General features: G+C 39.1%; 2 protein-coding genes and 1 pseudogene across 5 annotated transcripts; all 3 read right to left on the reverse strand.

The window, feature by feature from the left end:
• Positions 1 to 12,558: 12,558 nt before the first annotated feature.
• LOC149781698 (GTPase IMAP family member 4-like) lies at positions 12,559 to 75,816 on the reverse strand. Its single transcript, XM_089935784.1, has 3 exons — positions 75,748 to 75,816; positions 15,721 to 15,777; positions 12,559 to 14,260 (listed from the first exon to the last, which is right to left on the reverse strand). The coding sequence occupies exons 2-3, from the start codon at positions 15,746 to 15,748 to the stop codon at positions 13,479 to 13,481; spliced, it is 810 nt and encodes a 269-aa protein (XP_089791910.1). The 5' UTR covers positions 15,749 to 15,777; positions 75,748 to 75,816; the 3' UTR covers positions 12,559 to 13,478.
• LOC149781699 (uncharacterized) lies at positions 71,544 to 75,728 on the reverse strand (annotated as a pseudogene). Its single transcript, XR_016414765.1, has 4 exons — positions 74,948 to 75,728; positions 74,136 to 74,305; positions 73,820 to 73,878; positions 71,544 to 73,004 (listed from the first exon to the last, which is right to left on the reverse strand). The product of XR_016414765.1 is annotated as an uncharacterized LOC149781699 (transcript).
• Positions 75,817 to 103,236: 27,420 nt separating the features above from the next.
• On the reverse strand, positions 103,237 to 138,549 carry LOC149781700 (GTPase IMAP family member 9-like). 3 transcript variants are annotated; one of them, XM_089935787.1, is made up of 3 exons: positions 138,379 to 138,549; positions 105,124 to 105,180; positions 103,237 to 103,871 (listed from the first exon to the last, which is right to left on the reverse strand). In XM_089935787.1, the coding sequence occupies exons 2-3, from the start codon at positions 105,149 to 105,151 to the stop codon at positions 103,237 to 103,239; spliced, it is 663 nt and encodes a 220-aa protein (XP_089791913.1). In that variant the 5' UTR covers positions 105,152 to 105,180; positions 138,379 to 138,549. The 3 variants fall into 3 exon arrangements, with proteins under 3 accessions (XP_089791913.1, XP_089791912.1, XP_089791911.1); XM_089935786.1 differs by lacking the exon at positions 138,379 to 138,549 and adding an exon at positions 110,928 to 111,004; XM_089935785.1 differs by lacking the exon at positions 138,379 to 138,549 and adding an exon at positions 110,878 to 110,959.
• Positions 138,550 to 144,179: the final 5,630 nt, after the last annotated feature.

Here is a 144,179-nt window from a genome sequence, read left to right on the forward strand (position 1 = left end):
AACGAAGACATTACCTAATGGAAAATTTCCTTCTTGAAGGTTCAAAATGTGTACAAGATCATATCTTAGTTATAATTAAAAGGTCTGTTACTAAAAGTATAACAAAGAACTTGGATGATACAATGTCCTTGACTCATAGCAAGATAAATATGTTTACTTCTGTTAATAATCATAATAATAATAACATACTCAAATAGGAAATCTTGTATCAGTTCTTTACTGAAATGTTAAAAAAGATCAATATTCAGGTCAGGTATAAAATTAACTTGATTTTGGAAAAGATCAAGTCGAAAACACAATTATCCTTAGCTTATAATGAAATTTAAAAAATAAAAATAAAAATAACTAAAAAAACAGTGTAAATTAAATATACATGATAAATATTTGTTCGAAATGGTAAAAGCATACAAACCGGGTGGAATTAATTGTATCTTCTAACATCAACATGTAGCCAACGGGCTCAAAACAAAAAGGCAATATGTCTACTTTGAAACTTTTATTGTTTATTTTCGCAAGATTATCACAATAAAATTTGATCTGCAACTATAAAGACCTTAGGCCATTCCGACAATTAATAGTACATGCGACTACTTTCTTTAAGAGAATATACGCAGCCTGTATTGATTTAGAAGTACAGGAAATCAATTTCTAGACTACTCGCCATGGAAGTTGGGTAGAAATTTTATATGTACAGGACAGATATTTATGTAGAAAATTCTGGCGCGAGATCTTACGCTATTCGTGTAATACGAACTCTATATTTATCGTTGCATGGGATGGTGATGGTCACAACATGTATTTGGTGAAGCTACGGTTTGATGGTGTCGAAGTTAGAATGAGAAAGAAACAATCTCCAATATATGGCCAAAGATGCATCGTAACACACATCAGGCAAACAGTAATGCATATAATATATATGTTTACTTGTCCACACGCTAAAAGAAAGTCTATCGACGATGCATGTATCAATCATCCACAACAAACCTGCTAATAAATATATCTTACCGTTTCCAACTTACCTTAAGAAGATCTAGTACTAAATGGCGGTTTGTTTGTGACCATCAGACAGTATCTTAACGACATGAGCAAATTAAAAGACAGTCAGTGGCGCATGCGCATTTTATGTTTTGTATGGTACATACACTGAAAACAGGTCGTGCTACATTTATATCCAGACTTTTACATAAAGGTCAGGCTTAGCTTAAAGGACCCCGATATCTAAACTTTACGTCAAGTGTATTCCCTACAACCATTTACATGAATAGGACTACATTAGTAATTTTCCATTTACGAGTTCCATAACATTGTACCACTGCTCCGCTAGTGCAGAATATTCTACTTTCTATATGAGTTCCATTAACATTGGACCACTACTCGGCTAGTGCAGAATATTCTACTTTCTATATGAGTTCCATTAACATTGGACCACTACTCATCTAGTGCATAATATTCTACTTTCTATATCTTTTTCTTCAAACAAAACTATAATTCTCATATAACTGCTATGCAATCTTGCAGTGGTCCTGCGTAACTGCTCTAATGCAATGCATTTACACGGAAAGGTTACCGTCGATATTACATATACCATGACTACTATCTTAATTGTCTGTGACACTGTTTTGTTTCCTTTAAACTTTAATATAATGGAATGAAAACTGGTTTAGCACCCTTAGCATAAAGATTTGAGCCTTTGTTTTTGTTTTATTTTTTTTGTTTTTTTTTTAATTTTAATTTAATTTTTATCTATCATTTTTTTTTTTGCTGTTTTGTTTTTTTTTGTGTGGAGGTTGGTTTTGATTTATTTTCTTTCTAGCAAATATTTTATCCCAGATTTATTTTCATGTGCCTCTTTCTATTAATAAAAAACTCTCAGGTATATCGTACAAGTTAGAAAATTTTATAGCCGGTACGGCGGTACAGAAAAGACGGTGTTCGGGGCCGGTACCGTAACGGTACAATTTAAAATCTACTTACACCAGTGCTTCCAACAATCACAAGTAGAGCATGCTAATTAATCCGGAGAGATGACATAGTCCTTTTATGACTTGGATTATTTCCCTCGCAATATTCAACACATAATTGGAAGTAATAATTATAGGTTACTGCATTTTTATGGGAAAATATGAACAACGTTTTCAGATGGAAATACTGTACGACCTTGGGAATGAAGTATATCCATCCCAAAAAACGAGTTCACATTTCCCCATACAAATGCAGTAACTCTTTCATTATATCTTGATTTTCTTATTCTACCTGAGGCTTAATTGTGTAAACAAAAATACAATACAAGAAACAAAGTAACTAAATGTATGACTTTTCCAAACTCAATACACAACCGCAGATTCCAGATTCATCATTACACAACAACAACAACATTGTTAATGCGCACATAATTCCGCTCAGATAAATTTGAACTTAGTCGCGCGCTAGACATATCTTTTAGAGGAAAAATGGCGGGTCTACTTACAATTGAAATTTGGAGTCATATTGTGAATGAATGCGCATTGCAGCAACTTTTCCATTTGATCTGGAATGAATAGATTTTGGTATTTTTGTCGATTCTAGGAAATTGCGTGCTTTTGGATTGGGTTCATCTATGACAATTCTGCGTGAAATAAACTGGATTCAAGTGTGTTGACATCTGCAACTGTGTTTTTGTTCTGTCATTGAATTTTGAAATCATAATGTGGGGAAAATATGAAATATTTCAATGCAATTGTCAAAAAGACGCTATGTAATTTAATATTTATTTCACGTTGAGTGCAGTAAGATGGATGTAATTGCACTTGGAATATATTCGAAATTACAGTACAATTTCGAAATGTGTATTCAAGCTTCAGAACCTATGACTTGACTCATATAATATAGATTTGCAGAACTAATAAAGCACATTTTGAGGAAATTCAGAATATAAAACTGTAAGTCTATTTTTCGCCATTCTTATTACCAGCTAAAGAAGGCAGTTTATGCCTTGTCAATTGCATGTTATTTGTAGGTAGCCAGCAATTTTATTAAATCTAGCGTCTATCGCCTGAATAAATCCGAAGCATTTTATCAAAAAGTTAACGCGGAATGTAGCAGAGCAGCTGGTTTGTAGCAGTCCACGAAACACCAGCTTTAGCTCATTCAGAAACAAATTTAATCAACCAAAGCGTAATGCGCCTACTACGCGAGTGTAAATGATTTGTTTACAATTCAAAAGTTCTGGCATCGGCGTCCATTGTTTGTTTACAAAAGAAAGTAGTTCCTTTATGAGTGCAGTATGAAGCGAGCGCGACTTCAACATCGTAAAATTCTGAACGATTCAGACAATGTAAAGTTAACGGAGAAAAATATGAGCATATAATAATGCCCCTTCTCATAATAAATATTACATGCAACTGCTCGACTAGAGAGAATTGTCATAATCTGTAATCCTGGAAACTAAATTTTGTAGGTTGATGAAATGCCACAGTCAGTATCTAAGTTTTTCTCAAACAATACAAAGACAACAATCAAATGTGCAGTGAAGAGATAAATTTATGATTTAGAAGTATGTCTATTGCCATCTATGACCAAACTTAGAATACAAAATATTGATGAAACGCTCAGTATCCTTTTTTGCAAGATAGTCATAATATTTATTTGGTATAATACCACGTTTGATTGCAGTTGGAGAAATAATAAGTAACCAACTTGATTTCACTGACTGCAGTAACATTCAAAACACGCAAAAACTTGACTTCAGATTATTTAGAACCATCATTTACACGTACACCTACAAGTTTTTAAAGTCTTACGTCCCACCAGAGAAAGCAGCAGGGTTCATTGCAGACTTGAGTGATGCCTGCTAGATAAATTGAAAAGCTCAACCCATCATCACAGTTTGAAGTGTCTTGTCTGGCTAAAATTTAGTACACGGGAAGAATTAATACCTGGTAAAAGAACGCAGAACAGTGTTATTGCTGGACGAAGTTCGTACGAGCAACGCAGTTTTGCCGTAACAAAAACTAACAAGATTAAACAGAGTTAAAGAAAGATATTACAGAACATCGTTGACTACGAAAGTGTTCCAAATAAATTATAATGTGTAGATGTGCCAATAGTCTTGAGTGTGTCAATGTGCCAATGACCTTGAATGTGGCAATATACTAACACTCTGTTGATGTACTATAATAATATAATCCAAAAGTCCTTGTGTGAATTCACTATAATTGATAATTAATGTTTTATTCCTCTAATATTATTGAGTACTTTTTAATTCCAGTGACTAATAATTTGAATAAATTATTCCACCCAAATTAAAAACCTGAGCACAACAGTAAGACTGATTCCGCTTCTGATTTCAAGACAAGAATGAATAATCCTTAAGCTAACGTGTATTTACTACTCCATTTGGTCGCAGTTACTATGTTCTGGACAAATTGTGTCAACTTAATGGAGAATTTCTTTTCTGGAACTTTCTAAGATCAGAATAAGAAAGGTATCTTCCACTCAGACTTAAGTAGGCATGTTTATAATTATAACGATCAAAATATTTAATGTATAATCATAGACAAATATTAGCTTTGAATTACGTTGTTTACTTCATAAATGTCGCTTGTCCTATAGACCATTCGCATCTCTAGGGACTAAGGTTAAAGACTAAATACCGATGTACATAACGTATGATCATTAATAAAAACAAACCATACACTTAAATATGCAAAACACAGCGCAAATAATGAAATTTTTGCTCACACCTTATAAGTACTGGTCCAAATTCCTGATCTACTAAAACATATTGCATGCAAATTATTTTGTTATTCTTATCGTTCTAGTTATATCGTATGGTGCAGTAATATGAGGATTTTGGCAAGTAATTTTGTTAAAAGATTTGATTTGTATTTGTGCAAATATCAAAAAGGACTTAAACAATGAACACTAAAATGACATCACATATCGTAAATTGGAAAAGTTCCTCCTTGTAATCCTACACTATACAAGATATTACTACGGGCAAGACGGCATACGGGACGATGAATTCGCACAAGATTTCTACCGTAGTTAATTATTACTGCGGGCAAGACGGCATACGGGACGATGAATTCGCAGAAGACTTCTATCGTAGCTGATTATTACTACGGGGCAGACGGCATACGGGACGATGAATTTGCACAAGCTTTTCACCGTAGTTAATTATTACTACGGTCCAGACGGCATACGGGACGATGAATTCGCACCAGCTTCCTCCGTAGCTAATTATTACTACGGGCCAGACGGCATACGGGACGATGAATTCGCACAAGCTTTCTACCGTAGCTAATTATTACTAACGGCCAGACGGCATAAGGGACGATGAATTCGCACCAGCTTCCTACCGTAGTTAATTATTACTACGGGCCAGACGGAATAAGGGACGATGAATTCGCACAAGACTTCTACCATAGCTAATTATTACTACGGGCCAGACGGCATACGGGACGATGAATTCGCACCAGCTTTCTACCGTAGCGAATTATTACTACGGGCCAGACGGCATACGGGACAATAACTTCGCACAAGATTTCTACCGTAGCTAATATGGTCAGTCCCGATAATAAATGATGGCATCGATTCACTGGCTGACAGCCGACCTATCACTGACAGACGTCGATCAAAACATTGATTGAACGTAACTCAAATTATTGTGATCCATTTCGTAAAACAAATAGATCTAATCTTTAAATATCAAAAGCGACATTTAGATAGTTAAATGGGGTACAGTCAAATGATTGTGTTTAAATTACACCGAGGACCATTTAGAAGTGGTCTTATAACCGGGTCGTATTTCTATATACGTTTTGGTTCATGGATACACGGTATATGTGGATCTCTGCTTTCATTACAGGAGATTAATATGAACACTTTCTGTTTTACTTATTGTATGCTTGTTACTACTTACTAAATTTCGATTTTCATGAAACTTTTTATAGCTTCGCATTCCTTTTCGAGTACCAACATGCTAGACTATGTTCAGATTTAGTTTCATAATATGACCTTCGTTTCAGTGCTGTTGATAAGTGCATGTTTTGATTAAAACTTTGTAATGCAACGAAGAACGCATTTTGAATGAAAGCATTGTAGTGAATGCTAATTAACCATAGCTTTTTTATGTTCATATTAAAGGCAAATATTACCTAACTTGTCCACAAAGATTTAGCTTAGTATGATGACTTGTCTTCTTAAGTTACACCACGCCCTGATTTATATTCAATTATTTTAGCCGACATTGAATAGGTCAGTCAGAGTTCTGTGACATTTATTTTCTTACCAGTGATGATATCATATTCATCCAAGCTTTCTGACTTACCTAGGTCACCAAATTTATTAGGATATAGCCTTAATAATCACATAAATTCCAATATATAAATATTTTCGCAGTATGCTCAACATGCAATTTGGAGAAACTTTACGATGATCTTCATACCATTTCAATACCCGATATCCTCTTCTTTTTTTTTTTTGGTATATAAATAATAGGTTTTCCTTCTGATGTTGATAATGTGGAATACACACATGCATCCACGCAGATTTACACGAAGTGAACAAACAAAACCTTACCTAAAGTACATATATGTGAAAGCAATTTAATAAAGGACTGGTTCAATATGCCCTCAAAACGGTCCTAAATTATGGTTTAAAAAAGTACTTTTTCACGCATAGACATATCTATATTCACAAAGGTATTCAGCCTGAATAAGGAGAAACGTTAGGATGACCTGTGTACATTTCGAAGACCTAATGTCTTCCAGTTTGGCTGGTATGTAAATAATGTTTTCTTTATAATGTAGATGATATGTAGACAAACACTTACACATACACATACACACACACGCTCGCACATTGATATTAGATGATGGAAACAATACAAACCATCCATGAAGTACATGCATACGAAGGAAGCTGAGAAAAGATTACGCTCGCCTTGTTCTCTAAACGTTCCTAAAATCTGGTTTGTAAATACATTTTAAAAAACTTCAGTGCCAATAACAGTTTAACTTGGAACTGCTATGAAGTAAATGGCATATTTTGACGTTGTGACGTTACATGACGCAATGGTAGTTTAACTTGAAAACGAAACTCGGACCAGAAATATATACCTATCTGGACAATATTTAACACAGAGCACATCCATTGCCTACTGCTATGTTTTGCCAAGTAGTAGTAAAAACTAATGTTGGCATCATGGGAACTAAGCTGGGCAGTAATAAGAAAAGATATTTGTTTTGTATTGCTCTTCAGAAGATCATTCTAGGATCACAAAACAACATAAATTTATCAATTTCTTAAACACAATGGGGAAGATATATGAAAATATAATGAAAATAGGTTAAGAAATATTCATAAATCATGTGTTGTATACTACTTTATCTACAAGCGAAGCGGGCTAATATTTGTGGTGTTACACCAAACAAAAGGAGAGCAATTTCAATCAATTTATACGAAATGTGCATTCGGTTAAATTGATAAATAGAATTTTGAAATCAAAATTTGAGGGAAACTGTATGATATATATATATATATATATATATATATATATATATATATATATATATATATATATATATATATATATATATATATATATATATATATATATATACTTCTCTATCCAAACACTTTATTGTATCTATCTGTACGTGCTTCTGTAGTCAAATTATTAATGATATCGGTCTGCACGTGCTTATATATTAAAGGTATCAGTGTTCACATACTTCTTTAATCAAAGTATTAATATTATTTTTCTGCACCTGCTTATATATTAACGGCACGAACTTCTTTGATCAAAGTTGTAATGGAATTGTATGAATGAGCTTACATATTAAACGTATCTGTCTGCACGTACTTCTTTAATCAAAGTATTCATGGCATTTATATGCACGTACAAAGGGGTGAGTTCTACATATTTTCTTGGGATATCGGGAAACAAATGTGATTATTGTCTTACTTAACAAAGTGTTATGTATATTTAATGTGCTTTGTTTGTTTCACCTTTTTTTACTTCATTACATGCTATTGTAACGTATCATTGTATATCGGACGTGATGTTGTCCAGATCTGAATTCATTTCTGCTTGACCCAAATTGACGTTTATATTTGATTCACTGTAAACAACTAATACGAAGCTAAATTAGTCACCTTGTATATGGGTTTCAAATCAGTATTAGTTATTGATAGAAGAAGTAAATATGTTTATCTGGGTCAGGGTTTTTAACATGTCCTAGGTGAATTTTAAATAATCTAGGCTATTCTTTTGCAAACAGCAGGATCATTCTAGAAGATTATTTGTATTATTATTATTATTATTATATACATATTTATTATTATTATTATTATTTACATATATATATATATATATATATATATATATATATATATATATATATATAGAGAGAGAGAGAGAGAGAGAGAGAGAGAGAGAGAGAGAGAGGATTTTATCATCCGTGCTGTAACATCTAGCACTTTCAAGTTGTATGTCGCGACCATTAGTTTTAGGCTGGAATCTTAATCATTTTAGCTCAATTTATTGAATTCAAGTGATTATATTCTACAGAAATCCAATAGTGCTCTGATAACATCCATGGATAGAGACTGAAATGTATAGTTTATTCAGACCTGGAATTACATTTCTGTGACTCAACAAAAGACTTCTGGCATATCACTAGGAACTATAACAGACACATCAGCGCCGTCAGTTTTGGGATTTATTCTGTAATTTGACTGAGTTTCATTCAGGACTTTAAATTATAAGGACTTGGGTCTGTAATTCTTTGATTATTTTGAGATTTAATTTGCAGTACCGTAAACTCATTTTTCTCATTTTCACTTTGTATTGTAGGGAAAAAACTATTTGTTAAACTTCACAAAGCTTATTGTCTTTCACTCTTTTCTGTTACTTATTTTAAGAGCATAGACTCCTGACAAAGTCATTCATGGGGCGTGGGTATACAAATATCAGTATTGTCTTAATTAGTAAGGCAATCATGGGATGTGGCGACACAAATATCATGTATAATTTAACAAGGCATCAAAGGAGTGTCGTTATACAAATTTAATTATTGTATTACTTAACAAGGCATTCGTGAGGTGTCGCGATACAAAAATCATTATGTATAATTTAATAAGGCATTCATGGGGTGTCGGCATACAAATATTATTATATTATATTACTTAACAAGGTATTCGTGGGGTGTCTGGATACAAATATCATAATGTATTACTTAACAAGGCATTCGTGGGGTGCCGGCATACAAGTATTATTATATTATATTACTTAACAAAGCATTCGTGGGGTGTCTGGATACAAATATAATAATGTATTACTTAACAAGGCATTCGTGGGGTGTCGGCATACAAGTATTTCTATATTATATTACTTAACAAGGCATTCGTGGGGTGTCGGGATACAAATATCATTATGTATAACTTAACCAGGTATTCTTGGGGTGTCGGGATACAAATAGTATTATATTACTTAACAAGGCATTCTTGTGGTGTCGGGATAAAATAGTATTAAATTACTTAGCAAGGCATTCATGGAGTGTCGGGATACAAATATTAACAAGGCATTCATGGGTTGTCGAGATAAAAATGTCATTATTTTATTACAGTAGTATAGAGGGGTTGTATAAGGATATAATGGAAAACCCAGTCAAAAAAAGTCGTGGGGCTGAATAGGGACAATGATAATTTAAGATGGACAAAACCTGTGACTGTATAGATACAATAGGATTTGAACATGGATATATTGGAGTTGTATAGGGAGAAGCAAAGGTTGAGTTTATATAGGGACAATAGGAATGACGACCTCAGGGTACTGGATATTGGCAACAATGTTGCAAGTGGCTGACCTCAATTGGGGGAACAGCGGGGACAAAAAAGCTAGAATGCTTGGCGGGACGGGGCATAGAACTTGAGAGAACGCTTGGCGGGGCGGGACATATAAAACACAGTTAAACTTATACAAACAAACAAAACAAAAGCACAGACATTTACACATATACATGCACAAAATGGCACAGAGAATGACTATCTTTTCGAGGCAATATAATGGCCATCAAAGGGCCCTTGGGTTTTTATTTTAACACCATTCCGTTAGCATAGAGGGCATCTCACGGATTTTTTTCTCTTCCTCAAACTTCATCTGACCTCTAGATTGTATATTAAATAGAATCTCTTCAGACAGCCTTGCCTCTACAAACACATCCTTCTTTTCTAACGGGATGTATAAGTCTTTCTGGTGATTATTCATGATGATCAGACATGTATGCGATAGACCAGGTTGAACGCCATCGACGATACGAGGGTAACGATTCTACGTTTGTCTACATCTTGTGACAAGAACGGGTGAAGGGTATGATGTGAACCGAGGTTATTTATAGCGAAAGAGCGGATAGAAACGAATTGCGTTTTTTCACCAATCCAAACACGCGTAACAAAATTTAGACACACGTGGAGTCTGTCTTCCAAACCGAAGAGAGCTGCCAGTGATGTCACATTCCCTATGTAGATACACTAGCGTCTGTGTGCAGTGAATGCATGCAACAAAGTTTTCAAACATGACAGAAACTAAAATGACCATTAATTGGGGTTCACCAGCCATGGAGACGAGAAGTGATGGAATATCAGCGGTAACCAACGCCAACACAGTTCTTCCTTCAGAAGGAACAGTAAGAAGAAGTAGAGGAGAAGGAACAAAGTCTACGAGAGGAGGAGGATTGTGAAAATCAAGCGGTGACGGTACTCTTAAACATTTTGGCAGAGTTAAGTAGTCTGAAACAAATGTAACAGACTTCTTTAATACAACACAAGAGAAAAAGACCTATCCGTGCCAAACAGCCCAACCCCATTCACACACCTAATAAGCATTAATTACCCACCATAGTGATTTATACCGAATCATCGGCAGGAGCTGTTCCAGAAGTAGACCTTGGCCGTGGCAAAGATATAAGGCAGTTAAAGCTGATTGTTTCTCTTTACTGAGTCTATTTATTAAAAATAGATTTTAGAAAACACCCAACGGTTCATTTCACAGCCGCCAACTTCTCTTGAAAATTGACAGAATTAATTTTGTCAAAATCAATTAAAACTCAAAATCCCTTTTTTTACCATGATGTACGTGTGTGAGTGCGTAAGTGTAGATCCTTGTCATTATAAAAATCAAAACTAAGAGATGCATATGTTTTTCTTTCTGGTTTATTCTGGTACAAATGTACAATCCAATGTCACAGCACAACACTTTAAAAATTTCATTAGTTTCTTCTGTGTCTTTTCACTCTCTCCTTTTTTGGAATTTCTTCACTGTCTCGGGTGTTTCCTTTTCCTCTTCTTCCTCACTTTCTTCTCGTTTTATTTTCTTCTCTTTCTTAATGTGTTTGGGTTCTTCCTTGTTGGAGGTACCTTTTCTTTTTCTTGTTCGGGACCCCTCTCTGACACCTGATCCTGTTGTTTCTTAAGACAATCTGGAGACCAATATCATTTCTCTTGACAATGATAACAGGTATCTTTACTTTTGTCTCTTTTTTCGCTTATCTTGCTTTGACGTTGTGGACATTCAGAAGACCGATGCCTTTTCTTCTTACAGATATAGAAAGTATCTTGAATTTTATCTCGAAAGGAGAGGGATTAGTCCATCGGGTGCCCTGAATTAAACCTTCGCATGACACCTCGCAAAGCTCCGATCAGAAGTTAGATCTGTGATGGCTCTTCCATTTTTTCTATCATAGCTCGGTAGTAATGCACAGTGATGAGTGGTACATTCAACATTCTACGAATGGACCCAAAACTGAAAAGGCCGTAAAAATTTACACAATTCTCACTTGTATAGTGTTTATTAAAGTTATTTTTACCATCATAGAAAATCTGATTGCTGATTGGCAGGTTTGTCAGCAAAAACATTATTATTTTAATTAAATATTTTGTCGTTGCTTTTTTATTATTATCTTTTTATTGTATTGTTTCGTTTTTCTTTCTTCTTGTTTCTCTTCAAACATAAATTCAATTATTACAACAAAACATGGGTAGAAACATAAAAGAGCGATCGAGAATCGCAAATGCTTTTCTTCAAAGGAATAGAATTAATTTTTCGACCTAAGTCATTAATGTTTAAAACTCACTCAGATGTGGCCAGCTGAGTATTGCACATTTAAATCTCAGAAGTGTCAATATTATTTCACGACCACATAAATTCACAATTTTGCAAAAGTCTTACAAATCCATCTCAGGAAACAGCCAAATAGTTCTAAAGTTCTTATAAATAACCTAACAATAAACTAAACTACAAATATGAATGTTCTATAGTTAGGAGCGAAAAACTATATACCCCATATACGTTGTAAGATCGAAAGTTGTAAATTGTTGCACCACAATAATAATTAGCTTTGCAGCATAAATGGTACGCGTCCATAGTTTCGGGTGTCTACCTTTTTCTGTTCAGTAACACTTGTGATTATCGTTAGGATTTTAATAAAGCTGCTGTTTTCAGACATATCAGGTGAAAGATAAGAGATGGCGGAACTTAGTGCTGGTTACCTCTTTTATAACAAATATCAAATACGATATTGTCAAAATATTTATTGTAAAAGCATAGCAAAGCAGCTAATTCTGTTTTTAGTCTGTTACAAGTCTAGAAAACCAACCAAACGATGAGAAACGTTTGGACAGATATCTTCATCGACTAAACTATCAAACAAGAGTCATTTATAAAATGCAAAGCCAAAGAGACAGACACAAGGAAATGGTTAGCTTATCTAAAGGCATCAGAAAAATGTAATAATGATTGCATGAATTGTTCCACGAGACAATGAGATTATCAAAATGAAAGAGTGTGTAAGAAGGTGCAGAGGAACCTGCTTTTATAATCACTGCCGTTAAACATCTCTTGATGAAACAAAGTGCCGTCGTCAATCTCTATCTGCGTATAATGCATGCATTTATTCTGATACTTTGTAAAATGATTTTATTAACTAAGTTATGGTCAACACTAGTAGGTCATGGATTGGATCCACTGTTACTCCCTACACAAACTATTCAAACGAAATAAACAAATCACTAGTTTATCTCCGAAACCAACTTCCAATGGCTCCAATGGCAGTTCCAATACGGCCCGTTACAACATCAAAGGCGAATCCAGCTCCTTCCTTTACTACATTCTTCGCCACTTCACTGAAATCTTTACTTTCCGGAACCGCTTCTCTTGCTTTGCTTCTATCCTCGATGATTGTGGTGCGAAGATCGTGTACTACTTTCTTATTAATCTCTTCCATTTTTCGTTCATGTTCCTCTTTAGCTTTCTCTTTTTCCTTGCGTTCTTTCTCCAGTTTTTCTTTCAAAGACGTCATTTCTTCGTGATGCTTTGCCTCCAACTTTTTCATCTGTGCTGCACGAGCATCATTCTCAAGTTTTTCTTTTTCTTTTAATTGTTTCTCCTGCTCAAATTTCTCCATTTCTTCTTGAAGTTTCTTTTCCAATACATTTTCTCATTCTTCGAATCGTTTTGCTTTCTCTTGATACTCATCCTCGAGCGACTTTTTCTTTCCTTCGAACAGTTTTTCTACTTCTTGTTGAATTTTGGGGATGCGCTTTCTAAAGGCTTCCTCTGCCGCCTTGAACTTCTCTTCCGAATAGTAGCCACCATCATTTGTTTTGATAATTTCTTCTATCAGTTTGAACAATTCATTGATCTGCTTTTTAAGTTGTTTCTTTTCAGCTCTACTCTCTACAGCAATTTTCTTTCCTCCAAATTTCAAGAACTTGGTTACGAATTCACTGGGCAGGGCAGAAAGGCAATCGTCAGTCGTTGTTCCTTTCCCCATGCTTGCTTTATGCGTGAAGACAACGATCACATATTTGTAGATTTCTTCACCGAAGAAAGCGCAAAACTCGTCCAAAGTGTCAATGTTTTCTTGAGTAAATCGGTCATCGCCACGGATAACTAAACAAAATGCATGTGGACCAGGCGCCGTCATGGCAGTGCATTTACAAAGCTCTTCAATTATTTTATGCGGCTCTCTTTTCGTGTCCATTAGTCCTGGTGTATCAAGTACGACGATGTCCTTCCCGTCCTTTCTCTTCCTTTGTCCAACCTGACAGTGTGTGGTTTTGGACTGCATCTGGACACCCTCATTTTTAAAAAATTGGTCACCTAAGATTGCATTTCCAAGAGTGCTTTTTCCTGTGCCAGTTTTACCAATCAGAATGATTCTTCTTTCTTCGTTTCTTTGGTAGTTATCAACTTCCTTGTAAATGTTGGCAGATTCTCCTGCAAAATACATAACCTGTAGTTAACTAACACTGTTACTTGTTCCGACGCCGTGTATTTGCCTCGCATGGAATATACAGACTAGTTCTTTTCCAGAAGGCTCAGGTCAAGAGTATAACTTTTGATTCAAGGAGATATCTATATAGGGGTGTACCCTTCGGAACGAAATCTACATTGTTAGCTAGTTATATTGCATCAAGCGTTGCACATATGATGCATATATTGTGAAATTTTGAACCTTGAGATCAAATGTGTAAATTGCCTCTTCATATATCTTTATCATCATTAACTTGTATGGTTTTCTTTGTGGTGATGTTTGTACGTAACATTATTGAAAATATGGTCGATTTTTGCCTTGTTTTAAGAAAGTCACTTGCTTTTGTGTTATTTAAGATCAAGCACCTCTGTATTGTATGACAAACTGAAGTACTTGTTTTTCCTGTGTTGATACAGTTTGTGTACACTTTGCTATCATCACTGGAACAAGAGGCAACGCAACCTTAAAGTAAGACAATCAAAGTAAGACAATCATGATGTCATCCGCCAACCATAATGTCGCCATATATGCTATTCTATTAACATCCCAGATGACAATACACGTATAACGTCAATGTGTACGTTAGTGTTCCAGATTCTCGTCGTTACCTAAGCGCATATATTAATAATTGTGTTTGAAATGAAATACGCCTATGCTTTCTTAAATGTTTACATATTAATTATGTAATATAAATATAGTATATACAGCAGAACAATCCACTCTAAAACTGGCTTGTTCTTTGACAAGTAATTAGTTTTCATCCACCCATTCGTTTATCCTATTATTCAATACCGATGCAAATTAAAGCCTCTGTAGATGGAGAGTTCATTTATATTACATTTCATCATAATTGGTAGAATGATAGCCATGCCGTTGACCAATATTCAAGACAATATCAAACATCGAATAGTTTAAATAATATTCATAATATTTGGTGCAATTATGCCAATGAGTAAATTAAATTAGGACTTTCATTACAACAGTAACATATTATTATTATCATTATTATTATTATTATTATTAACCGCTCCGGTTTCCTTATGGTTAGAGCGTCCGTCTCGGATGCGGGAGGTCGTGCGTTCGATCCCCGGCCTAGTCATACCAAAGACTTACAAAAATGGTACTAACAGCTGCCTAGCTTGGCGCTCAGCATTAAGAGGTTAGTGTTAGGAATGATCACACTGCAGACATCGTAGCGATATGACTGAAAAATTGTTAAAGCTACGTTAAAATGTCAAATCACACACACACACAGTATGATTATTATTATTGCAATTACTTTCAAAAGTCGCAGAAATACCACCAGTGAGTGCTTAATATTGATATTAAGGCCCTAATTTAAGAACTAAAGAAAGTTAGTTTGACGAGATAATTTGATCATCCATTGTTAAATTCAACATGGGAAACATATCGTCTTACTCACCAGATGATTTCGATACGCTTTGCCCCATGTTCCAAAGGAAATTGTAGATTTTATCACCTGGAAAATAAGTAAAAATATATCAGTTATATAAGAAATCTTTAGCATGTATCATATTATTAAGAACTTTGTTTCGATAAATATATTAATAGTCGCAATACCTATGTTCAGGGATGCATAATAAATATGAAGGATATGTTTTGCATATTTAATTTCGTATTTTGCACTTCACCTCTGTCCGAGATTGAGGGCAGAGTTGTAGATTTTCCTCGTAACAATTTAGTTCAAGGTCTAACCTTGTTTACGAGTTTCGTTTATTAACAAAGCGAACATACTGACAATATTAAAGGAAATTTCCATTGGAAATAATCAACATCCAGGGCACTTGATTGTATCAGGTGGCAGTCTGTATATAAAGAACGAACTGAAACCTGTAATCGCTCCTGTTTTAAGCTCCGTCTGTGGAATCATTTACTATTGTGTTCAGGTACAATTTGAGAGGAATTGCTTACTTAAATAATATATTTGAAATACTAAGTGCTCATTTATATTATGAACTAAAAACTAATTTGGGAGTAGTGTTCCTCCATTCAAAGATATTTTAGCCAATATAATTGAGATACATCAACACTACTGGTACAACAGCGCATTCAAGACTCTTGGTACATCAACACATTCAAGACTATTGGTGCGCTTGCATGTTCAAGACTAATGGAATTCATTCGGAACACTCTATAGTTTTGGAATTTTAATAGAACATTTAGTATTATTTGGGAAAATAATTGCTTGTTGAATTTTACTCGACATGTTGGTTTCCATTCTTTCTGTTACTTAGTTTAAGACCTTAGAATCGACACTAAAAATAAATTGATTTCCGTTCCGGGATATGAATTTGTTTGAAACATTTCAGAGATATTACAAATTGTCTATAAAATTTTAGTTGACTTTGTTTAGGAATTTTTATTATTCTTGGTATCGATTTTAATTTCACTATTTAAGAAATCTGTAATGAAACTAGCAAGCACCCACAATGTTCAATTTTATGTATGTGTTGCTTGAGCTTCCCAGACATTATAAAACATAGGAAGTTAAAAAATCTTAAACATGAACGAAATAAAGAATATTTTGCTTAGGCTTTTTATTGAAAAGGAAATTCTGGATGATAGAGTTTTGTGCAACATTCGTAAGTTCAAAACCACCAGATGGAATTAGAACTTTAGCTTCAGTAAGAAATGATGGAAATGCAGAGAGAATATTTTGAGAAAGACGAAAACTAATGCAGATGAACAAAGACAAAGAGGAAAACCAAATGCGAATGCACAGAGAGAGAGATAAAAAAAATAAGAAAGGCAATTACAAATCGGGAGAGACGAAAAGGAGAGAGAGAGAGAGCAAACAAAGAAAGGGAAATGCTATATGGAGTAATAGTATTAGAACTGGCCGACAGAACACTCCCCCCTTACATAGAAGTTTAGGTTTTGATGTTACGATAAATATTAGGTTAGTACCCATAAAGAGAAGTAAATAAATACTTTCCTAGCTTTGAGCAAATTGCTGACAATTTGAAATGGCCAAGAGAGCACTGTAATTTGTTATTGGCTAAGCTCGTGAAGTCCTAGTTTCGGTACTACAAAGTGTTGATTATGATGTTGTTAAGGAATATATCTTGAAGGGTTATAATTGGTACCTCGAGCATTTCGACAAAGGTTTAGGAATTGGACAAAAACAACGGACAAACCCTTTTAGAATTTGCAAAGGAAAAAGAGCAACTATTGAATAGGTGGTGCTCAGTCAAGAAGGTGGATCAAAATTACAATAATTTCAGGCGGCTCGTATTAGTTGAAGATGTCAATAACACCTATAGTAATGTCAAGACCTATGTTAGTGAGCAATATTGGAACACTCTGGAAAATGCCTCATCGAACATCTGATGACTATTCCTTAATAAACACGGTTTGATTTTTCAATACGTCTTCCTCTCAGCAGTTTTTGGTATAAACAAAATCATCTAGTCTCATAAGTAGTTCTAATTCTAAATCTGAGACATGATTTACAAACGAAACGTCCGATAAGAAGGATAAGAAATCCTTATTTCTTCCTAAGTGTACTTATTGTAAAAAGAAAGGACGCGTCATTTATGATTGCCACAGGTTGAAAAATAAGCAATAGAATAAAAAAACATGTCTTTCAAATGTTCTTATTTCAAAAGGTCAGAGTCATTGATATCAATACATTGATTGGGTAAAACAAACCCTGGTCTAATACTATTATGGAGAATTATGAATCATTAAAGTAGAAGAGTTCTATATCACGTATTGCTGATTCTGCCAAGCCTGTCCCTATTAAAACGTTAAGGAACACTGTAACATAAACCAGTCTTTTGTTGTCAGGCACTTTGCTTTTGTCTGCGAAGTCTTATTCTAATGAAAGTTCTTATTCAAAGAGTAGCATGCTGAGTTGTTAAAGTTCCTCTCAAATGTGTCAATTTCAAATCAGACTGTCTCTGGCCTGTCGGAACAGTGAGTTCTTTCCCTACTGAAGATATTATTACAGACAATGACCTGCCTCGAGATAATGTATTTATCGCAGTGATTCTCTTTTCACTATCCGTTCTTTTTATTCTAATCAGGGTGAAAAACGACAATCATTCGCTGTCTAACAAGAACGCGATCCTGAAATCACATAGTTCTTTCAGAAGGGTATTAGCGAAGTTAAAGTCACTGTTGACGTCAGTGAGCCCGTGTGTGAAAAATAGGATCCTTAGGATCAAATGAAGACCACCTTAGATACCCGCTGGTGACGATTTTGGCCAATGAATTATCAAATTGTTGTTCCCAGGTCATATCTATAGGAAATTCTTATTATAACCCATGAAAGTCCCTTGGCTTGCCTTTTTTAGGACTAAAAAGACTGGCTGTTTATACAGTAGATTGTCCATCTAGAAACTGTTAACGCATCAATATGTATATGATTTTTAATTGAGGGAACTGATGGAAGATATGATGTTCGTCTTCCAGAAAGTTCACGTTGACACCTCAGATAAAACTTTGGGCATGCACATTAAAAGGCAATGAGAAAATGAGCCTTTTATTTTGACATGATAACTGTCATTGTTCACAGGTCCCAGAAGGGGCCCAAGGTTACTGCGTGTTCTGAATCACTTGCCTTTACAGATCATTACCATTTCATCTGTCCGCGTGGGTTTGATTCTTGGGCTTGGCCAATATGGATATGTGAGAAAGCTTGTCATTATCTTCCAGTGGGTCAGTGGTTCTTAGTAGGGATTTTCCGTGTTATTCCTCCATCAGTTATCCTGGCCGCCACGTATAGCTAGCTTATCGTGCAATGAAACATGGCGTTGAACCCAACCAACAATTACCCACTAGAAATAAAGGATCCCTCTATTATTTTGAAGAAAAAAAAGTGTCTTTCAGTTATTCAACTTTCTGTATGATTTCCAGGAAATATATTAGAAACTCGCTTTTTTTACTGGATCTTTGCAATGATTATTAATTTCTCATTAGATTTGTATCGGGTGTGAAAAGGAAAGTGGAAATGATATGTGTATTGCATTTAACGATGATTCATGAAATCTTTCACATTCATATGGGAAGGATGTGAAAATCTAAGCCAGAATATATAATTTCTGTTTAATGCTATACTAGTTCAAATTTTTCCCTGGGGTTACATTTTCCCTAACTGCGCCATCCCTTCTCTGCATCGACGGAAGAACGTCACGTACGAAGAGTCAAACATGTCAACCCTTATCATAGGATAGATTTATCAGCTCGAGTAATTTCGCAATAACTTTGCCGGTTGGGTGCGAATAGTAAAAACCAACTAGTCAAGTAATCATCAAGGGCATTAATTAATGTTAAGCATTAATAACATTTATTAATGAGTTCAAAACTGTAAAAAAATTGAACCAAAAATTGTTATAGATAAATTAAATTGAAATGTATAGTCAAGAAAGTTGCACCCAAAATATATTTGTATGAAAGTCGAAAAATCATTCTACTTTCTGTACGCTTTCTTTGAACAAAATAAACAGGTCCCAACTACTCAGTCACTACAATGACTCACTATGTGTTACGTCAATGCATGCACAACAAGTGTTCGCTTCTGTAAAATATGGCAGCGAACATACCAAAATGGCCAATATACTTATAGCAATGTTTACTTTTGTTTGGTTCACTACGGGCTTATTGCTTAAGTTCTTTAAGTACTCTCAAAACTTGTGCAACACCTCCACAACATCTTACTCCCTAATACATGTCGTAGAGCCGCATAAAAACTTGTTTCAATATATACTTTGCAGGTAAGTATGTGCATTGCAAAAGTAACTGAAAGCCAAGTCGACGTTCAACTTCTTTTAGTTATACGAAATGAAACGGGAGCCAATTCTTTAACTATGTAATTGTTGTACGAACATAAATACTCTGGCATTATCAGGGCCGGCGCCAGACCCGTCCAGACTACCGGGCGCCCTAGGCAAGGTTAGATTCTGGCGCACCTCCCCCACCCCCACCCCGGAAAATATCAATTTCAAAATTTACAAACAATATTTTTTTTTTTAATGCGCCCTCTGAAATCAGCGCCCTAGGCGGCTGCCTAGTTTGCCTATATGGTAGCGCCGGCCCTGGGCATTATAGGTATACCAATAACACTATCGATTTTGGTTGCTGCTTTGCTTTCGTTTTATTAGCTTTTGTAATCATTAGGTAATAATAGCTTTAGCGATTGTAGGTCTTAAGGACGATTAGTGTATTCGCTTAATGAGTAACTTTCCAGTAGAATGTTATTATTATTATTATTATTATTTGTGCCAACAGGACAAGAAACATCAACATGTTCGAATCACGCTTGGAAGATTATGGACTGTTATATAACATATAAAAACCAAGCGATGCAATGCTCTCTTATCAAGTTTGTATTAACGCGTTTTTGTCAATTTTACTTTTCCTAATTTAAATTTTCTATGAACATAAGTCCACAAAAATACACAGACACAAATAAAAATACTCATATTTTATGTTATTAGCGAGAGACCGTACGTATGTAAATAGTGAAAGTTTCATAGATTGGAGAGAGAAATGAGAGTCAGAGAAAGAGTTGGTGTTCATTCAATAAATTTCAACTAATTTTTACAAAAGACGAATTAGTGGGTAATTATAGAGCTGTAGCAGACAAATATGCATAGGCCTGCTTCTTGACAAACACATATTATAATGTCACTCACACTACATATACCCGGCGAGGTTCGTGTGTGTGTGTGTGTGATTAGGGTTTTTAACGTAACTCTAATAATTGCCCAGTCGTGTCGCTACGATGTCTGCAGTGTGGCAGTTCATAATGATATTTAGCACTGAAGTATCACGCCGCATACATATAGCATCATGTCCCACCCGCTCACATTATCCTGACACCATGCCGACCAGTCCTAGCACTAACCTCATACTGCTGAGCGCCATGCGAGGCAACTGCTAGTACGATTTTTGTACGTCTTTGATATGACTCGCCGCGGTTAGAACCCGCATCCGAGGCGGACGATAGTTCTTTTTGAACTGCGTTACATTGTAAGCTGTGCACTTATTTATCCGGTAACTCCCTTTACATGGCATACGCCTTGTACTTGGCAGACCGGATCATATCATATACCTGGAAAAGAAGCCTGATTACACAAACTATCGTATACAGTGTAAATTAGCCTAGGCAGCCCAATTATACAAAAATGGTGTTGTTGTTGTAGGGTTTAACGCCATTTTCAGGACATGATAGACTATACATGGCGGCCAGTATTAATGGTGGAGGAAGAACCCGGGTAAACCCTGGAAAGAACCAGCGACCCACGAGAAGCTACTGACAAGCTTTCTCTCATACCCACATTGGCTGAATCCGACATTCGAACCCACGCAGACAGAGGTGAGATGGCAATGATCCGTAACGGAGAGCGCTTTAGACCACTCGGCCACTCAGATGAATTAAAATGTAAAACTTGCATTTGCATGCATGAATATTTTTTTTTTTGTAGAGACGACTCATGTGCCCTTGGTGATCTGCCATTTCAGTATTGTGGACCGAACGCATGTGTGTATGAGTCGGCGATGAGACTTTCAACAAACTTGTGTGTATGTGTACAATTTTGACAGGTGTGTTTGGAATATAAAACACCCGTCTCCAACGATTAACCACCAGGGTGGGTTCTTTTAAGGCGTGATATATGTATAAAACGTATCACCCACTATATATATATATATATATATATATATATATATATATATATATATATATATATATATATATATATATATATAAATTTTAAATTTTATTTGTGCTTGATACGCCGACTTAGAACATTGAAACCAAGCGGTTTAAACCAAGAAGACTTGAAAAGATAGCCATGCACAAATAAAATTATCTTTTGCAGCGGACACATTTTCTTTTAAATAATTATCTAAATTTACTGTACAGCCTATAATTACTACTATAACAATGCAGTATCCGGGATATAATTTGCGCTTATATAAATTAACATAAAATAGCATGTCGTTCTTTCTAATCGTCTTCTAGGTCAATACAAATATGTTTCAGCATCCACAACAAGTTGAAATAAACTAGTTGAAAAATAATAAATTTAAAGGTTTAATTCCTGTAGGAACAGCCATGTAAAGTTTTGCAAACACAACGGTGTTTCTGTTTTCGGTCTACGTTTTGTATTTGCCTTTGAAACAGACTCATTAAAACTTGAAAACCCTCAGACTCATTAAAAGTTGAAAACCCTCAGGCTAGGTAGATGCTAATATTGCACTGTTCATTGTCAGTTTATATATATATATATATATATATATATATATATATGGAGTGAGAGAATTTAAATTGGAAATGTGTGCGTGTGTGTGTGTGTATTTTCTTGAGAATACCGAAACTGAACCTCAAGATGAATTACAACTCTTCACATCTTTCTCAGCAGTAATCACTTTGCTCAGATAATCATAGGACAAAACATTTTTTTCAATACTGACCTCGTAATAGGGCCATAATGCCTCCCCTGTGGCCTTGTATAACAAACACTTCACTCAGTCAGAAAATATATTGAAAAAAGTGTATTGTAGAGAAAGGTAATCCCAAGATGCAAGTCATTGTTAATTGGAAAATTCTGTCATACTTTTGTTCTAGAATATTCCGAACTTAAAAGCTATATCAACATCTTGTTTACAAATTACAAACATGCACATAAGTTAGCTATGTAAACATGTTATCCACCAATGAATGTACAATCCACAAATAAGGACAGAAATTAAGCACACAACATAGATATACATTTCAACATTCGTCGAGTCTCATTTAATAATGGTACGTCTATTATTTACAGCAAACTGTTGAAGGCATTCCAGAAGAAAAAAAAAGGATTTAAATTTCAAAATAAAAAAATGCAATTAGTTTCGTTTCGCAATTAATACATGCTTTAGTTAGGGAAAGCTTGAATGTTTTGTTGATAATAAACTAAATTGGAGATTTTGAGAATCCTGATATAGCAATCAATCGATAAGGACAACCCATATATTTCTCACACAGCATCATCGTCTATTAGAACTAAGACCCAAAACAACATCAAAGTGTTTTCCCCCGACTTTGACAGGCGCGAAAGCAAAGTCGTCGCCCATCCAATGTCAATAGTTTCTTCCACATTTACATGTTTCTTCCACCACAAAAGACTGCATTATCCTGTATTATAATCCATCGAAATTACTTAGTACATGTCAAGAGTGCAAACCGACGTCAATATAAATAAAATATAAAGCACTTAGTTTAAATAGGACCTTGACATTCTTGATTTTGTTTTCGATGACACTGATTAAGTGATGGGGTTTCGAAGGATAAGTAGTTAGGCATTTCTTTCTGTCTATATGGCAGCATGTACACAGATCCTCTTGACAGAAATGTGTCCCTTGAATTATCCTATTCTTAGCATTATCTACATATCAATTACTTTAATTCAATTTACTCAGAGATCTACTATTCATATATTTAGTGCACTGCAGATATTTCAACTCTATCGTTCCATAGTCATTGATTAAATGTGGTACCTCTGTCTGTAACATTCTGTTTGATCATATCGTTGTACGGTTCGTATCGAAAACAATGGTCTGCTTGTATGATCTTTATGCAAAGGTAAAATATAAGGACAGGCCTTTACAGTAATCAGCAATGTTCTGTTCTGACAATCCCAGAGAAGTATTAATGCCTTAGTACTTCAGATGAGTTTCTTCCTTTTTGATTTTTCTTTTTCAATAGGTATGAGCTGGTTCTGTGAGAAACGTCGTCTTTCCGGCAAGCGTATTAGATTTATTCGATTTCAATATTTCGGAGTTTTATCTGAAACGTTTCTGATAATAATGCACTTTGTGGCAAAATAAAAAATCTACTATACAAATGTTTCAAAAGGTTAAGAATTATAAATAAAAATAACAAAAATATCGTGTTAGTGTATGATAATAGCATGTAACCTTTATTCAGTTAACTGAAATCATTACGTACAAATCTGATATACAACTATCGAAATATAGTTCCATTGTTTTGTGTTATAGCTTGTGTAATTAAATCTTAAAAGTTCATTAGCTAACCATGAGTCATTATCGGCGATGTTTTAATTGAGCATACACTTATAAATCATTTAATCACCATATTCACACCCTTCGACGCATAGAGCATATCAAAATGAAATAATACAATCGCTGGCTTTCTTCATTGGAGCAATTCATCAACACACATTCCACCACCGAATCACTTCAAATTTTAATGAACAAAAAGATTTACAAAAGTGTCAAGTTCTATTTAATGAATGGAAAACCTTTTAAAACAAAGAAAAAGACTAAGTCAATCGTATTAATTACAAACGAGTAAATAATTGTCTTTAGACTTAGAATCAAATTACAGCTCCATGGTCTTTAAAAAGTAATAGGAAAGAGTGACAACCAACAGGTTTTGCATAATTTAGCAAATCATTTATTTCCCTATAACACGAAGTGAAAAATTTAATTAAAAAAACATACGGTATTGCGAAATAAATCCCAAATAATCCTAGAATTTCAAATACATATCTTACTCATTGCAGTTTTGAAACAAAATTTAGTGGTATTCTACAATAAATCTAACGCTGGAAGTGTCGTAGTGAAGTGTCCGTATTCTTTTGTTGAATTACAATAAAACAATCCAACAATATATCCTTATTTGAAAATTTACTATAATTCCACATTTTTATTTCGAATAATGTTATTTTGCAAGCACCTTGTATTTCCAGAGAAGAATCGCTTGAATTAAATAATTTGAATAAATAAATTCCAGCCCAATGAAACGCTGTATACAAGAAAAATACAACTGATCCTGCTCAGATTTTAAAGCACCAATCGATAATTATTTACAGCGATAAGTCCTCTACCTGATCTCAGGTCACAATTAGCATTTTCTAAACGAAGACATTACCTATGGAAAATTTCCTTCTTGAAGGTTCCATATGTGTACAAGATCATATCTTAGTTATAATGAAAAGGTCTGTTACTAAAAGTATAACAAAGAACTTGGATAATACAATGTCATTGACTCATAGAAAGATAAATATGTTTACTTCTATTAAAAATCATAATAATAATCCCATACTCAAATAGGAAATATTATCTTGTATCAGTTCTTTACTGAAATGTTAAAAAGATCAATGATTCAGGTCAGGTATAAAATGAACTTGATTTTGGAAAAGGTCAAGTCGAAAACATAATTATCCTTAGCTTATAATGAAATTTAAAAAATAAAAAATACAAATAAAAAACAGTGCAAATTATATATACATAATAAATATTTGTTCGAAATGGTAAAAGCATACAAACCGGGTGGAATTAATTGTATCTCCTAACATGAACATGTAGCCAACGGGCTCAGAACAAAGAGGCAAGATGTCTACTTTGAAACTTTTATTGTTTATCTTCGCAAGATTATCACAATAAAATTTGATCTGCAACTATAAAGCCATTAGGCCATTCCGACAATTAATAGTACATGCGACTACTTTCTTTAAGAGAATATACGCAACCTGTATTCATTTCGAAGTACAGGAAATCAATTTCTAGACTACTCGCTATGGAAGTTGGGTAGAAATTTTATATGTACAGGACAGATATTTATGTAGAAAATTCTGGCGCAAGATCTTACGCTATTCGTGTAATACGAACTCTATATTTATGGTTGCATGGGATGGTTATGGAACGCCAGAGCTGTCGTAAGATGAGAATATTTAGTATATGCTGTGCTTTTGTACTTATATGATGTGCAAAGGTATTTATATGCTGTCCTTTTGTACTTAAATGCTATGCAAACTTCATTATATGCTGTGCTTTTGTACTTATATGATGTGCAAACTTCATTATATGCTGTGTTTTTGTACTTATATGATGTGCAAACTTCATTATATGCTGTGCATTTGTACTTATATGCTATGCAAACTTCATTATATGCTGTGCTTTTGTACTTACATGATGTGCAAACTTCATTATATGATGTGCATTTGTACTTACATGATGTGCAAACTTCATTATATGATGTGCATTTGTACTTATATGATGTGCAAACTTCTTTATATGAAACTTCATTATAATGAGATGGCCGATAGCTGCCGCCAGAATACAACATCAAAGTAACATGAATCTGTCATCATCTTGTTATTAGCAAGTGTGAATTTTATTCATGTCAAAATTAATTGCTTTTAGACTCCCTGTATCTGTCCAGCTAGAATGCCCCTATTTCAGATCCTTGTGTTTGAAAGCTAGCTTTAAATATTCAGTGTATCACATACCTACACATACTAATGTGAGCCTCAGTTTTATATATATATATATATATATATATATATATATATATATATATATATATATATAAAATTGTAGAAATTACACAGCTTTATACCACAGTAAAAAAAATCTGTTTATAGTATCAGTTAAGTTTAATATCAATAACAGTTCAATAGCAGTAAGTTCAATAACAATGCTCTCTTCAAAATCAATTTTGACAATTTGTTTTGTTTACATATCTTCAATAGGAAAATAAATATCAAGTTCGTTAATTGGATGGGGAGGTAACATAAATACGTAAGCCAAGTCGGCAGCTCATTTGCAGCCCAAGTTACGCATTTGATCTCCAATGCTCATCTAACTGTGACAGGCAGTGACCAACATGCCAACCTGTTTTCAAGTCTAACTCGAAGTAAATCTAAACCACATTATAAATTTAGCTTATGTATGAATTTATAAATGATATGCTTGTGATAATTAGATTCATGCTTTCTACCTTGAAAATTAGGGGGATGTCAAAATACGAAACTATCCAGTGAGACCTTGAGCTAACTCAATATACTAACTATGTAAGGCTGCCTCTGATTGGAGGTTGAATTCTTTGGCTGGATTTGCAACTTGCAAGGTTCGATATATCAACTCAAATTTGATTGGTAGTTTAATACTCTTGTAGAAATTTAACTTGTAATATGTAACCAAGATTGAATAAATGTAATTGAGGGCTGAATTCACAATAACTTAATTCTTTTAGCTGGGAATATTTGGTGTTAACTATTATTGGAAATGCTAATTGAATTTGATAAAACGCTCTTATTCGTTGGCAGATTGGAGATTGTTTGTTTGGTGTTGAGAGTCTATCCTAAATTTCTTTCCACTTTTGCCTTGTCCAGACAGACCAATTAAGAAGAGTGACACTCAAACATAAACACGGAACCGTAGTGGTACCATTCATACAGTTCAGAATCTCGACATCCCAGACTTAACCAGTCGCAAAAGCACCAGATGCATAGGCGACTTTAATTTTTTTTATCATTCATTCAATTCCATTAACTAGTAGTAATAACAAGATTTCAAGATGCCTGCTGTGGTAGCCATATTAAATATCGGAGTAACACCATTTTCGTTTACAACCGAGTAGACCATAGAATGAACATGTGTGCATAAAGTGTCATGATAATTCTCCAAATTAGATTACGATAAGTGGTGATAAGAAATATACTAATGGACAGACAACATGCCATCCCAAAAGCTCATCTTTTCTTTAATAACTTGAAGATAAGAAAGGAAATTATGCACATATAATAAACCTTTTGAAGACAAAAAAATCATTGCTCTCAATTAAAGGTTTTGAAAATATGCATAAGTAGTATTCATTTACTAGTTTGATTGCAGTTCAGCAACAAGATGACATTACACATGATTTATATATATATATATATATATATATATATATATATATATATATATATATATATATATATATATATATATATATATATATATATTCACAGGCGTCGAAATTACTGGTAGTCGTCTAGTCTAAGACTAGTACATTTTCTGTCCGACTAGTTTTTTACATAATTTCAATAGTTCAATGGCTAGTTCTCTTGATACCTGTCTGACAGTATGTTGTGTGAAGGACTAGTTAAATATTGAAAGATCAGCAGGACAAGTAAATTTCTCACTCTACTAGTCCTTATGGCTACAAAGAAGTTTGTTTCCAATTCTAAGCATGTATGTTGCTCATTTCAAATGAACGTCATGAATCAAATAATTTGAAATGATGAGACTTTTTAAAATGTATTTTCTGATTTTTATTTCCAAGTGAGCAGAAGTAACATTCTGTTTCAGATGTGTAAACAATCATTGCTTTATTTAAAATACAAGCTAAAATAATGATGGCCAGTAGGCAAATAGAAGAGAAAGGAGACCCCTGTCAGTGTTCTCAGCCGAGTTCTCATAAATGCCTAAGAAATGAGAACAGGTTGAAATGTAAACTATAGCACTCTACCAACCATGTAATAACTATTTTATGCTACTGCAATATACATGGGTGCATAATCAGTATCTGTTATTTTGTATTGTAATTTATATATACCGGCCCGGATTAAGGCCTTTGGGGGCCCTGTGCACAGCCAACATGGGGGCCCATAGCTATCCTGCCCTGTCCATATATATGGTTACAGTACTATTAACTATACTGCATGTGAAATCAGACGATACTATACAGTGTCCCTTGAGCCACGGGGGCCCTGCCTGTGAAATCAGATAATATACGGGCCCCTTGAGCCTCGGGGGCCCTGGCCATGTTGCCCATTTTGCAATATGGATAATCGGTCCTGTGTGTGTGTGTGTGTGTGAGAGAGAGAGATATATAATGATTTGTGTGTACGCATGACAAGTAAAAAAAAAGTATGCTGTTGAAATAAATTTTGTTTGAAACATTATTTCCTTCTGTAATGCAAATAAAAATAAATATGCTGTACATTAGTAGTATTTCTGGTTTGATAGAATTCCCTCTCGCTCTTGCCCCGTTTATGATTATACAAATATTACATTTGTGGACTTGCCTACATCTTAACACATCTCTCTTCACTCAATAAGGCAAAACAATTATATTCTAAACTCTAAAATTCTTACCTATTCATATCACTCCATGTATATCACAAATACCAAGAAACATTGTACTTATATGTTGACAATAAAGAAACTTTAAATGATTATACCACTAAAAATTTACAAACATCCAGTACTTAAGGCTGGGACATCGAACACGAGGGAACACGAGAGACCTAGTGGTCTAAAACGATTGCCATACTAGCCGCCATGTATAGCCTATGGTGTACTGACAACTTGTGATAAATCCACAAAAAACGTCCAAACAAATAACCATGATGTGATTGGCTGCCTGATTCATGAACTATAGTCCCTAATACAGATGTGTAACATAATATACCACGGTGATATTAAATATTACCTCCCCATTCAATTAACGAACTTGATATTTATTTTCCTATTGATGATATGTAAATAAAACAAATTGTCAAAATTGATTTTGAAGAGAGCATTGTTATTGAACTTAATGCTATTGAACTGTTATTGAACTTAAACTTAACTGATACTATAAACAGAAAAAATTATATATATATATATATATATATATATATATATATATATATATATATATATATATATATATATATATATATATATATATATATCAAACTGAGGCTAGTAGTGAAGTGGGGCACCCTAGCCTCAATGGAAATTAGCATTACAGGACCCCTTGAACATGGGAAAAAATCATGGGCAACTCTAGCCTTAAGGGGAATTGAATATGGGAAAAAGTCTTGGGTCACTCTAGCCTCAAGGGAATTGAACATGGGAAAAAGTCTTGGGTCACTCTAGCCTCAAGGGGAATTGAACATGGAAAAAAAAAATCTTGGGTCTGTTGAGCGACAAGGGAAAATGGAACAGGGTCGGGACCCTATTTTAATAGGGTCCCGACCTGATGGGTCTATGGAAATGGAACATAAGTAGTGAAGTGGGCCACCCTAGCCTCAGTGGGAATTAGCATTAAAAACACCCCTGGGCCACTCTAGCCTCAATGGGAAATTTAACATTACGGAAACCCCTGGGCCACTCTAGCCTCAAGGGGAATTTAACATGGGAAAAAGTCTTGGGCCACTCTAGCCTCAAGGGAAATTTAACATGGAAAAAAATATCTTGGGACTGTTGAGCGACAAGGGAAAATGGAACAGGGTCGGGACCCTATTTTAATACGGTCCCGACCTGATGGGTCTATGGAAATGGAACAGGGGAGAGGGATAGAACACACACACACACACACACACAGACACACACGCACACACACACACACACACACACACACATATATATATATATATATATATATATATATATATATATATATATATATATATATATATATATATATATATATATATATATATATAAAATAAAAAAATTGGGCTAGGCAATTGAAAGTCTATCTCTTTTCGAGAGATGTGGGTGGCCCTGAAAAGGGCCTTTGGTTTTCTTCTTCTTCTAATTTCTTCTATTTCTCCACCAGCTTCTTACTTTCTGTCCTACACTTTTCCTCTTCTTTTCTTTCTTTTCTTCCTCCTTTTTCTTCTTTTTCTCTTCTTTCTGTTTCTCCTCTTCTTCTTTCTTCCTCTTCTCATTTTCTTCTTCTTTTTCAATTTTTTCATTCCATTCTCTCATCCTTATCCTTTCCTCTTCATCCTCCTTCTCCTCCTTTATTTCTTTCATCAAAGCACTGATCATGTCCTTTAATTTTCTTAAATTGTTGATCTCCATCTTCACTCGATGGGGACTATAAGAATAGTGATCCTCGTTTAACCTCACTAACATTTGCTCCATCATACCCAAATTGTCCAGGACGTCTTGCAGTGTTTTCATTTTATCAAGTTGGTTTGAAGCCATCTTCTTTTTTATTCTCTGTAGAATGGTTTGAACGACGAATACTGTGGGTTCTTATACGAATAGCGCGGACGTGATGGAAAACATCCCCCTAAAGCCCAAAAGTTATATTACCTAGACCATCACTTAAAACGTGCGGACGTGAAGGAAAACATCCCCTACTTTTCTCATTTCATATTATCTATTATCCACATAAGTGAAGCAGCAATTAACAAACCCCAAATCTACTATCCACACACGCAAAGCATTATAATGAAACCCAATAATCTACTATCCACACAAACGTACGTGAGCGCTTACAAACACACACACACACACACACACATACACACACACACACACACACACACAAGGAAAAAAGAGTCAGTGTTCATATTCACACTACTCTACACACACATTGGCAAATGGATTACTATTTCGTTTCTAAAGGTTTGGGTAGCCCTGAAAAGGGCTGTTTGTTTTTAACTCCAGATGCACCTATCTAATGCTGGCACCTTCCTGGTCTGGCACCGCACACGCATCTTCGACTCCAGTCTCCTTGCCAATTCACCCTTGTTGCTGTAAGCGCAGAGGCGGGTTGAGTGGCTTTACTATTCCAATCTTCTGTCTCTGGAATAGTGAAGACTTCCCTTTCTCTTCTTCTATTTCTAATTCTAGGATGAATCGGCATCCTTACCTCCTGTTGTAACTGTGGTGCAGCTACAGGTTAGGGAGATGTCCTTGCCTCAGGTGTCACCTTGCACACAGGGTTCATCATAGGATGACACCTGATCTCTCTCTTTCTTTCCTCCTCTTCTTTCATTTTTCTCTCTTCCTCCTCCTGTTCTATCGTGGCTTCTTCCACAAGGGCCTCCGCAGCCAGCTCGTTCAGGAGGCATCTGGAATATTCCAGGTGCATCTGGAGTTCAAAAAGTTTTTCAAGTCTGCTACTCATTTTTATTGTTGATCAATCAACAAGGGTAGCTAGACTGCCTAGCGATTTTCAATTTAGAGTGAATGCGCGGACGTGAAGGAAAACATCCCCTAAAACAAAAGTTATATTACCTAGAACATGACCAAACAACGCGCGGACCTAAAAGAAACACTCACTCACTTTTTTACTATCCATTACTAATTTAAAAATTTTCATTAATCACTTCAATATACTATCCACATACGCAAAGCAATCCAATCAAACCCCAAATCTACTCTTCACGCACCTCAAACAGCAAAAAAAACCCACGATCATTATCTACTATCCACACCAACACATACACTCACACCACAAAAGAGTCAGTGTTTATATTCACACTACTCTACATACATACATTGGCAAATGGATTGTTATTTCTTTTCTAGAGATTCGGGTAGCCCTGAAAAGGGCTGTTTTTTGTGTGCGAAGTTGAAGCTAGGGCGATCTTTTAGTTTCTAAGAATGCGATGTCCTCTGACGATAGACTTTTTGACGATAGGTCTGCTTCTTCGGAAAGAGAAGAAGAACTCTTTGGTGTCGATACGACAATCGACAAAGCCTCTGTCAGGTTCAGGTTCCTGCTGCTGCTGTTGTTGCTGTTGCTGCTCTCTCTGCTGTTTCTGAAGTCTGCACTTCTCTGTCCATTCTTCTTTCTCCCTGTTCACTTCTTCTCTGAAGAGCTCTTCTATCAGGTCTTCAGTGACTTTTAACATTCTCACATTCTCTATCTCTTCTGGCTTCGGTATCAGACTGTGTCTGATCCTATGCAAATTCACGTAGGCTTCGTTTAGCTTAGCTAGTTTGGAGCACATCTTCGTAGGAGGATGAGTCGACAATGGATGGTTAGACTGAAGGCTACCCCCGGCTTTAAAGTCAAAGGGCGGACGTGAAGGAAAACATCCCCAAACAGTTTTCGAGCCGCAACGTTCAATGAGTGTCATGAGAGGGATATTAAGAAGTCAAAGAGCATGAATCAAAATTCTTATAGAAAAACAAACGACAGAGGCATTTTTTTTTCAACACACAACATTTTTTTAATTCAAAATCACTTAACACTAACAAACAACTCTAACATTTTTTTAACAATAACCCAACAATATAACATCAAACATTTTTTTCAAATGACAAATATTTTTTTTTTGCAACTCATACATTATTTTGGACAAGTCTGACAACGTTGTGAATGAAATTGTGATTTCCACTGTTGGAAGTCATTAGGCCATTGATGGACACTACGTTTCCTAGCTTGAGACAAAAGATAAGCATAATGGTCACAAAACCATCGATCTACTTTCACATCGTTTCTAGAAGAAGAACGAGGATCAAAATGAGTCACTAAATGTTCTAAGGAATAACCCAGGCTGCGATGATGCAGAAAATACACACAATATTGTCCACACACCAAGGAATCTGTGCCTTGTAATTTCACATTATTGAATCGGGTGGTCTGAGCATTTCTTGTCATAAAGTCAATGATATCGTCTTCCAAAGGAGGCAATCCATACGAATCGAAATATTCCACACATCCTTCTTGAGGAAAGTAGACGGCTACCCAGTGGGTTCCTGGGAGATGACTGTCGTCCGTGTTGATCACATAAGCTAGATGGTCTTGAGGTTTACGATGAGGGAGTTCATCTTTAGCACAGAAGACAGGATTCCAAGAAGCCGTGCACGAGCTGTGGTTCAAAAGGTAATAAAGTTCCCAGGTATCCATGTTTTGTGTGGTTTTTTTTTCTTCTTCTTCACAGGTAATGATAAGTGATCAATTCGATCCTGACGTTTTGCTTGAAAATGTCTGACAAGTAAAAGGCGTTTAGATCCGACTTCTTACTCTGGTCCAAGAGAGATTCTATGCGACGGCACTCCAGAGACGTTAATGGAGGAGAAGAATGTTTATCCAAGACTTTATACCACTCGTTCAACACGAATTCTATTTCGATGTGATCCCAAGCTTTGTCCAGATATTCGTCCAATTTTTCTTCTTGACTTAACATCAGACATTTGTCGTGTTGAATTTGACTGGGATGATCGTTGTGACATCCATAGCACTCTTCCTTGATCAATTCTTTCATTATATCTGCCAGGACTGTAGCAAAACAGGAGACTAAATGGGCTTCTTGTTCTGGCCATCTTGACTTCATCATGATAACTTCTTCGTCTTGGGATTCTTCTTCTCCTTCCACGGTCTCCTCACATTCCATCTTCAAAGTTTCTCCACTAGGTAAAGAGGGATAACAGTCTTCCATAGCGTCTAATAATCTAGAATGACTTCTCTCAAACTGTTGATTTCTATGGTATTGTCAAATTCTGCATACAGGAGGACGTTCACTGTGTGATCTGGAGGTGGATTTGCAAACTGAAGTTCCACACGAATCTGACCCGATTTTATAGGGTGGAAATGTCCCTCGTCGCTGCCTTGGTCTGGAGTGAAATCAAAACCCCACAAAGCATAGCCTCCTGCATAATCGTCGTACGAAATACCGTGACTGGTGTTGGTTCCTAACTGTCCCGTGGCTTCGTACAGGGTCAAGTACGATCTCAAATAATTCTTCGCGACACCAAAGTTGGGCTCAAAGGGTCGGGTACACAAGGTCTTGCCGTCGCGACTGACTTCGATCTTGGACACATTGTAATGTTGAAACTCAAAAGGATTTTGATCGTGGGTTCCGTTGAAGGCTGAATTCCTGACGATACCAACAATCAAACGCTTGGGTAACTGTCCTTGGAACAGATGATCTTCGATCATAGATCGCTGTCCAGCGGGAATGGTGAACGTTTTCACTTCTACGCGTCCTATCGGATACTTGACGGTCGTTCTGCTCAACGTCTGACTGACGTCGTTTCCCACTTTAGGTAACACTTCCACACGACGCACGTAAAGTCGGGCTTCTTGAATGATAGTTTTGTATTCATTGGCATGGGCCATCAAATGGAAAGCGGCACTGCTACGATTCTGTCTCAGACGGATATCCACCCCATTCAGCAAATGCTTTTCTTGTAACCACATGTCCAAATGCAAACGAGCCATCAGTTCTAAACTTCGCCCTTGCAGAATTTTCTTACGACGGTCGTTAAATCCCACATTGTGAGGATTGTCATCTTCTGTCAGGACTGTGTCGCTAAACGTGGCTACACCTGCCGTGTCAGGTTTCCATACCACGCAAGCATCCAGATGAGTATTCTTGGCTTCTTTTCCGTACGTCAAGAGATTTTCCAGGTAGACACGATATGGGTAAGTATCCATGCTGCTGCTGACCAGTTTGTTATTCAAGTACAAGTCCACTTCGCTGAACAAGGAATGCATGAAATTGTTGACAGGAGCTACTCTAGCATCGCCTCCTGGATTGGTGTTGTCCGTTTTGATCACTTTCACTTTCAAGTACAGGTAACTGCTATTCAGATCGATGTAATCTTCGGGCTGTCCTTTGATTTCAAACTCGATGGGAGCGGAATCCGTCAAAGAGGAGACGTGGTGAAATTCCACCCATTGGGATTCTTCCATCGTCATCATGGTGGGGGGCATTGCAAACAGATCCAGTTCCGACTTGGAACAAGCGCAAGACTCTCGGTGATTCATTTTTCTCTGTGTCTCAATAATCGAAAACGTCTAAGTCTCGGACGGTTCTTCTTTTCTTTGCCTTTCTAGCTTTAGAAGTGTGAAGTCTGGTGAAAGGGTGTTTTCTTCGTCGTCTCTTTTTGCCTTGTCCTTGCTGAATGCCTTACTCGGTAGCGTGCAGGGCATTTATAGATGTTTCTCGTCGGCCCAAAAGGTCTTTGCCCGTTTGCAGCAAGACATTTTTGCCTGCCCTCATGAAGGCTTCTTTAGGGTTTTGTTTGTCGATGATGACATTTTGGAGAAATTCTTTGCCTTGCGTCAGTGCTGCATCTTTCAAGGCGTGCAATCCGCGTGTCACCATCGGTTTCAAGACTGGGGCCACCGAACGAAAGCCTGATTTCAGCATATCTCCTAAACCGTGTCCTCGCTGTCGAGCAACCCCTCGGTACACTGGATACATGACTTACGAGTCGTGAGAGAACCGTTTTCGAAAATGGAGTTTCACCGTGACTTTTCCTTTGGTGAATAGAATATTTTGTCACAGATCTCCTTTTAAAGCAATGTTGACCGTGTCCAAATAAGACTTGCTGACAGGAAAATAGTGAGGATGTACAAATTCGCGGTGAACGTGATAGGTGTTTCCACCTTCCTCGTCAGCGTTCGTGGCAGAATCCACTTTGAAAGGAATGACACGCAGGAACGGTACGGAGGTGTGTCCCACCACGTTGTACTCTACCACATCAGAGTACACAAACATCAAATTTAGTCCTTGGTTCAGTTCTACCGGGGCACGAAATAACTTGCTTAAAGACTCGTTGTCGTAAATGATTGGTAATTCGTTTTTCTTAAGTATGGCCATTCTTATGTCCATGTCTCCGCCCAACATGTCAAACAATTCAGGACAAATTAAAATGGACACGATTTTACTCCCGTCAAATTTCATCAAGAAGCCACGAGCTGCTTTGTGGTATTCCATGGTGACACCTTTTTTGGCACTTTCCAATGCTTTCAGAAACACGACATTAAACCTGGAGGCTATGGTGCTCACCAAATGTTGACCACTAAAATAATAGCCTGGGGGAACGAACAAGTGATAGGTGGTGTACTTTTGATTTTGTGTGCCAGGGCTTTTGATGTTATATTTGCCATGGGTATCCAAGTACAGTTGCATTTGCTCGTCATGAACTTCCACATCAAAAAAGTTTTGATTGGGAAGGACATTGAGGACTTGAGTCGGGTGAATGATTTCTACTAAAGCCACTTCCCAATGGGCTTCGTGATCTAATGGGATGGTCTGAGGTAATTTGGCCGTGTAACAGCACAACGTGTTCTTGGGAAACACCTCCATGGAACTGTCACTGGGTAAGGTTAAGTAAAATTGGTTTTGGTGACTCATAATTCCAGAGTTCTGTGGCTGTCCGAGGGCTTACTGGACGTCAGAGGCGTGTCTCCGCCCAAAATAGGGTTGTTGTTGTTATTGGAGTGGTGACTGACACTGGCACTGGACACAAGGTTCCCGTTGTTCCCGTTCGAGGAGAATTTCAGGGAGGGATTGGAAGCAGGTAACCGATGCAGCTGCTCAATAAAATGGTCCACAATTGTTTGTCTCCTTGTTGCAAACTTAAATTGGCGATGGCTGCCCCGATGATACAATACACAACGAAGATTTGGCAGAAAAAGACAATTTGCGTTTTAGGCACACGTTCTCCACACCACACCCACAAAGGTTGTTTTTGTAAATCTTGCAGAGAAGAACTGGGTGAAGGAGTGGTCGACGTAGCTGCGTCTCTGTGAAAGGGCATGATGGTCACTTCTTTTTATAGTCGATGACTTGCGAAGCGTCGATCCAAGAATCAAAACTGGGTGGATATCCTTTCCAACGTACTTTGACTTCTTTGACACGTCGTTTGCGCACTTTACGGGTTCTGCGTTCGAGAATGCTTTCGATGTCGTACACGTCGTCCTCATTTTTGGTGACACGTTGTAACTCGGGTAAGTAAAACGTTCCTTTGAGCACTTCTCCGTTCATGTCTTCCAATTTATAGACGGCAGGATCACGGCCATGCACTCGTCCAGTGACACGAAACAATTCGGTGGTCCAGTTAGGTAAGTAACCTTTGTCGAAAGTGCGTTTGGTTTTGCCAATGCGCACCCAATCTCCTACGGTCAACACTCCACTTTTCTTGGGGGCAGCCCTCGTCGGGCACGTACCAAACAGGCGCTCAAACATCAACACTTCGTTCTCGGGAGTCACTTCTTGCGGGGCACGTCCGATGCTTCGATGGTAAGATAGGTTGTACGCTTGCACCAGGTGCGGTAAGATGTCGATGTACTTCAGAGTGTGGTGATGGGTAAAATATTTCCACATACGTTCTTTCAAAGTGCGTTGAAAACGTTCCACGATGCTGGCTTTGGTTTCAGGATTCTCGGTGGTAAAAAAATGAATGTCACGTTTCTTTAATTCTTTTTGGAAAGCTTGGTTCAGAAATTCGGTGCCTTTGTCCGTTTGCCATCGAAGAGGGTGACGACCGCTTTGTTTCAACACTCGTTGCAGGGCTCGCACTAACTCGCTGCTCGATTTGGAAGTCAAGGGTACGACTCAGGCAAATTTGGAAAAGACGTCGATGACACAAAACAAATATTTGTAGCCGCGATTGTAGCTGGCCAAATGAGAGACATCGGCTAAATCGGCTTGCCATTGATGATCGATGCCTTCCACTTGGGTGCGACTTCTGGAAAACTTGCGTCGAATGGGTTTGTGTAAAGTATAAGTAGCTTGTTCTTGTAACCATCGTTGCACTTGAGGTAAACGGAGACTTTTCAGTCGAGTTTTGGCAGCACGATACAATTTTTGAACACCTGCGTAACCTGCAGGATGGGAGGGATCGTAGTAAATGCTGGCTAACACCTTCTCCATTTTTTTGGGTTTCTTAATAAGGCACCCACTATTGGAAGATGCTACTCTTTTTCTCTTGGGGTATTTTCTTGGATTGGAATGCTTTGATTGTGCGACTGGCAGTAGGTGTGGAGGAGGAGGTGGAGGATGCCTGAACAGGGGATATTTTTTCTTCTTTCACTTCTGTATTCACCTTCTTTTTCTCTTCTGATGAAGAAGGGGTGGTCATCATCTTTTTAATCCATCCAATTCTGGAGGTAGGTTGTGTTGCTAACTTGCGTACTTTTTCTGGTGGAGTTTGAAACCCTTCTTCTTCTTCTCCTTTTCTGTCTTGGTCACTGGTAGTGATGGTCGTGGTATTGGTGATGGAGCTGGACTTTTCATCAAGGTCTTAAAATCTTTCAGAGTGGGAAGAGCTGTTTCGTCTAAAGCTTTCTGGTGAAAGAGTTGCAGTCGTTGTAAGAGTTGACCGTACTTTTGCGATTTTTCTGTTTCGGACAAATCTTGGCGATCCATCAAGGACTGCAATTCGTGTTGTAACTGGGACATCTCGCTCAAATATGGATTGGGAGGTAAATGCGGGGTGCGTTGTTCTTGCGAACGATGGTATTCCATCCATCGTTTGTAAGGCACTAAAACTAGTTTTCGTCCTTCCATGGGGTTGTCAGGGGTCGATTCTGAGATCTTGGGACTTCAGAGGGCCTTTTTATCTTGCTCCCACCAGTCCTCCCAACATGGTTCCCAAGACACGTTTCAGTAAGGGGCCTAACAAGAGGGGCAAAATGCCTCCACGTTGGACCAACATCTTCTTCTTTTGACGAAGGGGGGGGTTTCTTTTGAACCATTTGGCGAAGAACGTGACGATGTTTGCCTTAGAATTGTTTCTGGTGTTTGGACAAAGGGATCGTACCTTTCAAGACGTTCAAACAACATTCACACACGGTATCGATGACCTCCTTGCAGGCCGTTTGAATGAGTTTTTTTTTTCGTAGAGGTGGAGAAGCTTTGGACAGGACAGATAACATGTCCCCATGTTTGACTAAACGTGGTGGCATTCCTTTCCTTTTCTTTGCTTGGGGTTGTTTAGAAGAGGGATGTTTTCTGGAGGGTGACATCTTCAGGAGCACCAAAACACTGATACCCTACTTGGTCACACACCTTTTTTATACTGGAACGCGTCGCCACTGATTGTCTTTACGTCGAATCAACTTCAGGACAGGCATGACACGTCGTGCAGGTGTACGCAACGGACTGAATTGACTCAGTTCTTGCTTGGACAAATCCAGTAAACTTTGTAACATGCCCGATCTTTCTTGAACTTTGATTTTGGGAGAAGGTACTTTGTGAGCAGCAGCCACTGCCACTAAGTTGGAGGATCCTGCCACTGGGGAAGTTCTTGGGGTCATCAATGGAGAAGTTCTTGGTGTGATCAACGTCTCCAAGTACTCTTCAGTTCTTGGTGTCATCAACGGGGAAGTGGATGAACTTGAGGCTGCCGCAGGTACGGTCACCGCTGTGGCAGGTCGTGGTTTGCGAGTGTAAGGTTGCATCCTGACTGAAGTGCCTCTCTTGCGACTAGTTTTCTTCTGTGGACTTTTCTTTTTCTGGGGACTTTTTCTCTGTTTCCTTTACTGGGGGCTTCTTGTTTTTTCCGGGGTGGTGACTGGTAAGAGGAGGGACCCGCCACTGCATAAGTTCTTTCAGACACGGGTCTCCTTGGGAACCTGGTCTTTTTCTTCTTCTTTTTGGAGCTTCGTTTGACTTTTTTCTTGGGGAGAATTTTGGGGGCATTAGGATCCCATCTTAAGAGAGAGCGAATGATGACCCCTCCTAGAGTACCGCTCCATCCAGGTTTCAAAATGATTTGTCTTTTGGTTTGAGTGTCGATGCGAGGATCGGCCAGTTGGGTCAAAGCGACTTTGTTTCGATCAAAAAAGCGTTTGGTTGGATGAGGAATCTGAATGATCCCTTGTAGTAATTGACGTGCTGTCACCGTGAACCATCGTAAGACTTCTTTGAGACTAGCTTCTAAGACACCAGCCCGTATTTGTGGATTCTTTTCTCGACTGATGCCATACAAGGCACGAATCAATTTGATGGGAAGATGCGACTGAAGGGACGTCATGTTCAAACTGTGTGTGAGACAGACGAAAAGTGTCTGAGGTTTTTATAGATTTTGTTTGTGGAGTGAAGTTAAGTCGAGGACGGAGACGTGTACAGGCAATGCCCTCCGTCTTGGCCCCAGTGGTGAAACAAGTGGGTACGAAATCGCAAATCATCGGGGGTCGTAGGTTTCAAATCGACGAGTAAATAGGCGTGTGGAGTTTGAGTGGCATCGTCGTACGCCTGAGTCAGCCAAGGCATTCCTAACTGTTTGGCTAAGACTTGCACTTGCGATTTATCTCGAGGGCTTTTAAACAAGACCACGTAATGTGCATTGAGACTGATGGTGCGATGGGCTTTACTTTGTTGAAACAAATTTTGAGTGATGTAAACGACACTGGCATTACGATGATGCCCTTTCCGCGTGAACCACAGTTTAATTTCTTCTTCGTCTTCTCCTAACATGTCGTCGAAAATGACCAAATGGGTTTGACGGGAGTCAGAGACGATGCCGTCGCCTTCCTTAGGAATGCCTTCCACAAACACGATGCAATCGCCTTGACTTTCTCGCAAGAGGATGTACGCCGATTGCCACTCTTTGTAACACCACACGATGCGTTGAGGTGGACGATGGATCAAATGATGTTTATGTTCGATCAAACGTTTGACGAATTCGGTTTTGCCTGAACCGCTAGGTCCAGCAATGAGCATGTTAAAGGGATGGCGAAGATACAAAGCCTGCCAACTGGCACGATCTAAGGAAGAGGGAGCAGAGACAGCAGAGGTAGCCATAGTGTTAGGAATGTCACTTGTGACACGAAAACAAACAAGACAAGAGTTTATATACTTTTTTCAGAACACGTTTATTGAATGTTTTAAACATGAATACGAAAGACAAAAATACATAAAAGCCAAAGGCGTAAGTACAACGATAAAAGGCACATGATAACCATTAACGTGGAATAAAAACAAGTGTCTGTACATGTTTTGGGTAATGTTCTGACCAGTTCTATATTGGGTAAGGTCACACAAGTGTCCTCCCGAAAGGGTCTTTCAGGCATGTCCACGACAGTCCTGTCCTGGGTGACGGCTTCTTCTGGTACTGTCATTAACCCAGGTTGAAAAGTGACTTTTTTCCTTGAACAACTCTCGTGCATACTGGGCCACTTCTTGGGTCCAAGCCTCAAAACCCCCTTTTTCCAGGCACGGACATCTGTCCAATGGGGGTGTAAGTCACAAGCTACACACACATCGTCATACACGTCTTCGGTAGCTAAAAGTTGACGAATCTTTTTTTCCTGTTGAGGTCGAGAAGTATCCAGATGAAAACGCAAGGCTTTGAGCAAAAGGAGTCTCTCGTGACCATTTAAGGCCATTGGGGTGGTAAGTACTGATCGTAAAGAGCCCACAAAGAATCGGCTGGTAAACGAAATCCCAGAAAACAAGTCACTAAGACACACACTATGCGTCGTCCCAAATTGAATGAATACAGTTCTTGTAATAATTGATGGTAATGATCCACGGTTTGAATATGGTCATTGAGTTCCTTCCACGGAATCTGTTCAAACACTTGTGACATAAGCCGTGGCATGGATTCCTGATTTTATAGTCTCTTTGTTTTGGAAGGAATAAAGGTACTTTCTAACTAGACATATTCGTTCTCCAGTAAGGGATCTAAATGCTCCAAACTGTAACCTACAGTTCAGAGTTTGTCTAGATGTTTCGTCTTCCGCTAAGCAGATTCCACGTAAAATATGTTGGTAATCCTTTAACTCGTCTTCCTCAATACGTTGCTCTAAGTGAATCTCGAAGTAACCAAAATGACGAACATTTAGTTCATTCACTAACTGAAAGTGTTGAACAAGGTCTGACCACTGAAACAATTTCTGATGAATCAGTCCTCTTATACCATTCAGGTACCAGTGGTTAAAGATCTGGTGACGTAACGGATGCAACTGTTCTTTACGTTTGACTTGTATTTTGACCAGCTCTCGGTAAATGCGTTCTCTCAACTCCACAGGCAAAGCACGAATGTTCTCTTGTAAAGTATCCATGAATAGGTCATACTAAATCCTCTTTCTGACATAAGAAATGTACCGTTTGCACAGACATGGTTTTACTTCAGTGTCGAATTTAAATCGTTTAATTACTAATTTACACATTACAAGTCGTTCAGAAGTTTCATCTTTCATTAAGTTGACATTGTGTACAAGATGTCGTTAATTCTTCCTCTGGAATTCGATGCAGTAAGTTTACAATGTAGTAGATAGAATCATCAATAGCAAACAAGTCCTTTTTAAAACTAGGGGCTCGTTGATCAATGTCTGTCCAATGGAACACTTTCAACTGAATCAGTCCTTGTATAGCATTCAGGTACCAGTGATTGAAACACCGGTGACGTAACGGATGCAATTGTTCTTTACGTTTCACTTGTATTTTGACCAGCTATCGGTAAATGCGTTCTCTCAACTCCACAGGCAAAGCACGAATGTTCTCTTGTAAAGTATCCATTTAAATATATTTTCCTACTAAGGGTAAGTAATGACAACTGGGAGACCATCGAGCATGTTCCAGATACGCTGAATCGTGCGGTTCCCAGTGATGAAGTGACACACCGCAACTGAAGCACTTGACTTTATCCCCTTCGCCCAAGTAGAAAAATCCGGCTCTGGCTAATTCTTCGGGGGTCGGTCCTCCCAGATACTTAGACCATTTTCCTTTGAACTATTGTAAACGATTTTCAAAGTTGCAGCATTCCGACAAACGTACAGGGAACGAATATTCGTCTTTCACAGGATCGTTTCGATGAGGGTTGGCTGACATGGACAGGAGTTTGCTCAGGGCTGGATGACATCCGTAGGGGGGTAGACGTGAAGGTGAACATCCACATTGACCATGAAACCCAGTAAAGTGTCCAAGAGGACGAGCGGCATCGCTTAAGCATCCCTCAGGTTTGACACGCACAGCATTACTTTCCATGATAGAGGTAGTGACACTAAAGTTCCCATGATGCTTTACGGCATCGCTAAGGTCACAGCGTACAGCATTGTTCCCATCGCAAGGCTCACAATCGCATTCCGCTTCAGAAGCCACACACTTGAAGTGTGCCTTTCTGAACTTGTTTTGCGTTTCTCTGAAAGTATTCATCTTGTTCGCTTGGTCTTGGTAGTCACAATGAACTATCGATCTTGCCTAGGGTTCCTTTTTATATACAGACCAATACCGACGTGTCCATACGGTAAGGTGAAATGATTGGGAAGTCGCACTCGCTTCTGGTACACGATTTGATAGACTTTTTCCAAGGGTCGACTGACGATGTGGTGAGTAGGTAAACGTACAATCTTGTTGAGTTGATAGGTGGTCACTTTAAAGTGTTCATCTTCTCTAGACTGCAAGGCTTCTTTCAATACCCCAAAGTTCACCACTCGACTGGTACGATAATTCAGAGCCAATCCTTTCACTTTACATGTCGTGTGCACTTCTCCCTGTCTGTCCCGGTATTCGTAGCCGTAATTTTTAGGACCACCACTGGCGAAACTTAGAATCTTGTCGTCGGGATGCTCGTCTGTCCAGGCTCCTAAACGGTCTCCTTCGATCTCAGGGTGCTGTCGACTCGGGTGATGGATGTAAATGCAACTGTCCGTGTCAAAGTACAGGACATGTTCCCCTAACAGTTCTAAAGCTTCGTACAATTTTGGGCGAGCATGAGCTGTCACGTAAGCCGCAATGATGACATTTTCAAAGGGGTCGTCTTGTACAAAGTCCAGATCTTCTTCGTAATTGACCAAGATCAAATCCTCGCCAACGACGTCCACGTGTTTCATAAATTTGGTTTTGTAGTGAATCATCTGGAAGTAGCGGGAAGGTTCGGTCAAATATTCCGTCTTGGGTAAACACGGTCGTTGTGCCATTTTGCCCCACAAGCAATTTAACATCACTTTGGCAAACGATCCCTGCCTTCGTTTTTCTCGATGTGATCTAAAGTGATGCCTTCTTGTTCATAGTATTTCTCTTTGAATGTCTTTTGGTCTTCGGGAGTGTGACACCAGGACGGATAGCCGCTGGCTTCTTGCTTAAGTTTCAAAAAGGCATCCACGTAGTCTGCGAAAATGCATTTCTGCGTGGGGTCACCCTTGTGGTATTGTTGTGTCTTGGGAAAGTGACAAATTTCGTACACTTCTAACAGTTGGTATCCCATGTCCAGGGCTTTAAACAATTCTACGCTGACCCACGTCCGCGTCAAGGCAAGTTCTTCCTGGGTGTGCTGACAAGGTTGATCTTGGTTGCACGTTTCGGCACAAGTACGGCACAAAGGAAACATCAGTTTGCCTTGACAATGGTGAGGTAAGACGGGATGGTACAAGTCCGTGGGAGGCAAAACTTTGCACTTGATCAAGCCTTCGTATTGTCGAATGTTGGCCGGGTCGATGTGTTCGGTGAACAATTGTGGGTGCCCTGCAGGAAAGCGACAATATTTGCACACGTAGGGATACAGCGAACACACTTCTAAGTATTTCATTTCTTCTCCTTTCTCTTCGTCGGCTTGGTACAGCAAACAGGTGGCATTGGTCCTTCCTCCGTACAAACTATCCCTCGGGTTCAGCGGGTCCATGAACTGGTAACTTTCCACGAGGCGTTTAAACTCGGGATTGGTTTTCAAACGGTGATCGTATTCGTGTTCCCACATTTCCACCACTTGGTATCCTTCCTGTTTTAACTTTAGGCATCGCTGACAAGTGTCCTGGTACAAGTCTTCCATGGTCCGTTGTAAAAACTGATTTTTAGTGCCGCGGTCAGGGTAACAGACGGGACATCCGTGAAATAGCAGCCGTTAAATTCGTACACGATCTTGGGGTTTTCTAAGTCCCAGCCATCGACAGAATGCGTTCCGATGGTCTTTTCGTCTCCTCCGTTGCGGGCATGCTGAATCCATTTGTCTTCCTTGTCGCACAAGTAATGTAACCAGCGTAGGGCTTTGACCGAGTATTGACGTTTGACATAGTTGGTCGTTTGAGGACTCATGATAGCCACGGTGTTTTCAGGCATGAATCGTTGGCGGTACACTAAGGAACACGCTTTGGCAATGGTGCAAGCTTCTTTCAAAGGATAGACCCCTCCGTGTTCCATGAACAGTTCTCGAAATTTTCCACAACAACGCCGTAAAATGTCCACGTCGGAACGACAATACTTTAGCATTTCTTCCTGAAAGTCAAAAGGGTCTGAGGGGTGAGCCTGGTACCAAGCGTAGAAAGCGTCTCGTTGTTCGGTACGCATGTTGTCAGGGTCGTAATAGTGAGCCTCAGGCAAATGGGGTGGAACGGCGTGTTGATTGGCTTCTGTATTGAAAAAGTGAGGAAAGTACCCTTTAGCCATTTCTGTCATTCCAAACGTCCTCCAGGAATCTTGCTGCAGTGAGGGCAATGACTCAAGATAGGTTCTTGAATGCACTTCTCGCACGCTCGATGAGCCACGCCGAAATTAGGAATGTGAATACCAGTTTCTTGCATGCATTCGAAATCGAAAAAGATGAAATTGCCCTTCTTCTTGTGTGCATCCTCTTTCTCTGGTTGGGATTGGTATTTCTGCACGTAGCATTGATGTTCCAAGTCCACGATGTGGTGACAAATGTGACATTTTTTCTTTCCTCAACATACGTGTGCCTTGGCATTATTGGTATGTATGCCTTGTCCACACGTAGGGCACAATCTGAGCAGTTGACAAGCACATTTCTGCTGTGAACCTTGCGTCTTCAAATGTTGTTGGTAACAGGCAGGGCTGAAAAACGTGCGCTGACAAGTTGAACAATGCACTGGTTCTTGCCAATCGTTCAGACAGGGTGGAGAGGACAAACATCCTGATCACTTCGATCCGGAATGTTTGTGTTGCTCTCGATTGTTATAGCCATAGTCACATTTCTCACAGTAATATCTGTATCCCAGGAATCCGGTGATAGCGGTAATGGTATCGAAATGATCATCGTGATGATAGACATGAACGTATTTTCCATCCTTAAAGTCTTTCCCTCGAAACAACAGAGGCCCACGCATTTCTTGAGGGTGCACTTTCAAGGTGTAGCGTGGAGCTAAAATATCTTGCAATGTTTGCATCTCAGGAATGCCACAAAGTGTGTCTTTGGGCAAGCCGGCTTGTTGTAACAGGAGTTCTGCTTCTGATTGTCGAATAGTTTTCCAGGCTCTTTTCCATTCTACCGTGTCGTTCTTGTTGGCATAGGTTCGTCCCACCACGATGGCCCTGGCTAAACACATCTGGTCTTGAGGGTTGTGAATTCGGACGAGACTTGTTTTGGTGTTGCGAAGGTTGTCTACCAATAACACCTTATTGCGTCCAGTCCCTTGAGGAGGAGAGACGTGGGTCATGTCCAGTGTGGCTTTTCCATCGGTGATGTCAAACTGGTCATTGGATTGTTGTACGTGTTGAATCTTGTCCATGACCTTGGAAGCGGTCAATTCTGCAGGGCTGCTAAACTCGATCCAAACCGGGGATTTCAAACCGTCGTGTTGTATGGAAAGTCTCAAGCGATCGTCTTCTTTGGGTTGACATTGTCGCTTGAGTGTGGTGAGCAAAGAATCCCACATTTCGGTGATGATCCCTTCTGCTTTCTCTAACGGTACTTCGGACTTGAAATCTTTAAACTTCACCATGTATTTGTAAGCCGTAGTTCTAAATTTTCTAGAGGGACGCTTTTCCGTCTCTCGAATGGAATAGTATTTTTCAGGGTGCACTAAGGGTGATGAACTTTGTTTAGAGGGTTTGGATTCTGGTTCACTCATGTCCTCTTCAAAATCACTGGCATGAATTTGTGCCAAGACTTCAGCCCTGGTACGAGGCGATAGATCATGTTTCTGCCTCCTACTTTCTTCTTCTTTCTTCTCAAATGAATTGGATCCTTTCATCTTGATAGCAAAATGTCAAATGAGTAAAGTTTAAACACCATGGACTAATTTATAGTCCTAGCAGACCAGCGTATATAAAAGGGTGTGTGTCTTGTCCTTTCACTATTCATTTCACTCTCAAACCGAGCACAACGATGGAAGAGACTACGCAAATCGAACGTTTCATCAGAGCTTTGCGAGGGGTCATTAGAAAATTCTCTTCAGACCAGCTGACGGACTACTCTCCTTCCTTGCGAGATAAAAGTCAAGATACTTGCTGTATCTGTCAGAAGAAAGGGCATTGGTCTTCAGAGTGTCCAGACCGTCAAAAAACAAAAAAGTGGTTAGAAAATACAAAAGTCAATATACCTGTTATTATTGTCAAGAAAAAGGACATAGGTCTCCAGATTGCCCAAAAAAGAAACAAGAGGAGTCAGAAGAAGAGAGGGATTCTTCAGGGAAAGAAGAAGAGGAAGAACAAGAGGAAGAATGCAGCCAGGTAAAGAAAAAGAAACAGGAGAAGACAAGAAGAAGGGAAGAAAGTGAGGAGGAAGAGGAGGAAAAGAATGTGACGGTGAAGAAATTTAAAAAAACAAAGACACTAAACAATGAGACAGAAGAAGTGTATGAACTTTTTAAAGTGTTCTGTTGAGAATTGTGAATTGTGAATTGTGAATTGGATTGTAAATATTTATAAAAGAATAAATTAGGTATAAAAAGGTAAGTGTCTTTGAGTTTTGATTTTAAAATAAGAACGTTCACTCACACATTCATACACACGTACTATAGGGGTAAAATGTTTTTTTTTTGAGTTACTGGCAATTGAAAGTCTATCTCTTTTCGAGAGACGTGGGTGGCCATGAAAAGGGCCTTTTTGGGTGTAGGGGTGAGTTTAAGCAATCAACTTTAACTGTCTTAAGCCTTTGCCACGGCCAAGGCCCACTTCTGGACTGCGTACTGTTGATAATGATGATGATTTGGTTGAAATCACTAAGGGTGGCACGGTAGGCTTAGTCACAGGGTTGGCGTGTTTAGCTCGGGAAGGTCGTACTCTCTTCGGTCGTAATAAAGAAGTCTGATACATTTGCTTCAGACTTCTTAACTCCGCTAAAATCTCCAACAGTACCGTGACCGTTTGATTTTCACACCCTTGTTTCTTTGCTGCTGCTGCTTCTTCTTCTTGTTTTTTTTTCTTACCTCTTCTTCTTGCTGTTGCTGCTGTAGGAGAAAAGCTTGTTCCGCTTCCTTTTGCTGTTGTATAAATTTCTCCAATTCTTCTTTCTGTCTCTGTCTAAAATTCTCCACGTGCGGTAATGAAGGAGACGAAGGTTCCGGAACAAATTCTTGCGAGGTAAGAAAATCCACAAAATCCCAATTCACCTCTTCTGAAAGTAAGTCCGGGTACCCTTGGGCGGTCTCCACTGCTGGTGCACCCCAATTGATCGTTTTCTGAGTTTCCGTCATGTTGAATAACTGTCGAATAGATTGACTGCACACAGGCGCTAGCGAATCTATATAGACCACGTCACGTCACAGACTGCTCTCTTCCGATTGGACGATGGCTGACTGAATTTTGTAACGCGTGTTTGGATTGGTTAATGAACTCAATCCGTTTCAATCCTTCCTCTACCTATAAATAAGCGCCGTTCACTGCATTGATTCACCTGTTCTCGGCGCCTCAAGATGTGGACAGACGTACACTCTTCCACCCTTGTGTCAACGAGGATGTTCCGGACGGATATACCCATGTATGTCCGATATAACTGGACAGTTGTATATAGGACAGACACCAGTCTGTGGATACGTAGGATCTACGTAGAAAGACAAGGATGCCTCAAAAGAGTCCTGATTTACGGTCCTACAGTGGGACGCAGCCTAAGGACAAGAAGAAGACCAATGCGGTGCCCTTTATGTTAATGGATACATTAACATAAACCCAAAGGCCCTTTTCAGGGCCACCCACATCTCTCGAAAAGAGATAGACTTTCAACTGCCTAGCCCCATTTTTTTATTTTATATAAATGTGTGTGTGTGTGTGTGTGTGTGTGTGTGTGTGTGTGTGTGTTTGTGTGTTCTATCCCTCTCCCCTGTTCCATTTCCATAGACCCATCAGGTCGGGACCGTATTAAAATAGGGTCCCGACCCTGTTCCATTTTCCCTTGTCGCTCAACAGTCCCAAGATTTTTTTTTCCATGTTAAATTCCCCTTGACGCTAGAGTCGCCCAAGACTTCTCCCCATGTTAAATTCCCCTTGAGGCTAGAGTGGCCCAAGACTTTTTCCCCATGTTAACTTCCCCTTGAGGCTAGAGTGGCCCAAGACTTTTTCCCCATGTTAAATTCCCCTTGAGGTTAGAGTGGCCCAGGGGTTTCCGTAATGTTAAATTTCCCATTGAGGCTAGAGTGGCCCAGGGGTGTTTTTAATGCTAATTTCCATTGAGGCAAGGGTGGCCCACTTCACTACTAACATACGAAAATTGAAACAGGGAGGAGTCTCTATTTTTTTTAATGAAAAAAAATAAAAAGGGGTAGGCAATTGAAAGTCTATCTCTTTTCGAGAAATGTGGGTGGCCCTGAAAAGGGCCTTTGGTTTTCTTCTTCTTCTTCTAATTTCTTCTATTTCTCCACCAGCTTCTTATTTTCTGTCCTACACTTTTTCTCTTCTTTTCTTTGTTTTCTTCCTCCTTTTTCTTCTTTTTCTCTTCTTTCTGTTTCTCCTCCTCTTGTTTCTTCCTCTTCTCATTTTCTTCTTCTTTTTCAATTTTTTCATTCCATTCTCTCATCCTTATCCTTTCCTCTTCATCCTCCTTCTCCTCCTTTATTTCTTTCAACAGATCACTGATGATGTCCTTTACCTTTCGTAACTTGTTAATCTCCATCTTCACTCGCTGGGGACTATAAGAATAGTGATAATCGTTTAACCTAACTAACATTTGCTCCATCATGCCCAAATTGTCCAGGACGTCTTGCAATTGTTTCATTTTATCAAGGTGGTTCGAAGCCATCTTCTTTTTTATTCTTTGCAGAATGGTGTGAATGACGAACTTTGTGGGTTCTTATAGTTAAAGCGCGAACGTGAAGGAAAACACCCCCTAAGACACAAAATTTATATTATCTAGATCATTACTTAAAACGCGCGGACGTGAAGGAAAACATCCCCTACTTTTCTCATTTCATATTATCTACTATCCACATACGCTAACCAGCAATAAACTAACCCAAAATCTACCATCCACACACGCAAAGCATTAAAATCAAATCCCAATAATTTAATATCCACACCAACCTATTCTAGCGCTTATAAACACACAATCATATACATAAACTCATACACTCACACTAGGAAAAAAGAGTCAGTGTTTATATTAACACTACTCTACATACACACATTGGCAAATTGATTACTATTTCTTTTCTAAAGGTTTGGGTAGCCCTGAAAAGGGCTGTTTGTTTTTAACTCCAGTCACACCTGGTTAATGATGGCACCTTCCAGGCCTGGCACCACACACACATCTTCTTCCACAGTCTCCTTTTACTTTTTCTGTTGGGAGTGCAGAGGCGGGATAAGTGGCTATAGAATACCAATCTTCTGTCTCTGGGATTCTGAAATTTCCTCTCTCCTTTTCCTCCTCTTCATTTTATCTTCTTTCCTCCTCTTACATCCTTCCCTCTTCGACGATGTCCTCCGCGGCCAGTTCATTTAGTATGCGCCTGGCATATTCCAGGTGCATCTGGAGTTCTAGAAGTTTAGCTAGTCTGGTGTTCATTCTGGTGTTGATCAATCAACAAGGGTAGCTAGACTGCCTAGCGATTTTCAATTTATAGTGAATGCGCGGACGTGAAGGAAAACATCCCCTAAAACAAAAGTTATATTACCTAGATCATGACCAAACAACGCGCGGACCTAAAAGAAACACTCACTCACTTTTTTACTATCCATTACTAATTTAAAAATTTTCATTAATCACTTCAATATACTATCCACATACGCAAAGCAATCCAATCAAACCCCAAATCTACTCTCCACGCACCTCAAACTGCAAAAAATAAAACATGATCATTGTCTACTATCCACACTAACACATACACTCACACCACAAAAGAGTCAGTGTTTATATTCACACTACTCTACATACATACATTGGCAAATTGATTGTTATTTCTTTTCGAGAGATTGTGTGCGAAGTTGAAGCTAGGGCGATCTTTTAGTTTCTAAGAATGCGATGTCCTCTGACGATAGACTTTCTGACGATAGGTCTGCTTCTTCGGAAAGAGAAGAAGAACTCTTTGGTGTCGATACGACAATCGACAAAGCCTCTGTCAGGTTCAGGTTCCTGCTGCTGCTGTTGTTGCTGCTGCTGCTCTCTCTCTCTCTCTCTCTCTGCTGTTTCTGAAGTCTGCACTTCTCTGTCCATTCTTCTTTCTCCCTGTTCACTTCTTCTCTGAAGAGCTCTTCTATCAGGTTTTCAGTGACTTTTAACATTCTCACATTCTCTATCTCTTCTGGCTTCGGTATCAGACTGTGTCTGACCCTATGCAAATTCACGTAGGCTTCGTTTAGCTTAGCTAGTTTGGAGCACAACTTCGTAGGAGGATGAGTCGACAATGGATGGTTAGACTGAAGGCTACCCCCGGCTTTAAAGTCAAAGCGCGGACGTGAAGGAAAACATCCCTCCACGGTTTTCGAGCCGCAACGTTCAATGATTGTCATGAGAGGGATATTAAGAAGTCAAAGAGCATGAATCAAGATTCCTATAGATAAACAAACCACAAACGCATTTCTTTTCAAAACACATCATTTTTTATTCAAAAATCACTTAACACTAACAAACAACTATAACATTTTTAACAATATAACAACAAACATTTTTTTCAAATGACAAACATTTTTTTTCCAACTAACACATTATTTTGGGCAAGGCTGACAACGTTGTGAATGAAATTGTGATTTCCACTGTTGGAAGTCATTAGGCCATTGATGGACACTACATTTCCTACCTTGACACAAAAAAGATAAGCATAATGGTCACAAAACCATCGATCTACTTTCACATCGTTTCTAGAAGAAGAACGAGGATCAAAATGAGTCACTAAATGTTCTAAGGAATAACCCAGGCTGCGATGATGCAGAAAATACACACAATATTGTCCACACACCAAGGAATCTGTGCCTTGTAATTTCACATTATTGAATCGGGTGGTCTGAGCATTTCTTGTCATAAAGTCAATGATATCGTCTTCCAAAGGAGGCAATCCATACGAATCGAAATATTCCACACATCCTTCTTGAGGAAAGTAGACGGCTACCCAGTGGGTTCCTGGGAGATGACTGTCGTCCGTGTTGATCACATAAGCTAGATGGTCTTGAGGTTTACGATGAGGGAGGTCATCTTTAGCACAGACGACAGGATTCCAAGAAGCCGTGTACGAGCTGTGGTTTAAAAGGTAATAAAGTTCCCAGGTATCCATGTTTTGTGTGGTTTTTATTCTTCTTCTTCACAGGTAATGATAAGTGATCAATTCGATCCTGACTTTTTGCTTGAAAATGTCTGACAAGTAAAAGGGGTTCAGATCCGACTTCTTACTCTGGTCCAAGAGAGATTCGATGCGACGGCAGTCCAAAGACGTTAATGGAGGAGAAGAATGTTTATCCAAGACTTTATACCACTCGTTCAACACGAGTTCTATTTCGATGTGATCCCAAGCTTTGTCCAGATATTCGTCCAATTTTTCTTCTTGACTTAACATCAGACATTTGTCGTGTTGAATTTGACTGGGATGATCGTTGTGACATCCATAGCACTCTTCCTTGATCAATTCTTTCATTATATCTGCCAGGACTGTAGAAAAACAGGAGACTAAATGGGCATCTTGTTCTGGCCATCTTGACTTCATCATGATAACTTCTTCGTCTTGGGATTCTTCTTCTTCTTCCACGGTCTCCTCACATTCCATCTTCAAAGTTTCTCTACTAGGTAAAGAGGGATAACAGTCTTCCATAGCGTCTAATAATCTAGAATGACTTCTCTCAAACTGTTTATTTCTAAGGTATTGTCAAATTCTGCATACAGGAGGACGTTCACTGTGTGATCTGGAGGTGGATTTGCAAACTGAAGTTCCACACGAATCTGACCCGATTTTATAGGGTGGAAATGTCCCTCGTCGCTGCCTTGGTCTGGAGTGAAATCAAAACCCCACAAAGCATAGCCTCCTGCATAATCGTCGTACGAAATACCGTGACTGATGTTGGTTCCTAACTGTCCCGTGGCTTCGTACAGGGTCAAGTACGATCTCAAATAATTCTTCCCGACACCAAAGTTAGGCTCAAAGGGACGGGTACACAAGGTCTTGCCGTCGCGACTGACTTCGATCTTGGACACATTGTAATGTTGAAACTCAAAAGGATTTTGATCGTGGGTTCCGTTGAAGGCTGATTTCCTAACGATACCAACAATCAAACGCTTGGGTAACTCTCCTTGGAACAGATGATCTTCGATCATAGATCGCTGTCCAGCGGGAATGGTGAACGTTTTCACTTCTACGCGTCCTATCGGATACTTGACGGTCGTTCTGCTCAACGTCTGACTGACGTCGTTTCCCACTTTAGGTAACACTTCCACACGACGCACGTAAAGTCGGGCTTCTTGAATGATAGTTTTGTATTCATTGGCATGGGCCATCAAATGGAAAGCGGCACTGCTACGATTCAGTCTCAGACGGATATCCACCCCGTTCAACAAATACTTTTCTTGTAACCACATGTCCAAATGCAAACGATTCATCAGTTCTAAACTTCGCCCTTGCAGAATTTTCTTACGACGGTCGTTAAATCCCACATTGTGAGGATTGTCATCTTCTGTCAGGACTGTGTCGCTAAACGTGGCTACACCTGCCGTGTCAGGTTTCCATACCACGCAAGCATCCAGATGAGTATTCTTGGCTTCTTTTCCGTACGTCAAGAGATTTTCCAGGTAGACACGATATGGGTAAGTATCCATGCTGCTGCTGACCAGTTTGTTATTCAAGTACAAGTCCACTTCGCTGAACAAGGAATGCATGAAATTGTTGACAGGAGCTACTCTAGCATCGCCTCCTGGATTGGTGTTGTCCGTTTTGATCACTTTCACTTTCAAGTACAGGTAACTGCTATTCAGATCGATGTAATCTTCGGGCTGTCCTTTGATTTCAAACTCGATGGGAGCAGAATCCGTCAAAGAGGAGACGGGATGAAATTCTATCCACTGAGATTCTTGCATGGACATCATCGTCGGGGGGGGGGGCATGGCAAACAGATCCAGTTCCGACTTAGAACAAGCGCAAGACTCTCGGTACAACATTTTTCTCTTTCTCAATAATCGAAAACGTCTAAGTCTCGAACGGTTCTTCTTTTTTTGCCTTTCTAGCTTTAGAAGTGTGAAGTCTGGTGAAAGGGTGTTTTCTTCGTCGTCTCTTTCTGCATTGTCCTTGCTGAATGCCTGACTCGGTACCGTGCAGGGCATTTATAGGTGTTTCTCGTCGGCCCAAAAGGTCTTTGCCCGTTTGCAGCAAGACAGTTTTGCCTGCCCTCATGAAGGCTTCTTTAGGATTTTGTTTGTCGATGATGACATTTTGGAGAAATTCTTTGCCTTGTGTCAGTGCTGCATCTTTCAAGGCGTGCAGTCCGCGTGTCACCATCGGTTTCAACACCGGGGCCACCGAACGAAAGGCCGATTTTAACATATCTCCTAAACCGTGTCCTCGCTGTCGAGCAACCCTTCGGTACACTAGATACATGAACTTACGAGTCGTGAGAGAACCGTTTTCGAAAATGGAGTTTCACCGTGACTTTTCCTTTGGTGAATGGAATATTTTGTCACAGATCTCCTTTTATAGCAATGTTGACCGTGCCCAAATACGACTTGCTGACAGGCAAATAGTGAGGATGTACAAATTCGCGGTGAACTTGGTAAGTGTTTCCACCTTCCTCGTCAGCGTTCGTGGCAGAATCCACTTTGAAAGGAATGACACGCAGGAACGGCACAGAGGTGTGTCCACCACGTTATAGTCCACCACATCGGAGTACATAAACATCAAATTCAGTCCTTGGTTCAGTTCTACCGGGGCACGAAATAACTTGCTTAAAGACTCGTTGTCGTAAATGATTGGTAATTCGTTTTTCTTGAGCATGGCCATTCTCATGTCCATGTCTCCGCCCAACATGTCAAACAATTCAGGACAAAATAAAATGGACACGATTTTACTCCCGTCAAATTTCATCAAGAAGCGACGAGCTGCTTTGTGGTATTCCATGGTGAAACCTTTTTGACACTTTCCAAAGCTTTCAGAAACACGACATTAAACCTGGAGGCTATGGTGCTCACCAAATATTGACCACTAAAATAATAGCCTGGGGGAACGAACAAGTGATAGGTGGTGTACTTTTGATTTTGTGTGCCAGGCGTTTTTATTTTGCCATGGGTATCCAAGTACAGTTGCATTTGCTCGTCATGAACTTCCACATCAAAAAAGTTTTGATTGGGAAGGACATTGAGGACTTGAGTCGGGTGAATGATTTCTACTAAAGCCACTTCCCAATGGGCTTCGTGATCCAACTGGATGGCTTGAGGTAATTTGGCCGTGTAACAGCACAACGTGTTCTTGGGAAACACCTCCATGGAACTGTCACTGGGTAAGGTTAAGTAAAATTGGTTTTGGTGACTCATAATTCCAGAGTTCTGTGGCTGTCCGAGGGCTTACTGGACGTCAGAGGAGTGTCTCCGCCCAAAATAGGGTTGTTGTTATTGGAGTGGTGACTGACACTGGCACTGGACACAAGGTTCCCGTTGTTCCCGTTCGAGGAGAATTTCAGGAGGGATTGGGAAGCAGGTAACCGATGCAGCTGCTCAATAAAATGGTCCACAATTGTTTGTCTCCTTGTTGCAAACTTAAATTGGCGATGGCTGCCCCGATGATACAATACACAACGAAGATTTGGCAGAAAAAGACGATTTGCGTTTTAGGCACACGTTCTCCACACCACACCCACAAAGGTTGTTTTTGTAAATCTTGCAGAGAAGAACTAGGTGAAGGAGTGGTCGACGAATCTGCGTCTGTGTGAAAGGGCATGATGGTCACTTCTTTTTATAGTCGATGACTTGCGAAGCGTCGATCCAAGAATCAAAACTGGGTGGATATCCTTTCCAACGTACTTTGACTTCTTTGACACGTCGTTTGCGCACTTTACGGGTTCTGCGTTCGAGAATGCTTTCGATGTCGTACACGTCGTCTTCTTTTTTGGTGACACGCTGTAACTCGGGTAAGTAAAACGTTCCTTTGAGCACTTCTCCGTTCATGTCTTCCAATTTAAAGACGGCAGGATCACGGCCATGCACTCGTCCAGTGACACGAAACAATTCGGTGGTCCAGTTAGGTAAGTAACCTTTGTCGAAAGTGCGTTTGGTTTTGCCAATGCGCACCCAATCTCCTACGGTCAACACTCCACTTTTCTTGGGGGCAGCCCTCGTCGGGCACGTACCAAACAGGCGCTCAAACATCAACACTTCGTTCTCGGGAGTCACTTCTTGCGGGGCACGTCCGATGCTTCGATGGTAAGATTGGTTGTACGCTTGCACCAGGTGCGATAAGATGTCGATGTACTTCAGAGTGTGGTGATGGGTAAAATATTTCCACATGCGTTCTTTCAAAGTGCGTTGAAAACGTTCCACGATGTTGGCTTTGGTTTCAGGATTCTCGGTGGTAAAAAAATGAATGTCACGTTTCTTTAATTCTTTTTGGAACGCTTGGTTCAGAAATTCGGTGCCTTTGTCCGTTTGCCACCGAAGAGGGTGATGACCACTTTGTTTCAACACTCGTTGCAGGGCTCGCACTAACTCGCTGCTCGATTTGGAAGTCAAGGGTACGACTCAGGCAAATTTGGAAAAGACGTCGATGACACAAAACAAATATTTGTAGCCGCGATTGTAGCTGGCCAAATGAGAGACATCGGCTAAATCGGCTTGCCATTGATGATCGACGCCTTCCACTCGGGTGCGACTTCTGGAAAACTTGCGTCGAATGGGTTTGTGTAAAGTGTAGGTAGCTTGTTCTTGTAACCATCGTTGCACTTGAGGTAAACGGAGACTTTTCAGTCGCGTTTTGGCAGCACGATACAATTTTTGAACTCCTGCGTAACCTGCAGGATGGGAGCGATCGTAGTAAATGCTGGCTAACACTTTTTCCATTTTATGTGTTTGTTTGTTAATAAGGCACCCACTCTTGAAGGATGCTACTCTTTTTTCTCTTTGGGTATTTTCTTGGATTCCATTGCTTTGCGTGTGCGACCGGCATCAAGTGTCGAGCAGGAGGATGTCTGAACAGGGGATATCGGTTCTTGTTTCACTTCTGTCTTCACTTTCTTTTTCTCTTCTGATGAAGAAGGAGAGGTCATCATCTTTGGAATCCATCCAATTCTGGAGGTAGGTGGTGTTGTTACCTTGCGTACTTTTTCTGGAGGAGTTTGAAACCCTTCTTCTTCTTCTTCTCCTTTTTCTGTCTTGGTCACTGGTAGTGGTACTGGTGATGGTACTGGACTTTTCATCAAGGTCTTAAAATCTTTCAGAGTGGGAAGAGCTGTTTCGTCTGAGGCTTTCTGGTGAAAGAGTTGCAGTCGTCGCAAGAGTTGACCGTACTTTTGCGATTTTTCTGTTTCGGACAAATCTTGGCGATCCATCAAGGACTGCAATTCGTGTTGTAACTGGGACATTTCGCTCAAATTGGGATTGGCAGGTAAATGCGGGGTGCGTTGTTCTTGCCAACGATGCTATTCCAACCATCGTTTGTAAGGCACTAAAGCTAGTTTTCGTCCTTCCATGGGATGTCAGGGGTCGATTCTGAGATGTTGGGACTTCAGAGGGCCTTTTTATCTTGCTCCCACCAGTCCTCCCAACATGGTTCCCAAGACTCCTTTCAGCAATGGGACTAGCAAGAGGGGCAAAATTCCTCCACGTTGGACCAACATCTTCTTCTTTTGACGAATGGGAATAGTCTTTTGAACCATTTGGCGAAGAACGTGACGATGTTTGCCTAAGCATTGTTTCTGGTGTTTGGACAAAGGGATCGTACCTTTCAAGACGTTCAAACAACATTCGCACATGGTATCAATGACCTCTTTGGAGGCTGATTCAATGAGTTTTTTTCGTAGGGGTGGAGAAGCTTTGGACAGGATAGATAACATGTCCCCATGTTTGACTAAACGTGGTGGCATTCCTTTCCTTTTCTTTCCTTGGGTTTTAGAAGAGGGATGTTTTCTGGAGGATGACATCTTTGAGTCTTCAGGAGCACCAAAAACACTGATACCCCGACTTGGTCACACACACACCTTTTTATACTGGAACGCGTCGCCACTGATTGTCTTTACGTCGTATTAACTTCAGGACAGGCATGACACGTCGTGCAGGGGTACGTAACCGACTAAATCGAGCCAGTTCTTGCTTGGACAAATCCAGTAAACTTTGTAACATATCCGATCTTTCTTGGACTTTGATTTTGGGAGAAGGTACTTTGTGAGCAGCAGCCACTGCCACTAAATTGGAGGGTCCTGCTACTGGAGAAGTTCTTGGGGTTATCAACGGAGAAGTTCTTGGCATGATCAACGTCTCCAAGTACTCTTCAATTCTTGATGACATCAACGGAGAAGTGAATGAACCTGAGGCTACCGGATAAGCGGTTACCGCCGTTGCAGGTCGTGGTTTGCGAGTGTAAGGTTGCGTCCTGGCCGAAGTGCCTCTCTTACGACTAGTTTTCTTCTGTGGACTTTTCTTTTTCTGGGGACTTTTTCTCTGTTTCTTTTTCTGGGGTCTTCTTTTCTTTTTCCGGGGTGGTGACTGGTAAGAGGAGGGACCCGCCATTGGAGAAGTTCTTGGAGACACGGGTCTCCTTGGGGACCTGGTCTTTTTCTTCTTCTTGGAGCTTCGTTTGACTTTTTTCTTGGGGAGAACTTTGGGGGCATTAGGATCCCATCTTAAGAGAGAGCGAATGATGACCCCTCCTAGAGTACCGCTCCATCCAGGTTTCAAAATGATTTGTTTTTTGGTTTGAGTGTCGATGCGAGGATCGGCCAGTTGGGTCAAAGCGACTTTGTTTCGATCAAAAAAGCGTTTGGTTTGATGAGGAATCTGAATGATCCCTTGTAGAAATTGACCTGCTGTCACCGTGAACCATCGTAAGACTTCTTTGAGACTAGCTTCTAAGACACGAGCCCCTATTTATGGATTTTTTTCTCGACTGATGCCACACAAGGTACGAATCAGTTTGACTGAAAGATGCGACTGAAGGGACGTCATGTTCAAACTGTGTGTGAGACAGACGAAAAGTGTCTGGGGTTTTTATAGATGTTTTTGTTGAGTGAAGTTAAGCCGAGGACGGAGACGTGTACAGGACAGGCCCTCCGTCTTGGCCCCAGTGGTGAAACAAGTGGGTACGAAATCGCAAATCATAGGGCGTCATAGGTTTCAAATCGACGAGTAAATAGGCGTGTGGAATTTGAGTGGCATCGTCGTACGCCTGAGTCAGCCAAGGCATTCCTAACTGTTTGGCTAAGACTTGCACTTGCGATTTATCTCGAGGGCTTTTAAACAAGACCACGTAATGCGCATTGAGACTGATGGTGCGATGGGCTTTACTTTGTTGAAACAAATTTTGAGTGATGTAAATGACACTGGCATTACGGTGATGCCCTTTGCGCGTAAACCACAGTTTAATTTCTTCTTCGTCTTCTCCTAACATGTCGTCGAAAATGACCAAATGGGTTTGACGGGAGTCAGAGACGATGCCGTCGTCTTCTTTAGGAATGCCTTCCACAAACACGATGGAATCACCTTGACTTTCTCGCAAGAGGATGTATGCCGACTGCCACTCTTTGTAACACCACACGATCCGTTGAGGTGGACGATGGATCAAATGACGTTTATGTTCGATCAAACGTTTGACGAATTCGGTTTTGCCTGAACCGCTAGGTCCAGCAATGAGCATGCTAAAGGGATGACGAAGATACAAAGCCTCCCACTGGCACGATCTAAGTGTTCGTCGATGACTTTGACAGCAGAGGAAGAGGGAGCAGAGACAGCAGAGGTAGCCATAGTGTCAGGAATGTCACTTGTGACACGAAAACAAACAAGACAAGAGTTTATTTACTTTTTTCAGGACACGTTTATTGAATGTTTTAAACATGAATACGAAAGACAAAAATACATAACAGCCAAAGGCTTAAGTACAACGATAAAAGGCACATGAAAACCATTAACGTGGAATAAACACAAGTGTCTGTACAACATGTTTTGGGTAATGTTCTGACCAGTTCTATATTGGGTAAGGTCACACAAGTGTCCTCCCGAAAGGGTCTTTCAGGCATGTCCACGACAGTCCTGTCCTGGGTGACGGGTTCTTCTTCTTCTGGCACTGTCACTAACACTGGTTGAAAAGTGACTTTTTTCCTTGAACAACTCTCGTCCATACTGGGCCACTTCTTGGGTCCAAGCCTCAAAACCCCCTTTTTTCCAGGCACGGACATCTGTCCAGTGGGGGTGTAAGTCACAAGCTACACACACATCGTCATACACGTCTTCGGTAGCTAAAAGTTCACGAATCTTTTTTTCCTGTTGAGGTCGAGAAGTATCCAGATGAAAACGTAAGGGTTTGAGCAAAAGGAGTCTTTCGTGACCATTTAAGGCCATTGGGGTGGCAAGTACTAATCGTAAAAAGCCCACAAAGAATCGGCTGGTAAACGAAATCCCAGAAAACAAGTCACTAAGACACACACCACTTTTCGACCCAAATTGAATGGATACAGTTCCTGTAACAATTGATGGTAATGATCCACGGTTTGAATATGGTCATTGAGTTCCTTCCACGGAATCTGTTCAATCACTTGTGACATAAGCCGTGGCATGGATTCCTGATTTTATAGTCTCTTTGTTTCGGAAGCAATAAAGGTACTTTCTAACTAGACATCTTCGTTCTCCAGTAGGGAAACTAAATCTTGCATACTGTAACCTACACTTCAGAGATTCTTTAGATGTTTCGTCTTCCGCTAAGCAGATTCCACGTAAAATATGTTGGTAATCCTTTAACTCGTCTTCCTCAATACGTTGATCTAGGTGAATCTCGAAGTAACCAAAATGACGAACATTTAGTTCATTCACTAACTGAAAGTGTTGAACAAGGTCTGACCACTGAAACAATTTCTGACGAATCAGTCCTCTTATACCATTCAGGTACCAGTGGTTAGAGATCTGGTGACGTAACGGATGCAATTGTTCTTTACGTTTGACTTGTATTTTGACCAGCTCTCGGTAAATGCGTTCTCTCAACTCCACAGGCAAAGCACGAATGTTCTCTTGTAAAGTATCTATGAATAGGTCATACTAAATCCTCTTTCTGACACAAGAAATGTACCGTTTGCACAGACATGGTTTTACTACAGTGTCGAATTTAAATCGTTTAGTCACTAATTTACACATTACAAGTCGTTCAGAAGTTTCCTCTTTCACTAAGTTGACATTGTGTAAAAGATGTTGGTAATTCGTTAACTCTTCCTCTGGAATTCGATGCAGTAAGTTTACAATGTAGTAAATAGAATCAACAATAGCAAACCAATCCTTTTTAAAACTAGGGGGTCGTTGATCAATGTCTGTCCAATGGAACACTTTCAACTGAATCAGTCCTTGTATAGCATTCAGATACCAGTGATTTAAAAACTGGTGACGTAACGGATGCAATTGTTCTTTACGTTTGACTTGTATTTTGACCAGCTCTCGGTAAATGCGTTCTCTCAACTCCTCAGGCAAAGCACGAATATTCTCTTGTAAAGTATCCATGAATAGGTCAGTCCGTACAATTCGCAATCTTCTCCTAGAGTAAAAGTAATCCACATAGTGAGTAATTTCTGACCTCTGCCATTCAGGGTAACGTCCAAGAATCTCATTGAACTCTTTTGATGTAAACGGTCTAGAGTGATATAATAGGACGAATGCACACTTGACCCAGAGAAATCTAACACACTGGTTGACTTTTTTCACTTTCCTCTTGTGAATTTCTCGGCACAAAAGTTCTACAGTTACCCATTGAGATTTTACTCTGGCAAGTCCCTGCCAAACTTCTTTGTAAATCTTCTCTTGCAGATCTTTAGGTAATGATTCAATATCGTTTTTGAAATGAAGTTTAAATACTGGTCTCGGTGATGTCCAACATTTGATTCCAAACCAATCTGGTTTCTTCCTCTTCAACGACATGGTAAGTTACTTCAATGTCTCGGTCCCACTAAGGGTAAGTAATGATAATTCGGTGACCATCGAGCATGTTCTACGTAGGTCGAATCTTGCGGTTCCCAGTGGTGAAGTGACACACCGCAACTGAAGCACTTGACTTTATCCCCTTCGCTCAAGTAGAAACATCCGGCTCTGCCTAATTCTTCGGGGGTTGGTCCTCCCAGATACTTAGGCCATTTTCCTTTGAACGATTGAAGACGATTTTCAAAGTCGCAGTATTCTGACAAACGTACAGGGACGAATATTCGTCTTTCACAGGTTCGTTTTGATGAGGGCAGGGTGACATGGACAGTAATTTGCTCAGGGCTGGATGACATCCGTAGGGGGGTAGACGTGAAGGTGGACATTCACCTTTAAAACGAAACCAAGTAAAGTGTCCAAGACGACGAGTGGCATCGCTTTCGCATCCCTCAGGTTTGACACGCACAGCATTACTTTCCATGATAGGGGTAGTGAGAACAAAGTTCCCAATGATACTTTACGGCATCGCTAAGGTCACAGCGTACAGCATCGTTCTCATCGCAAGGCTCAAAATCGCATTCCACTTCAGAAGCCACACACTTGAAGTGTGCCTTTCTGAGCTTGTTTTGCGTTTCTCTGAAAGTATTCATCTTGTTCGCTTGGTCTTGGTAGTCACAATGAACTATCGATCTAGGGTTCCTTTTTATATACAGACCAACACCGACGTGTCCATACGGTAAGGTGAAATGATTGGGAAGTCGCACTCGCTTCTGGTACACGATTTGATAGACTTTTTCCAAGGGTCGACTGACGATGTGGTGAGTGGGTAAACGTACAATCTTGTTCGGCTGGTAGGTGGTCACTTTAAAGCGTTCATCTTCTCGAGACTGCAAGGCTTCTTTCAATACTCCAATGTTCACCACTCGACTGGTACGATAATTCAGAGTCAATCCTTTCACTTTACACGTCGTGTGCACTTCTCCCTGTCTGTCCCGGTATTCGTAGCCGTAATTTTTAGGACCGCCACTGGCGAAACTTAGAATCTTGTCGTCGGGGTGCTCGTCTGTCCAGGCTCCTAAACGGTCTCCTTCGATGTCAGGGTGCTGTTGACTCGGGTGATGGATCTAAATGCAACTGTCCGTGTCAAAGTACAGGACACGTTCCCTAACAGTTCTAAAGCTTCGTACAATTTTAAGCGAGCATGAGCTGTCACGTAAGCCGCAATGATGACATTTCCAAAGGGGTCGTCTTGTACAAAGTCCAGATCTTCTTCGTAATTGACCAAGATCAAATTCTCGCGGACGACGTCCACGTGTTTGATGAATTTGGTTCTGTCGTGAATCATCTGGAAATAGCGGGAAGGTTCGGTCAAATATTCCGTCTTGGGTAAACACGGTCGTTGTGCCATTTTTCCCCACAAGCAATTTAACATCACTTTGGCAAACGATCGCCTGCCTTCGTTTTTCTCGATGTGATCTAAAGTGATGCCTTCTTGTACCCAGTATTTCTCTTTGAATGTCTTTTGGTCTTCGGGAGTGTGACACCAGGACGGATAGCCGCTGGCTTCTTGCTTAAGTTTCAAAAAGGCATCCACGTAGTCTGCGAAAATGCATTTCTGCGTGGGGTCACCCTTGTGGTATTGTTGTGTCTTGGGAAAGTAACAAATTTCGTACACTTCTAACAGTTGGTATCCCATGTCCAGAGCTTTAAACAATTCTACGCTGACCCACGTCCCCGTCAAGGCCCGTTCTTCCTGGGTATGATGACAAGGTTGATCTTGGTTGCACGTTTCGGCACAAGTACGGCACAAAGGAAACATCAGTTTCCCTTGGCAATGGTGAGGGAAGACGGGATGGTATAGGTTCGTGGGAGGCAAAACTTTGCACTTGATCAAGCCTTCGTATTGTCGAATGTTGGCCAGGTCGATGTGTTCGGTGAACAATTGTGGGTCCCCTGCAGGAAAGCGACAATATTTGCACACGTAGGGATACAGAAAAACAAACGTCCAAGTATTTGATTTCTTCTCCTTTCTCTTCGTCGGCTTAGTACAGCAAACAGGTGGCATTGGTCCTTCCTCCGTACAAACTATCCCTCGGGTTCAGGGGGTCCATGAACTGGTAACTTTCCACGAGGCGTTTAAACTCGGGATCGGTTTTCAAACGGTGATCGTATTCGTGTTCCCACATTTCCACCACTTGGTATCCTTCCTGTTCTAACTTTAGGCGTCGCTGACAAGTGGCCTGGTACAAGTCTTCCATGGTTCGTTGTAAAAACTGATTTTTAGTGCCGTGGTCAGGGTAACAGACGGGACACCCATGAAATAAGCAACCGTTAAACTCGTACACGATCTTGGGGTTTTCTAAGTCCCAGCCATCGACCGAATGCGTTCCGATGGTCTTTTCGCCTCCTCCGTTGCGGGTACGCTGAATCCACTTGTCTTCCTTGTCGCACAAGTAATGTAACCAGCGTAGGGCTTTGACCGAGTATTGACGTTTGACATAGTTGGTCGTTTGAGGACTCATGATAGCCACGGTGTTTTCAGGCATGAATCGTTGGCGGTACACTAAGGAACGCGCTTTGGCAATGGTGCAAGCTTCTTTCAAAGGATAGACCCCTCCGTGTTCCATGAACAGTTCTCGAAATTTTCCACAACAACGCCGTAAAATGTCCACGTCGGAACGAAAATACTTTAGCATTTCTTCCTGAAAGTCGAAAGGGTCTGAGGTGTGAGCCTGGTACCAAGCGTAGAAAGTGTCTCGTTGTTCGGTACGCATGTTGTCAGGGTCGTAATAGTGAGCCTCAGGCAAATGGGGTAGAACGGCATGTTGATTGGCTTCCGTATTGAAAAAGTGTGGAAAGTACCCTTTAGCCATTTCTGTCATTCCAACCGTTTTAGGCATTCGACTCAAAGGCATGGCCAAATAGCTCATCGAATCTTTAAACTGTACTTGTCCCACTTGCATGAAAATGATTTTGTCTCAGTTCAAAGTCACTTTAGGACGCTCGGTGCCTTGTTCCGTATAGTATCTGAGAAGAAACTGTCCATCGTATCCGGAGAAATTGTGAGCCACCACCGTGGCATGACGATGACAATCTCGGTAACGTTCGATGTCCTCTTGGCTCCACGTCTTGTCGATGGGGTCTAAGACCCATTGTGCTAAATCGGCTAGCGTGTTCGGTCCCCGAAAGATTTTTTCACGTCCTCCAGGAATCTTACTGCAGTAAGGGCAATGACTCACGATAGGTTCTTGAATGCACTTTTCGCACGCTCGATGAGCCACGCAGAAATTAGGAATGTGAATACCAGTCTCTTGCATGCATTCGAAATCGAAAAAGATGAAATTACCTTTCTTCTTGTGTCCATCCACTTTCTCTGGTTGGGATTGGTATTTCTGTACGTAGCATTGGTGTTCCAAGTCCACGATGTGGTGACAAATGTGACATTTTTTCTTTCCTCGACATAAGTGTGCCTTGACATTGGTACATAGACCTTGTCCACACGTAGGGCACAATCTGAGCAGTTGACAAGCACATTTCTGCTGTGAACCTTGTGTCTTCAAATGTTGTTGGTAACAGGCAGGGCTGACAAACGTGCGCAGACAAGCAGAACAATGCACTGGTTCTTGCCCTTCGCTCAGACAGGGTGGAGGGGTCAAACATCCTGAGCATTTCGATCTGCAATGTTTGTGTTGCTCTCGATTGTTATAACCATAGGCACATTTCTCACAGTAAAAACTGTATCCCAGGACTCCAGTGATAGTGGTAATGGTATCGAAATGGTCATCGTGATGATAGACGTGAATGTATTTTCCATCCTTAAAGTCTTTCCCTCGAAACAACAGAGGCCCACGCATTTCTTGAGGGTGCACTTTCAAGGTGTAGCGTGGAGCTAGGGCATCTTGCAATTTTTGCATTTCAGGAATGCCACAGGGTTTGTCTTTGGGCAAGCCAGCTTGTTGTAACAGGAGTTCTGCTTCGTTTCTTTGTTTGGCTCGGTCCGATTGTCGAATAGTTTTCCAAGCTCTTTTCCATTCTGCCGTGTCGTTCTTGTTGACATAGGTTCGTCCCACCACGATGACCCGGCTAAACACATCTGGTCTTCAGGATTGTGAATTCGGACGAGACTCGTTTTGGATCTGCGAAGCTCGTCCACCAATAACATCTTTTTGCGTCCAGTCCCTTGAGGAGGAGAGACGTGGGTCATGTCCAGTGTGGCTTTTCCATCGGTGATGTCAAACTGGTCATTGGATTGTTGTACGTGCTGAATCTTGTCCATGACTTTGGAATCAGTCAATTCTGCAGGGCTGCTAAACTCGATCCAAACCGGGGATTTCAAACCGTCGTGTTGTATGGAAAGTCTCAAGCGATCGTCTTCTTTGGGTTGACATTGTCACTTGAGTGTGGTAAGTAAAGAATCCCACACCCCAGTGATGAACCCTTCTGCTTTTTCCAACGGTACTTCGGACTTGAAATCTTTAAACTTCACCGTGTATTTGTAAGCCGTAGTTCTAAATTTTCTACAGGAGCGCTTTTCTGTCTCTCGAATGTCATAGTACTTTTCAGGGTTAACTAAGGGTGGTGAACTTTGTTTAGAGGGTTTGGATTCTGGTTCACTCATGTCCTCTTCAAAATCACTGGCATGAATTTGTGCCAAGATTTCAGCCCTGGTACGAGGCGATAGATCACTTTTCTTCCTCTTACTTTCTTCTTCTTTCTTCTCAAATGAATTGGATCGTTACATCTTGATAGAAAAACGTCAAATGACTACAGTTTAAACACCATGGATTAATTTATAGTCCTAGCAGACCAGCGTATATAAAGGGTGTGTGTCTTGTCCTTTCACTATACATTTCACTCTCAAACCGAGCACAACGATGGAAGAGACTACCCAAATCGAACATTTCATCAGAGCTTTGCGAGGGGTCATTAGAAAATTTTCTTCAGACCAGCCGACGGACTACTCTCCTTCCTTGCGAGATAAAAGTCAAGATACTTGCTATATCTGTCAGAAGAAAGGGCATTGGTCTTCAGAGTGTCCAGACCGTCAAAAAAGAAAAAATAGGTTAAAAGAGACAAAAGTCAAGATACCTGTTATTATTGTCAAGAAAAAGGACATTGGTCTCCAGATTGCCCAAAAAAGAAACAAGAGGAGTCAGAAGAAGAGAGGGATTCTTCAGAGGAAGAAGAGAGGGATTCTTCAGAGGAAGAAGAGGAAGAAAGAAGACAATTCTATTTACAAGAGGCAAAGAAAAAGAAACAGGAGAAGAAAAGAAGAAGGGAAGAAAGTGAGGAGGAAGAGGAGGAAAAGACTGTGACGGTGAAGAAATTCAAAAAAAAAGAGAGAGTGAACAATGAGACAGAATAAGTGTACGAACTTTTTAAAGTGTTCTGTTGAGAACTGTGAATTGTGAATTGGATTGTAACTATTTATAAAAGAATAAATTAGGTATAAAAAGGTAAGTGTCTTTGAGACTTGATTTTAAAATAAGAACGTACACTCACACATTCATACACACGTACTATAGGGGTAAAATGTTTTGGGTTTTTTTGAGTTATTGGCAATTCAAAGTCTATCTCTTTTCGAGAGACGTGGGTGGCCCTGAAAAGGGCCTTTTTTGGTGTAGGGGTGAGTTTAAGCAATCAACTTTAACTGCCTTAAGCCTTTGCCACGGCCAAGGCCTACTTCTGGACTGCGTACTGTTGATGATGATGATTTGGTTGAAATCACTAAGGGTGGTAGGGTAGGCTTAGTCACAGGGATGGCGTGTTTAGCTCGGGAAGGACGTATTCTCTTCGGTCGTAATAAAGAAGTCTGATACATTTGTTTCAGAATTCTTAACTCCGCTAAAATGTCTAACAGTACCGTGACCGTTTGATTTTCACCCTCTTGTTTTGTGCTGCTGCTGCTTCTTCTTCTTCTTGTTTTTTTTTCTGACCTGTTCTTCTTGCTGTTGTTGCTGTAGAAGAAAAGCTTGTTCCGCTTCCTTTTGTCGTTGCATAAATTTCTCAAATTCTTCTTTCTGTCTCTGTCTAAAATTCTCCAAGTGCGGTAATGAAGAAGGTAACGAAGGTTCCGGAACAAATTCTTGCGAGGTAAGAAAATCCACAAAATCCCAATTCACCTCTTCTGAAAGTGAGTCTGGGTTCCCTTGGGTAGTCTCCACCGTCGGTGCACCCCAATTTATCGTTTTCTGAGTTTCCGTCATGTTGAAATAACTGTCGCATGGATTGACAGCGTACAGGCGCTAGCGAATCTATATAGACCACGTGACGTCACAGACTATTCTCTTCGGATTGGATGCGGGCTGACTGAAATTTGTAACGCGTGTTTGGATTGGTCAATGAACTCAATCCGTTTCAATCCTTCCTCTACCTATAAATAAGCGCAGTTCACTGCATTGATTCACCTGTTCTCGGCGCCTCAAGATGTGGACCACAGTCGAGTCATCAACCCTTGTTTCTTCGATGATGTTCAGGACGGACATGCTAATGTATGTCCGATCCAAGTGGACAGTTGTCCACAGGTCAGACACCAGCCTGTGGATACGAAGAGTGTATGTGGAGAGACAATGATGCCTCAAGAGGACTCTGATTTATGGCCCTGCAGTAAGACGCAGCTTGAGGACAAGAAGATGCCGCAGATGCCCTTTATGTTAAGGGCATATTAACATAAATCCAAAGGCCCTTTTCAGGGCCACCCACATTTGTCGAAAAGAGATAGACTTTCAATTTCCTACCCCTATCTATTTTTTTTAAAACAAAAAAAATAGAGACCCCTCCCTGTTTCAATTTTCGTATGTTCCATTTTCATAGACCCATCAGGTCGGGACTATATTAAAATAGGGTCCCGACCCTGTTCCATTTTCCCTTGTCGCTCAACAGACCCAAGATTTTTTTTTCCATGTTCAATTCCCCTTGAGGCTAAATTGACCCAAGACTTTTTCCCGTGTTCAATTCCCTTGAGGCTAGAGTGACCCATGACTTTTTCCCAGGTTCAATTCCCCTTGAGGCTAGAGTTGCCCATGATTTTTTCCCATGTTAAATTTCCATTGAGGCTAGAGTTGCTCAAGGGGTCCTGTAATGCTAATTTCCATTGAGGCTAGGGTGCCCCACTTCACTACTGAGGCTCACATTAGTATGTGTAGGTATGTGATACACTGAATATGTGATATTACAAAATACTGAATACAAATAATATAGAATTCTTATCATTTCTTCCTCTTGGAATTCTTGATTATATTACATAATCCATGTCTTCAAAATGAAGCTAAGTATTCTTGTACAAAAAATCACAACACTATTCAGACAATGTATTTGGAGTGCCTGTCAATCAAACACATCACAATGCATAGATCCTAAATGACTAGTGAAGCTCCGCCCCCTTAGAGACTGTTACTGCGAACCCCAAGCTTCCCATTAAAATGGCTGAATCATCACAGAATACAGGCACCATGTCAGATTCTCTCTCGCGTATTCCCGATAATATTTCACTTAAATACCTTCCTGATCAAGAGAAGCTTTCCAGTAAAGTGTTGCAGAAGGGTTTGAACTACTTTACGCAAGGATATATACACGAAATCAAAGTTTTGGAGTTTGAAAATAAGATTCGCGTAGAAGCGAGATGCTGGCCATCTATGAAGAAGAACCAGCCTCCGCACCGTCTGCACATCGAAATTACGGAGGAAAAGTGTAAAGATGCATACTGTTCATGTAAAGCTGGGTAAGATTTAATGTTTTGTATTTTTTATGAGCTATGTTTAATGTTTGAACTGTTTAATACCCTGTAGTAATGGCAACTGTTATAGTATAAGTCGTGCAGGTCATGTAGGCGTTCGGTACCGACTATTTAATGTGTGTTATTTTTTACAATTTGATTGCACATACATTAAAATGGCGAGCATTCACTTTATCTGGATCCTCATACATCCATATTCTTTTAGAATGTCATTATATACACACTGTTCGAGAAGAACATTCGGCAAAAACAAATGTTAAATTACGTAAATGGATATATTTGGATGAGGTCAACCAAAAGGTGTTAGCGTGCTGTAATCTCACAACGAAAGCTGCAGCTGTTGATAATAAAAATCGTAGTATCATGTTAGCTGTTGATTTCACCAAAGGCCCTTTTCTCTTGACCCAGTTTATTACCTGGCCACCTTTGTAAATTTCCACAGTGATCAATAATTTTAGTCAAGGGTCATCCATACATGACGTCACGTAATTTGGGCGGAATATTTTGTACCCCGGCCCCGTGATAAAAACTCAGCCCCCTCGTTAGATGTCACAATGCTTTGACACTCCCAACCAATAAAAATTGTCAAAATCAATATTGGTTTGAAATCCCTTTGCATTAGAAAAACATCACGACACTGCATTCTAAATTATTTATCTGGTAGATGGCGCTGGTGTTGGTTTTGTGACATCACCAATAGCATTCTTTTAACTAATTAATGTGTATGATATCTGAAAAATATATATGTATTGTTGCAGGGTCAGTGGGCATTGCTCCCATGTAGTAGGGCTAGTTAAGTCCCTACAGGGTTACAAACTACATAACTTCACCACTGTTCCTGACCAGTTGAGCAGCACAAGCTTACCTCAGCAATGGCATGTGCCAAGGGGATCGAAAATAAAACCAGTGCCACTTAACCATGTTGTGGTTGCTAAACCGACAGAGAGTAGGAAAAGAAAGCCAGTGGTTTGCCAGACAGATATAAACAAAAAGTATGAATTTAAAATACAAATAATTTACCAACAGAAATACTTGTTTAAAATCTGGTTGTAGATGGAACATAGAGTTAACTATTTATTACTTCCAGATTAAAATAAACATGACAAACAATATAACTTTAATAATTTGTTTTTATTCATCATGCTAATACAACATACTTGAATTGATATGTAATAGAAAAATATTCATGTAAATCTACAATATAAGGTCATCAAATTGAATAAGTAATAAGGTGTGCATTTAAAATATGTGCAAAAATTATAGATGAAGTAAACAAAAAAACAACATTGTTTAACACGATTATTTCATTACATTTCTTTTTACATTTAGAGTACCGAAAGTGGATGAAAAGGACATGTCTCATCTCTCTAGTCTGAAGGGAACACCCCTAGAGTGCAGAATTGCACAAAACATTCCTAAAGTATCAACACCTCTAGGAGACGTGCAGATCGGGTCAATATTATCGCATCAGGTACTATCCAATCATAGTATATTCAGTGTTCATCCTTAACAAAAACATCTTGAAAAAGTGTTAGAAGACAACACACTGTCCATATTTTGTTGGCCTTTTGAAACAAAGATGTAGGAATACAATGTGATAAAAGTTTGTATGTTTTAACTTTACATATGAGACGTTCTATATGTACCCTTTGTTTGGCAATTTTGTTAGTCAAAAGTGTCTCAGAAGCTGTCATTTGCCTACTTGCTGATGCGAATGGTGTAATGTTTATTTTCAAACCAAGTTCACTTATTTCTTTTGCAATGTTAAAACCTTTGTCTACCATTATGGCATCTCCTTCTTTAATATAACCAATTGATTTTAGTGTTTTAAGCATATCATAAAAACCAGATTGTTCTGTGATAGATTTATCTGAAATTGATCCTGTAAATAATTCTGAAACAAACATTACACAACCATTAGGATCACAACCTATCAACCCCTTTAGAGTTGTTGCAGATTTATAATCACTATATAACTGGCTCTGTAGGCAAAGTGCACTTGGAATTTGAGTTTTAATTTCAGTTCCATCTATAATAATAATGGTAGTGGGAAAATCTTTCCTATATTCAGATGGCATGTTTTTTTATTATAGTATCTCTATGTGGCCAAACTGAAAGCTGGCCAAGTTTTAAATACATAAGATCGAGCCATGTGTTAAACACAACACTAGCTGACTGTGCAGAGAGTCCAAACCGTGTGGCCAAATCTTTTAAACCAAAACCATGCCTAAGCCTACATATTGTTAAAAACAGTCCATCTTCCTGGATAAGGCTTTTTGTATCCCTTCGTCCTGGTCCATATTTGACTGGACACTCTATAGGGGCTAGAAAGGCCAATAAAGCTAAAAACCTTATGTATGTGATTCCTGTATAGTATTTAAACAAATTTTTCAATGTGTTTTCTTTATACTTCACAATTTCTACACTCAATGTTTGTTTCTTGGCAATTATTTTCTTCAGATGTTGAATTTCTTTATCTTTTGATGACACTTCAAGTTGAAGCTCTTGTATCTTTTTTGAACTATTTGACAATTTGAGCCTTAGATCCTGATTCTCAGCTGCAACTGCTAACATATCCATTGCTGATATCCCTGAACAAAATAAGAAAAGTATTTATTTTCTTCATTTCAGACAAAGTACCTGAGGGAAACTACACAAATAACTCAGGACTGTGGTAATACATCTGTGACAAGGGCTTCTCCAGTCTGTTTACCAAATGAGTTCAAACCACTCAATGAGAACACAAAGTGCATAAATCCATGTGACACTGAGGTACAGACAAGAAATCAGGCCTTGTCGGATCACTGGTTTCTTGAGAGAAAAGACAGACTTACATCATCTAATTTTGGAAAAGTAATATCAAGGAAATCTAAACCCAGTGAAAAGTTTATTAACAGTTTATTTTCAAAAAATGACGTGAAAGCCAAAGCTCTTGAATACGGTAAAAGACATGAGAAAACTGCTAAAGAAAAGTATCTTGAATTGTATCCTTCTAGGCATTTCCATGAGTGGCTTTGTGGTTAATAATGACTTTTCATTTTTGGGTGCCTCGCCTGATGGGAAACTATGTGACAATGGAGTATGTGGAATTGTGGAAATTAAATGCCCCTTCTCTGCTAGAAAAATGACCATTGAAAAGGCATGCAGTGATATACCAGATTTCTATTTACAGAAGGATGAACATGTATCATTAAAGAAGACACACAGTTACTATGCACAGATTCAAGGCCAACTTATGGTTACAGGTTGTGAATTTTGTGAATTCATTGTTTACACACAGGAGGATATGTATGTGGAAAGAATTAAACCAGACATTCCATTTATGACTTCAATGTTACAAAAGTTATCTGAATTTTACAGAGATTATGCAATTCCACATCTGCAATCCTCAGAATAAAATACTTACATGGGTTTTCAGTCTGTGTAGACACCCCTGACTCACAATTCATATATGGACTGTTCAATCTGTAAGAAATAAATAGTTATGCACAATGATGTTAGTCAACAAGTAGTTTTCATATATATATATATATATATATATATATATATATATATATATATATATATATATATATATATATATATATATATATGTACCAGGGGTATGTATGTATTTTTTAATTGATTGTGAAGTATAAGCAATATAATTGGAACACTTTTCAAAGAGTATCAGTTCATTAACTTGCTAGCTTTGCATATTCTGTGAGTTACTTGACACTTACGTGGTCATGTTTTCTTCCAAATGCAGGCATTTGCGTTTATGTTGACTGGTTTCATTTTGTTGTGAAGAAGCTCTCTTCACTGGAAGTTTTCTTGCTGGCATAGTACGTGAACCATCAGCTTGAATGGGGTCTGGGTAATTCTCATTTGGTCCATTTCCTCCAACAAAGTGCTGAAAAATATGCATATTTACAAAACAATGCATTATATGACAATCAAAAAAGCAAATCAGATTTGACATTTTATATTAATATCAGCAAAGAAACATTTTATATCTTTATTTTAATTTAGATGTATGGACAATGTAGTCTGAAATAAAGAATTTTTATTCTTATTTATAACCTAGTCATAACATAAATATATGCTCCATTATACATGCTCTGACAATAACCCATGGTATTAATCTGTTGTTAATTCCTTCAATACAAGATAAAAATATCAAGAGGGCTGGTTTGGGATAAATGTATACTTATAATTAAAGCACTAGTATTTAGACTATTACCTTTACTGGTTACTGCCATCTCACATACGTCCACATTGGTTCCGATTTTGGGCTTGGCCAATGTGGGTATGTAAAAAAGCTTTTTAGTAGCTTCCCGTGAGTATCCGGTTCTTCCCGGGGTTTTCTTCCACGTGATAAACCTGCCCGCCATGAATAGCATATTACGTACTGAAAAAATGTAGTTAACCCATGATAACAACAATTACATAAACCAGCTTTACGAAATGTGTATTAGATATTTTTTCTATTTAACATTACTTTCTAGAATACTACATATACTTATTTACTATAGTGAAATCTAAACTGAATTACCTTTGAGCGAACGGCCTTGTGTTGGTTTACTCTGGTGATATTAAGCTGTTCGTGCGGTCGACCACACGCTTTGATCCATCGTTTCACCTTTTCCAAATCACGTTTCGGAGTCGGAAAACGAATAAAACGGCCTCCTTCCAACCTTTCCGGATATCTCTCATCTGCATTGCATGTTCCCCATGCACATCGAAGCACCATTTTGCCAATATATCCCAATATATCCCAAAAATCACGAAAGTCTGTAATGCAGCTGTATTCTCACCACACGTTTGTTTGTGGGTAAAACATGGCGGATGTTACCGTAGCACCGGACGCTCTTATATCATATAAGTACAAAAGCACAGCATATAATGAAGTTTGCACATCATGTAAGTACAAAAGCACAGCATATAAAGAATTTTGCACATCATATAAATACAAATGCACCGCATATAAAGAAGTTTGCACATCATATAAGTACAAAAGCACAGCATATAAATACGTTTGCACATCATATAAGTACTAAAGCACAACATATAATAAATATTTTCATCTTAAGACAGCTCTTGCGTTCCATAGATGATCACAACACGTATTTGGTGAAGCTACTGTTTGATGGTGTCGAAGTTAGAATGAGAAAGAAACAATCTCTAAAATATGGCCAAAAGACGCATCGTAACACACACACATCAGGCCGACAGTAATGCATATAATATATATGTTTACTTGTCCACACGCTAAAAGAAAGTCTATCGACGATGCATGTATCAATCATCCACAACATACCTGCTAATAAGTATATCTTACCGTTTCAAACTTACCTTAAGAAGATCTATTCCCTGATATAGTACTAAATGGCGGTTTGTTTGTGACCTTCAGACAGTATCTTAACTACATGAGCAAATTAAAAGGCAATCAGTGGCGCATGCGCATTTTATGTTTGTATGGTACATATACTGAAAGCAGGTAGTGCTACATTTATATCCAGACTTTTACATAAAAGTCAGGCTTAGCTTAAAAGACCCCGATATCTAAACTTTACGTCAAGTGTCGTTCCTACACCCATTTAGATAAATAGGACTACATTAGTCATTTTCCATTTACTAATTCCATTAACATTGTACCACTGCTCAGCTAGTGCAGAATATTCTACTTTCTATATGAGTTCCATTACTCATCCAGTGCAGAATATTCTACTTTCAATATGAGTTCTTCAGCCAATGTGGGTATGTGAGAAAGCTTGCCAGTAGCTTCTCGTGGGTCGGTGGTTCTTTCCGGGGTTTTCCTGGGTTCTTCCTCCACCATTAATACTGGTCGCCATATATAGCCTATCGGTGCTCAAAAATGGCGTTAAAACAACAACAACAATATGAGTTCCATTAACATTGGACCACTACTCGGCTAGTGCAGAATATTCTACTTTCGATATGAGTTCCATTACTCATCCAGTGCAGAGTTTTCTACTTTCTGTATCTTTTCCTTCAAACAAAACTATAATTCTCATATAACAGCTATGCAATCTTGCAGTGGTCCTCTGTAACTGCTCTAATGCAGTGCATTTACACGGAAGGGTTACCTTCGATATCGCGCATATCCCATGACTACTATCTTAACTGAGCAGCAGGGGGGGCGAATCCGACATTTTGTCCAAACGTCATTTGGCTTAATTAGTACTTTCTGCACTCAGCGGATCCGGTGTCGTCAGCGCCTGGTAAAAAAAAAAACGACGTCGTCGTCGAGGGGATCGTCCGGACGTCATTTGGTTTAATTAATACCTTCTGCGCGCCGATCCCAGCGTCGTCAGCGCCTGGTAAGCACAGCGACGACCGCGTCGATGTCATCGTCCCCCCTGCTGCTATGATCTTACAAACAGAGTGATCACTAACTCCTCCTCTTGTAAATCAATTAGGTTATTTGACTGATCGGTAAGTCTGAAATTAATTCTCGTTAAAAACCGATCATGGCATCGCATATAGACCGGATTAATTGGACTCTCAACGATTAAAAATCCCGGAGGGGCTGTTGGTGAAAACGAATAAAGGATATACCCCTGTTGAGCCTGATTTGATTGCTTGGTATCCACCTGGTAACTCCCTTCGATAACATCACACACTAGATTAATCGCTATCACCGATGCGATATTTACGTTGTATGGAGCAATATGCCTACCATCATCTCCGTTATCGTGTTTGAGGATATAAGTTGATGGACCGAGAAAATCATTAAGAGACTTTCTTAGTTCTGGCGCGTTGTATCCTGGAACCTTTAAATCGGGTAAATCGGCTTCTGTGATATTAAACTCGGTTAGGAATTTTTGTTTATTATCATTGCTGTTAGCAGATATTATCTCAACGATTCGTTTATTAATATATTCCATGTCTGATATAAGTTGATTTAACACCTCAACGTGTTTTCGTTCTTTTGTTTCCCGTAGCTGTTCTAGTTGTAATTGGTAATAATGATTAATCTCGGCAAACATATCAGTGATATTCCTTAAACTAATTACGAATGTGGTGCGCAATTCAGGGGTTTCCCCATGCTGAAAATACCATTGCATGTTATTCCTGTCTTGAAATGCAAATATACTGGGTAATACCGCGTTTTTCATAACAGATAATTTATCTCGATACCGGGGGGTAATCTCATGATACGACTGCGTGTCCGCGGGGATTTCATGAGGTGGATTCTTAGGCCATCCTAGTATGGTTCTTATTGAACTGTTATAAATATCAACCATATACCCCGGTGTGCTTATTTCAATCGTCGACGATAACGTCGGTTCATGAACCGTAATAGCGATTTTTGATTCTTTTCCTGTGATCGATTTTATCCTGCGTTGAAATTCTTTATTGATTTGTTCTATTTGGTATGACCCAGTTGGTATTGTAACCTCCTCCCAGTCTGGGGTCCCATCGGGTTTATTTGTCCGTGCAAAAACCAGCGAGTTATTAGGTTGTTGTCCGTTAAATGCGTCCGCTCGAATATTAGGCCAACTGTGATATACTCGCAATTTTGCCAGCGCTATTTCCTTCACTGGAACCGGTGATGGGAAGTTCACACTGAATTCGGGTTTCGTTGACGTTATCGATATCATATTTGTTTGTACCGGAGTGGTGTTCTCCGCGATCCGCTGAAGTAATTGAGACCCTTCGGGGTTCAGCGACATTATTATTATTCGTTGTTTTTAGTGTCTAATTTCAACAACCAGGTGGTTCCGGCTTCCAGTTGAAAATCCTCGATTTTTGACATCGCGGAGCTATACAACTGGACCATCGTGGAGAATTCAACATCGGATATGAACAAATTATCAATCGATAACGATATCAACCCGGATAATTTCGAGTACGCGTCGGATACTATTTGATGTTTTACTGTATACTCGTCGAGTTTTTTCTGAAAACACGATGATATCTTTCTAGTGATTGCGTTGGCGACTCCAGCAATTGTTGTCATCGCGGAGATAGCGATTGGAACAGCGATCGGGGCTATCGTGGTCACCGTGGATAAAATAACACCGGTACCGGCTACTATACCTGACACCGAGTACACGACCGCGTCGATGGTGGTTATTTTTCTGCGGTATTTTTTTATTTTTGCGCGGTATTGTTCGGAAAGCGTTTTCAAATTCGCGGAGAACTCTTTTGCGGTATCGAATCGATATTGATGTGACGTCGGTGATACCTCTGATTCGATTACCCTGGTGGTCATTTTTATTTTAAAAGAGCTAGTGTTTTTAATTACTTAGATTCGCTACAAATTCCACATACCATGTAATGTTTGCCCCGGCTAGATTTCCATCAACGGCATAAATTGTAAACTGTTCAGTTGCGTTCCTGTCTATAATTGTTGATATTGTATTGTTAAACCCGGATGAACTCGACGATAATATATTAAACTGCATCATTGAAACCAGTGTCAATCGATAAATGCCCTTGACAGTTGAGGTGATATTTACTGTATTCTGTGTAGGAGTCCAATCGAATGATCCATGCCGAATTGTGTATACTGTGTTGATGGTGTTTTCATGAGGGATTTTTATTTTTTCGAATTGCTCCGCTACTCTCGGTAGTCCGTCTTTAATCGCTTTAACATCAGTTCCGATTATTTCTATTCTCCGCCAATTCGCGTCTATATTATTCTTGTTCGCTGCAACATTAGTTTTGATTGTTTCTATTTCCCGTGTATTCTCGGTTATACTTTTTTTGTTCGCTGCAACATCAAGTTTGATTGTTCCTATTTCATATGTATGCACGTCTATACCTTTTTTGTTCGCTGCAACATCAGTTTTGATTATTCCTATTCCCCGCCAATACGCGTCTATATTCCCTTTGTTCGCTTCAACATCAGTTTTGATTGTTCCTATTTCCTGTGTATGCGCGTCTACACCCCTTTTGTTCGCTTCAATATCAGCTCTGATTGTCATTATGTCCTGTGTATGCGCGTCTACATTATTTATGATCGTTGTAACATCAGTTTTAATTGTTTCTATTTTCCGTCCATGCGAGTCTACATTATTTATGATCGTTGCAACATTAGCGCCGATTATTTCTATTTCCCGTTCATGCACGTCTACACCATTTCTGTTCGTTGCAACATCAAGTTTGATTGTTTTTATTTCCTGTCCATACGCAGTGATATCATTTATAGTTATTGTAATCTCATCCAGCTTGGTATTTTTTTTTACCAAAAAATTTATCAAAGTTGTCATCGATCCTGTTAACATTTTTTCGTAACGTGTAAAATTGGCCCGACAGCGTTGCAAAATCCAAAATAGTATTCCTTATTGTTGTAATATTCGGTTCGGTTACCGTCGGGGTCCCGAAAAAACTAGCGGTAGTGAGTTGTATATCGGTGATAGATTTTTTCACCTCGGTGGCAGATTTTTTCACCTGCGCGTCAAGTTCGGCCATCGATTTATCCAACTTTATAATACCGCTCTGGGCTAACATTACCGCCGATATATGTTTACCCGGTTTGAGTCGTCCGTCGCCGGTATACAACGCGATAGCGCCCTCGGCGGCATCACGCTGTCGTATTAAAACGTCATTCAGCGACACATTACCGGATTTCAATTTACCCTGGCGGTCTTGAAATACAACTATTTCGCCCGGGTCAACACTTGTCAGATTCAACGTATCAGCGATTTCATCCTCGATTAGTTTTTTTATGTCATCGGTGGCGGGCGTTTCCGTGGACTCTTTCAGCGCCGAAACCTGTCGTCCCCAGATATCAATCATCGTTATTGTAAAAAAAAACAGCGTTTCTAATTAACCCGCCGGGCCTCTACGACCCCACTAGTGTATTCGTTTACAACCACATGAGGTGGTTTTCGCGATGATGAAATCGTCGCGAGTACGTTCAATACCTCACGGCCACATATCGGTGGGTCGCTTAATCGCTGTGTTGGCAGAGTGGAATAAAAAACCCGGGCTGAACACGCCCGGATATACCGCATAAACTCGATCGGCGGAGCTAACCCGTATGAATCAAAATAGACGATCGCACGCGGATCAATCGCGTACGCAACCCAATGAGTTCCCGCTCCGGAGGACCCATCGAGGTTAATTATGCCTGTTTCAATATTCCTTGGTGCCGCCGGTAATTGATCCCTCATAAAAACACCTCTGAAGTTTTTTATCGCTAGCGCGTTTGCGGCGTCTATTAAATCAAAATTAGACATGGGGGTCATAGACTCTTGCGTTAATAAACGGTCCCCGGTAGTCTTAGACCCTTTCCCGAGTACCATGAATACGGGGTCCCCGGTAGTCTTAGACCCTTTCCGGCTACGGGTCGTTTTTTTTTATAGCCTTTCCCGGTTGCCTTTTTCAATGCCATCCCCGCCGCGGTACCAACGGCTCCTAACGCCGCCGCCTTAGCCACTGCTGGTGCGGCCGCGGCAATCAACGCTGGAATTGCAGCTAACAGCGGAAATATCCCACCGGTCTTTTCCATGTTTTTAATCGCTGCGGCTGAAAAATCTATTTGAACACCCTTTTTATTCTTCATCGCATTATTGAAATGTTTTATTTGACGCGCCGTCAACGATATCTTATGATTACCACCCGCCATCTGCGACGGCTTCAGCGTTATTGTGGTCCCGCATTGCTTAGCCGACTTTGATCGTAATTTCTTGACTTGACCATCAGTCAACTCTACACTGACGACACTATACGACATTTTATTGTAAACGTGTTTGTGCTTTCAATTACATGTTTTCCACTGGCGCATCAACGATTCTCATTCGTCCACCAACACCTTCTAGCAGCATTGATTTATCGCTGAGGATGACAGCAATAGCTCTATAATTAGCAATAGCGCCGCGAGTTACATTAGCTCGGAAGTGTATATCAACGACGGATTGTCTTGTTAAATCAAGATGTTCCAGCGAAAAGTAATAGATCGGATATAGTTCTTTGAAATCATATTGTGATATTTGCAAACCAGTGTCGACGTTTTGATCACGACTCATATACGACAGCAACCGATGGTACACGCGTGCAATATGGTTTTGACCGTAATTAAGTTGTATATCCTCAGATGGTTCCTGCTGGCCGTTTATTCTCAGCGAGACGTCAGTAACGCCTAATCGATCAAATATCATATGGCTGGATAGTTGATTATCAACTCTCGTCATATCCTGCAACGCAACAAATATATGACGCGGAGCCGAAATGCCTTGTTGTGATGCCAGGTTCCATGTAAATATACCATTGATATTTGATTGCTTAGTATCTGTTGTTGTTGTTAGCCAACTTAGTAATGATTTTCCTCCCTGCTCCATAAAGGATAGCAATCGTGCCTCTGTGGTAATGGATGGAGTCATTACTGGCATCCACAATAATATTTTTGTTAAAACGACTTTACCAGGGTCATTATTTGGATTTGCAGGATCCGCTGGAATCCTCCAGATTGCATTTCTATCATCACCTTTTCGCACAAGCACCACGGTATGCTTTGCTCCGTAGATAACTTTTCACACGTTCCTGCAGAATCCAAATATATGATGCAGTGGAATCGCGCATGAGAAAGATCTACGCGCCCCTGTTAACATTGATATGCGTGTTGCAGCTCCGATGTTAAAATTAGGATCGCTGCTTATAATCATACTCTCAACATCAGCGTTAGCGCTATTATCATTATTTCTTGGTCGTCTTACCACAAATTGCGAGTTTCCGGCAGTGTTTTTAGTATCCTTTGCAAACATCATAGATGGACCCGCTGATCTTGTATAATCGTCGGAATATCTTGCTAGCCCGATTATTGTTGTAGCAACATCAACATCGCGTTCTATAGACTCGATCTCTCGCCCGTCAATGAGATATTTTGCGCTCTCAAATAGCGCCATTACGCCGTTATTGACTAAGCCAACTTTGGTACCATCTGGATACGGTGCTGGTACAGCAGGAGTATCGGCCTCTGTTACAAGTTCTCCTTCGATCTCAATAAACGCTTCACACGGCAAAAAATATTTACTGGTATCATGGACTTGAAGTTCAATTCGCGATCGTATGTCGGGTTGTACTGCATGATAGGAATAAAATTGATAATTACGGACAGAATCATCCTTGTGCACTGGTGCGTCCATATCAAACGCCGGGTCAGCTGTTCGTTCAAACATTTTATTTAATAATACGCTGATGCATCTAAATCATCGTCGTGGTTTTAAACCACTTCCCGCTATTATGTTTGCGATGTCATCTTGATTATTGTTTACCAACGACGCTAGTTTTTCTTCCACGGCGTTATTTATTACTTTACTGACATTCGCAGGCATCACTGTCGTTGATGGCATCACCGGTGGTTTCTGTTTTTTTCTTCTCACCAACGACATTAGTTTGTCCCGCGCGGCTGAAAGCGCCTTTCCGGCAACGTTTCCAACAGCACTAATACCCTTATCACGAATAACATCAATAGCCTTCATTCCTAATTGTTTGGCTAACGGCGCTACTTTTGGAGCCATTCTTGCAAATAACCCCGCAATGGTGCTACCGAGACCATCTCCATAGTACGCGCAGTAAACAGGCAATCGCGAGTTTACCACGTAGACGAGTACTGGTTTATCGTGGTTGTAGTGTATGATCATCTTTATTATAAAAACACCGGTTTTTCAATTAGTGATTGTGATCACCACCCCCTTCCCACCGCCGTGTGGAAAACCGGAATAAATTTTATCAAAATTTCCTTGGGTTTTTGCCCTCGATAAAAATCCGGTTTTTTTCCGGTTTTTGGTCGTTTTTTGTTGCCTATAGTCGTTTTTTTCGATTTTTCAGCAAAAACATCGATTTTCTCTAAATGATTTCCTGGGGTTTTTACCCTCAAAAAATAGCAAAAAACGGTCAAAAACAGTCAAAAAATGGCTAAAAACGACCAAAAACGGTCAAAAACGGTCAAAATTGACGCGGATTTACAATATTATATAATTTTGCAAACGGTTGACATGTGTGGCGGGTTAGTTTTGTAAAACATTTTTTACTCTGACCAGTTTCCATCGATGGGGGAACTGTCATAGTTCTTATAAATAATTATTCTGACATTTCCTCCTGTGGAAAACCGGAATAAATTTTATCAAAATTTCCTTGGGTTTTTGCCCTCGATAAAAATCCGGTTTTTTTCTGGTTTTTTCTTGATTTTTAGTCATTTTTGGTCGTTTTTGGTCGGTTTTTTTCGATTTTTCAGCAAAAACATCGATTTTCTCTAAATGATTTCCTGGGGTTTTCACCCGTAAAAAACGACCAAAAACGGTCAAAATTAACAAAACGATAATTTTTTTAATCATCCACGAGTTCGTCTATGAGCGTTCGATACGCACTAACGTCCATGATACCGCCCGTAAATAACCGCTTGCAAATATCAGCGGCCTCATTGATTATTTCCGGAGAGTTATTTCCGGCTCGTTTTCCTCCGATTAGTACCTCTAGCCGTGATATATCACTGAGAACACTGTTAGGACAGGTAACGCCGTAGGATTCTTTACCAACAGAGTATCCTTTTCCTTTTTTTAGTTTTACCCTTTTTTCAACTTCTTTATGGAATGCGTCGTAATCGGGATCACCACGATGTGATAATGCATTCTCGTGTTTACTCGCTAAATACACTATTCTTGTCCAATCCTTTAACGTCTTTATACTTTTCTCGTAACCGCTATTGATATGCTCCTTATCTCGTATGCTCTTAGCAAAATTGTTGGCAGCAAAATTAATTAATTCATCATAGCTGAGGCCTCTAATTTGATCTATTGTGCTCTTCTTGAGTACATTACGGGGTATATTCCCCCTTTTCTCTTTTTCTTCCGGTGTTTCTTTCGGTGTTTCTTCCGGTATTTCTTCTTCTGGTTCTCTTGCGGTAGCACCTAGTTCTTCTTCGTCGGCCATTGTAACATAAGGTTCTTGTGGGTCCATTATAGCGAGTGGTGGTGGCCTCCGTGTTGTAGCAGCCGCTATTTTTGCAGGGAGTGTTTCTAAAGACCTTTTTGTTTGTTCGGTCTGAGCCGCTATCTTTTCAAGCGCATCGAGGACGGGTACAGTTGCCGCCGTAACATCTTTGGTCGCTTTAGTTACCGGGGCAAAGAGTTGTTCGCTTCCAACAGTAAAATCGGTTTGTAGTTGCTGCCGCGTTTGAAGTTGTTCTCGGACCCTGTCTCGTAACGGTATAAACTTTTTAAGCGCCGCTAGCCGCTCTCTGGCTAGCCGAGTAGTAAGTGATTCGCCTACCATTATTGCAATTGCGAAGCAATTTCTAATTTCTCGCCGGAGTTTTCGTCTATAATCCTTCTAATGTTTTTGATCTTACTAGAAATCTCCCGGCGTCGTTCATAAACACGTCCGAGTTTTTTTCGTATTATTTCAACGGCAGTGAATAGTTTAATGAATGCATTTGCGTCATTGTGGTACAAGTTTTCATTGATCGTATGTTGTAATCGTTTTATAAAAAAGTACTCGCGGGCCAGGGTAAAACGTCCCCGTTTTGATTGCTCGTTAATAATTTCATAATCGGATAATATTTTTTCACTGTCGAGACCATCAGATAATTCAATTCCTTGATTTTTTAATTTTGAAATCTCGGCTAATATATTATTGATGTCTTCGATATTCATTATTCCTATAAAACATCTTGTTTTTAAATAAAAAAAATGAAACCCCGTGTATCAATCCCGAGGTGTTCAACAATACTGAATACTTTGTTTTCTTCCGGAACAGACGATTTGTTGTAGCGTTCGCACTGTCATGGCGACTTCGTCAGCGCCATAGGCGCCGGTGGCCTTGTCACGGTGACTTCGTCACTCGCTAATTTCTGTTATATATGAAAATCGAATTCTGTGCCCAGTCTTTTTTGAGATCGCTGAATTCTGTATTCCTTCTGCAACAAATCGTACTGAGGTTATACAAATGTCAAAATATTTTCCTGCCGCATTCATGGAGTGAAATGTTTTTTCTTCGTGCGTTGTTGTATCAAACGATTTGACACCCCTTGCTTTCTTTGGGTATTTACCAGTTTGGCCTTTTTTGGCATTCTGACTTTGCGAGATAGCTTGCAAGTTTATAAGAGAATTATCAGTCTTATTATTATTAATATGATCAATCACAAGTCCATTCTCGATTAATCCGTTGAATACCTCAAATACCGCCCTATGAACATAGTACTTCTTCTTTCCGGCACCAAACATCAAATACCCCTGATTATTTTTCCATCCAACCGGCTTCTTCAGTCTACAATTTCTAACAATGCCGTCGCGAGATGCCTCGTAATTGACGAGCAAGGGGTGAGGTCTGAACTCTTGGTCCATTTATATAATAATACTACTTGTCTAATTTATTATTTGGTTTAATTATGAATCTTTCAACGTAGTCTTGGGGGGTTTTGATGACGAAGTCAGCGGTAGGGTCAATGACGGCGTTTTTTATTCGTTTGTCATAATAGCGTTTTAGTTCCCTGTATCGCTTTCCGCCACAATTAATACACAACTGCGATTTTCCTCTTACACCGACGTGGCAAACCAAGCACGGGAGGGGGCCAAGAGAACCATTACGAACGCTTTGTAAATGATACCCGCAGAATTCACCTCTACATGATTTATTGCACGGGGTTGTCGACCCAATCATCAACCATTTGCAGTGATTCATTATACTATATTCTTTCATTTAAATACTTGTTTTAATTATATGGACGAGTTCGAGAGATTAGCAGCAATTAAGCCCTGGAAAAAATATTAAGTTCAATCTCGATAGAGTCCTCAAGGACGCACCAAAAGCGTTAATAAACGATAGAACCCTGTTGAGTAAAATACGCGATTGTATCGATGAATTCAAGCGTGATGGCGCATCTCATAGTTGGTCAACATTTCGAATTGATGGCGTTGTTGATGCTACCATGAACGACAACCGCGCAGCAACGATAATATCACAACTTGACGGTAAAAGGTATTTCTTCAGAGTAAAATTCATTGTCCGGGTGGAATCAGGTGATTGGATCATACGTGATAAATTTGAACCAGTTCTCAGCGACAAGAAAACAGTCATTGTTAGCCGCGACTCCAAGCCGGGGCTGTTAACCGGAATTGACAGACCATACTATGAACGAGTGTATACTGAAACAGCAGTTGTTTATGGAATATACCCGTTAAATAAGAAACCCGATATCGGAAAACTGAAACCAATGAAACAGTCAACGGGGATAAATTGTGTAGCAGAACGAGTAATAGAGCATTTTACAAATGCGTGTCGAGGAAACAAATTGACTGATTTACGACGTAGCAAAATCAACCAGTGGGAACTAACCGTAAAAGAGCGTGGAGCAACCATAAGCGACATAGCGAGATTAGAAACGTCGTTGAGATTTCCAATAACCGTTACAACGATAACCGGTGAAGTATTATACGAATCAAAGTACAAATCAAATGGGGCCCCAATCAAAATTATTGATCATAACGAACACGCATGGACGCCCGCGATCACAGTGTTTCCACGGGATAGAACGGTAAAGTATATCCCGGGGGAATTTATACAAGATGGTTTTCTCGCGGAGAGGAAACTATTTGATGCTATTGCTTGTTTGTGTAAAAACGACCCTGTATCAGTGTGGTTACTTCGCAGCGCTGATACCTTTGATCAGTTTGTAAGACCAAACGGTGAATTATACCGCACTGAAGCATTTCACAACAGGATGATAAAAGCCTCCATAGAATTTGAAGAGCATGATGAACAACTGCTAACAAATTGTTTTACGATTCCATCGGTTGTAGCTCATGTTGCAGCAAGGAAAAATGCGTGGAGTCCAACGCGCAAGGAATTTCTACCGGATGTACAATCCAGTTGTTTGGAATACTATCACGGTGGACTATGGAACACTGAATACAACCGCGACGCTATGATTTCCGTTGATATGGTTGCCTGTTATCCAGCGAGTTTTCTCGGGTATGGATCCGCCGCTGAGTATTTCAAACGATTTGGACACCCCAGACATGAAATGACTCGTGTTGCTATTCATGGACCACTGCCCGATTTTGATTTAACCGGATTCGCTCGCATAGTATCATTTGAGTTCGCGGCAGGACTTCATCGCTGTTGCTATATTTGGATCGGTAGACACATGGCTGAAAAGAAGTGGTTGCCAATAGCGCTGCTACGGTATATGATTGATTGTAAAATGCTAGTTTTGTTGATTGTCAGTGACGCGATTATATCATATCGGGCGCAGACTGAAGTCTGGTTACCAGAACCAGAGCGTCTAGATAGCATAATTGACGAATCCAGAAAACACATCGATGCCGACGAGGAATATATCGTCGAATGGTCCAAAAAGATATTCAACCAACGAAACCACGAGGCAAAAGATCTCGGTAGAAGAATAATCGGTAAGTTCACACAAGGTGGAAAAAACTGCGATTACAAACGATATTGCTCACGGCTGATTATAGATGACGCAGAATATGATTTCGTAATCAAGGACGCAGTGGCGAAAAATAGATACGTGAACTGCGAAACAGCTTTCTTGTCCAATGGAACAAAGTTGGGTACAGTTGTTACCTACAGCGATGGAGACAGCCCGGCATACCCGCATTTGAGGGCGTCTATGCTGGGTTACGCCGCTATCAATTTATTCTCGATGATAAATAGATTCCCCGACACCGCGGTTAGAGTAGCCGTTGATTCATTTTATATAGACGTAGCGTACAAGGAAAACGTAGCCGGGTTTGCTAGTCCGGACGAGAGTTGGGGTACATGGAGAATTAAAAATGAAATACGACGCGATTATTCCCCGTCAGCAGATGTCACCGTTGAGAACAACTACTTACGCGGTGATAAATTATCGGAATGGTCTAATGCACCACCGTGTTCTGATCCAATTTGTAGACACAAGACGGTTTATTTAAGCGGCTGTGGCGGGTCAGGAAAGACGACTCGGGCAATTGAATTATTTCGAACGCGGGCAAGTATAATCGTGCTTACACCGACCCATAGACTAGCGCGAGAAATAAAACAACGAAATGTTGACGCCGTTACTTATCACAGCTTTTTTCGATACAGCGGTGGTGAGTGGACTCCTGATCGAATGGGTGAAAAATTTATTCCTGAGGTTATCATCTGGGATGAGATATGTACTGTTTCGTTAGATGTTTTACAAATGTTTCTTGATTGGTTGCTGCTCGCGAATACGGCGGTAATCATGTGTGGCGACCATGGCCAACCACCACCATTTGTCGGCGAGGGTCCACATGATTGGTTAAAGGGTTTTGTGGACTATTATGAAGAAACCGATACTGATTACCGAGCACTTGATGAACAACTACGCGAGGTTAAAAAATTAATCAGATTACAGCCGGATAGAATTCAATGTGAAATAATCCGCGAGGTGATTCCGGAAACGCCGTTAAATGAATTCTGGGAAACATGGAGACCAAACGATTTGATTGTAGCGAGTAGAAAGATAGTCAGAGACACACTTCAGCGGAAGTTGTTTACGTTGCATAAGGAAAAGTTTCCAACGCGTCCAGTGCCGTTATGTTATAGACCCGCGGATACACGGCGGCAGAACATTGAAGTTGAAATTCCAGGCCTGACAGCGTCAGGGACAAAAAAAACAAATTCTCGTGCTGAATGATATTGTGCTCGTTAATATCAGCGTCGTCGAGGACGCGCTACGTGCTGATAAATCCCCGTGGACGCTAGGATACGCAACAACAATACATTCCTTGCAGGGACTAACCATCACGGACACAATTGTTTGGATGGTTGATAATCGCATCGAATGGTCAAATCTAGTCTATCTTGCAGTGTCCAGAGTACGGAGGATAAATCAGCTTCGAAGAATTGTTGTTGACGGAGTCACTGACGAAGTCACCAACGACAACGACATCATCGATGCAAGCGTCATTGATAGAAAACTCTCGGGTTACCGCCAACAGGATAAAAAAAAACAACGGCGTTTTGATATTGATGCCGAATTAATAATCTCGCTACGACAACAACAGAATAATCACTGCGCGAGTTGTAATTGTGTAATGCGCTGGCGTTATTCGGATAAAGACGCTCGCCAATTTACCGTGGACAGGATCGATAACAGTCTCGGTCATGTCAAAAACAATGTAAGGTTGACCTGTCTTGAGTGCAATAGACGCAACGGCGCTAGTTAAGACCACGCGGGGGTAATTGAGTATCGTCAGGTATCACTTGTAGTTGCTCGCGTGTAAATCCGCGCTGAGGAGCAGTTGAATCCAGTCTGTAGATCGGTGGTCTATCAGTTGATCGTGTTATCGTTGATATGTTATGTGTGGTAACACTCCAAATAGGATCAGTAGCTCTTTTTTTACCGCCTTCAAGCTCTCCTGGTTCATACAGATATCTAACAGTGACACCGCCGAGAATCGGCTTGGAAACGCTATTTATTTTTGATCTTCCGGGTATATACTCGTATTTAATCGCGTCGCTGGGCTTCATGTTGATTGCTCGGGTAATCTCGTTATTTAACGCGGCGATTACGCCTGGCAACCTTTTGACCCATTCACGAGATCGTTTTTCTTGGATGAATTCCTTCGCGTATTGATACCCAAATAACCGTTCAGCAAGAGTCCGATTGAATCGTTCAACAATTGCCTGATCACGATGTAGCGCAGTATGACCTCGTCGTATCGCGACGCTATGATGTTTCAGCGTTGATAAAACAGCGCCGCGAAATTCGCTACCAGGATCAACTTGTAATAGATTTGGCCAGCGCAGAGGACCTCTTCGATAAATTCTTTCAAACGCAGCGGCTACTTCAGTTGCTGACTTTGTTTTTAACGGCTCCGCTTGTTTGTATCGACTCGCAACATCAACTACGGTTAGCGCGTATTTGTAACCGTTGTCATGCGGCAAAAATAGTATATCAGCCTGATGAACTTCATTAGGTACGCTGACATCAAAGCGCGAGCAGTTGATTTGTTTAGGCGGTGGTAGATAAATTTGCCATATAGCCTGTTTGGATAACCAATTAGCCGCAACGGCCTTTGTTACCTTTGCAGCGCTTGCAAGCTTACCAATTGCGGCCTTCCCCTTCCAGTATCCTCTCGGAGAATAATAGATGGATTCCATGTTGTTATTATAAACGCTAGCGTTTTCAATTACCAGCGCGAGAAGCTCCGCTTCCAATCATTAATTTACCTTTCATAGCCGATTTTACCAACCATGAGGCCAATTTTTCTTTGACGGATTTATCAGGAATAGCATTTAACGCGTGAATTAATTTTACGTCCGCGATATGACGCTGTTGCAGATCGCTACTTTTGTAAGCAACATCATGAGCATGACACGCCTTATCGATAGCGTTTATTGGATACTCACCGGGCCGGGGTTGATTTTGATCATCGAGTCTGATATCTAATCGCGTTCCGGGGCCACAGTAGCTATATCCTGGGAGGTGTTTTTCTCCTGGATACTTTGCCCACGGGGTTCCGGGGAGTTTTGATAACTTGGCTGCAATATCACCTCCTCGCTTTTTTTTAAAACATCTCCGGGTCTAATAGAAATAAATCTAAATTTCTTTATACCGCATTGTGCACACTTGCCAGTAAGCGCCGATCTGTTATTTCTTGTTGTAACGGTTGTCATATCATTTGTGCCAGTACGCACTCTACACTTTACACAATATAGATCCATAATTTATGTATAGAGACATGAATATAATTGATTTTTCGGCGACTAAAACAAGAGAACCAGTTAAGCATGTTGCAGCGTTACCAAACTCGCTCCGGATGATTATCATCGGACCATCTGGATCCGGCAAGACGCAATTGTTACTCAATTTAATAATGAGATGGATGAAGTGGGACAAGTTGTATTTGGTGGCTCCTAGCGTGGATGATCAACGATGCTACGAGGTGTTAAAAGATTTCAACGAGAATGCATCAGCGATCGCTAAAAAAAATGTCATCGAGTTTATTACAGATATCAATGATGCACCAGGTATCGATGATATTGATGGCGACGTTAACAATCTAGTCGTGTACGATGATGTTATGTTAGACAATCAAAAAAACCCAGCTAGGATATTTTCCAGAGGCAGGCATAAAAACACTGACGTGATATATGTCACTCAACGGTATACTCAGATTCCAAAAGTAATCAGAGACAACTGTAATATTCTTGCTGTATTCAACGGCGTTGATACACACACGCTACGAAATATTTGGCAGACATGGTGCGGCGGTGACATGGACTTTAATGTTTTTCGAAACTTTTTTAGTCATGCTCAGTCGACCCCACATGGATTTGTAACGATAAATTTACATGACCCTCGGACACGATATCGTATCGGACTTGACCAAATATTCGGTTAGTTGTAAATAGCCACTTAGCAGCAGGGGGGGGCGATGACATCGACGCGGTCGTCGCTGTGTTTACCGGACGCTGACGACGCTGGGATCGGCGCGCAGAAGGTATTAATTAAACCAAATGACGTCCGGACAATTGTCGATTTGGCCCCTCGACGATGACAACGACGACGACGTCGTTTTTTTTTTACCAGGCGCTGACGACACCGGATCCGCTGAGTGCAGAAAGTATTAATTAAACCAAATGACGTTTGGACAAAATGTCGGATTCGCCCCCCCCCCCTGCTGCTAACTGTCTGTGACACTTTTATTTCCTTTAAACTTTAATATAGTGGAATGAAAACTGGTTTAGGACCCATAGCATAAAGATTTCAGCCTTTATTTTATTTTATTTTTATTTTCATTTCTGGCGCTGTTTTGTTTCTTTTTGTGTGGAAGGGTGTTGATTTATTTTCTTTCTAGCAAATATTTTATCCCAGATTTATTTTCATGTGTCTCTTTATATTAATAAAAACTCTCAGGTTCGTCGTACGAGTTAGATATTTATAGCCGGTACGGCGGTACAGAAAAGACGGTGTTGGGGGCCGGTACCGTAACGGTACAATTTAAAATCTACTTACACCAGTGCTTCCAACAATCACAAGTAGGGCATGATATTTAATCCGGAGAGATGACATAGTCCTTTTATGATTTGGATTATTTCCCTCGCAATATTCAACACATGATTTGAAGCAATAATTATAGGTTACTGCATTTGTATAGGAAAATACGAACGAGGTTTTCAGATGGAAATACTGCACGACCTTGGGAATGCAGTATATCCATCCGAAAAAACGAGTTCACATTTTCCCATACAAATGCAGTAACTCTTTCATTATATCTTGATTTTCTTATTCTACCTGAGGCTTAATTATGTAAACAAAAATACACTACAAGAAACAAAATAACTAAATGTATGACGTTTTCCAAACTAAATACACAACCGCAGATTCCAGATTCATCATTACACAACAACAGCATTGTTAATGCGCACATAATTCCGCCCAGATAAATTTGAACTTAGTCGCGCGATAGACATTTCTTTTAGATGAAAAAATGGTGGGTCTAGTTAAAATTGAAATTTGGAGTCATATTGTGAATGAATGCGCATTGCAGCAACTTTTCCATTTGATATGGAATGAATAGATTTTGGTATTTTTGTCGATTCTAGGAAATTGCATGCTTTTGGACTGGGTTCATCTATGACAATTCTACGTGAAATAAATTGGATTCAAGCGTGTTGACATCTGCAACTATGTTTCTGTTCCGTCATTGAATTCTGAAATTATAATGGGGGGAAAATATGAAGTCTTTCAATTGCAATTGTCAAAAAGACACTATGTAATTTAATGTTTATTTCACGTTGTGTGCAGTAAGATGGATGTAATTGCGTTTGGAATATATTCGAAATTACAGTACAGTTTCGAAACGTGTAATCAAGCTTGGAAACCTATGACATGGCTCATGTAATATGGATTTGCAGAACTAATAAAGCATATTTTGAGGAAATTCAGGATATAAAACTGTAAGTATATTTTTCGCCATTCTTATTACCATCTAAAGAAGGCAGTTTATGCCTTGTCAATTGCATGTTATTTGTAGGTAACCAGCAATTTTATGAAATCTGGCGTCTATCGCCCGAATAAATCCGAAGCAATGTATCAAAAACTTAACGGGGAATGTAGCAGAGCAGCTGGTATGTTGCAGTCCACGAAGCATCAGCTTTAGCTCATTCAGAAACAAATTTAATCAACCAAAACGTAAAGCGCCTACTACGTTTACAAATCAAAAGTGCTGGCATCTGCGTTCATTGTTTGTTTACAATAGAAAGTAGTTCCTTTATGAGTGCGCGAGTTCAATAACGTAAAATTCTGAACGATTCTGATAATGTAAAGTTAACGGAGAAAAATATGAGCATATAATAATGCCCCATTCTCATACTAAATATTACATGCAACTGCTCGACTAGAGAGACTTGTCATAATCTGTATTTCTGGAAACTAAAGTTTGTAGGTTGATGAAATACCACAGTCAGTATGTAAGTTTTTTCTCAAACAATACAAAGACAGCAATCAAATGCGCAATGAAGAGATAACTTTATGACATAGAAATATGTTTATTGCCATCTATGACCAAACTTAGAACACAAAATATTGATGAAACGCTCAGTATCCTTTTTTGCAAGATAGTCATAATATTTATTTGGTATATGCCACGTTTGATTGCAGTTGGAGAAATCATAAGTAACCAACTTGATTTCACTGACTGAAGTAAGATTCGGAACACGCAAAAACTTGACTTCTAGATTATTTAGAACCATCACTTACACATACACCTGAAAGTTTTAAAGTCTTACGTCCCACCAGAGAAAGCAGCAGGGTTCATTGCAGACTTGAGTGATGCCTGCTAGAGAAATTGAAAAGCTTAACCTTACATCATCACAGTTTGAAGTGTCTTGTCTGGTAAAATTTAGTACACGGGAAGAATTAACACCTGGTAAAGGACGCAGAACAGTGTTATTGCTGGACGAAGTTCGTACGACCAACGCAGTTTTGCCTAAACAAAAACTAACAAGATTAGACAGAGCTAAAGAAAGATATGCATTACAGAATATCGTTAACTACGAAAGTGTTTCAAATAAATTCTAATGTGTAGATGTGCCAGTAATCTCGAGTGTCTTAATGTGCCAATGACCTTGAATGTGGCAATATACTAACAGTATGTTGATGTACCACAATAATATAATCCAAATGTACTTGTGTGAATTCACTATAATTGATAATTAATGTTTAATTCCTATAATATTATTGAGTACTTTGTAATTCTAATGACTAATAATTTGAATAAATTATTCCACCCAAATTAAAAACTGAGCACATCAGTAAGACTGATTCCGCTTCTGATTTCAAGACAAGAATGAATAATCCTTAAGCTAACGTGTATTTCCTACTCCATTTGGTCGCAATTACTATGTTCTGAACAAATTGTGTCAACGTAATGGAGAATTTCTTATCTGGAACTTTCTAAGATCAGAATAAGAAAGGTATCTTCCACTCAGACTTAAGTAATCATGTTTATAATTATAACGATCCAAATATTTAATATATAATCATAGACAAATATTAGCATTGAATTACGTTGTTTACTTCATAAATGTCGCCTGTCCTATAGACCTTTCGCGTCTTTTGGGACTAAGGTTAAAGACTAAATACCGATGTACATAACGTATGATCATTATATAAGAGCAAGCATTACAATTAAATATGCAAAACACGGGGCAAATAATGAAATTTTTGCTTACACCTTATAAGTACTGGTCCAAATTCCTGATCTACTAAAACATATTGCATGCAAATTATTTTGTTATTCTTATCGTTCCAGTTCTATCGTATAGTGTATACATTTTAGGATTTTGGCAAGTAATTTTGTTAAAAGAATTTATATGTATTTGTGCAAATATCAAAAAGGACTTAAACAGTGAACACTAAAATGACATCACATATCGTAATTTGGAAAAGTTCCTCCTTTTTAATCATACACTATACAAGATATTACTGCGGGCAAGACGGCATACGGGACGATGAATTCGCACAAGATTTGTACCGTAGCTGATTATTACTACGTGCCAGACGGCATACGGGACGATGAATTTGCACCAGCTTCCTACCGTAGCTAATTATTACTACGGGCCAGACGGTATACGGGACAATAACTTCGCACAAGATTTTTACCGTAGCTAATATGGGCAATCCCAGTAATAAATGATGGCGTCGATTCGCTGGCTGACAGCCGACCTATCAATGATAGATGTCGACCAAAACATTGATATTTTGAACGTAACTCAAATTATTGTGATCCATTTCGTAAAACAAATAGATCTAATCTTTAACCATTCAAAGCGAAATTTAGATAGTTAAATGAGGTACAGTCAAATCATTGTGTATAAAATTATACCTAGGACCATTTCGAAGTGGTCCTTATAATCGGGTCGTATTTATTATATACACGATTTCATTCATGGTATATGTGGATCTCTGCTTTTATTACAGGAGGTTAATATAAACACTTTCTGTTTTACTTATTGTATGCTTGTTACTACTTACTAAATTTCGATTTTCATGAAACTTTTTATAGCTTCGCATTCCTTTTCGAGTACCAACATGCTAGACTATGTTCAGATTTAGTTTCATAATATGACCTTCGTTTCAGTGCTGTTGATAAGTGCATGTTTTGATTAAAACTTTGTAATGCATGGAAGAACGCATTTTGAATGAAAACATTGTATTGAATGTTAATCAACCATAGCTCTTTCATGTTCACATTAAGGGCAAATATTACCTAACTTGTCCACAAAGATTTAGCTTAGTATGATGAGTTGTCTTCTTAAGTTACGCAAAGCCCTGATTTATATTCAATTATTTCAGCCGACCTTGAATAGGTCAGTCAGAGTTCTGTGACATTTATTTTCTTACCAGTGATGATATCATATTCGTCCAAGCTTTCTGACCTGCCTAGATGACCAAATTTATTATGAAATAGCCTTAATAATCACATAAATTCCAATATATAAATATTTTCACAGTGTGCTCAACATGCACTGGGGAGAAACTTTACGATGATCTTCATACCATTCCAATACCCGATATCCTCTTTTTTTGTTTGGTATGTAAATAATAGGTTTTCCTTCTGATGTTGATCATGTGGAATACACACATGCACACACGCAGATTTACACAAAGTGAACAAACAAAACCTTACCTAAAGTACATGTATGCGAAAGCAATTTAATAAAGGACTGGTTCAATATGCCCTCAAAACGGTCCTAAATTATGGTTTAAAAAAGTACTCTTTTCACGCATAGACATATCTATATTCACAAAGGTATTCCGCATGAATAAGGAGAAACGTTAGGATGACCTGTGTACATTTCGAAGACCTAATGTCTTCCAATTAGGCTGGTATGTAAATAATAGGTTTTCTTTATAATGTAGATGATATGTAGACAAAAACAAACACACACACACACACACACGCTCGCACATAGATATTAGATGATGGAAGCAATACAAACCATTCATGAGGTACATGCATACGAAGGAAGCTGATAAAAGATTACGCTCACCTTGTTCTCAAAACGTTCCTAAAATCTGGTTTGTAAATAAATTTTAAAAACTTCAGTGCCAATAACAGTTTAACTTGGAACCCCTATGAAGTGAATGGCATATTCTGACGTTGTGACGTCACATGACGAAATGGTAGTTTAACTTGAAAAACGAAACTCGGACCAGAAATATACCTATCTGGACAATATTTAACACAGAGCACATCCACTGCCTACCGCGATGTTTTGTCAAGTAGTAGTAAAACCTAATCTTGGCATCATGGGAACTAAGATAGGCAGTAATAAAAAAAGATATTTGCTTTGTAGTGCTCTTCAGAAGATCATTCTAGGATCAGAAAACAACATAACTTTATCAATTTCGTAAACAAAATGGGAAAGATTTATTAAAATATAATCCAAATAGGTTAAGAAATATTCATAAATCATGTGTTGTACAATACTTTATCTACAAGCGAAACGGGCTAATATTTGCGATGTTTACACCAAACAAAGGAGAGCAATTTCAATCAATTTATACGAAAGGTGCATTCTGTTAAATTGATAAATAAAATTTTGAAATCAAAATTTGAGGGGAACTGTATTATATATATATATATATATATATATATATATATATATATATATATATATATATATATATATATATATATATATATATATATATATATACTTCTCTATCCAATCACTTTATTCTATCTATCTGTACGTGCTTCTATAGTCAAATTATTAATGATATCGGTCTGCACGTGCTTATATATTAAAGGTATCAGTGTTCACATACTTCTTTAACCAAAGTATTAATATTATTTTTCTGCACGTTTTTATATATTAAAGGTATCGGTCTACACGAACTTCTTTTGATCAAAGTAGTAATGGCATCGGTCTGCACGTGCTTATATATTAAAGGTATCGTTCTACACGTACTTCTTTGATCAAAGTAGTAATGGTATTGTATGCATGTGCTTACATATTAAACGTATCTGTCTTCACGTACTTCTTTAATCAAAGTATTCATGGCATTTATATGCACGTACAAAGATGTTCGTTCTACATATATTTCTTGGGATGTCGGGGTACAAATATCATTATTGTCTTACTTACAAAGTGGTATGTATATTTAATGTGCTTTGTTTGTTTCATCTTATTTTGCTTCATTACATGCTATTGTAATGTAACATTGTATATCGGACATGATGTTGTCCAGATCTGAATTCATTTCTGTTTGACCCAAATTGACGTTTATTTGATTCACTGTAAACAACTAATACGAAGCTAAATTAGTCACCTTGTGTATGGGTTTCAAATCAGTATTAGTTATTGATAGAAGAAGTAGAAGAAGTAAATATGTTTATCTGGGTCAGGGTTTTATCATAAGAGAGAGAGAGAGAATATATATATATATATATATATATATATATATATATATATATATATATATATATATATATATATATATATATAGACAGAGAGAGAGAGAGAGAGCAAATGAGAGGATTTTATTATCCGTGCTGTAACATCTAGCACTTTCAAGTTGCATATTATATGTCGCGACCATTAGTTTTAGGCTGGAATCTTAATCATTTTAGCTCAAATTATTGAATTCAAGTGATTATAATCTTTAGAAATACAATAGTGCTCTGATAACTTCCATGGATAGAGTCTGAAATTTATAGTTTATTCAGAACTGGAATTACATTTCTGTGATTCAACAAAAGACTTTTGGCATATCACTAGGAACTATAACAGACACATCATCGCCGTCAGTTTTGGGATTTATTCTGTAATTGTACTGAGTTTTATTCAGGACTTTAAATTATTAGGACTTGGGTCTGTGATTCTTTGATTATTTTGAGATTTAATTTGCAGTACCGTAAGCTCATTTTTCTCATTTTCACTTTGTATTGTAGGGAAAAAAACTATTTGTTAAACTTCACAAAGCTTATTGTCTTTCACTCTTTTCTGTTACTTATTTTAAGAGCATAGACTCGTAACAAAGTCATTCATGGGGCGTGGGTATACAAATATCAGTATTGTCTTAATTAGCAGGCTGAGCATGGGATGTAGGGACAAATATCATGATTGTATAATTTAACAAGGCATCCAAGGAGTGTCGTTATACAAATTTAATTATTGTATTACTTAACAAGGCGTTCGTGGGGTGTCGGGATACAAATATCATTACGTATAATTTAACAAGGCATTCATGGGGTGTCGGCATAGAATTATTATTATATTATATTACTTAACAAGGCATTCATGGGGTGTCGGGATACAAATATCATTATGTATAACTTAACAAGGCATTCTTGGGGTGTCGGGATACAAACATTATTATATTACTTAACAAGGCATTCATGGAGTGTCGACATGCAAATATTATTATATTACTTAACAAGGCATTCATGGAGTGTCGGGATACAAATATTAACAAGGCATTCATGGCTTGTCGAGATACAAATGTCATTATTTTATTACAGTAGTATAGTGGGGTTGTATAAGGATAATGGAAAACCCAGTCAAAAAGTCGTGGGGCTGGATAGGGACAATGAGAATATAAGATGGAGAAAAACCGTGGCTGTATAGGTACAATGGGAATTTAACATGGAAATATTGGGGTTGTATAGGGACAAGCAAAGATTGAGTTTATATAGGGACATTATAAATGATGACCTAAGGGTACTGGACATTGGCAACAATGTTGCAAGTGGCTAACCTCAATTGGGGAAAAGCGGGCAAGAAAAAGCTAGAACGCTTGGCGGGACGGGGCATAGAACTTTACAGACATTACAAATATACATACACAAAATGGCACAGAGAATGAGGCAATATAATGGCCGTGAAAGGTCCTTGGGTTTTTATTTTAACACCATTCCGTTAGCATAGAGGGCATCTCACTGATTTTTTTCTCTTCCTCAAACATCATCTGACCTCTAGATTGTATATTAAATAGAATCTCTTAAGACAGCCTTGCCTCTACAAATACATCCTTCTTTTCTAAAGGGCTGTATGTCTTTCTGGTGATTATTCATGATGATCAGACATATATGCGATAGACCAGATTGAACGACATCGACGATACGAGGGTAACGATTCTACCTTTGTCTACATCTTGTGACGAGAACGGGTGAAGGGTATGATGTGAACCGAGGTTATTTATAGTGGAAGAGCGGATAGAAACGAATTGCGTTCTTTCACCAATCCAAACATGCGTAACAAAATTTAGACAGACGTGGAGTCTGTCTTCCAAACCGAAGAGAGCTGCCAGTGATGTCACATTCCCCTTGTAGATACACTAGCGTCTGTGTGCAGTGAATGCATGCAACAAAGTTTTCAAACATGACAGAAACTAAAAAGACGATTAATTGGGGTTCACCAGCGATGGAGACGAGAAGTGATGGAATATCAGCGGCAACCAACGCCAACACAGTTCTTCCTTCAGAAAAGACAGGAAGAAGAAGCAGAGGAGAAGGAACAAGGTCTAGGAGAGAAGTAGGATTGTGAAAATCAAACGGTGACGGTACTCTTAAATATTTTGGCAGAGTTAAGTAGTCTGAAACAAATGTAACAGACTTCTTTAACACAACACAAGAGAAAAAGACCTATCCGTGCCAAACAGCCCAACCCCATTCACACACCTAATACGCATTAATTACCCACCATAGTGATTTCTACCGAATCATCGGCAGGAGCTGTTCCAGAAGTAGACCTTGGCCGTGGCAAAGATATAAGGCAGTTAAAGCTGATTGTTTCTCTTTACTGAGTCTGTTTATTAAAAAAAGATTTAAAAAACATCCAACGGTTCATTTCAGGGCCGCCAACTTCTCTCGAAAATTGACAGTATTAATTTTATCAAAATCAATTTAAACTCAAAATCCCTTCCCCCCCCCATGACGTACGTGTGTGAGTGCGTAAGTGTGGATCCTTATCATTATAAAAATCAAAACTAAGAGATGCATATGTTTTTCTTTCTGTTCTATTCTGGTACAAATGTACAATCCAATGTCACAGCACAACACTTTAAAAAGTTCATTAGTTTCTTCTGTGTCTTTTCACTCTCTCCTTTTTTGGAATTTCTTCACTGTCACGGGTGTTTCCTTTTCCTCTTCTTCCTCACTTTCTTCTCGTCTTCTTTGCTTCTCTTTCTTAATGTGTTTGGGTTCTTCTTTGTTGGAGGTACCTTTTCTTTTTCTTGTTCGGGACCCCTCTCTGCCACCTGATCCTGTTGTTTCTTAAGGCAGTCTGGAGACCAATACCATTTCTCTTGACAATGATAACAGGTATCTTTACCTTTGTCTCTTTTCTCGCTTATCTTTCTTTGACATTGTTGACATTCAGCAGACCGATTCCTTTTCTTCTTACAGATATAGCAAGTATCTTGAATTTTATCTCGAAAGGAGAGGGAGTAGTTCATCGGGTTCTCCGAATTAAACCTTCGCATGACACATCGCAAAGCTCCGATCAGAAGTTAGATCTATGATGGCTCTTCCATTTTTTCTATCATAGCTCGGTAGTAATGCACAGTGATGAGTGGTACATTCAACATTCTACGAATGGACCCAAAACTGAAAAGGCCGTAAAAATTTACACAATTCTCACTTGTATAGTGTTTATAAAAGTTATTTTTACCATATAGAAAATCTGATTGCTGCTTGGCAGGTTTGTCAGCAAAAACATTATTATTTTAATTAAATATTTTGTCGTTGCTTTTTTATTATTATCTTTTTTTGTATTGTTTCGTTTTTCTTTCTTCTTGTTTCTCTTCAAACATAAATTCAATTATTACAACAAAACATGGGCAGAAACAAAAAAGAGCGATCGAGAATCGCAAATGCTTTTCTTCAAAGGAATAGAATTATTTTTTCAACCTAAGTCATTCATGTTTAAAACTCACTCAGATGTGGCCAGCTGAGTATTGCCGATTTATAACTCAAAAGTGTCAATATTATTTTACGACCACATAGATTTACAATTTTGTAAAAGTCTTACAAATCCATCTCAGGAAACAGCCAAATAGTTCTAAAGTTCTTATAAATAAGAATGTTCTATAGCTAGGAGCGAAAAGGTATGCACCCCATATACGTTGTAAGATCGAAAGTTGTAAATTCTTGCATCACAATAAATAATTAACTTTGCAGCATAAATGGTACGCATCCATAGTTTCGGGTGTCTACCTTTTTCTGTTCAGTAACACTTGTGATTATCGTTAGGATTTTTATAAAGCTGCTGTTTTCAGACATATCAGGTGGAAGATAAGAGATGGCGGAACTTAGTGCTGGTTACCTCTTTTATAACAAATATCAAATACGATATTAGCAAAATATTTCTTGTAAATACATAGCAAAGCAGCTAATTCTGTTTTTAGTCTGTTACAAGTCTAGAAAACCAACCAAACGATGAGAAACGTTTGGACAGATATCTTCATCGACTAAACTATCAAACAATAGTCATTTATAAAATGTAAAGCCAAAGAGACAGACACAAGGAAATGGTTAGCTTATCTAAAGGCATCAGAAAAATGTAATAATGATTGCATGAATTGTTCCACGAGACAACGAGATTATCAAAATGAAAGAGTGTGTAGGAAGGTGCAGAGGAACCTGCTTTTATAATCACTGCCGTTAAACATCTCTTGGTGAAATGAAGTGCCGTAGTCAATCTCTATCTGCCTACAAATGCATGCATTTATTCTGATCCTTCGTAAAATGTTTTTATCAACACTAGTAGGTCATGGAATTTCTCCACTATCATTCCCTACACAAACTATTCAAAGGAAATAAACAAATAACTCATTTATCCCCGAAACCAACTTCCAATGACAGATCCGATACCGCCCGTTACAACATCATAGGCGAGTCCAGCTCCTTCCGTTGCTATATTCCTCGCCATTTCACTGAAACCTTTACTTTCCGGAACCGCTTCTCTTGCTTTGCTTCTATCCTTGATGATTGTGGAGCGAAGATCGTGTACTACTTTCTTGTTAATCTTTTCCATTTTTCGTTCATTTTCCTCTTTAGCTTTCTCTTTTTCCTTGCGTTCTTTCTCCAGTCTTTCTTCCAAAGACTTCATTTCTTCGTGATGCTTAGCCTCCAACTTTTTCATCTGTGCTGCATCTTCCTCAAGTTTCTCTTTTTCTTTTAATTGTTTCTCCTGCTCAAATTTCTTCTTTTCTTCTTGAAGTTTCTTTGCCAGTACATTTTCTCGTTCTTCGAACCGTTTTGCTTTATCTTGATACTCATCCTCGAGCGACTTTTTCTTTCCTTCGAACAGTTTTTCTACTTCTTGCTGAATTTTAGGGATGCGATTTCTAAAGGCTTCCTCTGCCGCCTTGAACTTCTCATCCGAAAATTAGCCACCATAATTTTTTTCGGTAATTTCTTCTATCATGTTGAACAAGTCATTGATCTGCTTTTTAAGTTGTTTCTTTTCAGCTCTACTCTCTATAGCAATTTTCTTTCCTCCAAATTTCATGAACTTAGCTAGGAATTCACTGGGAAGAGCAGAAATGCAGTCGTCAATGGTTGTACTTTTCCCCATGCTTGCTTTATGTGTGAAGACAACGATCACATATTTGTAGATTTCTTCACCAAAGAATGCACAAAGCTCGTCCAAAGTGTCGACGTTTTCTTGAGTAAATCGGTCATCGCCACGGATAACTAAACAAAATGCATGTGGACCAGGTGCCGTCATGGCAGTGCATTTACAAAGCTCTTCAAATATTTTCTGCGGCTCTCGTTTTGTGTCCATAAGTCCTGGTGTATCAAGTACGACGATGTCCTTCCCGTCCTTGCCCTTCCTTTGTCGAACCTGACAGCATGTGGTATTGGATTGCATCTGGACCCCCTCATTTTTAAACAAATGGTCACCTAAAATTGCATTTCCAAGAGTGCTTTTTCCTGTACCAGTTTTACCAATCAGAATTATTCTTCTTTCTTCGTTTCTTTGGTAGTTATCAACCTCCTTGTAAATGTTGGCAGATTCTCCTGCAAAATACATAACCTGCAGTTAGCTAAAACTGTTATTTGTTCCTACGCCGTGTATTTGCCTCGCATGGAATATATAGGCTAGTTCTCTTGTCCAGAAGGCTGAGGTCAAGAGAACTTTTGATTCAAGGAGAGATATATATAGGGGAGTACCCTTCGGAATGAAATCTACATTGCTGGCTAGTTATATTTCATCAAGCGTTGCGCATATGATGAATATATTGTAAACTTTGAACCTTGCGTTCAAATGTGTAAATTGCTTCTTCATATTTCTTTATCATCATTGACTTGTATGGTTTTCTTTGTGGTGATGTTTGTACTAACATTATTGAAAAGATGGTCGATATTTGCCTTGTTTTAAGAAAGTCACTTGCTTTTGTGCTATTTAAGACCAAGCACCTCTGTACTGTATGACAAACTTAAGTACTTTTTTTCTCCTTTGTTGATACAGTTTGTGTACAGTTGATACAGTTTGTGTATACTTAGTATCATCACTGGAGCAGGAGGCAACACAAACTTAAAGTAAAACAATCATAATGTCATCCGCCAACCATAATATCATCCCGCCAACCATAATGTCATCCGCTAACCATAATGTCACCATATATGCTATTCTATTAACATCCCAGATGACAATACACGTATGACCTCAATATGTACGTTAGTGTTCTAGTTTCTCGTCGTTACCTAAGCGCATATATTAATGATTGTGTGTTTGAAATGAAATACACTTATGATTTCTTAAATTTTTACAGATTAATTATTTAATTAAAACATATTATATACAGCAGAAAAATCCGCACTAACACTGGTTTGTTCTTTGCAAAGTAATTAATTTTCATCCACCCATTCGTTTATCCTATTATTTAAAATCGATGCAAACTAAAGCCTCTTTAGTTGCATGGTTAATTTATATTACGTTTCTTCATAATTGGTAGACTGATAGCCATGCCGTTGACAAATATTCAAAACAATATCCAACGTCGAATAATTTAAATAATATTCATCATATTTGCTGCAATTATGACAATTAGCAAATTAAATTAGGACTTTCATTACAACAGTATACTGTTGTTATTATTATTATTATTATTATTATTGCAATTACTTTCAAAAGTCGCCAAAATATCACCAATGAGTGCTCAATATTGATAATAAGGCCCTAATTTAAGAATTAAAGAAAGTTAGTTTGACGAAATAATTTGATCATCCATTGTTAAGTTCAACATGGGAAACATATCGTCTTACTCACCAGATGATTTCGATATGCTTTGCCCCATGTTCCAAAGGAAATTGTAGATTTTATCACCTGGAAAATAAGTAGAAATATATCAGTTATATAAGAAATCTTTAGCATGTATCATATTATTAAGAACTTTGTTTCGATAAATATATTAATCGTCGCAATACCTATGTTCAGGGATGGATAATAAATATGAAGGGTATGTTTTGCATATTTAATTTCATATTTTGCACTTCACCACTGTCCGAGATTGAGGGCAGAGTTGTAGATTTTCCTCGTAACAATTTAGTTCAAGGTCTAACCTTGTTTACGCGTTTCGTTTATTAACAAAGCGAACATGCTGACAATATTAAAGGAAATTTCCATTGGAAATAATCAACATCCAGGGCACTTGATTGTATCAGGTGACAGTCTGTATATAAAGGACGAACTGAAACCTGTAATCGCTCTTGTTTTAAGCTCCGTCTGTGGAATCATTTAATGTTGTGTTCAGATGCAATTTGAGAGGAATTGCTTACTTAAATAATATATTTGAAATAATAAGTGTTCAGTTATATTATGAATTAAAAACTACTTTGGGAGTAGTGTTCCTACATTCAAAGATAGTTTAGCCAATATGATTGAGATACATCAAGACTATTGGTATACAAGCTCATTCAAGATTATTGGTACATCAATACATTCAAGACTATTGGTGCGCTTGCATTTTCAAGACTAATAGAATTGGTTCGGAATATTCTATAGTTTTTGAATTTTAATAGAACATTTAGTATTATTTGGGGAAAAAATTGCTTGTTGAATTTTAAACAAAATCTTGGTTGCGATTATTTCTGTTACATAGTTTAAGACCTTAACGTCGTCACTAAAATGAAACTGGTGTCTGGTCCTGGATACGAATTTGTTTAAAACATTTCAGAGATATTAAAAATTGTCTATACAGTTTAAGTTGACTTTGTTTAGGAACTTTTATTATTCTTGGTATCGATTTTAATTTCACTATTTAAGAAACATTTAATGAAACTAGCAACCACCCACAATGTTCAATTTTATGTATGTGTTGCTTGAACTTGCCAGACATTATAAAACTTAGGAAGTTTTTTAAAAAAATCTTTAACAAGAACGAAATAAAAAATATTTTGCTTGGCTTTTCAATGAAAAGGAAATTCTGTATGATAGAGTTTTGTGTCACATTCCCAAGTTCAAAAACACCACATGCAATTATAACTTCAGCTTCAGAAAGAAATGATGGAAATGCAGAGAGAAGATTATTTTAAGAGGGAAAAATGAAAATAAATGCAGATGAACGGAGAGAAAGAGGAAAAACCAAACTGCAGATGCAGAGAGAGAGAGACAAAAATAAGAAAGGCAATTACATATCAGGGGAGAAGAAATGGAGAGAGAGAGAGAGAGATTAAACGAAGAAAGGGAAATGCTATATGGAGTAATAGTACTAGAACTGGTCGGCAGAACACTCCCCCTTACATAGACGTTTAGGTTATGATGTTAGTATTAGCTTAGTACCCATATATCTGGTTACAAATAAGTAAATACATATTTTCCTAGCTTTGAGCAAATTGCTGACAATTTGAAATGGCCAAGAGAGTACTGTAATTTGTTATTGGATAAGCCCGTGAAGTCCTAGTTTCGGTACTATTAAGTGTTGATTATGATGTTGTTAAGGAATATATCTTAAAGGGTTATGAGTTGGTACCTCGAGCATTTCGACAAAGGTTTAGGAATTGTACAAAAACAACAGACAATCCCTTTTAGAATTAACAAAGGTAAAAGAGCAACTATTGAATAGGTGGTGCTCAGTCAAGAAGGTTGATCAAAATTACAATAATTTCAGGCGGCTCGTATTAGTTCAAGATGTCAATAACACCCATAGTAATGTCAAGACCTATGTTAGTGGGCAATATTGGAACACTTTGGAAAATGCCTCATCGAACATCTGATGACTATTCCTTGATAAACACGGTTTGATTTTTCAATACGTCTTCCTCTCAGCAGTTTTTGGTATAAACAAAATCGTCTCATAAAAGTAGTTATAGTTGTAAATCTGACACAACATTTGGAAATGAAACGTCCGATAAGAAGGATAAGAATCCTTATTACTTCCTAAGTGCACTTATTGTAAAAAGAAAGGACGCGTCATTTCTGATTGCCACAGGTTAAAAAATAAGCAATAGAATAAAAGTAACGTATGTCTTTCAAATGTTCTTATCTTAAAAGGTCAGAGTCATTGATATCAATACATTGATTGGGTAGAACAAAGCCTGGTCTGATACTATTATGGAGAGTTATCAACCATTAAAGTGGAAGAGTTCTATATCACGTATTGCTGATTCTGCCAAGATTGTCCCTATTAAAACATTAAGGAACACAGTAACATAAACCAGTCTTTTGTTGACAGGTACTTTGCTTTTGTCGGCGACGTCTTATTCTAATGAAAGTTCTTATTCAAGAAGTAGCATGCTGAGTTGTTAAAGTTCCTCTCAAATGTGTCAACTTCACATTAGACTGGCTTGGGCCTGTCGGAACAGTGATTTCTTTCCCTACTGAATATATTATTACAGACAATGACCTGCCTCGAGATAATGTATTTATCGCAGTGATTCTCTTTTTAGTATCCGTTCTCTTTATTCTAATCAGGGTGAAAACGACAATCATTTGTTGTCAAACAAGAACACAATCCTGAGATCACATGTTTCTTTCAGAAGGCTATTAGCGAAGTTGAAGTCACTGTTGACGTCAGTGAGCCCGTGTGTGAAAAATGGGGTCCTTAGGATCAAATGAAGACCACCTTAGATACCCGCTGGTGACGATTTTGGTCAATGAATTATCAAATTGTTGTTCCGAGGTCATATCTAGGAAATTCATATTATAACCCATCAAAGTCCCTTGGCATGTATTTTAGGACTAAAAAGACTATGGCTGTTTATATAATAAATTATCCATCAAAAAACTGTTAACGCATCAATATGTATATGCTTTTTAATTGAAGGGAACATATAGAAGATATGTTGTTCGTCTTCCAGAAAGTTCACGATGACACCTCAAATAAAACTTTGGGCATCCACGTTAAAAGGCAATGAGAAAATGAGCCTTTTATTTTGACGTGGTAACTGTCATTATTCACATGTCTCAGAAGGGGCCCTGTGTGGCTGCGTGATCTGAATCACTAGCCTTTACAGATCACTGCCATCTGTCCGCGTGGGTTTGATTCTTGGGCTTAGCCAATATGGATATGTGAGAAAGCTTGTCATTATCTTCCAGTGGGTCTGTGGTTCTTAGTAGGGTTTTCCCGGGTTCTTCATCCATCACTTATAATGGCCGCCATGCATAGTTTATTATGCACTGAAACATGGCGTTGAACCCAAACAACAATCACCAACTCAAAATAAAGGACCCCTATATTGTTTTGAAGAAAAAAGTGTCTTTCAGTTATTCAACTTTCTGTATGATTTCTAGGATAATATATTAGAAACTCGCTTATTTTATTGGATCTTTGCAATGATTATTGATTTCTCATTAGATGTTTATTGGATGTGAAAAGGAAAGTAGAAATGAAATGTGTATTGCATTTAAAGATGATTCATGAAATCTTACACATTCATATAGGAAGGATGTGAAAATCTGAGCAAGAATATATGATTTCTGTTTACGGCAAGACTGGTACAAATTTTTCCCTGGGGTTACATTTTCCCTAAATGTGCCTTCCATTCTCTACGTCGACGGAAGAACGTCACGTACGAAGAGTCAAACATGTCAACCCTTATCATATGATAGATTTATCAGCTCGAGTAACTTCGCAATAACTTTGACAGTTAGGTGCGAATAGTAAAAACTAATGTGTCAAGTAGTCATCAAAGGCATTAATTATTGTTTAGCCTTAGTAACATTTATCAATGAGTTCAAAAGTGTAATTTTTTTAAAACAAAAAGATTGTTATAGATAAATTAAATTGAAATGTATAGTCACGCACGAAAGTTCGACCCAAAATATATTTGTATGAAAGTCGAAAAATCATTCTACTTTCTGTACGCTTTCTTCGAACAAAATAAACAGGTCCCAACTATTCAATCACTACAATGACTCACTATGTGTTAGATCAATGCATGCACAACAAGTGTTCGCTTCTGTAAAATATGGCAGCGAACATACCAAAATGACCAATATACAGCAATGTTTACTTTTGTTTGGTTCACTACGGGCTTTATTGCTTAAGTTATTTACGTACTTTCAAAATTTGTGCGACACCTCTACTACACACGATCTCACACCCTAATATATGTCGTAGAGCCGCATTAAAACTTGTTTCAGTATAAACTTTGCAGGTAAATATATGCATTTCCAAGGTCACTGAAAGCCATGTCAACGTTCAACTTCTTTTAGTTATACGAAATGAAACAGGAACCAATTCTTTAACTATGTAATTGTTGTATGGACCTAAAAACTCTGGCACTATAGGTGTACCAATAACACTATCAATTTTGGTTGCTGCTTTGCTTCTGTTTTACTAGCTTTTGTTATCTTTAGATAATAGCAACTTTAGTGATCGTAGGTCTTAAGGAAGATTAGTGTATTCGCTTAATGAGTAACTTTCCAGTAAAATGTTATTATTACTATTATTATTATTATTATCATTATTATTATGCCAACAGGACAAGAAACATCAAAATGTTTGAATCACGCTTGGAAGATTATGGACCGTTATATAATATATAAAAACCAAGCTATACAAGACTCTCTTATCAAGTTTGTATTAACGCGTTTTTGTCAATTTTAGTTTTCCTAATTTATATTTTCTATGAACGTAAGCCCACACAAATACACAGACACAAATAAAAATACACATATGTTATGTTATTTGTGTTAGACCGTACAAATGTAAATAGTGAATGTTCAATAGATTGGAGAGAGAAATGAAAATCAAAGAAAGAGTTGGTGTTCATTCAATAAATTTCAACTACTTTTCACAAAAGACGAATTAGTGGGTAGTTATAGAGCTGAAGCCTACAAATATGCATAGGCCTACTTCTTGACAAACACATTATAATGTCACTCACACTACATATACCCGGCGAGGTTCGTGTGTGTGTGTGTGTGTGTGTGTGTGTGTGATTTAGGTTTTTAACGTAACTTTAACAATTATCCAGTCATATCGCTTCGATGTCTGCAGTGTGGCAGTTTATAATGATATTTAGCACTGAAGTATCAGGCCGCAGACATGTGGCATCATGTCCCACTCGGTCACATTATCCTGATACCAGGCCGACCAGTCCTAGCAGTAACCTCTTAATGCTGAGCGCCATGCAAGGCAACTACTAGTACAATTTTTGTACGTCTTTGGTACGACTCGCCGCGGTTCGAACCCGCTACCTCACGCATCCGAGACGGACGATGGTTCTTGTTGAACTGCGTTACATTGTAAACTGTGTACTTATTTATCCGGTAACTCCTTTTACATGTCATACGCCTTGTACTTGGCAAAACTGTTCATATCATATACCTGGAAAAAAGACCTGATTACACAAAATATCATATACAGTGTAATAATATAGCCTAGGCAGCCCGATTACACAAAATATCATATTCCTCCTAAATTAGCACTTTCTGCTCTGATGTCATGCAACATATCATATACAGTGTAAATTAGCATTGACAGGCCAAATTACACAAACTGTCCCATGGCTTGTTCAGGCCTGCTCCTGCAAAACATACACGTTGTAAATCTGCCTGATCATACAAAATATAATATACCTTGTAAATCATTCCCGGCAGGTATGTTCATATTACAAAACACTGTATACCTTGTAAATCAACCTTGGTAGGCATCATCACACAAATTACTCTAAAGCATAGGCTTGCCTTCCCATATATGAATGGCCATTTTGTTTACATCAGACTTGTGACTCAGAATAATTAAAATGTAAAACTTTCATTTGCATGCATGAATATTCATTTACACGATTCGTGTGCCATTGGTGATCTGCCATTTCAGTATTGTGGATTGAACGCATGTGTAGGCCTATACGAGTCGGCGTTGAGACATTGAACAAACTTGTGTATATGTGTGCGACTTTGACCGGTGTCTTTGGAATAGAAACCACCTGTCTCTAACGATTAACCATCAGGATGACTTCTTTCAAGGCGTGCTTGATGTAAAAAAATGTAGCAACCACAACTGGTGTTTACGATTTGTTGTTGAATTAAAGGAGGCATATACATACCAGACAAAGAACAAAATGGATAAAATAAAGCCGTCTCAATCCCAAATGTCAGCTTGTCAAATATATAGATGCATGCTGCTGATTACAAAGTGATTTAAGTATAATTCTTAAGTAAATAAAAAAAATTTTAAGTCTTCACAAATACTTTATCTCATCCATTTAGAAAAGAAGAAAGAAAAATATGATGAAGTTTCTAGCTCTAGTTCGGTGATTTAGACATTTTAGTCAAGACTAGAAGATTGAACTGGTTTTGGCCTTTTATCCTATATATCCATTCTAACTCTGTCTTACCGTATCTAACTACATGTTGACATATAATTTAGATAACACGAGTAGTAAGGTGGGCCACTATACGTACAATGGAAATTAGCATTACGGAGACCCCTGGGCCACTATACGTACAATGGAAATTTAACATGGCGAAAAATCGTGGGTCAATATACGTACAAGGGGATTTAACATGGCGAAAAATCGTGGGTTAATATACGTACAAGGGGAATTAACATGGGAAAAAAATTGTGGGCCGATATACGTACAAGGGGAATTTAACATGGGGGAATAGAGTTTGGGGATTGTTTAGGGACAAAGGGGAATTGAATATGGGATTTTTTTTTTTTTAAATTTTTTTTTAAAAAAGGGGTAGGCAATGGAAAGGCTATCTCTTTTCGAGAAATATGGCTGGCCCTGAAAAGGGCCTTTGGGTTTATGTTAATGTATTCATTAACATAAATGGTACCGCATTGGTCTTCTTCTTGTCCTTAGGCTACGTCTCACTGTTGGTCCGTAAATCAGGACTCTTTTCAGGCATCCTTGTCTTTCAACGTAGATCCTACGTATCCACAGGCTGGTGTTTGTCCTGTGGACAACGGTCCACTTGGATCGGACATACATGAGCATGTCCGTCCGGAACATCATGGAAGACACAAGCGTAGAAGATTGCACATCGGTCCACATCTTGAAGCGACGAGAACAAGTGAATCAATGCAGTGAACTGCGCTTATTTATAGGTAGAGGAAGGATTGAAACGGATTGAATTCATTCACCAATCCGAACACGCGTTACAAAATTCAGTCAGCTCGCATCCAATCCGAAGAGAGCAGTCTGTGACGTCACGTGGTCTATATAGATTCGTTAGCGCTTGTGTGCAGTCAATCTATGCGACAGTGATTCAACATGACGGAAACTCAGAAAACGATCCATTGGGGTGCACCAGCAGGGGAGACTGCCCAAGGGAACCCGGACTTACTTTCAGAAGAGGTACATTGGGATTTTGTGGATTTTCTTACCTCGCAAGAATTTGTTCCGGAACCTTCGTTACCTTCTTCATTACCGCAAGTGGAGAATTTTAGACAGAGACAGAAAGAAGAATTGGAGAAATTTATGCAACGACAAAAGGAAGCGGAACAAGCTTTTCTCCTACAGCAACAGCAACAGCAACAAGAAGAGGTAAGAAAAAAACAACAGCAACAACAGCAAGAAGAAGTAGCAGCAAAGAAACAAGAGGGTGAAAATCAAACGGCTACGGTACTGTTGGACATTTTAGCGGAGTTAAGAAGTCTGAAACAAATGTATCAGACTTCTTTATCACGACCGAAGAGAATACGACCTTCCCGAGCTAAACACGCCAACCCTGTGACTAAGCCTGTCGTACCACCCTTAGTGATTTCAACCCAATCATCAGAAGTAGGCCTTGGCCGTGGCAAAGGCTTAAGGCAGTTAAAGTTGATTGGTTAAACTCACTCATACACCATAAAGAAAAAGGCCCTTTTCAGGGCCAGCCATATTTCCCGAAAAGAAATACAATTTCAATTTGCCAATAACTCAAAAATAAACCCACCCATTTTACCCTTATAGTACGTGTCTGTGTATGAGTGCGTGAGTGTAGCTTCTTATTTTAAAATCAAAACTCAAAGACACTTACCTTATATCATTCATGTATTCTTTTATCCATTTTTTTACAATCCAATTCACAATTCACCACAGAACACTTTAATTAAAAGTTCATTGACTTCTTCTTTCTCCTTGTTTAGTCTCTCTGTTTTTTGAATTTCTTCACCGTTTTTTCCTCATTTTCCTCCCTTCTTCTTTTCTTCTCCTGTTTCTTTGCTTCTTTTAAATAGAATTGTCTTCTTTCTTCCTCTTCTTCCTCTGAAGAATCCCTCTCTTCTTCCGAAGAATCCCTCTCTTCTTCTGAAGAATCCTTCTTTTCTTCTGACTCCTCTTGTTTCTTTTTTGGGCAATCTGGAGACCAATGTCCTTTTTCTTTACAATAATAACAGGTATCTTGACTTTTGTCTCTTTTAGTCCCTGTTTTTGTTCTTTTTTGACGGTCTGGACACTCTGAAGACCAATGCCCTTTCTTCTGACAGATATAGCAAGTATCTTGACTTTTATCTCGAAAGGAAGGAGAGTAGTCCGTCGGCTGGTCTGAAGAGAATTTTCTAATGACCCCTCGCAAAGCTCTGATGAAACGTTCCATCTGGGTAGTCTCTTCCATCGTTGTGCTCGGCTTGAGAGTGAAATGAATAGTGAAAGGACAAGACACACACCCTTTTTATATACGCTGGTTTGCCAAGACTATAAATTAGTCTGTGGTGTTTAAACTTGAGTCATTTGACGTTTTGCACTCAAGATGAAACGATCCCATTCATTCGAGAAGAAAGAAGAAGAAGAAAGTAAGAGGCAGAAACGTGATCTATCGCCTCGTACCAGGGCTGAAATCTTGGCACAAATTCATGCCAGTGATTTTGAAGAGGACATGAGTGAACCAGAATTTGAAACCTCTAAACCAAGTTCGTCACACTTAGTCAACCCTGAAAAATACTATTCCATTCGAGAGACGGAAAAGCGATCCTCTAGAAAATTTAGAACCACGGCTTACACCTACACGGTGAAGTTTAAAGATTTCAAGGCCGACGTACCCTTAGAGAAAGCAGAAGGGTTCATCACCGAGATGTGGGATTCTTTGCTCACCGCACTCAAGCGACAATGTCAACCCAAAGAAGACGATCGCTTGACACTATCCATAGATCACGACGGTTTGAAATCCCCTGTTTGGATCGAGTTTAGCAGACCTGCAGAACTAACCCCTTCCAAAATCATGGACAAGATTCAACACGTACAACAATCTAATGACCAGTTTGACATCACCGATGGTAAAGCCACACTGAAAATGGCCCACGTCTCTCTTCCTCAAGGGACAGGACGCAAAAAGATGTTATTGGTGAACGAGCTTCGCAGCATTAAGCGTAGTCTTGTCCAAATTCACAATCCTCATGACCAGATGTGTTTAGCCCGTGCCATCGTGGTGGGACGAACCTATGCCAACAAGAACGACACGACAGAATGGAAAAGAACCTGGAACACTATTCAACGATCCGATCGAGCCAAACAACGAAACGAAGCAGAACTCCTGTTGCAACAAGCTGGCCTGTCCAAAGACACACCCTGTGGCATTCCTGAGATGCAAAAATTGCAAGATGCCCTAGCTCCACGCTACACCTTGAAAGTGCACCCTCAAGAAATGCGCGGGTCTCTGTTGTTTCGAGGCCAAGACTTTAAGGACGGAAAATACATTCATGTTTATCATCACGATGACCATTTCGATACCATTACCAGTATCACCGGATTCCTGGGATACAGATATTACTGTGAGAAATGTGACTATGGTTATAATAATCGAGAGCAACACAAGCATTGTGGATGGAAATGCCCAGGATGTTTGGCCTCTCCACCCTGTCTGAGCGAAGAACCAGTGCCTTGTTCGACTTGTCTGCGCACGTTTGTCAGCCCTACCTGTTACCAACAACATTTGAAAACACAAGGTTCACAGAAGAAATGTGCTTGTCAACTCCTGAGATTGTGCCCTACGTGTAGACAAGGCATACGTACCAACAATGCCAAGGCACACGTATGTCGAGGAAAGAAAAAATGTCACATTTGTCACCACATCGTGGACTTGGAACACGAATGTTACGTGCAAAAATACCAACCCCCACCAGAGAAAGAGGACGGTCACAAGAAGAAAGGCAATTTCATCTTTTTCGATTTCGAATGCATGCAAGAGACCGGCATTCACATTCCTAATTTCTGCGTGGCTCATCGAGCGTGCGACAAGTGCATTCAAGAACCTATCTTCAGTCATTGCCCTCACTGCAGCAAGATTCCTGGAGGACGTGAAAAAATCTTTCGGGGACCAAACACGTTAGCCGATTTTGCCCAATGGGTCTTAGACCCCGTCGACAAGACGTGGAGCCAAGAGGACATCGAACGTTACGGAGATTGTCATCGTCATGCCACGGTGATGGCTCACAATTTCTCCGGATACGATGGACAGTTTCTTTTGAGGTACTATGCGGAACAAGGCACCGAACGTCCTAAAGTGACTTTGAACGGAGCCAAAATCATTTTCATGCAAGTGGGACAAGTACAGTTTAAAGATTCGATGAGTTACTTGGCCATGCCTTTGAGCCGAATGCCTAAAACGTTTGGAATGACAGAAATGGCTAAAGGGTACTTTCCACACTTTTTCAATACGGAAGCCAATCAACATGCTGTTCTACCCCATTTGCCTGAGGCTCACTATTACGACACCGACAACATGCGTACCGAACAACGAGAAGCTTTCTACGCTTGGTACCAAGCTCTCGCCTCGGACCCTTTCGACTTTCAGGAAGAAATGCTAAAGTATTGTCGTTCCGACGTGGACATTTTACGTCGTTGCTGTGGAAAATTTCGAGAACTGTTCATGGAACACGGAGGGGTCGATCCTTTGAAAGAAGCTTGCACCATTGCCAAAGCGTGTTCCTTAGTGTACCGCCAACGATTCATGCCTGAAAACACCGTGGCTGTCATCAGTCCTCAAACGACCCACTATGTCAAGCGTCAATACTCGGTCAAAGCCCTACGTTGGTTACATTACTTGTGCGACAAGGAAGACAAATGGATTCAGCATGCCCGCAACGGAGGAGGCGAAAAGACCATCGGAACGTATTCGGTAGATGGCTGGGACTTAGAAAACCCCAAGATCGTGTACGAGTTTAACGGTTGCTTATTTCACGGATGTCCCGTCTGCTACCCTGACCGTGACACTAAAAATCAGTTTTTACAACGGACCATGGAAGACCTGTACCAGGACACTTGTCAGCGACGCCTAAAGCTAGAACAGCAAGGATACCAAGTGGTGGAAATGTGGGAACACGAGTACGATCACCGTTTGAATACCGATCCCGAGTTTAAACGCCTCGTGGAAAGTTACCAGTTCATGGACCCGCTGAACCCGAGGGATAGTTTGTACGGAGGAAGGACCAATGCCACCTGTTTGCTGTACCAAGCCGACGAAGAGAAAGGAGAAGAAATCAAATACTTGGACGTGTGTTCGCTGTATCCCTACGTGTGCAAATATTGTCGCTTTCCTGTAGGGCACCCGCAATTGTTCACGGAACACATCGACCTGAAAAACATTCGACAATACGAAGGCTTGATCAAGTGTAAAGTTTTGCCTCCCACGAACCTATACCATCCCGTTTTACCTCACCATTGTCAAGGCAAACTGATGTTTCCCTTGTGCCGTACTTGTGCCGAAACGTGCAACCAGGACCAACCTTGCCATCACAGCCAGGAAGAACGTGCCTTGACGGGAACCTGGGTCAGCGTGGAATTGTTCAAAGCTCTGGACATGGGATACCAACTGTTAGAAGTGTACGAAATTTGCCACTTTCCCAAGACACAACAGTACAACAAGGGTGACCCTACTCAGAAAGGCATTTTCGCCGACTACGTGGATGCCTTTTTGGAACTGAAACAAGAAGCCAGCGGCTATCCTTCCTGGTGTCACACTCCCGAAGACCAAATACAATTCAAAGAGAAATACTACGCACAAGAAGGCATCTCTTTAGACCACATCGAAAAAAACGAAGGCAGGCGATCGTTTGCCAAAGTGATGTTAAATTGCTTGTGGGGTAAAATGGCACAACGACCGTGTTTACCCAAGACGGAATATTTGACAGAACCTTCTCGCTACTTCCAGATGATTCACGACAAAACCAAATACATGAAACACGTGGACGTCGTTCGAGAGGATTTGATCTTGGTCAATTACGAAGAAGATCTGGACTTTGTACAAGACGACCCTTTTGGAAATGTCATCATTGCGGCTTACGTGACAGCTCATGCTCGCTTAAAATTGTACGAAGCTTTAGAACTGTTAGAAGAACGCGTCCTGTACTTTGACACGGACAGTTGCATTTACATTCATCACCCGATTCAACAGCACCCAGACATCGAAGGAGACCGTTTAGGAGCCTGGACAGACGAGCATCCCGACGACAATTTTCTAAGTTTCGTCAGTGGTGGTCCCAAAAATTACGGCTACGAATACCGGGACAAACAAGGAGAAGTGCACACGACGTGCAAAGTGAAAGGACTGACTCTGAATCATCGTACCAGTCGAGTGGTCAACTTTGGGGTATTGAAAGAAGCCTTGCAATCGGGAGAGGATGGAAACTTTAAAGTGACCACCTATCAACCGAACAAGATTGCACGTTTACCCACTCACCACATCGTCAGTCGACCCTTGGAAAAAGTCTATCAAATTGTATACCAGAAGCGAGTGCGACTTCCCAATCACTTCACCTTACCGTACGGTCACGTCGGTATTGGTCTGTATATAAAAAGGAACCCTAGGCAAGATCGATAGTTCATTGTTCATTGAAGTAACTTACCATGTCGTTGACGAAGAAGAAACCAGATTGGTTAGGAGTCAAATGTTGGACATCACCGAGACCAGGGTTTTGAGGCTTGGACACAAGAGGTGGCCCAGTATGCACGAGAGTTATTCAAGGAAAAAAGTTACTTTTCAAACTGTGTTAGTGACGGTGCCAGAAGAACCCGTCACCCAGGACAGGACTGTCGTGGACAGGCCTGAAAGACCCTTTCGGGAGGACACTTGTGTGACCTTACCCCTACTATAGAACTGGTTAGAACTTTACCCAAAACATGTTGTACAGACACTTGTGTTTATTCCACGTTCATGGTTATCATGTGCCTTTTATTCTTGTACTTAAGCCTTTGGCTTTTATGTATTTTTTGTCTTTCGTATTCATGTTTGAAAAAAACATTCAATAAACGTGTTCTGAAAAAGTATATAAACTCTTGTCTTGTTTGTTTTTCGTGTCACAAGTGACATTTCTCACACCATGGCTACCTCTGCTGTCTCTGCTCCCTCTTCCTCTACTGTCAAAGTCATCAACGAACACTTAGATCGTGCCAGTTGGGAGGCTTTGTATCTTCGCCATCCCTTTAACATGCTCATTGCTGGACCTAGCGGTTCAGGCAAAACCGAATTCGTCAAACGTTTGATCGAACATAAACATCATTTGATCGATCGACCCCCTCAACGAATCGTGTGGTGTTACAAAGAGTGGCAATCGGCGTACAGCCTCTTGCGAGAAAGTCAAGGCGATTCCATCGTGTTTGTGGAAGGCATTCCTAAAGAAGACGATGGCATCGTCTCTGACTCCCGTCAAACCCATTTGGTCATTTTCGACGACATGTTAGGAGAAGACGAAGAAGAAATTAAACTGTGGTTCACGCGCAAAGGGCATCACCGTAATGCCAGTGTCGTTTACATCACCCAAAATTTGTTTCAACAAAGTAAAGCCCATCGCACCATCAGTCTCAATGCGCATTACGTGGTCTTGTTTAAAAGCCCTCGAGATAAATCGCAAGTGCAAGTCTTAGCCAAACAGTTAGGAACGCCTTGGTTGACTCAGGTGTACGACGATGCCACTCAAACTCCACACGCCTATTTACTCGTCGATTTGAAACCTACGACTCCCGAGGATTTGCGATTTCGTACCCACTTGTTTCACCACTGGTGCCAAGACGGAGGGCCTGTCCTGTACACGTCTCCGTCCTCGACTTCATTTCACTCCCCATAAAAAATCTATAAAAACCTCAGACACTTTTTCGTCTGTCTCACTCTCAGTGCGAACATGACGTCCCTTCAGTCGCATCTTCCCGTCAAATTGATTCGTGCCTTGTATGGCATCAGTCGAGAAAAAGATCCACAAACACGAGCTCGTGTCTTAGAAGCTAGTCTCAAAGAAGTCTTACGATGGTTCACGGTGACAGCACGTCAATTACTCCAAGGAATCATTCAGATTCCTCATCAAACCAAACGCTTTTTCGATCGAAACAAAGTCGCTTTGGTCCAACTGGCCGATCCCCGCATCGACACTCAAACCAAAAAACAAATCATTTTGAAACCTGGATGGAGCGGTACTCTAGGAGGGGTCATCATTCGCTCACTTTTAAGATGGGATCCTAATGCCCCCAAAGTTATCCCCAAGACAAAAGTCCAACGAAGCCCCAAGAAGAAAAAGACCAGGTCCCCAAGGAGAACTTCTCCAGTGGCAGGACCCTCCTCTGACCAGACACCACCACCACCCCGGAAAAAGAAAAGAAGCCCCCAGAAAAAGAAAAGTCCACAGAAAACTAGTCGCAAGAGAGGCACTTTGGCCAGGACGCAACCTTACACTCGCAAACCACGACCTGCAACGGCGGTGACTGCGTCTCCGGCAGCTTCACGTTTGTCCACTTCTCCGTTAATGACACCCAGAACTGAAGAGTACTTGGAGACGTTGATCACACCAAGAACTTCTCCGTTGATGACCCCCAAAAGAACTTCCCCAGTGGCAGGACCTTCCAATTTAGTGGCAGTGGCTGCTGCTCACAAAGTACCTTCTCCCAAAATCAAAGTTCAAGAAAGATCGGGCATGTTACAAAGTTTGCTGGATTTGTCCAAGCAAGAACTGGCTCGATTTAGTCCGTTACGTACCCCTGCACGACGTGTCATGCCTGTCCTCAAACTAATACGACGTAAAGACAATCAGTAGCGACGCGTTCCAGTATAAAAAAGGCCTGTGACCAAGTCGGGTATCAGTGTTTTTTTGGTGCTCCTGAAGACTCAAAGATGTCACCCTCCAGAAAACCCCAAGGAAAGAAAAGGAAAGGACTGCCACCACGTTTAGCCAAACATGGGGACATGTTATCTGTCCTGTCCAAAGCTTCTCCACCCCTACGAAAAAAACTCATTCAAACAGCCTCCAAAGAGGTCATCGATACCGTGTGCGAATGTTGTTTGAACGTTTTGAAAGGCACGATCCCTTTGTCCAAACACCAGAAACAATGCTTAGGCAAACATCGTCACGTTCTTCGCCAAATGGTTCAAAAGAAAATTCCCATTCGTCAAAAAAAGAAGATGTTAGTGCAACGTGGAGGTATTTTACCTCTCTTGTTAGGCCCCATACTGAAAGGAGTCTTGGGAACCATGTTGGGAGGACTGGTGGGAGCAAGATAAAAAGGCCTCGGAAGTTCCAAGATCTCAGAATCGACCCCTGACAACCCCCATGGAAGGACGAAAACTAGTTTTAGTACCTTACAAACGATGGATGGAATACCATCGGTGGCAAGAACAACACACCCCGCATTTACCTCCCAATCCCCATTTGAGCGAGATGTCCCAGTTACAACACGAATTGCAGTCCTTGATGGATCGCCAAGATTTGTCCGAAACAGAAAAATCGCAAAAGTACGGTCAACTCTTGCAACGACTGCAACTCTTTCACCAGAAAGCTTTAGACGAAACAGCTCTACCCACTCTGAAAGATTTAAAGACCTTGATGAAAAGTCCAGCACCATCACCATCACCAGTACCAGTACCAGTACCAGTACCACCAGTACCCGTGACCAAGACAGAAAAAGGAGAAGAAGAGGAAGGGTTTCAAACTCCACCAGAAAAAGTACGCAAGTTAACAACACCACCTACCTCCAGAATTGGATGGATTAAAAAGATGATGGCCACCCCTTCTTCCTCACAAGAGAAAAAGAAAGTGAAGACAGAAGTGAAGACAGAAGTGAAACAAGAACCGATATCCCCCGCTCAGACATCCTTCTCCTCTTCGACACCTATTGCTGGCCGCACACGCAAAGCATTGCAATCCAAGAAAATACCCCAAGAGAAAAAGAGTAGCATCCTTCAAGAGTGGGTGTCTTATTAACACACCAACCAACACAAAAAAAATGGAAAAAGTCTTAGCCAGCATTTACTACGATCCCTCCCATCCTGCAGGTTATGCAGGAGTTCAAAAATTGTATCGTGCTGCCAAAACGCGACTGAAAAGTCTCCGTTTACCTCAAGTGCAACGATGGTTACAAGAACAAGCTACCTACACTTTACACAAACCCATTCGACGCAAGTTTGCCAGAAGTCGCACCCGAGTGGAAGGCATCGATCATCAATGGCAAGCCGATTTAGCCGATGTCTCTCATTTGGCCAGCTACAATCGTGGCTACAAATATTTGTTTTGTGTCATCGACGTCTTTTCCAAATTTGCCTGGGTCGTGCCCTTGACTTCCAAATCGAGCAGCGAGTTAGTGCGAGCTCTGCAACGGGTGTTGAAACAAAGCGGTCGTCACCCTCTTCGATGGCAAACGGACAAAGGCACCGAATTTCTGAACCAAGCTTTCCAAAAAGAATTAAAGAAACGTGACATTCATTTTTTTACCACCGAGAATCCCGAAACCAAAGCCAGCATCGTGGAACGTTTTCAACGCACTTTGAAAGAACGCATGTGGAAATATTTTACGCATCCCCACACTCTGAAGTACATCGACATCTTACCGCAACTGGTGCAAGCGTACAACCAATCTTACCATCGAAGCATCGGACGTGCCCCGCAAGACGTGACTCCCGAGAACGAAGTGTTGATGTTTGAGCGTCTGTTTGGTACGTCCCCGACGAGGGCTGTCCCCGAGAAAAGTGGAATGTTGGCCGTAGGAGATTGGGTGCGCATTGGCAAAACCAAACGCACTTTCGACAAAGGTTACTTACCTAACTGGACCACCGAATTGTTTCGCGTCACTGGACGAGTGCATGGCCGTCATCCTGCCGTCTATAAATTGGAAGACATGAACGGAGAAGTGCTCAAAGGAACGTTTTATTTGCCCGAGTTACAACGTGTCACCAAAAAAGAAGACGACGTGTACGACATCGAAAGCATTCTCGAACGGAGAACCCGTAAAGTGGGCAAACGACGTGTCAAAGAAGTCAAAGTACGTTGGAAAGGATATCCACCCAGTTTCGATTCTTGGATCGACGCTTCGCAAGTCATCGACTATAAAAAGAAGTGACCATCATGCCCTTTCACACAGCAGACGCAGCTACGTCGACCACTCCTCCTTCACCTAGTTCTTCTGTGCAAGATTTACAAAAACAACCATTGTGGGTGTGGTGTGGAGAACGTGTGCCTAAAACGCAAATCGTGTGTCCAGTGCCAGTGCCAGTCACCACTTCAACCACAACCAGAACCCCATTTTAGACGGAGACACGCCTCTGACGTCCAGTAAAATCGCCTCGGACAGCCACAGAACTCTGGAATTATGAGTCACCAAAACCAATTTTACTTAACCTTACCCAGTGACAGTTCCATGGAGGTGTTTCCCAAGAACACGTTGTGCTGTTACACGGCCAAATTACCTCAAGCCATCCAGTTAGATCACGAAGCCCATTGGGAAGTGGCTTTAGTAGAAATGATTCACCCGACTCAAGTCCTCAATGTCCTTCCCAATCAAAATTTTTTTGATGTGGAAGTTCATGACGAGCAAATGCAACAGTGGATGGATAGCAATGTCAAATATGACAAGAAAACCCGTACACAAAATCAAAAGTACACCACCTATCACTTGTTCATTCCCCCAGGCTATTATTTTAGTGGTCAACATTTGGTCAGCACCATAACCTCCAGGTTTAATGTCGTGTTTCTGAAAGCTTTGGAGCATGTCAACAAAAGTGTCACCATGGAGTACCACAAAGCAGCTCGTCGCTTCTTGATGAAATTTGAACGGAGTAAAATCATGTCCATTTTATTTTGTCCTGAATTGTTTGACATGTTGGGCGGAGACATGGACATGAGAAAGACCATGATCAAGAAAAACGAATTACCCATCGTTTACGACAACGAGTCTTTTAGCAAGTTATTTCGTGCCCCGGTAGAACTGAACCAAGGACTGAATTTGATGTTTGTGTACTCCGATGTGGTGGAGTATAACGTGGTGGGACACACCTCCGTACCGTTACTGCGTGTCATTCCTTTCAAAGTAGATTCTGCCACGGGCGCTGACGAGGAAGGTGGAAACACTTACCACGTCCACCGCGAATTTGTACATCCTCACTATTTGCCTGTCAGTAAGTCGTATTTGGACACGGTCAACATTGCTATAAAAGGAGATCTGGGACAAAATATTCCATTTACCAAAGGAAAAGTCACGGTGAAACTCCATTTTCGAAAACGGTTCTCTCACGACTCGTAAGTAAGTCATGTATCCAGTGTACCGAGGGGTTGCTCGACAGCGAGGACACGGCTTAGGAGATATGTTAAAATCGGCCTTTCGTTCGGTGGCCCCGGTGTTGAAACCGATGGTGACACGTGGATTGCACGCCTTGAAAGATGCGGCACTGACGCAAGGCAAAGAATTTCTCCAAAATGTCATCATCGACAAACAAAACCCTAAAGAAGCCTTCATGAGGGCAGGCAAAAATGTCTTGCTGCAAACGGGCAAAGACATTTTAGGCCAACGAGAAACACCCATAAATGCCCTGCACGCTACCGAGTCAGGCATTCAGCAAGGACAAGGCAGAAAGAGACGACGAAGAAAACACCCTTTCACCAGACTTCAAGCGAGAAAGGCCAAGAAAAGAAGAACCGTTCGAGACTTAGACGTTTTCGATTATTGAGAAAAGAGACAAAAAAATGATGCACCGAGAATCTTGCGCTTGTTCCAAGACGGAACTGGACCTGTTTGCCATGCCCCCCACGATGATGACGATGCAAGAATCCCAGTGGGTGGAATTTCACCCCGTCTCCTCACTGACCGATTCCGCTCCCATCGAGTTTGAAATCAAAGGACAGCCCGAAGATTACATCGATCTGAATAGCAGTTACTTGTACCTGAAAGTCAAAATTCTAGATAAGACTGGAGGTGCTATAGACGATGAAGCAGTAGCTCCCGTCAACAATTTCATGCATTCCTTGTTCAGTGGAGTGGACTTGTACTTGAATAACAAACTGGTCAGTAGCAGCATGGATACTTACCCTTATCGTGCCTACCTGGAAAATCTCTTGACGTACGGAATAGATGCCAAGAACACTCATCTCAATGCCTGTGTGGTATGGGAAGCTGACGAACCTACCAAGTTTGAAATATTGGAAACTGATGAAAAGAAAGATAACAATGATGGATTTGTAGAACGAAGAAAGAGAATCACGGGAGCCGACACAAGTTTAGAACTGATGGATTGTTTGCATTTGGACATGTGGTTGCAAGAAAAGTATTTGCTGAACGGGGTGGATGTCCGCCTGAGACTGAATCGTAGCAGTGCCGCTTTCCATTTGATGGCTGATAGTGACGGTTACAAAACCAAAATCCTAGAAGCCAGACTCTACGTACGCCGTGTGGAAGTGTTACCTAAAGTGGGAAACGACATCAGTCAGACGTTGAGCAGAACGACCGCCAAGTATCCCATACGACGCGTGGAAGTGAAAACCTTCACCATTCCCGCTGGACAGCGATCCATGATCGAAGATCATCTGTTCCAAGGACAGCTACCCAAACGTTTGATCGTTGGTATCGTCGAGAATACAGCCTTCAACGGAGCTGCCGAAAAAAATCCTTTCTACTTTCAACACTTTGGCGTGTCCAAAATCGAAGTCAGTCGCGATGGCAAGACCTTGTGTACCCGACCTTTCGAACCTGACTTTACCAAGAAGAATTACTTGAGATCGTACTTGTCCCTGTACGAAGCCACCGGACAGTTAGGAACCAATACCAGTCACGGTATTACGTACGAGGATTATGCAGGAGGCTACGCTTTGTGGGCTTTCGATTTCACTCCAGACCAAGGCAGCGACGAGGGACATTTCCACCCTATAAAATCCGGCCAGATTCGTGTGGAAATTCAGTTTAAAGACCGAGACCCTGATGAAACGGTGAACGTCATCCTGTATGCAGAATTCGATAATACCATAGAAATCAACAGTTTGAGAGAAGTCATCCTAGATTACTAGAAACCATGGAAGACTGTTATCCCTCTTTACCTTGTGGAGAAACTTTTAGTGTTGCATTGATGTTAAAAAATGTTAGAGTTGTTGTTGTTTAGTGTTAAGTGATTTTTGAATAAAAAATGTCGTGTTTTGAAAAAATTGTTTGATGTTATATTGTTGGATTATTGTTAAAAATGTTAGAGTTGTTGTTTAGTGTTAAGTGGTTTTTGAATAAAAAATGTTGTGTTTTGAAAAAAATGCCTTTGTCTTTTGTTTAGCTATAAGAATGTTGGATTGATGCTCTTTCATTTCTTACTATCCCTCTCATGACACTCACTAAACGTTGCGACTCAAAAACCGTGTGGGGGATGTTTTCCTTCACGTCCGCGCTTTGACTTTAAGAACCGGGTTGTTTCCAGTCTAACCATCCATTGTCGACTCATCCTCCTAAGAAGATGTGCTCCAAACTAGCTAAACTCAACGAAGCCTACGTGAATTTGCATAGGGTCAGACACAGTCTGATACCGAAGCCAGAAGAAATAGAGAATGTGAGAATGTTAAAAATCACTGAAGACCTGATAGAAGAGCTCTTCAGAGAAGAAATGAACAGGGAAAAAGAAGAATGGACAGAGAAGTACAGACTTCAGAGACAGCAGCAACAGCAGCAACAACAACAACAACAACAGCAGCAGCAACCTGAAGCTGACAGAGGCTTTGTCGATTGTCGTATCGACACCAAAGAGTTCTTCTTCTCTTTCCGAAGAAGCAGACCTATCGCCAGAAAGTCTATCCTCAGAGGACATCGCATTCTTAGAAACTAAAAAAAATGCCATAGCAAACAAAAAAACAGCCCTTTTCAGGGCTACCCCCCAATACTCTAGAAAAGAAATAACGATCGATTTGCCAATGTGTGTAGGTAGAGTAGTGTGAAAATAAACACTAACTCTTTTTAAAAAAATGTGTTTGTGAGTTTGTGTGTTTGTAAGTGATCAAGTACATTGGTGTGGATAGTAGATTAAACTGATGTCTTTATTTGGTGTTTGAGGTGTAGATTTGAGGTTAGATTGGATTGCTTTGCGTATGTGGATAGTCTATTGAAGTGATTTATAAAAAATTTTAAAATAGTGATGGGTAGCATAAAAAAGTGAGTGAGTGTTTCTTTTAGGTCCGCGCGTTGTTGTTTTTGGTCATGATGTAGGTAACATCAATTTTATGTTTTTTAGGGGGATGTTTTCCTTCACGTCCGCGCTTTCACTATAAATTGAAACTCGCTGGGAAGTCTAGCTACCCTTGTTGATTGATCAACACCAAAAATGAACACGAGACTGTCTAAACTGTTGGAACTTCATGTGCATCTGGAATATGCCAGGCGCCTGTTGAATGAACTGGCCGCGGAAGCCATTGTGGAGGAGGGAAGGATAAGAGAGGAGGAGGAAAGAAGAATAAAAGAAGAGGAGGAGAGAAGATATAAAGAAGAAGAAGAAGAGGAAAGAAGATACAAAAAGGAGGAGAGAAGAAACAAAGAAGAGGAGGAGGAGAAGGAAAAGAAGAGAAGAAGAATAAATTTCAGAATCCCAGAGAGCGAAGATTGGGATTCCGAAGCGACATATCCTGCCTCTGCTCTCTCCCCCAAAAAAGTAAAAAGTAACTGGGGGATAAGATGTGTATGTGGCGCCAGGCCTGGAAGGTGCCACCATTAACCAGGTGTCCATGAAGTTCCAAAAAAAAAAAAAAACAGCCCTTTTCAGGGCTACCCAATACTCTAGAAAAGAAATAACCATCAATTTGCCAATGTGTAGGTAGAGTAGTGTGAATATAAACACTAACTCTTTTTTAAGATAGTGTGAGGGTATGTGTTTGTGTGTTTGTGTTTGTACCCGCTCACGTACGATTGTGTGAATAGTAGATTATGGATTTGTTTATTGTTCTTAGCGTATGTGAAGAGTATAGTTTGGGTTTTGTAAGCGCTCACGTACGATTGTGTGGATAGTAGATTATGGATTTTGTTTATTGTTTCTTAGCGTATGTGTTTGTGTGTTTGTGTTTGTGTGTTTGTGTTTGTACCCGCTCACGTACGATTGTGTGGATAGTAGATTATGGATTTGTTTATTGTTTCTTAGCGTATGTGTTTGTGTGTTTGTGTTTGTGTGTTTGTGCTTGTACCCGCTCACGTACGATTGTGTGGATAGTAGATTATGGATTTGTTTATTGTTTCTTAGCGTATGTGGAGAGTATAGTTTGGGTTTTGTAAGCGCTCACGTACGATTGCGAGGATAGTAGATTATGGATTTTGTTTATTGTTTCTTAGCGTATGTGTTTGTGTGTTTGTGTTTGTACCCGCTCACGTACGATTGTGTGGATAGTAGATTATGGATTTGTTTATTGTTTCTTAGCGTATGTGGAGAGTATAGTTTGGGTTTTATTATATGAAATGAAAAAGTAGGGGATGTTTTCCTTCACGTCCGCGCGTTGTTTGGTCATGATCTAGGTAAGATCAATTGTACGTTTTAGGGGGATGTTTTCCTTCACGTACGCGCCTTAAGTATAAGAACCCACAGTGTTCGTCGTTCAAACCATTCTGCAAAGAATAAAAAAAGAAGATGGCTTCTAACCAAATGGACAAAATACAAACATTACAAGACGTTTTAGACAACTTAGGAATGATGGAGCAGATGTTGATAAGACTGGTTGAAGACCATTATTCCTATAGTCCCCATCGTGTAAAGATGGAAATTAATAACTTAAAAAAGGTAAAGGACAAGATTAGTGGTGTCATGAAAGAGATAAAGGAGGAGAAGGAGGATGAAGAGGAAAGAATAAGAATAAGCAAATGGAACGAAAAGATTGAAAAAGAAGAAGAAAATGAGAAGAGGAAGAAAGAAGAGGAGGAAGAGAAGAAGAAAGAAGAGCAGGAGAAAAAAAAGAAAGAAAAGAAGAGAAAGAGTGTTGGAGATAAAATAAGAACTTGGTGGAGAAAAAGAAGAAACTAGAAGCAGAAGAAAACCCAAAGGCCCTTTTCAGGGCCAGCCATATTTCTCGAAAAGAGATAGCCTTTCCATTGCCTACCCCTTTTTTAAAAAAAAATTTTTAAAAAAAAATCCCATATTCAATTCCCTTTGTCCCTAAACAATCCCCAAACTCTATTCCCCCATGTTAAATTCCCCTTGTACGTATATCGGCCCACAATTTTTTTCCCATGTTAATTCCCCTTGTACGTATATTAACCCACGATTTTTCGCCATGTTAAATCCCCTTGTACGTATATTGACCCACGATTTTTCGCCATGTTAAATTTCCATTGTACGTATAGTGGCCCAGGGGTCTCCGTAATGCTAATTTCCATTGTACGTATAGTGGCCCACCTTACTACTAACACGAGTGATTGGCATATGATTTTACGGTACCAAAACATATAAAAAGAAAACAAAGGGAAAAAATAAAACCCAATTTCCTTAAAATATCTAATAGTTTATCTAATGTTTAGTTTTTGTGATGGTGTCAGGATATTATGCTTGAGTAAGCTCAAATTACCCAGGGGCAAGAATATTTTATAAAATCTCTCTCTCTCTCTCTCTCTCTCTCTCTCTCACACACACACACACACACACTCGCGCGCGCGTTTACAGATCAGTCATTTATACATAACGAATCTGTACATCAAATAATATATTAGACTGTTTCTAAATCGAGAAGTGTTAAGGTCAGCTGTTTATTTATTCATTTCGATACCACCTTCATACATATATATATTTTTGGGTATTATTTTGGTATCGATCTTTCGTGTAGATAGAACTGTGTTTACAAAGCGATTTCTATGTAATCAGTGCATGAATCGATACATGCTTGAAAAATTTACTCATGAGATAAACTATTCTTTATCTGATCATCGACCTTGTACACATATCCAATTTCTTGTCCACTGTGTATTCAATGATATAACACAAGGCTGTTTTACAACAACACATCAGGTTCCATTATTTACGAAGTATTTACACCTTACCAGAATAAAAAATGCGTGATAATGATGATTGGAAAGGAGAGGTACCTGGACTAATTGGATCGCGTCTGTAGTACGGTTATTTACGCCTAGAAATGCATGTCAACACTGATATAATATTTGGTGATTAGGCTTTTACTGACTTACTGAAAATTAAAATAATACGCTCTTAATCCTAGCGAAGTATGGCAAAGCTAACTGAAGATTCGGTTAAAAACAACACACACACACACACACACACACACACACACACATCTTTGAAAGGCCTGTTGCATTTAGCATGTTACGAGTCTATACTCTTAAAATAAGAAACAGAAAACAGTGAAAGACAACAAGCTTTGTCAAATTTAGCAAATATTTTTTTTCCTAGGAGACAAAGTGAAAATGAGCAAAAACGACTAAATCCCAAGAATTACAGATAATAATAATAATAATAATAATAATAATAATGAGGACTTTGTATAGCGCCTAATCTTTAGAAGCTCTAAGCGCTTTACGACATTAGACAACAGCTATAAGATAAGACACAAAATAATATTATTACCAAAACAAACAACATGAAATTAGAAAAACATTTAAAAAAATATTTAAAAAAACCTGCTGAGAAAATTTCAGGTATCAAACATTATTAGGTTTTTAAGTTTGTTTTTGCAGTCGAAATAAGTGAGTTTTGAAAGCCCTCTTGAATGTGATCACTGTGTCTTTGTGTCTAAGTTCAGTGGGTAATTCATTCCACGTTGCTGGGCCCTGGTATGCAAAAGAACGCTGTCCATATGACTTTGTTTTCATAGTGGGAATAATGAATATACGATTGTCAGAAGAAGAGCGTAAGTATCATGCTGGTGTGCACACATGGGTGAGGTCAGATAGGTATGTTGGACTGGAGTCCGACATTGAAATGTAGCACAAAGAACAAATTTTGTGTTTGATTCTGGATCTGATGGATAGCCAGTGTTGGGTACAGAGCAGCAGGGAGGTGTGCTCTGATCGTGGTACTCTAAGTATGATCCGACCAGCTGTGTTTTGAACTTTTTGAAGTTTCTGGAGTAGATATTGAGAAGTGCCAGACAGAATTGAGTTACAATAATCCAGTCTTGAAAGTGCTAATGAACACACAAGTGTTTTAGTGGCATCAACTGAAAGATATTTGCGAACTGAGCTGATGCGTCTCAGCTCAAGATATGCAGCCTTGCATATGTTCATGACATGTTGGTGCAATGTGAGAGTACTGTCCAGAGTAACACCGAGGTTTCGTACTGACTGTGTGAATTTAATGTTGGTATTGCAGATATTTATTGTTTGAGGTAAAGGATGTGAATGAGAAAGTCTTTGCATTGTGATCAGAATGGCCTCAGTTTTATCATCATTCATCTGCAGCTTGTTACAAGTCATCCATGATTTCACATCAGAAATGCACCTCTCTACACCTTGGATGGTAGCATCAATTTCAGTTGGGTGGCTAGATTTGTATATTTGGGTGTCATCAGCGTACAACTGGTGAGACACTGGATGATGATCTATAACACTTGAGAGCGACTGAGTGTACATAATGAAGAGAACATGTCCAAGAACAGACCCCTGTGGAACACCACAACATAGATCGACTGGGCTGGAATGTATTCCATTTGCAGATACAATTTGTGTCCTGTTCACCAAGTAGAACTTGAACCACAGTAAGGCTGTATCACGAATGCCAAATACATGCTGGAGACGGTGAAGTAATATATCATGGTCTATTGTGTCAAATGCTGCAGACAAATCAAGGAGGGTGAGGACTGTAACCTTTCCGCTATCCAATGCAGAGAGAATGTCATTAACTACTTTTAGAAGAGTAGTTTCAGTACTGTGGCAAGGGCGATATGCAGATTGTACATTGCTAAAAAGACTATTTGAATTTAGATGAGATACCAGCTGGGATAGAACAACGTTTTCTAAGATTTTTTAAATGAATGGGAGATTATAAACTGGGCGGTAGTTCTTTAAATCGTTATGGTCTAGTTTTGGTTTCTTCAGCAGAGGCTTTACAATGGAAGTTTTGAAAAATGATGGGAATTCCCCAGATGAGAGAGAGGTATTAATAACATCAGTTAGTGAGGACAATACTGGATCTAAGCACTCAAGCAGCAGTGAAGTTGGAATTGGATTAAGTTCACATGACTTTGGTGCACTCTTCATCACGATTGTATGAACGAAATCCATAGAGACAGGTTCAAATGCTGCTAATGATTGCCGCTCAAATTCTGTATCCCAACTGTATGGTGACGACGAGTCAATTAAAATTGTGTTGTCAAGCTTATCTCTAATGGTTTGTACTTTGTCACGGAAGAAATTTGCAAACATGTCCGGAAGGTCGACTGGAGAGAAGGTAGTTGGAAGTGGTGTTGATTTGTTCCTTGACATTAGCTTGTTAGTAATCTCGAAGAGCTCTTTGCAGCTGAAACTTTCAATGATCGTATTAGTGTAGTGGGCTGATTTCGCTGCATGGACTATATTTGTGACATTCTTCTTAGCGACTTCATATATTTGCTGATGAATAGTGAGACTGGTGGAAAAACTAAGCCTCTCAGCTTTGAGACGGTCTCTTTTAGCAAAGTTGGTCCCTAACACTGCTATACCATGGAGAACACTTTTGAATTGATACTCTGCACTTGGTAGCTTGTGCATGTTGTCAAGTAATGACCGCAGACAGTTATCTTGTTGTTCTGCGGTAGGAGGTAAGTACATGTAAGTTGTTAGGTTAGCTTGGATGTCGTGCATTAGTTTGGTTCTATTTATCATAAGGAGGTTTCTCTTAGTAGCAGAGAAAGGTGGAGGGTTAGGGACTGATACGTCAAGATGGCATATAATGCAGAGGTGATCTGATGCAAGGTCATGGGAAACCACGGAGGATCGTATAATGTTATCATCAGGTCTGTGAAGAATCCAGTCTAAAATGTGACCATGTTTATGGGTGGGTTAGTTAACTGACTGTTTGAGGTTGAAAACATTAATGTAATCTATGAGTTTTGATGTATTTGAGTTTCCGGGACAGACAAAGTGAAAGTTGAAATCTCCAAGAATAATCAGTTTGCCACCTATCGAATTTCCATAGTCCATGAGATTTGGAAACTGCTCCGAAATGAGAGAGTCGGGCAGCTTGTTTTTTCTACTAGGAGGAGGGCGGTATAGGCAGAACAAAATGGACTGACCTTTGCTCCAGTATGAGTGTGGTTTGGATTAGTTCAAACGATGTGTGGTCGAAATTCAATGTTGTGGTATAGTTAAGATGTTTTATTATGGAGTTCTTTGTGATGACAGCAATTCCACCTCCGCGAGAATTACGGGGGAACGACTTGATGGAGTAACCAGTGGGTGTTAGATCCGTACACTTGGGCTCATTGCCTGATGTTTTTAGCCATGTTTCTGTCACAAAAAAATATGTCAACATTTTGGTCGTTGATAAAATTAACTATTTCTGTGCGCTTTTCCAGTGGCCCTACTGACTGGGCATTGAATAATGCAATGCGCAGAGGTATTTCTTGGATAAATGACACAAAGGTTGACGAATTAATTAGGATTTGAATTAAGTTATCTAAATTAACGAAAAAAATTTTAATGGTTGTGCCGAAATAAGGGAGATAACTGGAATTCTTCTTCCTGTTCTACGCCGGCCAGCTTTGAAACAACGTTTCTTTTTTCGCTTCTGTTTACATTTAGGTAATGATGAATGTAGTCCCAGTTCGTTTAGTCTAGAGCACAATGTAGTGTGGAGAGCCAAAGAGTGATCATTTAAAGCAATTAATGAGCGTCCATCGTAGCATAAACGGGTTGACTGGCGAGTATCACGTGATGGCGGTTTGTTCAAAAACAGTGGAGCAAGACAGCTGAGAAAAAGTCTAATTGTTCTCATTTCCAAAACAAGGAGATGAAGAAACATATACGAATTTAACAGCCAATACATAATGAACACGATAACGAAGATGAAAACAGGCAACAAGCACAAATATCATGAAAACGGCACTAAAAAACGGATCAGCTGCTTCAAGCCGGTTAAGCGATAATGGCCATCAAGTCCATGGGATTTAAAGTCCTGAATAAAATTCAGTACAAGTCCCAAATAAATCCAGCATACAATGGTACATTACAATTGCATGTAACGAAATTTTAAAAAATTAAAACTAACAAACAATATATATGTGATCGATTTCTGTTAATAATGCACTTTGTGGCAAAATAAAAATCTAAAATACAAATTTTTCACAAGCTTAGTAATTATAGAAAAAATAAAATTATCGTGTTAGTGTTTGACAATAGCATGTACCTTTTATCCAGATAACTAAAATCACTAAATATAAATCTGATATAAAACTATCATAATATATTTTCATCGTTTTGAGTTAAAGCTTGTCAGAAAATGCTATTTTAAAAGTTTATCAGAAAACCGTGAGTCATTATCAGCGATATTTTAACTGATTATACACTTATAAGACAATTAATCACCACATTGTACAATACCCATAGACACATAGAGCATATTGTACAACACCCATAGACACATAGAGCATATTGTACAACACCCAAAGACACATAGAGCATATTGTACAGCACCCAAAGACACATAGAGCATATTGTACAACACCCAAAGACACATAGAGCATATTGTACAACACCCAAAGACACATGGACCATATTGTACAACACCTGTAGACACATAGAGCATATTGTACAACACCTATATACACATTAAGCATATTGTACAACACCTGTAGACACATATATTATATTGTACAACACGCGTAGATACACAGAGCATATTGTGCAACACCCATAAAAACTTAGAGCATAATGTACATCATCCGTAGATACATAGAGCATATTTTACAACACCCAAAGACACATGGAGCATATTGAACAAAACCCAAAGACACAAAGAGCATATTGTACAACACCCATAGACACTTAGATCATATTTTACAACACTCTTAGATACGCAGAGAATATTGTACAATACCATAGACACATAAAGCATACTTTACAACACCCAAAGACTTAGAGCATATTGTGCAACACCCATAGACACACAGTACATGTTGTACAACACCCGCAGACACATATAGCATATTTTACAACACCCGCAGACACGTGGAGCATACTGTACAAAACCCAAACTTACACAGAGCATATTGTGCAACACCCGTAGACACTTAGAGCATATTGTACAACACCCTTAGATACACATAACATATTGTACAACACCATAGACACAAAAAGCATATTTTACAACACCCAAAGACACATAGAGCATATTGTACAACACCCATAGCACATATAACATATTGTACAACACCCGTAGAGACATATAGCATATTTTACAACACAAAAGACACAAAGAGCATATTTGTCAACACCCGTAGACAAAAAGAGCATGTTGTACAGCACCGTAGACACGCAGAGCATATTGTACATCACCCGTAGATACATAAAGCATATTGTATAACAGCCTTAGACACATATAGCTAATTTTACAACACTCAAAGACACATAGAGCATATTTTAGAACACCCATAGACACATAAAGCATATTTTACAACACCCATATACACATGGAGCATATTGTACAACACCCAAAGACACATAAAGCATATCGTTCAACACCCATAAATACATAGAGCTTATCAAAATGAAATAATGCTATCGTTGAATTTCTTAATTGGAGAAATTTATCAAGACACATTTCACTACCGGATCATTTATATTTATAATGTTCTTTACAGAAGAGTCAAGATCATTGCAATGAATTGAAGACTTTTTCTAGAAAAAAGAAAAGTAAGTGAATCGTATTAATTACAAAGGAGTAAATAATTGCCTTTAGATTTAGAATCATATTATAGCTCTATGATCTTTACTTAAAAAACTGGAAAAGAGTAAGAACCAATTTTTTTTTATAATTCAGCAAATAATGTATTACCCTATAATACAAAGTGAAAAGTGTTTTAAAAAACCTAAGATATTGCGGGGGAAAAAATCCTATATAATCTAAACATTTCGACACAAGTCTTAATGATTACAGTTTTGGAAACAAATTAGTGGTATTCTACAACAAATTAAAATACTGGAAGTGTCGTAGTGATGTTTCAATAGTCTTTTGTTGAATTACAGTAATAATACAATCCAACAATATATCCTTATTTGAAAATTCACTATAAATCCAATTCTCTATTTCCAATAATGTTTTTTTAGAACCTCGAATATCCAGAGAAAAATCACTTGAATTAATTAATTTGAATAAATACATTCCAGCCCAAATGAAACACTGGACACAACAATAATGCAAGTGATCCTGCTCAGATCCTTAAGCACAAATAAATATTTTTTAGTGACAAGCTTATATAGTCGTCTACCTGGCCTCAGGTCACAATTGGCATTGTGTAACCAAAAATATTAATAATGGAAAATTTCATTATTGATTGCTCCAAATGTTTACACGATAAAATCTTAGTTATAATTATAAGGTCTGTTACTAAAATTAAAATATAGAACATGGAAAACAAAATGTCCTTGACTCATAACGAGATAAGTATGTTTAAATATGTTAATAACCATAATATTATCTATGTATTAGTTCTTTACTGACTTTTTTTAAAATCAATGATTCAGGTCAGGTGTAAAATGAACTTGATTTTGGACAAGGTCAAGTCAAAATCTAGTTATCAATAGAATATAAGAATTTTTTTTAAAAAAACGTAAAAATCTAATTAACAAACAGTGCAAATTATATGTAGCCAATTGGCTCAGTACACAGAGGCAATGTATCTACTTGAAGACTTTTATTATCTTCGCAAGATTATCAAAATATATATTGATGTCCAACTGTAACGCCCTTAGGCCATTCCGACAGTTAATAGTACATGCGACTCCTTTCCTTTAAGAGAATTTTCGCAGCCTGTATTCATATAGAAGTACATGAAATCAATTTCTGGACTACTCGTCGTGGAAGTTGGGTAGAAATTTAATATGTTCATGACAAATACTTATGTAGAACCTTTATGCTCGAGATCTAAAGCTATTCGTGTAAGATGAACTCATTTTTATCGTTGCATGGGATGCTCACAAGACGTATTTGGTCAAGTTACTGTTTGATGGTGTCGAAGTAAGAACGAAACAGAAACAATCTCCAAAATAGGGCCAAGACGCAATCTAACACACATCTGGCAGACATTACTGCATATAATATATATGTTTACGTGTCCACACGTTAAAAGAAAGTCTATCGACGATGCATGTATAAATCATCCAGTACATACTTGATAATAAGTCTATCTTAGCGTTTCCAGCTTATCTTAAGAAGATTTATTCCCTGTCATAGTCCTAAATGGCGATTTCTTTGTGGCCTTCAGACAGTATCTTAACGACAACATGCGCAAAGTAAAAGGAAATCAACGCCGTATGCGACGAATTTAATTGTGATGTCATAAGGGTAAATGATACTGAAAACACGTATTACTACATTTATATCCAGACTTGTACATGAAAGTAAGTTTTAGTTTAAGACCCCCATATCTCAACTTTACGCTCAGTGTCTGTGCTACAACCTTGTTAGCTGAATTGGACTACCTCAGTATTTTCCCCATTTACATGCATACACGCTTTCTGTTTTCTGTATCACTTCCATAACATGGAACCACTACTCATCTAGTGCCAGATTATTATACGTTCTGTATCTTTTCCTTAAAAAAAAAAAAACTATAATTCTCAGATAACAGCTTTGCAATCTTGCAGTGGTCCTGGGTAACTTCTCTAATGCAGTGCATTTACATGGACGGGTTACCTTCGATATCGTACATATCTCATAACTAGTATCCTAATTGTCTGACACTGTTTTATTTCCTTTTAAGTTTAATAGAGCCTCAACAATCAACGCTGGTTTAGGACCTTAGTAACCCCTTTCTGAAAAATACACCAGCTATGTGATAGAGAGCAGCAGCATATAGATTTGCATTTTTTAAAATTTATTTCTGCTGTATTATTTATTTATTTTTTTTGGTGTGTTTTTGTTTCTATTTTGGAGGGGAGTGTTTTTTTTAATTTTTTAATTTTTTTTTTTTTAAAATTCTAGTAAATATTTTAACCCATATTTATTTTCATGTGTCTCTATTAATAAAAGCTCTCAGGTACGTCGTACGAGTTAGATATTTATAGCCGGTACGGCGGTACAAAAAAGAAGGTTTTGGGAGGCCGGTACCGTAACGGTAAAATTTAAAATATACTTACACCAGATCTTCCAACAATGACAAGTAGAGCATGATATTTAATCCAGAGAGGTGATATAGTCATTTTATGATTTGGATTATTTACCTCGCAATATTCAACACATAACATGATTGGAAAAAATAACGTTCATTCTGCCAATAAATATTGCATGCTCACATAGAAAGAATTATCGTAATCTGTATTCCTGGAAACTAAATTTTGATGGTTGATGAAATACCACAGTCAGTATCTAGGCTTTTCCTCGAACAAGTACTAGGTGGCAATCACATGTGCAATGAAGAGATAACGCTATGATTCAGATATATGTCTATTGCAAGCTATGACCAAACTTAGAATACAAAATATTAATGAAACGCACAGTATCCTTCTTTTGCAAGAAAGTCATAATATTTGTTTGGTAGATACCACGTTTGATTGCAGTTGGAGAAATTAGTCAACAGAAACCGTATCCATCCAAGTGCTGGAGCATTGTGTTACGTCAATTATGCAGAAACAGGCTATCAAGCCACAATACGGACCGTTATCCTACTATATCTTGTGCTAACTGGTAGTGGAAAATGACTAAGAACCAAACTGCAATGCAGCCCCTCTCGCGAAATGGTTTGAGACCCCTGATCTAAAGACTATAATAATAATAATCAATGGTCCATCATAAAATTGTCAGCGTGAAAATATATCTTACCTTTCTAATTCACCAGATGGAGATTTGCCTTTAAGCGTAAAGGAGACTCACAACTTGAACATTACACACATGTCCCAATGCATTTATAAATTGGTTTTACTTGAAAGGAAAACTAGCAACCATCTGTAAGCTATATCCAGTGTTAACCTACACTCTTTAGGCCCCTGTACACTTGAAAGATAGACTAGCAACTATATGTAAGCTACATTAAGTGTTTGCCTATGATCTTAAAATACAGGACCCAGTATTATTGTGAAGATAAAAACAAAAAGTAATAAGATTAGTCTACTCTCTTTATGATTTCTAGGAAATGGGCAAATAACTTGCTTAAAGATATTTTGTTTTATTGGGGGAGTTGGGGGTGGGGGACATTCTTTTTATGTCAAATATTATTTAGATCACGGTCGTCAAACATACGGCTCCCATACCAGACTCGGGCACGCTAAAGGGTTTTTATATCCGGCCCACCAACCGTTGATAAATGTGTCCACTGACAGCAAACTGCAATGTGGCCCCTCGCTCCAAAATGCAGGACACACCTGCATTAGGTATAATAACATCTAAATTAAAACAGTAAAAACATAAATACAAAAGGGAGTTAACTACAAAATTAAGCTCATTTATATATATATATATATATATATATATATATATATATATATATATATATATATATATATATATATATATATATATATATCGATGTTTGATTGTTACGTCATTTCGGGTCAAGAGATTATTAAAGGTATTCATTTATTATCTTTGTCATGATGAAAACTACTTTCTGAATCAAGTATCAACATTTTTACTGATAAACAGAATGGAAGAAGTACTAGTATTTCCTGATTATGCTAAAGCGAACAATCAAAGCAACCAAAGAACACAAACTATGTGTTAGATTTTGATAAATTTCAGGACAATTTGTCGAATGACTAATTGTGTTAAAACTGCGATTGAGACTGCATACATAAAACGTTGACTACATTGGCATAATCTGTTCCACTTTTTTGTTGGAAAAGACTTATAATAGAAAGTCGTTACTCAGGAACAAAATGAAATTCTGAAAATCTGCAAATAACTGAGATAATGGGTTGATTTTGTGATCGTCATTATGGTAAATCTGGGTGGGTAATAATATAAACCGCTGCAATAAATATAAACTAAACGTTAAATTGAATAGATCAGTTTCGTGTCCGAAAATCTTAGTGTAATCATATAAGACGAATCATCGTTTTCTCCATTATGCTATATAATTCTAAATGGCTTTTCTGCGTAAATGCTTGTAAAACTCTAAATGGCATGGTCTGCGTAAATGTTTGTAGAACTCTAATGTTATGGTCTGCGTAAATGTTCATTCCCCATGATGCTATAGAACTCTAATAGTATGGTTTGCGTTAATGTTCATTCCTCATGATGTTGTAGAACTCTAATAGTATGGTCTGCGTAAATGTTCATTCCTCATGATGCTGTAGAACTCTAATAGTATGGTCTGCGTAAATGTTCATTCCTCATGATGCTGTAGAACTCTAATAGTATGGTCTGCGTAAATGTTCATTCATAATGATGCTGTAGAACTCTAATAGTATGGTCTGCGTTAATGTTCATTCCTCATGATGCTGTAGAACTCTAATAGTATGGTCTGCGTAAATATTCATTCCTCATGATGCTGTAGAACTCTAATAGTATGGTCTGCGTTAATGTTCATTCCTCATGATGCTGTAGAACTCTAATAGTATGGTCTGCGTAAATATTCATTCCTCATGATGCTGTAGAACTCTAATAGTATGGTCTGCGTAAATATTCATTCCTCATGATGCTGTAGAACTCTAATAGTATGGTCTGCGTTAATGTTCATTCCTCATGATGCTGTAGAACTCTAATAGTATGGTCTGCGTAAATGTTCATTCCTCATGATGCTGTAGAACTCTAATAGTATGGTCTGCGTTAATGTTCATTCCTCATGATGCTTTTGAACTCTAATAGTATAGTCTGCGTAAATGTTCATTCCTCATGATGCTGTAGAACTCTAATAGTATGGTCTGCGTAAATGTTCATTCCTCATGATTCTGTAGAACTCTTTATGGTATGGTCTGTGCTGAAGTGAAAGAAAATAGTTAACCATAATGTTCACAAAACTACTTATTTATTTACCCTTATCCTGACTACTGCGGTCATAGAGCAAAGAAAGCAGCATCACTTGAACATTCTTTCACAATAATACATATCAACATTAATTTCAACACATTTTTGTACTAAATGCGAGTACTGAATGAAGTTTACTGTCCCTTGCGGACGTCATTTTTTACGGACTAACCTACAACATAATGGCATCATTACCTACTGGGATCATGTTAATTAACGCAGTAAAAACAAAACTTATAAAACCTATGGTTCAAGCCATAGAGTCCAAATAATACCTAAGTATCACCAAGCTTTCTTTTTCAAGTATACATTTTTAGAATGGGTTGTTACAGTGGAAACAAATATCATTATGATTTAAATATAAATCATTATATAAAAAGTTTTCGTGTGTGTGTGTGTGTGTTATGTATATTTGATTTAATTTATATCTGATTTAATTGTTTGTAAGTTTTAAATACTTTTTATTTTTTGATTTTATTATGTATAAATAACATAATTCTGTTTACTAGGAACTCGATACATTTCCACAAAATAGTTTGACCATGACTGATTCATTTATAAACACATAAAGCTGACCTAGTTCCCGACCTTAATTCAAAATTAGTAACAGTCACGTGAACAAGTTCTTTTGTATTTATTTTATTGTGGGAATAATAAGAGTGAGCTCGAGGCTGTATTGAATACGTGACCCTAGGCTTATAAATATTTTTTTAAGTAAACAACCTTTCTTATTTTATTCTTAGAGTAAAATGATTGGTTTTCGTGAGGGTCATGTTTTAGTACATGATGTAAACATGATCATGTGACCATCATACGAACATCCATTCTGCTCATCAAAATTGCTGTATAACCATAATCTCAGTCTGGGCTTATAACATTTAATGTCAAGGTGTTATTTTGTTGTGTTAGTTTCGAGTTATTATCTATTCGAATTATTAGGATTCAAAAGGATTAATTCTTTTTTCCTGAAAATATATGTGTGCTCATACAGAATTCTTGAACAAAGACATTTCTTAACATTTTTATCCAACACCGGAGTATTATTTCTTGTGTTTCAACAAGAAACTGTAGACTTCAACAGTGTACATGATACAGAATACGTCATCGCCTTCCATCTTGAATTCTTCGTCGGGACTCGAACTAGATTCATTAGAACATTTCAATATTACGACTTATAAAATGTTATTCGTGGATTATCCTTGGATTTTGTTGGATTTGATTCTTAAAACCGTTTGTTCTTAGTTTTTCATTTTTACAGTATTTTTTTCATGGGAAAAAAGTAATTTGTTGTTTTCACTCTTTCTTGTGTTACTGTTTATTCGAGCTTAAACGAGTAACATAAGAGAGAGAGAGAGAGAGAGAGAGAGAGAGAGAGAGTGTGTGTGTGTGTGTGTGAAAGAGAGAGAAGGTTATCCATTTTATGAGTTGCCTATGACAAGGTAGCTACAGACCATACACACATTATTATTATTATTATTATTATTATTATTATTATTTCATTGTTAGTGCGAGAGAGATATTTAGAGAGATGAAATTAATATTTTAACATTATGAGAGAGAGAGAGAGAGTACGGAGGGGATGATAAACGATGGAAAAGCAAGTCTCGTTTTTTTAAATAAATTTCCCGGCATTATAGGACAGGGAGCAATTAAAATTAGGTTACCCTTTTCCCAAGACAAGGGTAAATTCTGTGTTGGGAATGTTCATTAGCAAATCTGTTTTCTTCATCAGTTCCACCAAAGTAGTGTTATATTTACTGTCGTATGAATGACGTAATATTCGGGACACGCAAAAATTAACTTCCAAAATATTTAGAACTATGACATACGTGCCACCAGAGAAAGCATCATGGTTCATCGCAGATTTGTGGGATACCTGTGGCAGCAGAGTTCATTGCAGATTTGTGAGATACCTGTAGCAACAGGGTTCATTGCAGATTCGTGGGATACCTGTTAGAGATCTTGAAATGACAACCCAAAGAAAAAGACGCTCCACCCATCACCACAGTTTGAAGTGTCTTGTCTGGCTCAAGTTTAGTACACAGAAAGAATTAACAACTTCCAAAATACCTGACGAGATTCAACAAGTCAAACAATCCAATTACTATTGAGGGGGATTACCGCCATAATTATATGCATGTATTTTCTAAGCTTCCTTTATGCATTATTGTAAATGTCTGCTTGCTAGTGCTACTTTCATAATTCTATCAATGTATATTGCGTACTTCATTGATGCAGATTGTACGTGGCAGTTTGCAAGTACTACTTTCCTTTTGCATTATTGTCAATGGCTGCTTGCAAGTGCTACATTCATAATTCTAGTCATGAATCTTCTATTCTTCATTGATGCAAGATGTAAATGGCTGCTTGAAAGTGCATAAATCTACTTTTCTTCTGCGTCTTTGTATCTTGCACTTGGGAAATACTTAATTGATTTTGTACTTTGTCGTATGACAAATGCTATGTCAGTTATTACAAGTTTTAACATTCTATTTATAAACTTGCTATATCACAAGTTACACAAATTGTACCTTCCAAAATCATGACTATAATGTAGCATCAAGCACGTTGCAAGTTAAATCAAGGAAGTTAGCATAAAATGATGCCTCATTACGACAACAGATGGCGCTGTGACACGTCATTTTCTTACAATACGAGTACTCCCCTGACCCTAGCAACAAGAGGTTATACCACTTTATGGCGTGTTTGGGCGTCTTATTTAAAATATCATTCGAATTAAATTACATCAGCTGATGTCTCAGAGTATTAACATTCGGAAGAGAGGTGGTCTGCAAGTAGCACAAAACAAATTAAATGTATCAAATTGTATGCAATTATATGTATTTACACAACGTTATATTTCCGCTGACCCTTCCCACCCTATTTCATTTGAACATTTTATCTGTTTAATTTACCGCTGCCGCAAGATTTAAGGCCCTAATTTGTTTATATATTCTCATTTACAGTATTAACAGTTTATAGCATATTTATTATTTTAAAATGCAGTGCGAATTCTGCTTTTCGTAGCAGGAAAGACCTCATAAGGTTTGAGCAAAGTGCAGATAATAGCACCTCGAGGATATACTTTCATTTCTTTATTCACGAGAGAGAGAGAGAGAGAGAGAGAGAGAGAGTACATTACAGAGATAAGGATTCTTTTTATTCTCTCAACCCTAAGTAGTTCAATTTTACTGTTAATCTGCAGTTTACAATTGCAGTTTAATTATATATATATATATATATATATATATATATATATATATATATATATATATATATATATATATATATATATAGTCAAATTAAACAGAATTATAATATATGTATGCATGGATGATTATACAATAGCCAGCAAGTCTTGTCACTAGTTGCCTGTGACAAGTATGTCATATCTCCAATATCATTTTAAATCTACAATTCCAATACGTATTTTTTTAATTATCTTATATAATGTAAGTATGGACACTTAATCTAATTATCTGATTTAGTGTCTATAATTATTCTCGTAGTATGAAAAAAATGTTTGACATATATAACTGATTCATTGGTTTAACCAGAATGATCTGTAGTACAGCTAAGATACCTTCCTTTATTGACTTTATGATTCGCTAACCAAGTAGAAAGGTGAACAATCCGGAACTGAAATTTGTTGTGGGCAT

This window comes from Sinohyriopsis cumingii, chromosome 15, assembly GCF_028554795.1.
Source record: "Sinohyriopsis cumingii isolate HCF-2022 chromosome 15, ASM2855479v2, whole genome shotgun sequence".
Taxonomy (NCBI): Eukaryota; Metazoa; Mollusca; class Bivalvia; order Unionida; family Unionidae; genus Sinohyriopsis; species Sinohyriopsis cumingii.

Coding starts and splice junctions, on each gene's coding strand:
- LOC149781700 (XM_089935785.1), bottom strand. CDS start 110,908: ATGAACATACCTGCCGGGAATGATTTACAAG. Junction 105,181..110,877: donor TGCCGGGAATGATTTACAAG/GTATATTATATT, acceptor CTTATTTTCCAG/GTGATAAAATCTACAATTTC. Junction 103,872..105,123: donor AAGCATATCGAAATCATCTG/GTGAGTAAGACG, acceptor TGTATTTTGCAG/GAGAATCTGCCAACATTTAC.
- LOC149781698 (XM_089935784.1), bottom strand. CDS start 15,748: ATGGGGCAAAGCGTATCGAAATCATCTG. Junction 14,261..15,720: donor AAGCGTATCGAAATCATCTG/GTGAGTAAGACG, acceptor TGTATTTTGCAG/GAGAATCTGCCAACATTTAC.